Source organism: Aedes aegypti, chromosome 1 (assembly GCF_002204515.2).
Source record: "Aedes aegypti strain LVP_AGWG chromosome 1, AaegL5.0 Primary Assembly, whole genome shotgun sequence".
NCBI lineage: Eukaryota > Metazoa > Arthropoda > Insecta > Diptera > Culicidae > Aedes > Aedes aegypti.
This window is the reverse complement of record NC_035107.1, coordinates 100788102-100932280: the sequence shown is the minus strand read 5'-3', so window position 1 is coordinate 100932280 and position 144179 is coordinate 100788102. Positions and strand designations below refer to the sequence as shown.

At 37.7% G+C, this 144179-nt stretch overlaps 2 protein-coding genes across 9 annotated transcripts; one reads left to right on the top strand and one right to left on the bottom strand.

The window, feature by feature from the left end:
- The first annotated feature begins 28124 nt into the window (after positions 1 to 28124).
- LOC5567927 (sodium-independent sulfate anion transporter) lies at positions 28125 to 91467 on the top strand. 3 transcript variants are annotated; one of them, XM_001651899.2, is made up of 5 exons: positions 28125 to 28649; positions 79957 to 80111; positions 80167 to 80405; positions 80474 to 81254; positions 90130 to 91467. In XM_001651899.2, exons 1-5 carry the CDS (start codon positions 28645 to 28647, stop codon positions 90921 to 90923), a joined length of 1974 nt encoding a protein of 657 aa, XP_001651949.2. In that variant the 5' UTR covers positions 28125 to 28644; the 3' UTR covers positions 90924 to 91467. The 3 variants fall into 3 exon arrangements, with proteins under 3 accessions (XP_001651949.2, XP_021699404.1, XP_021699412.1); XM_021843712.1 differs by lacking the exon at positions 28125 to 28649 and adding an exon at positions 46032 to 46186; XM_021843720.1 differs by lacking the exon at positions 28125 to 28649 and adding an exon at positions 59836 to 59980.
- Positions 91468 to 97021: 5554 nt separating this feature from the next.
- Positions 97022 to 105984, bottom strand: LOC5567908 (phosphoribosyl pyrophosphate synthase-associated protein 2). Of its 6 annotated transcripts, none has more exons than XM_021843700.1 (8): positions 105833 to 105984; positions 105125 to 105199; positions 104941 to 105060; positions 98513 to 98632; positions 98158 to 98446; positions 97821 to 98096; positions 97612 to 97758; positions 97022 to 97547 (listed from the first exon to the last, which is right to left on the bottom strand). In XM_021843700.1, exons 3-8 carry the CDS (start codon positions 105015 to 105017, stop codon positions 97389 to 97391), a joined length of 1068 nt encoding a protein of 355 aa, XP_021699392.1. In that variant the 5' UTR covers positions 105018 to 105060; positions 105125 to 105199; positions 105833 to 105984; the 3' UTR covers positions 97022 to 97388. The 6 variants fall into 6 exon arrangements, with proteins under 6 accessions (XP_021699392.1, XP_021699396.1, XP_001651947.1 ...); XM_021843704.1 differs by lacking the exon at positions 105833 to 105984 and adding an exon at positions 105650 to 105826; XM_001651897.2 differs by lacking the exon at positions 105125 to 105199.
- Positions 105985 to 144179: the final 38195 nt, after the last annotated feature.

Genomic DNA, 144179 nt, shown 5'->3' with positions numbered 1-144179 from the left:
TCAATAACGGCGCCGGCCACGACCTTGCAATTAGGTGGGATTGGGGGAAGGAATGTTAGTGTGTAACCTTTGCTATTTGGTGACCGTGTTTGGCTCTGAATCTCCACAAAGGTTATTGGGAGGGTTTGTTTGTTAATGGGAAGGATTGTTGGGTCACAGGATTCACTTTGATATGCGATCAGACCATGTAAAAAAAAATAATGTCGACACTTCTAGTGACAAACCATTCAAAGTTTGTTGAACAAATAGCTATCCACAACATTCTTATAGCTGTCAGAACGAAAGCATGTCTAATCATATTTTACTAATATGAAACAAAAGAAAAACTAGGGTGGATAGGCTGGACCAGAGGAGCGTACACGTTCGAAACCATGGGTAGGATAACCGTTGGCAAATATTTTGTGCACAGTGAAGCTAAGAAAAACCCTATGGATTCCTAAGCATGAAATTGAAAGTTACTATAGGGGATTTTTTTTTATTTCCGTACGGGTTTGGACCGAAAGGTCTCAGATTTTCATGAAACTTCTTCCACAGGCAGGGCTCATCAATATATGAATAAAAAAAAATTGAGAAGAATTCAGGGTCGCCTATTTGCCCGGAAAACACAGTTGGAATTTTTTTCCCCTGACACTACTTACTTTGAAAAATCATAACTCAAGAACGAAGCATCATAGAAACAAGGTTTTTTTTTTATGAAAATTAAAGCAAATTTTCTTAGGAATAAAAAAAAATATTCACTGGAAAAAGTTTTCCACAAAAATCGTAAAGAAAAGCCGGAAAAACTATGTTCCAATTAGTGGAAAACTTTCAAAAATATATTTTTGAGAAGGTAATTTCTTAAGCTTTAATCGCTGAAATTTTTGAAATGTACTTTTTTTTCGTTTTTGAGTTATGGCCAATTTTGTGGAAAATGACCATATAAGCCTTTTCTTTGAAAACCCATATTTCAATCGAAGCATCGGAAAAACAAAGATTTTTTATCAAAGCAATTGCAATTTTTCTAAAACTTCTGAAAAAAAAGATATGGGATTGGTTTTAATGAAGTATAAGTTGGAATGGATGATATTTTTCATGAAAAATTACACCGCAAAGAAAAACTGAAAAAAACTGTTTCTGCCTCAATTTTTCATTACACTGAATAGGGATTCTTTCTTTTCTATGGAACAAATAAGATTATTATTTTTTTTTAAATTTTATTTATTCAATTATTCAGTATATAACTTACATTTTTATCTTAATACTATCTATTTTTTCAACCGGGAAGATTGTCTTTGGTTGCTAACACCAGAAGATTTTCGTTTCTTTGTATTATTAAGAACAAAGCATGCTGTATTTTCTTGGTTTTCGTGTGCATCTGAGAATTCACTAGCAAAAATGCTTCGTTCGTCTTTTGGTATAAATGAATGATATTTTTTGTTCCAGGAATTGGAACAAGGTTAGAAAATCTTTCCTGAAGAAATTTTTTAGCCTCTGAATAGTCATTTTCAGTTACATAGATAAATTCCCAATCTTTTTTAAATTGGTCTTTCACCTTTTGCGACACAGCCCAGTCGACAAATTGTTTGGCGTTATTAATTTCTGCTGATTAACTAATACTAGCATCTCTAGCCATTCGTTTAATGTTGCCACCGATACCATCACAAGGACCTTTTCCATGTGAGGTTGGGAAAAAGTGCCATTCTGCTTTAATTTTAAAATCATTTTCATGGTTGCATACATTTTTGAAATTTGACATTAAGCGAAATGCTACAATTTTCCTTCCATTATGAAAATGGTGCAACAGTGAGAACTGGTTTATGTTATACATTGTAATTGAAAGCTTTATAAAGCTTTTAAAATATATCTGACAATCTAATTTCACTGAAGTTGTGCCTCAAGGTCTTAATTGTCCAGTATTCTTTCTTGCTCCGATGTACCTTAACAAGAAAATTGTGATTAACAGCTAGGGGGTGCGAACTGGATATCAACAAGCAGCCAGGCTGCTGTCAAGCCTAAATTTTCATCAAAATGATCCGAGTATGCCTAGGAGTGTGTGGTCATTACTTTGTCACGCTTAAAAAAAATATACACTTTATGTGACACAAAAAACTATCAACTGTTAAAAAAATTGAAGGAACGTTCTACTTAGTCTTATTGATGCGTATGTTTTTTCAGATAATTGTGAAATATATTTTAAACTAAAATACGATCAGAAACTATTCGATTCAGCTGATTATTGGACTTATTGTATGCATTAAACTGTTAAAGCTATGTGTGAAGTATTTTAAGTGTACACCTTGAAAATGGTTTCCTGTGAGACAAGCAAACAAACAACGGTTAGCATTGGTGGAGAAAATTGTGTGCAAATTGAAAGACCAACATGTTCGAGACCACACTCCTCAGGTTAACAGGGAGGGTTTAAAACTAAAAATTTTAAATTAACGATATATCATCTATGAATAACACCGCGAAAACCTTTTGTTTTCAAAAGTTATTACCTGTGTGCAAAAATAGGAAGTTAAAACTAGAGATTGCCATAAAACTAGCTGCGTCATTTTGCGTAGAAAGGAGACTTTGAAGGTGAAAGTGCACGTAAATTTGACATGAATTTGTTTATAACTTTCTAACGAGAAGAGATAGAAGGTTTTCGTGTTCAGCAAATATGTGTATTTTATCGATCCAAATAACTTTCTAGAAGATTCGAAAAATGTGAAAAATTCTATTGAATAGTTATGTATAAAAACAAGTTTTGTACAAAGACAAAATGCTCCATATCTCATTACCGCGAATATATAGAAATTTTGCGTCTTCATCAAAGTTTTTTGTAATTACATACTCTAAAACTTTGCCGAAGACTTGAAATCTCTAACTTAATTTTTAGAAAAAAAAAAAAATCTCACTTTTAGGTGGATTGATCATCTTACCCCTAATACCAAAAGAAGCGCTTTTTAATCTCAAGAAACTTCATCGAAGACACCAAACATCTAAAACCAATTGTTTTGAAGTTATTCTATTTTGATCGAAAAATCGTTGAAATAAATCGTTACCACAAGACTAAGATAGTTTTCCATCTTTAACAATATTGATAGCAACTGAGCATCTTAGAAATAGGATATTAAAGACCTGCTGTCTGAAAAATAAGACCTCAAAAGAAAAACAAAAAGAGTAAGAAAACAAAACTTGATAGGAGCCAAGAAATAAGACACATTATGCCATTGGAGCAGATATTTCTTCAAGATCTAAGACTTTTTTTGAAAATTTCTCGTGACATTACGACAAGTTTTACTGCTCGTATGTCTTTCTTCATGATTTGCAATAGCAATTTCATCAAATATTATTTCAGGTATGTTCAGATATTACTTCGGAAATTTCTAAAGGAGTGCATTTAGCTATTATTTCTCAAGGAATTTCTCCACGGATACTCCTAGGGAATTTGTCCAAGAATTTGGATAAGGATATCTCAATAATTCAGTCTGGATTTTCCCAAGGAGTGCTACAGAAATTGAATTTCTTCAAATATTATTTCAGCAAACATAAAGTTCCTCCAAAAATTATGCGAGAAATTTTTCATTCCTCCAAGATTTCATTCATAGACTTCCCTGGGACATCCTCCATGTTTCCTGGTTTGAACGTTTTCTAAAATTCAATTAAAAACTTCTCCTAAAATGCCAACTGTCTTTCGGGATTCATAAAACATTTCAACTAGAAATTCATCTGAAGGTACCTGCTCCAGACATTCCCTCTAAGATTTCTACAGAAATTCATGCACTAATTTTATAAGATTGTCTAAAATAAGCCTTGAATGATTTTTTTTGCGCATTCTTCCAGGAATGTCTTTCGGGGGAAGGCCAAGAAATTTTCTCTCAAAAATAAATCCGTGAGTTATTTCTGAAAAAAAAAAAGAATCCTAAAGAAATCTTTGATAATACCTATGTTTGTTTTAAAGTCATCCTTAATGAGCAAGGATCTCTGAAAGAACGTCTGGACTTTCGAGGAAGTTAAGGAAGATTTTATAGATTTTTTGCTGAGATAATCGAAAATAAAAATCAATCATATCTCTGGATAATATTTCGCAGGATTTATTAAAGGAATTTCTCGAAAAACATTGGACAGAATCCCGAAAGAAATTTTTGCAGGAATTATTGGGTAAATTACTGTAGTATTGACTGGTTTAAAAACTTAAATACGCGTTTGAAAATTGTATGGGAATATTTTGAGGTATATTTTGAGAAATATTTTGAAAATTAGAAAGCGGTATTATTTGGATTGAATGCTGAAGAATATTTTAAATGCTAGAAAAATTCGGACCGAAGAATTCTTGCAGGGTTTCTTGTAAAAACCTTTAAGCTATTTTTTTTCAAAGCTCTTAAGTAAACCTTTGTGGAATTCCTTGAGAGAACTTTTGTGTAAATCTTTGGGAGATCTTCTACAGTAACAACTGGAGAATTCGGTTGAAGGATAATGGGAAGTATGCACTTCAACAGAAAAGTAATCGCCTATCTCGATGCGTGGGAAATTTCTTGCAAGAAATGCTCAAGAAAAGCATTTTTCTTTGATCGCAGTACGCAGTTGAAAAGAAATGTCAATTCAAATGGAGCTCACTGTAGAAAATTTCTTGACCATTTCTTTCCGCAGAAATTTTTACTTTTCTTGAGCTGAACAGTTTTTGAGTTATGGCCAATTTTGTGGAAAATGACCATATAAGCCTTTTCTTTGAAAACCCATATTTCAATCGAAGCATCGGAAAAACAAAGATTTTTTATCAAAGCAATTGCAATTTTTCTAAAACTTCTGAAAAAAAAGATATGGGATTGGTTTTAATGAAGTATAAGTTGGAATGGATGATATTTTTCATGAAAAATTACACCGCAAAGAAAAACTGAAAAAAACTGTTTCTGCCTCAATTTTTCATTACACTGAATAGGGATTCTTTCTTTTCTATGGAACAAATAAGATTATTATTTTTTTTTTAAATTTTATTTATTCAATTATTCAGTATATAACTTACATTTTTATCTTAATACTATCTATTTTTTCAACCGGGAAGATTGTCTTTGGTTGCTAACACCAGAAGATTTTCGTTTCTTTGTATTATTAAGAACAAAGCATGCTGTATTTTCTTGGTTTTCGTGTGCATCTGAGAATTCACTAGCAAAAATGCTTCGTTCGTCTTTTGGTATAAATGAATGATATTTTTTGTTCCAGGAATTGGAACAAGGTTAGAAAATCTTTCCTGAAGAAATTTTTTAGCCTCTGAATAGTCATTTTCAGTTACATAGATAAATTCCCAATCTTTTTTAAATTGGTCTTTCACCTTTTGCGACACAGCCCAGTCGACAAATTGTTTGGCGTTATTAATTTCTGCTGATTAACTAATACTAGCATCTCTAGCCATTCGTTTAATGTTGCCACCGATACCATCACAAGGACCTTTTCCATGTGAGGTTGGGAAAAAGTGCCATTCTGCTTTAATTTTAAAATCATTTTCATGGTTGCATACATTTTTGAAATTTGACATTAAGCGAAATGCTACAATTTTCCTTCCATTATGAAAATGGTGCAACAGTGAGAACTGGTTTATGTTATACATTGTAATTGAAAGCTTTATAAAGCTTTTAAAATATATCTGACAATCTAATTTCACTGAAGTTGTGCCTCAAGGTCTTAATTGTCCAGTATTCTTTCTTGCTCCGATGTACCTTAACAAGAAAATTGTGATTAACAGCTAGGGGGTGCGAACTGGATATCAACAAGCAGCCAGGCTGCTGTCAAGCCTAAATTTTCATCAAAATGATCCGAGTATGCCTAGGAGTGTGTGGTCATTACTTTGTCACGCTTAAAAAAAATATACACTTTATGTGACACAAAAAACTATCAACTGTTAAAAAAATTGAAGGAACGTTCTACTTAGTCTTATTGATGCGTATGTTTTTTCAGATAATTGTGAAATATATTTTAAACTAAAATACGATCAGAAACTATTCGATTCAGCTGATTATTGGACTTATTGTATGCATTAAACTGTTAAAGCTATGTGTGAAGTATTTTAAGTGTACACCTTGAAAATGGTTTCCTGTGAGACAAGCAAACAAACAACGGTTAGCATTGGTGGAGAAAATTGTGTGCAAATTGAAAGACCAACATGTTCGAGACCACACTCCTCAGGTTAACAGGGAGGGTTTAAAACTAAAAATTTTAAATTAACGATATATCATCTATGAATAACACCGCGAAAACCTTTTGTTTTCAAAAGTTATTACCTGTGTGCAAAAATAGGAAGTTAAAACTAGAGATTGCCATAAAACTAGCTGCGTCATTTTGCGTAGAAAGGAGACTTTGAAGGTGAAAGTGCACGTAAATTTGACATGAATTTGTTTATAACTTTCTAACGAGAAGAGATAGAAGGTTTTCGTGTTCAGCAAATATGTGTATTTTATCGATCCAAATAACTTTCTAGAAGATTCGAAAAATGTGAAAAATTCTATTGAATAGTTATGTATAAAAACAAGTTTTGTACAAAGACAAAATGCTCCATATCTCATTACCGCGAATATATAGAAATTTTGCGTCTTCATCAAAGTTTTTTGTAATTACATACTCTAAAACTTTGCCGAAGACTTGAAATCTCTAACTTAATTTTTAGAAAAAAAAAAAAATCTCACTTTTAGGTGGATTGATCATCTTACCCCTAATACCAAAAGAAGCGCTTTTTAATCTCAAGAAACTTCATCGAAGACACCAAACATCTAAAACCAATTGTTTTGAAGTTATTCTATTTTGATCGAAAAATCGTTGAAATAAATCGTTACCACAAGACTAAGATAGTTTTCCATCTTTAACAATATTGATAGCAACTGAGCATCTTAGAAATAGGATATTAAAGACCTGCTGTCTGAAAAATAAGACCTCAAAAGAAAAACAAAAAGAGTAAGAAAACAAAACTTAATAGGAGCCAAGAAATAAGACACATTATGCCATTGGAGCAGATATTTCTTCAAGATCTAAGACTTTTTTTGAAAATTTCTCGTGACATTACGACAAGTTTTACTGCTCGTATGTCTTTCTTCATGATTTGCAATAGCAATTTCATCAAATATTATTTCAGGTATGTTCAGATATTACTTCGGAAATTTCTAAAGGAGTGCATTTAGCTATTATTTCTCAAGGAATTTCTCCACGGATACTCCTAGGGAATTTGTCCAAGAATTTGGATAAGGATATCTCAATAATTCAGTCTGGATTTTCCCAAGGAGTGCTACAGAAATTGAATTTCTTCAAATATTATTTCAGCAAACATAAAGTTCCTCCAAAAATTATGCGAGAAATTTTTCATTCCTCCAAGATTTCATTCATAGACTTCCCTGGGACATCCTCCATGTTTCCTGGTTTGAACGTTTTCTAAAATTCAATTAAAAACTTCTCCTAAAATGCCAACTGTCTTTCGGGATTCATAAAACATTTCAACTAGAAATTCATCTGAAGGTACCTGCTCCAGACATTCCCTCTAAGATTTCTACAGAAATTCATGCACTAATTTTATAAGATTGTCTAAAATAAGCCTTGAATGATTTTTTTTGCGCATTCTTCCAGGAATGTCTTTCGGGGGAAGGCCAAGAAATTTTCTCTCAAAAATAAATCCGTGAGTTATTTCTGAAAAAAAAAAGAATCCTAAAGAAATCTTTGATAATACCTATGTTTGTTTTAAAGTCATCCTTAATGAGCAAGGATCTCTGAAAGAACGTCTGGACTTTCGAGGAAGTTAAGGAAGATTTTATAGATTTTTTGCTGAGATAATCGAAAATAAAAATCAATCATATCTCTGGATAATATTTCGCAGGATTTATTAAAGGAATTTCTCGAAAAACATTGGACAGAATCCCGAAAGAAATTTTTGCAGGAATTATTGGGTAAATTACTGTAGTATTGACTGGTTTAAAAACTTAAATACGCGTTTGAAAATTGTATGGGAATATTTTGAGGTATATTTTGAGAAATATTTTGAAAATTAGAAAGCGGTATTATTTGGATTGAATGCTGAAGAATATTTTAAATGCTAGAAAAATTCGGACCGAAGAATTCTTGCAGGGTTTCTTGTAAAAACCTTTAAGCTATTTTTTTTCAAAGCTCTTAAGTAAACCTTTGTGGAATTCCTTGAGAGAACTTTTGTGTAAATCTTTGGGAGATCTTCTACAGTAACAACTGGAGAATTCGGTTGAAGGATAATGGGAAGTATGCACTTCAACAGAAAAGTAATCGCCTATCTCGATGCGTGGGAAATTTCTTGCAAGAAATGCTCAAGAAAAGCATTTTTCTTTGATCGCAGTACGCAGTTGAAAAGAAATGTCAATTCAAATGGAGCTCACTGTAGAAAATTTCTTGACCATTTCTTTCCGCAGAAATTTTTACTTTTCTTGAGCTGAACAGCATAATTAGCTTAAGTGAAAAAATGTCTGCAGTAAATTCTAGGAAAAATTTGAAAAAAAAAAAAAACATACCTGAATAAATTACTGGAGGCAGCAGCTTTGGTTCTCATGAGTTTCTTGGAGAAAAAAAAATGGAGAAAATCTTCTAAGCATGCTTTGAAAAATCACTGGTAAATTTTCTGGAAAATTGGCAGAGAAATATCTAGAAGAATTTCAGGACAGTTCCCTCTCAGAGACCCTGAAAGTATTCTTAATTAAATCGCTATGATAATTCCTGAAGCTTTTCCTCGGGGAGTCTGAGACAAAATTTTTGAAGAGCCTATTGAACCAACAATTTTGCATTAGGATTCAATGCAAGCAGAATACGGAAAACAACTTTAGAGAAAATGGTCTCTAAAGTTTAAAGATTAAAGATTCAAACAGAGACTTCCATCCGAGTAGAATCTTCTTGGAGACTTGCATTGAGTCGAAGTAGGCCTTAATTGAAATGTGTATGCGTCATGATTGCTGCTCATGCATCTCACGGTTTCAAATTATTGAAAATTTGTTGGTTTTGCATAGAGATAGCTGACAAGTATCAGCATACTTGAGACATGTATGTACATTTAGTGATCCTTTTTTGAATCGAAATGAACTATGATTTCTAATTCTGAATCAGAAGAACGTTCTTTGTGTAACACGATGCGGCTGGTCTTAGATTAATCCATAGCTTCTTTGAAAGATTTTTCAAGAATGTTCTGATAATTCTCTATGGATGTTCTAAATACTTCTCATGAATTACTTCCAGGAATGCTCACGGAAATTTGTCCCAGAACATATACAGGGTTGGACGGTGATATTTATAAGAAATCATCAATCGATTCATTCAGAAATGCCATAAAGAATTGCTCCATTAGTTTCTCTAACGACTAAAGAAGTTCTTTGTAACAATCCCTACAGTGAATTTTCCAAGATATTCACTATAGGCATTCCCAATCGTTTTTCACACGAGTTAGATTTTTTTGGGGTCATGCACAAACCATGTCTTGCTTCACTAGGCATGAGGAACCATGACCTTATCGTATTCTCCATAAAAATGAGTACGATGTTGATCGAGTTTGTATGTATGATATTCAACGGATGATAAATGATTTAATTTATTTTTCAAGCTTGTTTTGATTTTGTTTTTTTTTTTAATCGTGGGTAGGACAATTCGAACGGATAACCGTAGGAAGAAAAGGGAGGAGCTGAAATTTCCTGCGACAATATTGGAATATGACTTGTCTTGGGTGTTTCCCTTTAAATTGAAAAGATTCGACCGGCGGAAGAAAATTATCTTAAGAATGAGCATGACTCTAGTTTACCTCATGACAATTTAGCGATTTGGCGATCGTTAACTGAAAAATGAGAATTGTTGGAGATTCTGCCTGGGGATTTCCGGCTACGAGAAACGCAACCGTTCATCTGCCTGGCACGAGCTTGGACAACTTACCTACGCGAAGGGCAATCCCAAAAGATAGACTTATGGTTGCCCCCGCAATTTGCGCATACAAACTTTTTGGTGTCTTCCTTCACAGGACAGACGTCCTTAGCGTGAAAAGAACCTTTACAAATCATGCATTTAGCATCGGCAATGTTTTGTTCTACGACCCCACTTTTGACTCGGACGGCACGAGTGGGGTTCTGGAAATTTTCTCCAGGTTCCTGGAAATGTTACCATGTCACATGGATATCGAACATAAGTTTTGCTTTGTCTAAAGCATTAATATGATTTAGTTCTTTTTTGTTAAAGTGAACGAAATAATATTCTTGAGAAAGCCCTTTCAGAACAATGCCAGATTGGGTTCTCTTTTTTATAATGATTACTTGGACTGTAGAAAATCCAAGTAAATCATTTAATAAATTTTAGATCTCTTCAGGTGACTAATAGTCAGTTGAGAGACCTTTCAAAACGACATTGAACAAACGTTTAGTTTTGTCGTCATAAGTAAAAAAATGTGCTTCTTCTCTTCAAGATGTTTGAGAAGAAGTTCGCGATCTTTAAGAGTTTCCGGCAAAACGCGACAGTCTCCTTTCTTTGCGATTTGGAAGGAGACCTTGATTCCCCTAATGGAGTTGAAGATCTCCTGCCTAAATCCTCCAAATTCGGAACAACTGCCCACGATAGGCGGTATTCTTTGCTTCCTTACTTAAATCAAAAACCCTGGGCTAGAGACTGCTTCGATTTGGTGTTCGGAAAATTTGTCTAGAGCATCGAACTGATAGGTCATTTCTATGCAATTATCATCATTATTCAATATATTGTGTTTTTCATTCGATAGGTATTCTTCCGCTGCCCGAATCGTCATAATACAATTTCACACGCTAGTTCGAGTATCATGATACATTAGCTGACACCGATAGTCCGTCCGCGGCGATAACAAAACAAAGCAGAAAGAACTCTCAAATAGGTAGTAGGTACACCATTCTATCACCCACTACACAACCCTTGAGGATAGAAGTCCCGCGCAGAATAATAGGAGAGAGTGAGCGCTCGGAATGGAATGCGCCAATAACTCGTGAGTTGCGCACTCCGCTCCCATGCTGGGGCTTTACCGGCACGGCGGCATATCGTTTGTGATCTTGATTAACGTCACGCACATTCATACCCGCCTCCAACCGGGCTTCCCATCTCGGTCAAGAGTAAGGGTATGCGGTATTTCGAATGGAATACCGTTCGAAAATCGCATAAGCAAAATGAGCGCATGTTGCTCCACAATGGGTTCAAACAGCGCCCGAAATAGGACACTGTAAAAAGCATGAGCGTATAGAGGCTCTATAGCTCATTACCACAGCGAGTTAGGAATATGTAACAGAATGACCTGAAGATTCAGGTTTCTGAAATCATTTTCACTTAATAAGTGTTCACCAAGTAATATGAAAGTTTCGCGAAAACTGGTCAGTCACATAGTAGGTGATAGAAAGTTTCCCTCATAATTTGCAGAACTTAAGTTCACCTCAGCACGCTGAATATTTGCCATGTAATAGTTAATCCGGAAAGGCTCTGACCAATAAACTGCAATTCTGCTTTGACTTCTTCTTTCTGGCGTTACGTCCCCACTGGGACAGAGCTTGCTTCTCAGCTTAGTGTTCTTATGAGCACTTCCACAGTTATTAACTGAGAGCTAACTACGCCAATGACCATTTTTGCATGCGTATTTCGTGTGGCAGGTACGAAGATACTCTATGCCCTGGGAAGTCGATAAAATTTCCAATCCGAAAAGATCCTCGACCGGTGGGATTCGAACCCACGACCCTCAGCTTGGTCTTGCTGAATAGCTGCGCGTTTACCGCTACGGCTATCTGGGCCCCTATATCGTATAAAATGGCTTTTATTAAACACATTACTATTACTCTAACAAAAATCGAAGGATAGATAGATAAGTAGGTACACCTATGGGACAAACTATCTTGAATTCCGTTTGAATGTTTATTGGAACACCAGTTTAGAGATGACTTCTTCAAAACACTTCGTCAACATGAAATGTGTTTCAGAAATACATTTGAAAAATATAATTTCATGAAAAGTTTCTCAAATATAAGCCTTTTTTAACATATTTTCATCAAATTTTCAAACCACCACTACAAAAAAGCCCCACGTGGCCCCACTTTTCTTTCTTCGAGATAATGAAACTTATGTTATTGACTAGTCGTATACAAAAAATTAGCTGCCGCTTCATAAGTTATCCTGGATTTTGTAAAACACTATTTTTAGACTGTTTTTACTAAAAATATAATTAAATCTGAAAATTTTGCTAGTCAATGATGTAAATTTACTTTGTTATACTTAACCTCAGAATCGATTTTTTGACTGTTTTTACTAAATTGCCATATATCGTAATTCACGTCAGTGATAGAGTGTAAGTGTCTTCCGAAGAAATGTCAAAAATGCCACAATGAACAACTTTGCCGAAGAAAGTTTTTGCTAGGACGCTCCCATCAAAAGATAAAACTGATCTAGATCAGTTTTCACTTATCTAGATCAAATCTGAATGTGTCAAAATATAGTACAAGTTATTCCAATATACTTTGTCGAAGAGACCAAACCTCTAGGGTGCATATCCAGTAGATTGATGCAAATTTTGAAGTTTTTGCTCCCCTATGCTTAAACGATGTCAATTATGATGAAAATGATCCTCCCAAAATTTGAAGCGATTCGGAAGAAATTTGGTTGTGCACACGCTATTTAAAGTTTATATGGAAATTACTATGGGAAAGGCAAACCTTTTGTGTTCAGTCCTCTATCTGCTCGTCATAATAATCTATGGAAAAGTGAACACACTCATCTCATGTGAAAACTTCCCAGCTACAACTTTGCTGAAGATCACATTTTGATAGGACGTAAGGATAATTTGTTATTATTGATAACAAAGTCTAAATCATGCTGAGATGATCATTCAATTACATTCAGAGCAACACTACTTTTTTGCTGTAGAACATAGTAGCCTGGATTACTTTGATCTATTCTTCCCGCCAGGAGCACCACTGTTGCCTGTCGAATAGTTGGTGGAGCATGCTACATGCAAACCAACTTTATGATGATGAATAACAATTTATCCTGACGTCCAATCAAAAAGTGGTCTTCGGCAAAGTTGTAGCTGGAAAAATTTCACATTAGTAGAATTTGTTCACTTTTCCATAAAATATTACAACGAAAAGATAGAATGCTGAACACAAAAGATTGGCGTTTTCCATAGTTATCTCCATATAAACTTCAAATGGCGTGTGCACAGTCAAATTTCTCTCGAATCACTTCAAACTTTGGGAGGATGCTATTTACCATAATAAAAATCGTTTAAGCATAGGGGAGCAAACATTTCAAAATTTGCATCACTCTAATATCCAGAGTTCTAGAGGTTTTGGCCGTCGAAAACAGCGATCTGCCCCAGTCTGTGGCATGCCGGACGAGGTATTACGGGAATTTCGATTGTTTGATGGTTTTTAAAATTTCGGCCTCCTTCCCTTTTCCTGATGCGGTATAAAAATCGTGTCCCGGAAGCTGCTTAAAACCCACCTTCACATAATTTTCGTGTGGCAAAAGGTGAAAATTCATCATAGCAATCATTGTATATATACTCAACTTTCAATTGCTGCATTTCAGAGTTTTACTAATGAATTTTCAATAGAAAAACATAAATTTTAAGTTGACCAGTTTTTGCGCGGTCCAGTATTTATGAATTTGCCCGTCACGTGCTCTTGAAGTACTGATTGCACTCCACTCATAAGAGTAAATATATCCGCCTGAAAAACGGTGCAGTGTCTACCAAGTGAATCGAACAGATTCAGCCTTAGCTCACGAGAGTATACACCAGTACCAGCTCTACCTTCAAGAAGGGAGCCATCAGTTCAACATACTATATTGTATGATATACTTCTTTCCAAATAGCCATACGTCCACTCTTCTCGTGAAGGGAATTGTGTGGAAAATGTCCTGTAAGGAAAATGACAAGAACCATGGAACCATAATCAGGAGCTTCCTGTATCGATTCCATTGTGGTCAGATCCTCAAGAGGCAATACTAACATTTTGTTCAAAAAGCCGCCCAAGGATTCGGTCATCGCGCGGTTTGCCACCGCGCTGCTGTGGTGAACGCATAGCGAGTTTTTTCAGCAGTGTTGTACAAAATACAACAGCGTGACTACTGAAGTGTTAAGTGTTAAAAGTTAAGCTAAGTATGCTGTTTCGCTGAAGTTAAGTAAAATTTTCTGTGGAAGAAGTGGTGAAGATTTTTTTTTTAAGTGAGCCTTATTTGAAGTGACATTTTTTTTCCACTGCGTACTGCTATCAAAGAAAAATGCGTCTTCGATGCATGCATCGAGATAGGCGATTACTTTTCTTTTCAGGTACATTGTCTCCATTAGAGTATGGAATTAAGATTGACTAGAAATTTTTTGATAATTCTCTAATTTTGTTGTTAAACAGATTCTTCTGGGTCTGGCATTCTCCATCCACGAGAATATGATCAGATTCAATGTTTGTCATGTGTTGCGAATAAGAGTAGGTATGTAAATAAAATTGGCATATAAAATATACAAAACTTTCTGATTTTGTTTCTTGAAGAATTTTTGGAATGTGTTAATTAAGTTGACTATGAAGTTGTTGAAAATTTTCTGATTTTGTTGATTGGTGGATTCTTCTGGAGCCAGGTAAGCTCCGTTCAAGAGAGCATGATCAGATTCAGAAGTTGTCATGTGTTGACAGCAAGGGGTGGGACAGTCTACTGATCTTGAGTTAGATCACGAGTTGCTTTTGAGCAACTCTGAATTACTCAACTCGGTCGTCGTCATGTACCCTTAGTAACCTGGGCTGTTTGTTTCGCAGTGAAAATTTGTGTCGTGTCGTACGTAACCGGCAATCTCGGCTGGTCAGAGATCTTTTGTTGCTAGAAAACGCTTCCGTTCAGCTTTATCTGATCGATCAAATATGAGTACCGTTTTGACTCATATTCCGAACACTTAAGGCCAACAGGGACTTCAAATGCACCTGGTGAGCAAAAATTAGTTGATATTTATGAAAATTTTAGTTTCTTCGCAATGTCTTACTGTTAATTGTTCAGTGTATTGATAAAAATATTTATTTATACTTGTTCAGTATTGTTTTTAACTAAAAGTATGGAACAACATTTTGGCTCAAATTCCGAACACTGTGTTCATTCCGTCTCGAGTGTTCGGAATATGAATCTGTTCGGAATTTGAGACAAAACGGTAACTCAGAGTTAGCTCGATGCGCATAGCCTGCTCAGAGCAAAGCTGTCTTCCCCCCTGGTTGAGAATTAGAGAATAGAAATTATATTGGGAAAGAAATTGTTGTAAAATTTCAATTGTTGATGCAAGATGAATTCTTCTGGAGTTTGGTAAGCTTTATTCAAGAGAGAATGATCAGATATAGTGAAACGAGCAGATTTGGTGAAAATCCGCCGTTTCAAATAAGCAGTGTTTGCTATCATTGCGTCTGTTAGATAGGCAACCATAGCATAGCATAGCATAGCATAGCATAGACTGACTGTACATGGCAATGGTTGCTACTCCGTGATTGATCGGAACTGGTAAGAATTGCACTACGATCCAAATGAATAAGGGATGGGAGTTTCCGCTTACTCTCGAAGTGCAATTTTAGCAGATTTAATATTATTGATCAATAACGGCGCCGGCCAAGTCCTTACAGTCAGTTGGGATGGGGAAGGAATGTTAGGGTGTAATGATTGTTGCTTCTAGAGACCGAGAATACCTCTGCATCTTCACAATCACCACGGGAAGGGTGTTTATTAGTGAGGGAGGAAAAGATCTGGGAGTCACCTCTGGTCGATGATGCGATCCATGGACAAGGGGGAAATATACGACTTATATTTAAAGCTAGTGTTGTATTTTTGTCTCGAGAAGTTTTGGTAGATGCTTTAAAAAATACGTCAACATCTATAATGTCGAACAATTCAAAAGATGTTTTTATTAATTACGAAAACTGAAAATTACATGTATATATTTTAAATTATATGAAACAGGAATAAGGCCGACACTTGTAGTGACGAACTATACATAGTTTGTTTGAAAATTACATATGAGTATTACTGTGCATTTTGTCTCGATATGGTAGAAGTTTTTAAAAAATACGTCAACATTCGCTATGTCGAACAATTCAAAAGATAATTATTAATAATGTCAAAAAGAGACAAATATATGTATATTGAAATTGTATAAGAAAAAAGCATAATGCCGACACTTATAGTGACGAACCATACAAAGTTTGTTTTAAAATTACTTAAAAGTTACGCTTTCAAGAAAATATGTGTTATCACAAGCATGAAACGAACTCACCAGTTGGTAATCCATCCTCGACTGAACACAAAACTGACAGCAAAACTTCTAGGCGTCCCGAAAACAAACCGTCTTGCTTGCAGTGATGCCACATTTATATCTGTACCGTAGGCTCAAAAATCTTTTTTATCTGTACCAGAGATTCAGTAAATCTGTACCCAAAATCTGTACCACACACAACATTAATTGTTGAAAGAAACTTTAATCCTAATTTATTTGGAAATGTAACACAGTTTTTATTGAAATAAATTCACTCTTTACATGTTGAATTCTATGGAAATAGTATTTTTCAATAATAGTTTCGTGTAAATTAGTTTCAAATTTCAAGCTTACTTACTTGATACTTGATGGGCTACAATCCGCTACGTTGAATCTACGCCGAATGGATAATTCTTCTCCACTGGGCTCGGTCCTGAGCCAATCGCTTCCAGTCGCCCTGAACGTTAAGTGCCCTTAAGTCCTCTTCAACTGCAAAAAGCCAACGTGTGCTCGGCCTACCACGAAGCCGACGGCCTCGTCCGGGTTCTCTACTGAATATTATTTTAGCTTGTCGTTCTTCCGGCATTCGTACCACGTGACCAGCCCAACGCAGCCTGCCGTGTTTTATGAGCTTGATAATATCCACTTCTTCATATACTTGGTGCAACTCATGATTCATGCGACGCCACCAGATGCCATTTTCTTGTTTACCGCCGAGTATTGTTCGCAGCACTTTACGCTCAAAAACTCCAAACGCTTTCCGGTCGACCTCTTTTAACGTCCAGGATTCATGGCCGTATAGAGCAACCGGAAGGATAAGAGCCTTATATAGCGCGAATTTTGTTTTCGTCTGCAGGCTACGGGACTTAAGCTGGTTACGGAGCCCGTAAAAAGCCCTATTCGCAGCTGCAAGACGCCTTTTCACCTCGCGGGTAACATCATTATCGCAAGTCACTAAAGTACCAAGATACACAAATTCTTCCACTACTTCAAATTTTTCACCACCTAGCACCACTTCACTACCAACGTCACGATTGGAACCACGCTGTCTACCAGCGATCATGTACTTAGTTTTGCTGGTGTTGACGGTAAGTCCAATCCTCGCTGTCTCCCTTTGAAAAGGCACGAATGCCTCTTCTACGGCTCGACGATCAATTCCGATAATATCGATATCGTCCGCAAAACCCAGGAGCATATGCGACCGGGTGACGATGGTACCGCTTCTTTGCACGCCCGCTCTCCTCATAGCTCCTTCGAGAGCAATGTTGAACAAAAGATTGGAAAGCGCATCTCCTTGCTTCAATCCATCTAAGGTTACGAAGGAGGTTGAAGTCTCATCCGCAACCCGCACACTAGATTTCGATCCATCCAACGTTGCACGAATCAGTCTAATCAGTTTCGCCGGAAAACCGTGTTCTACCATTATCTGCCAGAACTCATTTCTCTTTACTGAATCGTACGCCGCCTTGAAATCAATGAACAGATGATGTGTCTGCAAGTTGTATTCCCGGAACTTATCAAGGATTTGTCGGAAGGTAAACATTTGATCCGTCGTTGATCGGCCCTCACGAAAACTAGCTTGGTATTCGCCGACGAAGGACTCCTCCAGCGGTCTCAATCTGTTGAACAGAACACGTGACATTATTTTGTACGCCGAATTGAGGAGCGTTATTCCTCGGTAATTGGCGCACTCCAATCTGTGGCCCTTCTTATGCAGAGGGCAGATGAGGCCCTCCAGCCAGCTAGCAGGCAATTCTTCTTCCTCCCATATCCTTAACAGAGTACGGTGCAGCATTTCGTACAGCTGCTCACTACCGTGCTTGAAAAGTTCGGCCGGGAGCTCGTCTTTTCCAGCAGCCTTACAGTTCTTCAACTCCTTAATCACTTCTTCTTTGTGGGCTTCGTGGCCGTGCGGTTAGTGTTACCAAGCATTTAGCCGCATCGTGTCAAGAAGTGTGGGTTCGATTCCCGCTTCAGTCCGAAAACTTTTCGTCAGGAACGTTTTCCGATTGTGCCACTGGGCGTTGCATGCTAGTCCGTTGTCTAGTGTGGTGCTTCCTTCAAAGGGCATTACCGTCCACTGGAAACATTAACGTGTAGGTGTCTAACCTCATCTAGCGTCGGGGGCTCCACAGCTTGTCCATCGTTGCTGATGATTAATCTGTTCTCAGACGCGCTCGTGTTCTCTCCATTCAACAATCGCTCGAAGTGTTCTTTCCACCTGGCAGCCACCAAGATTTTGTCTGTTAGCAAGTTACCTTCGCGGTCATTGCACATGACGGGAGACGGCGCAGTTTTTCTCCGTACGCCATTGACAGTTTCGTAAAATCTCCACATATCGTTTTGTTCGATGCTGTTTTGCGCCTCAGTAATGATGTCCTCTTCATACTGCCTTTTCTGTCTGCGGTGAATTCGTTTCTCTGCTGCTCTAGCTTCCTTGTACCGCTCTCTATTCTGCAGGGTACCATACACTAACATCCGGCTTCTGGCAACATTCTTCTCATCCGTCACATTCTGGCACTCCTCATCAAACCATCCGTTTCTGGGTCGTCTCTGAGCAGTACCTATCACCTCTCGCGCTGCTATGCTCATCGCACCGTGGATAGACTCCCACAGATTGTTGAGGTTGTCGCCTACTTTGTATCCCCTTATCCGCTCAACAAGCTTCCGGCGGTACTCGTCTGCTACACCTTCTGTTGATAAGCGCTGGATATTGAAACGCAACGGTCGCTGTGTTCTTGTGTTCGCCACGGTAGACAACCGTGCACGAATTTTACTAACAACGAGATAGTGATCGGAGTCGATGTTTGGGCCTCTAAAGGTCCTCACATCAAATTTCAAGCATTTTTTGGATTTTGTGTTACAAAAATCGCCAAATCCAAATATCTCTACCAATCTGTACTTTTCGGTGAAAATCTGTAATCTGTACCGTACAGAATCTCTACCAAAAACTATTCGAAAATGTGTACCTTTCCAGACAAATCTGTACTTGTGGCAACACTGCTTGCTTGTGCCTTCCAAATACCTACCCAGCAAGACGCTCCAAAACAGAAAAAAAATCTTTGGAGACGAAAATACGCGCGAAAACGTGAGCCAAATCTATCAGACGACGCAAAACCGAACTGTCCTGCTTGGGCTTCACGAAGCACTCTGCGTCTGTTAGATAGGCAACCATAGATGATAAAGTGCTCGAATCTATTGTTTATCAGTGTGAGTTTTAAGATGATGATGAGAGTGGGTGAAGAGTAATGATTACCAGGAAACCTTGAGAAATGAAAATCCGTCGACAAGAATTTTTTTATATAGGGAATACAAATCAGAACAAAACCGGAAACCCTCGAATATTGTATTAATATAATAGCAGTGCAATCAGTTACCTAGAAAAAACTCGGGGTGATGGATCGAAAAAAAGAAAATTTTCGAGCCGGTTGCAATCCCACCAGTTTACGGTCTGCTTTCCAAGAGAAGATCTCAACAAAATACGCGCAACATACAATTCGATACACTGATGGTTCTAAAGCCCTGGACAGAGTCGGAATCGGTATCTACGGTGACAGCATCTTGGAGTCCCATAGATTACCGTAAAAATGTTCAGTATCGCTCCCATATGACGGATCACTCTTAGTTGTCACAGACTCAGCTAGTGCCCTTTTAGCTCTGGCCTCACCAGTTTCGCGTCACCCTTGGATTCAGGCCACGCAAATTGCTGTTGCTCAATCAAATAATATTACATTTACCGTTAATTTGGGTGAAATTGATCAGTAGGGTGAAATTGATCACCGTGTCACTCGATTTTATTTCTTCCTAATGGAGCACAAATATCAATGTTACCTGCAGTGAATGAACGTTGTTTGTCGTAAGTATTGTCAAATTGTGTGTAGTGAAGTTTTTATTTGCGTTAAAGAATGTGTATTTTTATTAAAATAATGAAAAATTCCAAAATCTTGTATGGTGCAGTATCGACTAACATCTCTAAACTTCTAGTTCTAGACAAGGATTTGAACATGGTATAATCCTGAAAGCTTGTAAGAATAATTAAGATATATCCCCAAACCAGATTTCATAACTAAAATTCGTATCAATTCGTCCATTTGGTTGAAATAATTGAATTTCTGTTAGATATCAGGAAATTCCTTAGGAAATTGCATACATTTAGGCGTTTTCTGCGTAGTTCTTGAAATTAAATTATTATTTATTTCTATATATATTGTATTGTTAAGAATTTAGCAAGCATATTCGAATTCCGGGAGATCAAATTTATTATGTAGAGTTGTTTTGAAAACTAACAACAATCGCATTGATAAGTGATCAATTTCACCCCGAAATGACATCACCCGATTTTTTATTTTAGAGATATTTTTTAGCACTAAAATTACTTTTGTTAGTTAATTTCGGTACTTGAGCCAATGAGGCTCACCTTCGTACTTGTTTTTCTGCATTCAGTTGTTTGGCATTGCCAACATTATAGAAATCAGACAAGAAAAACCCTGAAAAATGATCAATTTCACCCGAAATTACGGTACCTGGGTATCTGGACACTGCAATATCACTGAGAATGAATCAGCGGACCGGCTTGCGAACTTTGGTATAACATGCAGATTAAGGACCCGTAAGACCCCTGGAGAAGATCTTGAAAAATGGCTAAAATCGACTGTCCAAAAGGCTTGGGCCTCGGAATGGTCTCAGTCTAGAGAACTTTTTATTAGAAAAGTAAAGGGTGTAACAATACCTTGGGAAGATGTTCGAAATCACAAGGAACAAGTGGTTCTTTCTCGGTTCCGAACGGGGCACACCAGAGTATCCCACAACATGGGAGGCGAACCGGAATTCCGAAAGAAATGCTTATTATGTAACATACATAACTCGGTAGAACACTTCATTTGCAATTGTCCAGCTTTCGATCATCTCCGGCAGTAATACGGCATAGGAAGCATTCGTTCCGCCCTTCAAATGACCGTGCTAGCGAAACAGCACTCACCTGCTACCTTAAAGAGGCAGGCATTTATCAAGATATATAACTACAACCAAGCTAAGTGAAGTCCAAACAGCCCGGCCGAAGGAATTAACCCCCCCCCCCCTTTTTGGAAATCCACTTTAACAAATAGTAAAGCTTCTACCGGTTCTATAGGCGTAACACAGAAAGATTAACTCGAAAAAATAATAGATAACTTTAACATAGTATTAAGCAAACTTTATCAGAAACTCTGTAATTACTTTAAATTCTGTATATCTCAATTTCTGGAGTTCCCTTATGGTACTCCACCATTTTTACGAGACGAATCAGCCAAGGGCTGAAAGTCTCGTTAATAAAAACAATAATAATAATATTAATATAATAGGTGATAAGTTTCTTGGTCAATCGAAAACAAAGAGTTGATCTTTCAATTTTGGACCGCCAAACAGTCAAATATTAAAAGCTGCAGTGCAGTGAGAAAATTTACTAAAAAAATATTTTATCTAAAACAAGTAAAAGAAACTATAAAATGAGCGGTTCCACAGAAAATGACGACTTTTTTCCCAAATTTAATTTTTATATTTTTTGATTTGGATGAAATTTTGCACATGCTTTCTTTATGCCCAAAAATGCCTTTTTGCATCATCGGCTCGCCATTTTGACTCTAGCCTTACTTCTGAGAAGGGCCTAAGAAAAAAATCCTTAATAATTTTCAAAAAATTATAACTTAGAAACGGTTTGTCCGATCAGTTTGGTGCCTTCCGCAAAGTTTTAGGTTATTGTTGGGACTATCTGGAAAAAAATATACACTGTAAAAAAATGTTGTAATTTTTTATATATCGAAAATAAAGCTTAAAAATCAATTTTCTCAAAAATCGTATTTTTGATTTTTTTTATATGTTAAAGTAGACAAAAAATGAAGTCTTTTGCACAGTAGGTCAAGATGGAGAAGTCATGGACAAAAAAGTTATGATTTTTTGAAAATAGGTGAATTTTTGAAAATGGTCATAATAAACTTTTTAAATATTTTTCAACTCGATTTTATGAAAGTACGCAAAATTTACAACAAAAAAGGTATACGAAAAATCAGGCTAACTTTTACCGTTTTAAAGATACAGCGATTTTAATACAAAATTATGATATAATTTTCAATTTTCGGTCATTATAATGTAACTTGGAAACGGTTTGTCCGATCAGTTTGGTGTCTTCCGCAAAGTTTTAGGTTATTGTTGGGACTATCTGGAAAAAATATATATACCGTAAACTGGGGGGAAGTTGATCACTTTTGAGCGATTCTGTGCTACAATTCCTAGCGGGATGCATGTATTATCATCTAAATATTTTTAAAACCTGTACTGGTTGAATGTTTACCGAATTATACAAACGAAATTTTGACGAATTAGTATCATAATAGCGAAAACATTTTTTAGATATCAAAAAGTGGTGTTTATGATTCCGGGGTGAAGTTGATCAATTACTGCAATAGGTTTCCTAAAATAAAAAAAATATGCTGTTCACTAAATTTAGGGTCTCTGAATCTGAATCAAGACTCAAAAATCTTACAACTTATTGATAAATCGGTTATTTTTTGAATTGAAAGTTGTGGATTACAGATTACACCACATTAAACGCCTAAAGGTAGGCAATTTTCTTTGAAATTAGCAACCCTCTTGCAAAAAGATCATTTTTTCTCTAAAAAAAGAATTTGTATCCTCCATACAAATTCAAAACTGGGTAAACAGAACATATCTGGAATGTATGAAACAGTTTATTAAAATTATAGCTTTTTATAGTCGTGGAAATAGTCGATTGTTTGGAGAAGAACCCTTCAACAGTTCATCAAACATTTCTTAAAAAATCTGTTTTTCCATGAAATAATTACCCTGAATGCCAAACCGAATTTATGAAAATCAAGAGTAGCTACCAGGTAATGCCACAACTCAGAAATTGTGATAATTGAAATCGGGTTATAGCTCTTATAACAGTCTATACATGTGGGTACAGGAATGATCAACTTCTCCCCGCTGATCAACTACACCCCGAATTACGGTACTGTAAAAAATATGTTGTAATTTTTGATATATCGCAAATAAAGCTTTAAAAACAATTTTCTCAAAAATCGTATTTTTGATTTTTTTAATTTTTTTATATGTTAAAGTAGACAAAAAATGAAGTCTTTTGCACAGTGGGTCAAGATGGAGAAATCATGGACAAAAAAGTTATGATTTTTTAAAAAAAAGGTGAATTTGTTGAAAATGGTCATAATACACTTTTCAAATGTTTCGGTGGCAATTAGCAAAATTTTCTCATATACCTTTTTTGTTGAAAATTTTGCGTACTTTCATAAAATTGGGTCGAAAAGCATTCAAAAAGTTTATTTAGACCATATTGAAAAATCAACCTTTTTTCAAAAAATCATAACTTTTTTGTCCATGGTTTCTCCATCTTGACCCACTGTGCAAAAGACTTCATTTTTTGTCTACTTTAACATAAAAAAAAAATAAAAAAAAAATCAAAAATTCGATTTTTGAGAAAATTGATTTTTAAGCTTTATTTTCGATATATAAAAAATTACAACATTTTTTTTACAGTGTATATTTTTTTCCAGATAGTCCCAACAATAACCTAAAACTTTGCGGAAGGTACCAAACTGATCGGACAAACCGTTTCTAAGTTATAATTTTTTGAAAATTATTAAGGATTTTTTTTTCTTAGGCCCTTCTCAAAAGTAAGGCTAGAGTCAAAATGGCGAGCCGATGATGCAAAAAGGCATTTTTGGGCATAAAGAAAGCATGTGCAAAATTTCATCCAAATCAAAAAATACAAAAGTAAACCGACATTCGAATTCAAATGGAACCGCTCAAATCAAAAGAAGAGTGTAAATTTTAACGTGATAAAATTTATTATTATTTTCAGATGTTTAATTTGCAATCTCATTGAAATTTTATACAAACCGTGAGTCGTGTGCTTAAAACAATTGTAATTAGAAGTAAGTTGCAAACCGTAAAAAAAATGAAAAAATCTAAATTTAATATTTTGTTTCTGAAAAGAAGTGTAGGCAAATTTAGGCAGTGAGTCGAAGCCAAGAAAATAGTGAGAACATTGAAGCAAGGAATATAAGGTTATTTGGTGAATTGATAGAAAATGTGTGTGTTGGGTTATAATATAAGAATCTGTTATTATAGTAGCCACAGTACGGTGGCATTCATCATTGGGGAATTGGCGGAAAAATGCTAAGGTTGTTCCAATTTTAAAACCAGACAAAAATCCTGCAGAAGCTTCTAGCTATCGTCCAATCAGTTTGCTTTCCTCCATCAGTAAACTTTTTGAAAAGGTCATTTTGAACAGAATGATGGCCCACATAAACGAAAATTCAATTTTTGCCAATGAACAGTTCGCATTCCGCCATGGACATTCGACCACTCATCAACTTTTACGTGTAACAAATTTGATCCATTCCAACAAATCTGAAGGCTATTCTACTGGTCTTGCTCTTCTAGACATAGAAAAAGCATTCGACAGTGTTTGGCATGAAGGTTTGATTGTAAAATTAAAAAACTTTAATTTTCCAACATACATTGTTAGAATAATTCAAAGTTATCTGTCAAATCGTACACTTCAGGTTAATTATCAGAACTCTAGATCTGAAAGACTTCCTGTAAGAGGTGGTGTTCCCCAAGGCAGCATTTTGGGACCAATATTATACAATACAGTGGCCCAATTTCATATTCGTACAGGATACTGTTTCCACATCAAGTTAGTAAAAAACTATTAAATGAAGTATTGAGCTACAAATACTTTATCCACATTGAAGGTAACAGGTGTTATCTATTGTTTGCCAATCACAAAATGTTTCCATTTACATTCATCTTTGGATTAATAGAAAAGTATTGAATTGATGTCTGAAATTCACCCAATTCCATATTCGTACACCTACCAAAATTCATACGCACAAAGTTCAAAACTAAATTTAGAAGCTCTATTTGATTACTGAAATGCTTTATTATGATGTTCAGATGTAGTGCAATTTGGGCAATTTATTAGTGGACATATATGAAATTTAGGTAAAGTTATGAGAAATGCCAGTTTTCCAATGATTTTTGCTATTAAATCCTGTAATTCGAACAATAACGTTTATTTTTGTCATTGGATCCAATCTATAGATTATACTCGTAAGCTCTGATAGAAAGTTAGTTGAAATATATATAGTTTACAGAAATTATAAACAGTTTTTATCCCTTTTGAGTTCAGAAAATTGTTGTGCCATAAGTTCAAAACTCTTCTAAAATGATATTTTTAATCAATGTAAACCAAATTTTCATTCTAAACAACAGGTAAATGTTAATTTTGAATTTGTCTGTAAAAATATTTTGAACTACGAACTTCGTTTTACAATAAAGTACCCTAAACTATGCTGTACATACCTCCACATAATTGATGTCATCGTAATATTCAATTATCTTTGAAATAATATTCCAATTATATTAAAAATAGCACCCTATTTTGCAATTTATTGATTTTGTAAGAAAAATACAAAATAACTTGAATGAGCAGAGAGCATTGATAAACTATTTAATAGAATATATCCTGTTGTTTTCATCATTTAAAAAAACGTTTGTGTTGCGGTTATGGCAATAATATTTATTCTTTAAATCTCTATAATCATGTTTGGTAGTAAAATGTAAATTAAAAATGATAATTCCGCAATGTTTTGATAGGAACATTAACTATGGATTATGTATATACATTCAGGAGCCAAACATAAAGAAATTGACTAAAATTTTTGGTTTTGGATTTGTTATAAATGTTATACTACCTATGATTCAAAAGTATAAGTTGTCGATATCCACTCCTAGCTACTCTAAAACTGATTATAATTTTTTGAAACTTGTGCAATATTCGCAGTTATCATTCTTTAGAAAGTGATGTTGAAAAAACTGCAATTTATTGTTCGACTTACCGAATATTTTAGCAAAAAAACATGGGAAAACTGGTATTTTTCTTAAATTTACTTAAGTTTCAAATATGTCCGCTTTTAAATTTTCCAAATGTATTCTACTGCATCTGAACAACACAAAGAAGAGCTTAAGTAATCATCTAGTCCATTAAAAATTAGTTTTGAATGCTGTATATTTCTTTTTTGTTAGGTGTACGAATATGGAATTTGGTCAATTATAGACACAATCTCAATACTTTTCCATTATTCCAAAGATTTAAGCAAATGAATACAGTTTGTCATTGCCAAACAATAGATGGCACCTATAACCTTCATTATTGATAAAGTATATCGAAGTTCATGCACCATTTAATAGATTTATACCAACTTGATATGAAAACAGTGCCCCGTACGAAAATGAGATTGAGCCACTGTATTTTCACATCTGACTTACCTGAGTTACCTCAGGGATGTCAAAAATCTTTGTTTGCGGATGACACAGGCCTCTCCGCCAAAGGACGAAGCCTGCGTATCATCTGTAGTCGATTGCAAAAAAGTTTGGATATTTTTTCTTCATACTTGCAAAAATGGAAGATTTCTCCTAATGCTTCCAAAACTCAACTAATAATATTCCCACATAAACCAAAAGCTCTTTATTTGAAACCTTCAAGTAGACATGTTGTCTCGATGAGAGGGGTTCCAATAAATTGGTCAGATGAAGTTAAGTATCTAGGGCTCATGCTAGATAAGAATTTAACTTTCAAAAATCACATTGAGGGCATTCAAGCCAAATGTAATAAATATGTAAAATGTCTCTATCCCCTTATTAATAGAAAATCAAAACTTTGTCTTAAGAACAAGCTTTTGATATTCAAACAAATTTTCAGGCCAGCCATGTTGTATGCTGTACCAATATGGACCAGGAATACCAGGAAGAAAGCTCTGCAGAGAATTCAAAATAAAATTTTGAAAATGATTCTGAGGCTTCCTCCCTGGTATAGTACCAATGAGTTACATAGAATATCCAATGTTGAAACATTGGAACAAATGTCAAATACAATCATTAATAATTTCAGGCAAAAATCGTTACAATCTTCTATTGCCACGATTAATGAGTTATATGTTTAGGTTAAGTTAGGTTAAGTATATTAAAAACGTTTTTTTTCTCTTATAAGCAGGTGAAATCAACTCACCTGTAATAAAACTGAACTGCTACGGCAAATGAAATGTAATATGTTGTTAACAAAATGTTAATTATATCTTAAATTTGTTTTACCAAATTAGGATGATAGTGTTGTCTAATAACACAGAACACCTAGATATAAGAAATGAATGTAATGTTTGGAATGATACTAATAAAGAAATTAAAAAAAAAAATTGGGGAATTGGTGTGCGGTCAGTGCTAACTGAACTGGCTGGACTGAAAATTTTCTTGAGAATCAAAACAGTTGTTCTTAACACAAAGTTTTCATTTTCTATTTCTCTTATAACATAAAGACATTTTACATATGTGTTAAATTTGGCTTAAATAGCCTCAATGTGATTTTTGAAAGTTAATTTTTTTTTCTAGCATAAGCCATAGATACTTAACTTCATCTGCCCAATTTATTGGAAACCCTCTCATCGTTACAACATGTCTACTTGAAGGTTTCAAATAAAGAGCTTTTGGTTAATGTTTTTTGCAATCTACTACAGATTAAACGCAGGCTCCGTCCTTTTGCGGAGAGGCCTGAGTCATCCGCAAACAAAGATTTTTAACATCCCTGAGGCTGAGTTACCTACGTCAGATGAAAAAATATTATATAATATTGGTCTCAAAATGCTGCCTTAAAGAACACCAGCACTCACATGTACAAAGTGTACAAAGCTAATATTGATGAATAACTCCTCACATGTCCAAGCAGCCACGGGAAAATCCATATCGCATACCCTTATTCAAAAGAGTTGAGTGCCCCTCGGGAGAAAATTCTGCACCGGCGGCGACGACGACGACGACGACGACGGAAGAATCAATTAAATTTTGCCACCGGTCCGGGGTGGACTTTCAGTCATCTGTCAACGCGCTTCGTGGGAGGATCTCCTCCGGATAGGACCTCACTCTACTGCAGTACCAATTTCACGCCGGACGGAGATTGTGATCGCATTGGGCGATAGAAAGTGAAAATAAGTAGCGAACGACGACTGTCTTGGTAGATACAGGACAAAGGCGGTGTAAATTTTGCGATAGAAAAGTCAACTTGATACAGCCTTTTGCCTTCTGGTGGTTCGAGACTTGGAAGATCGGTTTCTCGTGAGAAGAAAAAGCAGTGCTAAATTTGAGCTATTGGGCAAATTGATGTTTGTTTTGCTCCTGCGACGATAATTTCGGTGACCATCGGGTGGTTAGTGCGTTCGAGAGTACGAGAGTGAGGATTAAGCTTCGAAGAAAGGCGACAGATTTATGCCAGATCAGGACAGGCGCGCTGGTGTTGAACGTATCGTTTGCTGACGTTATCCTTTGCGGCGAGGATTTATTCTTTCGATTTGGATTAAGAACGGAGCAGGATGTCGTAAGTGCTTTTAATTTGTATATATGTTCATTACCTTATGATGAAATTGGGGATCGCCATACTTGTCGTAGAGTAGGTACTGGTCAAACTTGTCAGAACATGTCCAGCAATAACTGCTGTAGAAGACTTAACCTGATGCAACCTATTTGAGGGTGCACATATCCATAGGCGTAAATGCACATCTGCTCAGCAAAACCTAGTTGAGTGTCGTGGGTTCGATTCCCACTGATCGAGGATCTTATCGGGTTTCTGGTTGTCTGGGAAGTGTCCAGCCCACTGAAGCCTGTCGTATTTCACATTCTTAACCTTTATCCAGCCTGTATAACTTTTTTTTTCGATAGATTTTGTAGAAATTTTCAGAACTTCCCGAAAAACTAGTTTATGGTTCAGAAACCTTGGGAACATGGTCCAAGTTGCCCTGGAGTTGTTTTTATATACTATTTTCTTGGAGTACCGTTAAACGGGGTAACTTTGATATTTTTTTCGAAGGAAACTTGAATATTTATACATGCTGTTTCAAAAAAATTAAATTTATATTTTTAAACAAGTTCAAGTAGTTTTAAAACAAGTACTGGATAGTTGGGATTATCGATTGCAGTTGATAGATTGCCAAACGATTTATTCTGAATGGATATATAATTTTTCATATAATCGAAAGTCGGTTTTCTGTTATGGGGTAACTTCGATAATGGAGTATAAATCGAACAAAATTGAATTTATTACGGAACATTTATAGGGCATTGCATACCTATAGGCGTTTAACGTTATATGGAAATTTCTGAATTAGATTACAGAAATGGTCCCAGTTTGTTAAAATAGTTTTCGCTAAGGGTTTTGAGACTGAATTCGAGTTCTACTATAACAAGGCTGTTAAGCATAAGTGACGAACTCATTATGATTTCATGAAATAGTGATCGCAGAACAGATTGTTTGTGAGCGATTCAAAAATGCTAACATCTTATATTTTTTATATTTACATATATATCCTCAAATGTACTTGATTCCAACGAAAATAGCTTTAACATGAAGTGTCATACTCTCTACTTTTGCATTCGTTTTGCTTGACTGATTAACAGAAACTTTGTTATTTCGTTTAGTATGTTGTGGTTCTCCCACTATCAAAGTTACCCCGTTTTACGGTACCAAAATATGCGATCCAAAAAATGAAACTGTTGTGTATGATTTGAATGTTAGTATTATAGCGATGATTTAAATGTTCAACTTTCGCTATTGTTTTATATATAGAAAGATTCGGTACTAAACGCATAGTGTTTAGTATATGCAAAAATTCGGTGAAATAATGTTGTGGTAAAATTCTTCTAATGAACTACTTAACGAAATTGAAAAAAATATTTTCAAGTATTTTGTGCATAATGGGGAAAAAATTCAAATGTTCGAGAAAATTTTCAATTAGACTTTTAACCGCCAGATATATCTTGTTCTGCTGAAAAATCTTTACCGACTCAACTTTCTCGATTCCGTTTTTGGCAAAATATCCCCCCCCCCCCCCTTTTTAAGCAACAAAATGGATCCTTTTTATGGCAACATTTTTCGATATAATAAAATTTGAATTTTATTGGAAATATAATCACATATTTTGCTTTCGTCGTTTGAACAACAGATGAGATTCACGCCGATTGTATCCGGAGCCCCTCGTCGATATTCTCTCGAATTCTTAGTAAGAGTATGACAACATACTTCTTTTTACTACGGGATGGTAATGCATTCGCAAATTTTCATGAAATCACCAATCTCTACACACTTAGAATAAATCGCAGTATCTTGTGATATAAATCACCGAATTTGAACTGTTAACCACAAACATATAGATTTTCATGTGAAATCTACTGTTTTACCAACACAAGCCGTGAATTCCACTATTTTACCGAAAAAAACCCGTAAAATCCACAATTTTACCTGAAAAAAAATCCGTGAAATAAAAAAAAAATACTGTCCCCCTGTGAAATACAAACGAACAGTTCGGTGAAATTTCACCGTAATCCGTAATTGTTTATTTTTTTATGTATGTGTATGTATCTCTACAGGATTTTAAACACTTTTTCTCAGGTATTCACACTGAGTGACGTGCCCACATTAGTCTGATGGTAGTAAGAAAAATAATAGTGTTCGAGGACAGAGTAATAAGACACGATTCTTGTCAGCGCAGTGCTTGAAGCTGCCATTTAGATATATCTTAGTTATTCAAATTTCACTTATTACTTTAAGGTGAGGAATAACGTGCGTTTTGTCTTTTCTCGTCGAATATTGTTCCATCTTCTGACATCTCCTGAACGGTCATAATGACGGATGGTATAAATCGCTGCTAACTTTAGCCCAGCGAACTCGGAAGGGTTGCCAGTACTAACATTCCCCTCCTCATAAAGATGGGTATCAGGCTCGTCTTTATCGATTTGCTTCACCACTAGAATGGCCAACTTGGACGCTGGTCTCCGGAACACCCCGTCAGACGTCTGGACTACTGCCGGTCTCACCCTGCCGTCCTTTCCAGGTTGACCTCCAGCACTTTTCCACGAATCTAGCCATTCCGTTTCATTTCGTCAATTACGATAACTAAATCCCCCACATGCAGGGCTCTCGATTCTCCAAACCATTTGGTCCTTTTTGTTCATGTAGGCAAAAATTCTCTGATCCAGCGCCGCCAAAAATGATCAAGGTTGTATTGGATCAAATTCCACATTAGACGATAATCATCAACAATCAGGAAAGTCACTCGATGATGCCTTGGAAGGCTGATTGGGCTTGTCATGTCCGCAGGGGCTATTTGTAAGGGCCTATGCGACCATCAACGCGGAGAACTTTTTGCTCATCTAATACCGGAGTTAGTGTGTATAGAACGCTGTTTTTCTCCAACGAAATTCGTTTATCAACAGGCAGATCTATATTTTTCTAATAATGGCTAGCTCGTCTGCGTATCCGTCGTACTGAGCCATTTTCACCAGAGACGGCCCTACTCTACAGTGTATGTAGCCAAACTCCGGTGATGTTGTGGAGTATTAATCAAGCCTGATCAGACCTGAGAGATACTTTTTGCACAGAAATGTCCGAATCCAAATGACCCACGACCCTTAGCATGATCTCACTAAATAGTTGCTACGGTTATATTCTAGTGGAACAATGATATAAATCCCATGTTGCTCCCATTATTGAGATGATCTTCATTTGGCTTCATGATAGGTTAGAACTATAATGTCATACGGATAAAATCCAATGAGTTTGAAATACATTTCTGTTCCGTTATAAAGCTCGATAAAGATTGTTTGCTACGACCACTGAGAATAATTGGCTTAATTTTACAAAAAAATGGGTTGTAGGACAAAAGGTCGAATGACAGAAGGTCGAATGACAAAAGGTCGAAGGACTAAAGGTCGAAGGGACAAAAGGTCGAATGGACGAAAGGTCCAAATTGTACCGTTGAAAAGATTATCGTACACTCAGTTGCTATCATTTTAATCACAAATTCCTCCCTTTTCATCTGAAGTTTTCCCTTCTTTTAAATGATGGCTGTTCTTCAGAACTATCGTATGAAGCAATTATTTGTATTAATGCCATTATTTTCCAAACAATAGACTCATTTTCTGAATGTCGGTTGTTATTATTTTGATACTCCAAGGCATAAAGTAAAAAAAATGTTGAAATGTTGCCTTCTTATAAATATCAGCTGTTCTTCATGCTTTACAGTGTTTATGAGCATTACAATTGCATTTCTAACAAAGGATTTTTCCTTGATTTGGAGTTTTGCTGTTGTAGGGCTATGCATTAGAGTTTTATCTGACTGTTGGTTTCGACTGATTTAAATTAGCATCAGGGAAAAATAATCATCCTTTTTCTGGAATTAGGTCCCAAGCTTCTCAGCTACACTAGCATTTACTGAGAGCTTTTCTGATAATTTGATAATTTTTTGATTTTGATAAAGATCGTTGACCAGCTGAAATTGAACCTCCCTCTGTATGGTCTTTCTGAAAATATGCGCGTTTCCTTCGCGACTATTTTAGCTGTAGCGCTTGTGATAACTTGCTTTTTTATCCTAAGAGTATAACATTTGTTCTTCCTAAATTGTTGTCCATTCGACCTTTTTTGTCATTCGACCTTTTGTCATAGATTCAAAAAAATGAAATAAGATATGTGTCAAACGAACTGCTAATGAATACAATAGTGCTTCTAGCATTGAACCATGTAGGAATGATCATTTTTTTCAGCTTAGTCTGTGTTAACAGACTCACACTCAATTCTTATTCAATGAGCTCTCCCGCGAGAGCAAACTCATTAGAGATCTGCTTCGAAAATCTTATGCTTGAGTTTTTCGTGCAAAATCACTCAATCACAATCAAACTGTCAGAATTAACTCAGTCATAAAGCCTGTCCTGAAAACCAATTGTTGTTGTTTACTTAAGAAGGATTACTATGGTTCTACCATACAAAGAAGAAATCATGGCTTTGTGTGAATAAACTGTGGAAATATGAATTAGTCAACAGATGAGCCAACACGTTCATGATTTTTTGACTGCTGAGAGTTGCATGATTGTCAACTCACTACACTTTTTGTAGATAATAACGTTCAATATCACAATTATATCACTTTTAAACATTTTTCCATGTTTTCCAACAATTTTAATGCCACTAATGTTGTTGAAACCTTTTAAATTCGATGCTCAAGCACGGTGTCCGGGTTCATAACTACTCGCACGAGTATCCGGACAGTCTTCTTTTAACACAGAATCATATACATTTTCATTAGTTTCGCGAAACTATTCAACTTGACCAGCAGCAGGTTCAAATAAATCACAACAAATTGTGCATTACATAAAATTAAAACGTAACAAACGCGTTATTCATCGCCAAATTGCGGTGGCACATTGTGCAGAATTCCTTCTGTTTCCGGTTATTTTCGAAATAAACGCGTCCGAGTGAAACTGACTTTTGTTTTATATTGTATCATTTTTTTACAAGGCTAACTTGATACTATTTTACGTTAAAATGGTTAATGGTAGTTAACATTTGTCCTAGCAACAATATTTTTACGTTCGGAAGGGTATTTAGCATTGAAATAATGAAATTTCACAAGAGTGTCCGGTTATTGGTCCCGTCCGGGTTTTGATTCATCACGGTACACACACTATAAAAGACCGGAAATCGAACAAACAGCAGTCCCATATTCATTACACTACATGGCAACTCAACGTATTGGTGGATTTCTAGCCTCTCTGTATAGGTTTATAGCGCCACTGTGCAGATTCATTTGTTGTTTCGTTTATTGAAGGTGTAATACTAGTTTCAATTCATTCAATTTTATGACAAAGGAAAATATTTTTTTTTGATTTACGACCCACATTTTGAGAGCTTAATGGTTTTATGATGTACAAGGGTAATGACATTGATATGGTAACAATGATAACCCACCTGCTCGGCTTCCGAGATTTCAAAGAATGGAATTGGCCGTTAACCGATTTGCTTCTGGAAAGAGCAGGAAAATGGCGCGATATAAGGCACAGTAAGAAAAATTTCTTGACGTTGAAAGTTCGATATTTAAATAAATAACATTCAGATAAGACATTCCTGAACTGTGCGTCATCGCAAATCATTCCGGTATGACAGAACAATTGCAAAGCTACGAAAAATTCCACCTGTCAAAGATGATCGAACCAAAACGCTGTCACCTTGACTTGAATCTGTCATGCGAATCGCTCCAAGTTCATGCTGTGCTCTCGGATGATCAACCATTGTTGTTCAGCCGAATATGCCAATGTTTCAGTGATTTCAATTTGATAACGATACCCATTGATAATGACAAAACCATTATTAGTCAATTTTCGGTGTTCGGAGATAAGGCGGGTGCGGTGGTGGGGGAAAAAGAAGAAGTGGTTTTTTTCCAATGTCAATGTTTATCAGACAGCTGTTTGTGCATTTCGGTGAAAACGCACATTGTGAGCGTTTGCGTAGCCGATTGGTCATGAGACCAAAACAGGAAGCATGCCGCCTGATGCCCCTGTCGCAGTAAATCCCAAAAATGAGGGCTGCGGAGCACTTTTGAATCAATGATAAATAAACAATTTCTTCATTTATTTAAGAATACAAAGATGTAGGACCCCAGACAACCAAAAGTCGCATAAAAGTTCACGTAGTAACTCGTTTATTCATAAAAATTGCATCAAATCCGCAAAATACCTAGGATAAAATCGTTAGATTGATGAGTTTCCTCGTATGGAACGCTTTTTTTCTGAGTTCAATTGTACATTTTGTTTTGTCCCGTACATTCGCACAAAGTATGTCGAATTAATCCGTAGCAGCTGTCAAATCAACATTTGTTATCATACGTTAAGTCACAAAAGATTACAGGATAGTTCTGTAGAAAATTTACACTCGCATTGTATGCTATTGTTCATCACATAATATACCCAGTCAACATTTTGGTTGGTATAACTTTTGTTATACATCATTCTAAATGAACCAATTCAATCGTACAGAATGCATGAAAAGGCTATATACCTACCAAAGTGGAGGCTATATACGTACTTGGCACGACTTTTTCAGACTTTCTGCGATCAGATACACGATGCCACAAAATTTGGATGGAAATAAAAAAAAAGTGTCCGGCGAAGTCTCGAACGCGGGACCTCTAGATCAGGAAACGAACACCTTACCACTGTACCACCAAGGGTTACATATCTGATGAATGATTATTTGCCAATATTAATACATGTTTCATGTACAGCGACAGTAGAAGCATTAACCTAAGAATGCTAATGTCGCTACTGTTCGTGTTACCAACATCTAGTTTGCCACACGCTGACAGCTGGAGTACCGGTCCTCAAAGTGTCAAATAAATTTTAAAATCAACCACTACAATAAGGCATCGAACAAAAAATGAAAAGATACTGTTAAAGGTGATAATAAACTAATTCAGTTTTGTGAGAACAGCGCCATTAGCGTTCTACTACTAATATTTCTATTACAGCGACGCATACTTTGTTGTTCTTTGATACCAATCTTCAGCAGATACAAAGTTTGGGTGGCAATTTTTGCTAAGTTATTGCGATTTCATACGATGCTTTCTGGATTGATATACGATATGTCAGCTTATATAGCATAACGCGATTCTATGTTGCACTAGTTACGACATGTCATGTTGTCAACACAGATTGTCGTTAATGAATCGTATTGGGGATTTATATACAACTTGTATTGACATTGATAACGCTTAATTTGGCATCTTGTGCGATTCTGATTTTCGACGTACAAATATGTGATTTTGGATGTACATTCTTATACGATACGTGGTTCACTGGGTATGCACGTATATCGCCTCTACTTTTATACGTAGAAGGCCTTTTCGCGACATCTCATAAGTGAAATTTTGCACATGCAAAGCCTCCAGGTGATTTCGTTATACGTACATTTTGATTGTCTGGGACGTCTGTGCCAGTGATTGAGGAAGTAGTAAAGGGTTTAAAATTCGTTAAACAAATTTCTTACACATTCATTTTATTTTGACAAGGGCCTGAAAGACAGAAACATTGTTTCGAAGGAAATCCGGATAAATAAGCCAGGAATATTTTTTCTAAAGTTTTGACCAAAGAAGAATGAAGTTAAGAAGGAATCTCAGAAAAAATAAATCTAAAGGCAACCACTTTGTTCCCTTTAAAACCAAAGTGTCATCTTTCCAAAGGAACAAATTCTTTGAGGAAGTCCTGAAGTGAGGAATCCTAGTGATATCAATGTGAATTAGTCCCTTTATCTCCCCCCGGAGTAATCTTGGAGGAACACCTGGATATATTTCTAATCAAATTTTCCAAGACGTCTCTTTGGGAATTCGTAGTGGTATTTATGACGGAATTTAACTAGGATTTATTGGAGTAGCCTATGTAGAAAAAAACTAGCCTGTGTAGGAATATATCACATCATTTCGAAAGGAATTCCTATTTATAAACAAATTACAAGAAGAACCCTTAGTGGAATTTTAAAAGAAATCCCTGGTGGATTTACTGGAGTTATTTTTGAAAAAATCCCTAGAGCAACTTATGGATGAATTTTTGTATAAACTCAAGAGGAATATTCTAGAGGGAAATCTGAGAGAAATTCAGGCTTTGATTTTTACTTTGGCCCGCAATATGCTGCACCTTGAGCACCACTGCTCTACCAGTGCATTGGATTCGAAGATTCACCCACGATCATTAGAGCCCTAATCAGTAGCCGTGTTTGGAAGCTATTTTCAAGTTCGAAAGCATTGTTGTCGGAGTGATGAAATCGCTACCGCTCGTTGATAGGTGTCCCTAATCCATTTTGCAACCGGCGAAGAAGTGCCACCGAATGGCTGAAGCCGCGAGGCGGGGAAACCCTCGAACATGTGTACCTTCGCGCAAATCAGTCGAAAGTAAAGCAAATATGATGCAGTCGATGGCCATCGGCGTCACAGATATAACGGTGCATTATCAATTATAGCGACCTTCCTTATCGGGGAAAGATTGCCCGATGATAAGCTTGTTGGATTTAGTACTAATCCTTCAATATTTACGTCTCCACCAAACGATAAGTTGGCACTTGACGAGGCTCGTGACTTGGGTGTGTTTGTTCGGCGGTAAATTGGTTCTGTCGATGGCGCATGTAATAGCGATGCACGGCGATAAAATCAGCTATTTAGACCATCAATCAAGCACAGATTTGAATGACACATTTATGGAAAACACGAACAAGAAGTACGTCTGAGTTGGCTGATGAATCATTTCTAACGAAGTCACATCCTGTTGGGTTTGGACCAGTAGTGCTGGGAATGGTAATAGTAGTAGGCTTGAATTTCGAGAAAGTCACGTGGCTCTCTGACTACAGTAGTTCAAAAACGTTGAATCTCATCAAGCAGCCTACCCAGACAACCAAAATGAACGTATAACGAAATCATCTGGAACTTTGTATGTGCAACATTACACTTATAAGATGTCGCGAAAAGGCCTTCTACGTACAAAAGTGGAGGCGATATGCGTACATATATTATGTGATGAATAATAACATACAATGCGAGTGTATAAATATTCCACCGAACTAACCTGTGATCTTATGCGACTTAACTTATGATAACAAATGTCGATTTGACAGCTGCTACGGATTGATTAGACTTACTTTGTACGAGTGTACGGGACGAAACAAAATGTACAAATGAACTCAGAAAAGAAGTATTTTATGCGAGGAAGCTCATCAATCTGACGAGTTTATCAACGGTGTTTTGCGAGTTTGATGTAATTAGTATGAATAAACGAGTTGTAACATGAACTTTCATGCGATTTCTGGTTGTCTGGGTATGTTGGGTGCATGAATTTTCTAAATCGTTAGTGTCATTACAGGCTCTAAATGCGGGAAATGCAGCGGGAAGTAGAACATTTTTCTACAGTAATTTTGAGTTGCCCTTAGCAACGGGTGTTTTGCAATTTTCAAGGCTTTTTGCCTACAGCAGCGATGGGCGTGAGTTTCACTGGATTCGCTGACTGTGATTGGCTTTGCTTGGCTACTGTAGAGTGAATTTCAGAATTTTTCCCTACCCTGGTCTGGACATTGATTCAGATGATATCGAATTCACAATTTTACGCCACAGTATAGTGGGATTCCGTTTTTGGCATGCTCCATTTTTGGCACCCCCCGATTTTGGCAACAAAATGGATCCGTTTTTGGCAACATTTTTGAACACCATTAAAATTTTTATTTTTTTGTAAATATTATTGAATCTGTTGCTTTATTCATATGAATAGCAAGTCAAATACACATCGATTACATTCAAGAGCTCCATTTTCGTCGATATTCTCCCAAATCTCACCAACTACTAAGGGCTCCATTAAGCGCTTATTTACTTCAAGATGGTCATTGGCCATGCGTTCGCAGCGTTTTATGAGGACATTAGTACCAGTATCTCAACTAGAAACCAATCTCTTTTCTTAGGCATTCATACTGAGTGACCAGCCCACTTGAGTCTGTCAATAGGTGATAAACCTAAAAAAATACTTTTTCTCTTTGGAACAGCTTGTTTGAACATAAGCATAAGCACCAACATAAGAGCAACAGAAAGTATCACACCGAGTTACAATCATAAATTTCGTCTCACCTTTTCAGCTCACTGTTCTTATTATTATTAATTACATACATTGCGTATGTAAAAACACACTGCAGTAATAGATACAAATATAGCAGAATGTCGTGAATCATAATTTTTCAGGGATTTCATTAAATAAATTGCGTTATTCTAGTGAATGGCAGAACTGACAACATATTATCCATAAAAATTGTGCATATTTTACTATACTATATATTATTTTCTAAGAATTTCACCTGCACCCTGATAAATGCGAACATATTCCAAACTACAATAATATCATTGCAGTGTGCGATTTTTTTACTGTGTGTATATTGATCTTTCTGCTTCAACTATTTAGAGCTACGTTCCCTTTCTGTTAGAGATTCTGAATGATGTGAGATTTGTTAAGAGACGATCCAGAATTCTGTACAAGATTTTAAATCAAGGATTCCTAACTGTACCTTTAAAAATCCTCAGGGAATTCTTGGTTCTTAAAGGAATTCGCAAACATTTCAACGGATTCTTAGGGATGTCTGCACATCCCTAGCGGATACTGAGAGTTTTTTGCGGGATCCTGAGAATGTATATTTGGTTATAAGGGATTATGTCCAAAACCTGGTGATTCCTAATAAACTCTTAAGATTTCCAGGGTGTTCTGTAAATTCCTAGAGGGATAATGTGGATTTCTAGAGGTATTTTGAGTATTTATGGCAGGAGATTTCGAAAGGGTTTCCAGAAAAATTTGAGGAGTGCTATTGGTAGCCTAAAAGTACTTGAGCATTTTCAGCAATATTGCAGCGGAATTCCAAAACGATTATTTCTAGCAAAACCCTTAGCGAGATACAGAGAATTCTACACGAGATCCTACGGATTCCTAGCAAGATGCTTCAGAGCCCTAGCCTTTTCCTGAAGATTCCTTACTATAACCTGTAGATTTCTATCAGGTTTTTGAGGTTTCATACCAGGATCCTGTAAATTTCTGTCTATTTCATAAGGTAGATTAAATTTCATAAGCTCAATTAAAATCATTTCGAATTTATGGATCATGAGATGTAAATTACAAGGAGCAATTCAAAACATACCTAATTTTGTCAAATTTTACACTACAGCCTAAAAGTTAATTGGTTTTTAATATTCATTAAATTAAACAAAAGCTCATACCGTTTTGCAATACCTAGCGCGTTTTGTAAATACGTCTTTGTAAGAAAACAGTAAAACATTTTATTTTTTTCGTATTCTTACACAGTTATAAGAAAATGACCAGTTTTTCAATAAAGGTCACTTTTGCGATTATTGGTTTTGCATGGCCCATTCATTCAAATATTGTATATAAAGCTTCTGAAAAATCATTGAAGACGTTGGGGCGTAAAAAGTATGTAGAACGTTTGCCACAACAAATATTACGGGGCTATAGATTCATAGCAACCCTACGGAAACTTCCATAAGGATGATGTAATAACATTCTAATGATGTTTTCAAAACCCATAGTTGAAAAATAAAATTTAAAATATGGGTTCCAATTTTGGCACGGTTCCGTTTTTGGCAACTGAAAATTTCGACTTTGTTGCCAAAAACGGAATCCCACTGTACTTGATTCAATGACGCATTGCTACATGCTAAATCTTTATGAATCCGTTCGATTGATTCAGTTCATTGCTATCTATATTTCTTCATACCAATCGGATTTGTAACAAACATTATCTTTACAGACTTGATGCCCGACATTCTTAAATTTTGTGCTATCAACAATGTATACTGTCCACATCATTTGCAAAACAAATAAACTGATTGGATCTGTTAGAAATCATAACCTGGCGTATGAGCCCAGCTCTTTGCATAAGAGGTGCAGCAAATTTTTTTTTTGACGGTAACTACGTCTTAGGGACCGTCCATAAATGACGTAGCATTTTTTCACTGATTTTTTACACCCCCTCCCCCTCGTAGCATTTAGTCACAAATGCTGATACCCCCCATTGGAAAATACGTAGCAAACACCCCCCCCCCTTAAAAGTTTTATTTGCTTTCTTCAGCAAAGGAGCTAAAATGAAACATTTAAAACCAGAAATAAAAAACATAGTTCTATATTAATTGATAATTAATTATTGACTGAAACATCAGGATAATCTGACGAATGACAGTTTGATATACTGTAGCGCTCAAAAACATTTGAAAAACAGTTTAAACAAATTTAACAACTACAGAAAAGCTTAACATTACATATACTTTGCAATTGGATTAAATCGACAAATTGATGTGAAGTTTTGCAAAAAGTTACACGTCTTCTCAGTGAGAATCGAACTCACGACTCTCTGATCTCTAGTTAGGGCGCGTTACCCCTACGCCATGAGAGGACTCATGAACGCAGAAGTTAACCTGAATTCGATTTCAGCTCAATAATCACGTGGTCCTTTTTCGCATAGTGCATCTCTTTCGGAAAAATTAGATGCCCATCCAAACACAATGCTTTCTATTTATATCTAATGCCTAGCCCGAGAGCGCATTATTTTTTAGGTAATGAAATAGCAGACAACACTAGCCAGCAACTAGGGGTAACGCGCCCTAACTAGAGATGAGGGAGTGGTGAGTTCGATTCTCACAGAGAAGACGTGTAACTTTTTCGCAAAACTACACATCAATTTGTCCATTTATTCCAATTGCAAAGTATATGTAATGTTTAGCTTTCCGGTAGTTGTTAAATTTCCACTCGGCTGGTTAGCCGTAAACCACGATTCACAATTAAAAACAAGTTAAAAAAAACTTATTTTCTGTTGAACTAACATAATGTTGGTTTCCAGTTCATATTTAATTTTGTTATATTTAGGTTAAATTTAATTTCAAATAATTAATAATATATTAAACAGAAATTGTGTTTTATAAGAGGATTTTTTTTTCAAATTATTCGTGGTAAAGCAACAGATTTTAGTGAATATGATCAACAAAATAATTTAATTTGGAATGGATCTCCGTCATTATTCTCTAAATTGAAATCCATTCAGCAGATGGAGAAAAAATAAAAATTGTTATATTTGGAATGTTTCAAAAATCAACGATTTTTATACATCCAACTTCATTAATGTTTCAACTTAACTTCATCACGGTCACCAATACTGAAATATTCTTACGCAACTCATAATGTAACAATGAAATAATTAAAATGCTTTTTCGCAAAATTACCTAGTGATTTATAATATATAATATATCTATAGACAACCCAATTATAGGACAATTAACAAATTAAGGACTACACTCGAATTTGTTGTCCTCATTATTATCCAGGCTGTTTCATCAAAGGCATTGATGTATCAAAACAAATCGTTGAGTTGACTATGTGGAGATCTACTGTAACATTGAACGCACCTAATAAATTTCTTGTTTTACTAAAATAACGTTAATATTCGTCTGAATGAGCATATTAAGAATATAATATATTTGCGGAAATAAATCTCCAACAGAAAATATAAATTAAACTAAAACGGTTGATTATATGTCTTGTTAACAAATTAAATAAAAAATACTTCCCAAGTCGATAAATCATTGATTAGTTAAAATTAAGCATTCAATTTGTTCATTTGTAAATAAAATAGTTTGGACAGGAATACAATATTGCTGTTTGCATTTGGGATGCAAATCTAGACTAAACGTCCTCCAAATGCGGTAACACAAAACAATCAAAGGACACCTAGCAACGATTAAACAAATCACCGCCGCCCTAGCAAGAAAAATCTACTTACCGCGTTTGGTGTTCCCGCATTTGATATTTGCATTTCAAATGCACACAGCAATATAATATTCACATAACTATTTAAAGCTTCAAAAAATCTGTTTGTCAGGAAAATTAAATATTTTTCAAACTTTTTTTTTAATCTAATCATATTAATGATTGAAAGCTGAATCATCATTTTATAACTTAAGTTTAATAGTTCAGCTAAAGAAGTTTGATAAAAAACTGTTTAGTTTTTTTCGGCGCTACTCTTTTTACCGAATTTATTCAAAATGCTACGTCCACAAGTTGGGATCCCTACCTCTCCCTCGTCACACATTGTCACAAATTCGTGAAACCCCCCCCCCTCCCTCCTAAAATGCTACGTCATTTATGGACGACCCTTTACAGCAATATACTGGGTGTCAATTGAAAATCTAAAATGTTGCGACCGTCACGAAATTATGTTAGAGTTTGAACTAAAGGAAGGCTGCAACTATGACAATCGACCAAAAATTCAAATGCAGAAAATCACTTGGCGTAATTAACGTCATGCGGTCGTGTCTTGTACACAACCCCTTCTAATTTTTTCTCTGGATCAGAACAATACCCTTAAGGGAACATGGGTAAACACTATGATTGACTGAATGAACTACTTCCCATAGTTATTCCTTCAAAAATTTTGAAGAGCTTGCATGGCCCATTGTTTTCATTAAAATGAGCTCATGTTTAAGCAGGTCACTCACGATCTTATCTAGAATCTGATGAGCGATGAGAAGCAGAGAACATACACTACCCATCATAAATATGGAATCGCGTATTGCAACACTCATACTGAATATTGAAGCACCCTAATAAGTTTAGCATCACCTAAAATGAATATTATCTCGTGATTTCGAGGTGCTAGGTCGTTCCGCTAGTGTTCGAATAGTAGTAGTTCATTGAGGACAACATTTTTCAAGACTTTCCTAAAGGAGTCAACATATTTTTTCATGCGAACGATATACAGTCGCCTCTCCACATCTCGATATCGAAGGGACCAGATAGGGAGAGATCGAGACAAAGAACAAAATTTTAATGGATACTAGATTGAAAATTACTCCGTTACTAAGAAAACAATAAACAATCAGACGTCATTCCGCGATCCAAATTTGTTTTGAATGCCTAAAATGGTTCCGGGTCATTTGGCTGAAAGGCCATTTGGCCGAAAGGGTCATTTGGCCGAATGCCATTTGGCCGAATGCCATTTAGCCGAATGCCGTTTGGCCGAAATAGGAAATAATAGTGAATTACAGTTAGCATATTATTGAAGTGAGCTTCGAAGCTGAATTTCAAAGAACTTATTCAGCTTATTTTTAGAGAAGGTTATTCATCATTGATATACACATAATTGGCTCTTTAATGTCAGTTCAACAAACAGTCAGTGCTGAAAAAAGAACATCCTTAATGTAAGCAAATATTCACTTCTCTGCTAGTGGTAATAGCTGCCAGCAGGAGTTTTTGCATTGTGTTTGTAGTCAGCTTTTGACAGTAACTAAAACGGTTCACGAATTATTAGTCCTGCTGCAGGACTGGATTGCTTCGATACCTCGAATCGTATTAAGTAAATTATTTCATAATTCTACCGCAAATACTAACCGCAAATTTTGGCTTCTTCTTTTCACAAAGGAGAAACTGTGAGCTTTTTCCACGTAATTGTTCACCGAGTCAATCGGTTTACTGCTACACGCAAGCAATGGTGCAGAGCTCAGTTCAAACGTTAGAATCTTAATATTGGAGGAGAAACAGAAAGAACAGCCTATGATCAAAAGAAGGAAAAAACTCTTATGAAAATTTAAGCAAGTGCTATGCCACCAACTTTTATATTAGTATAACTACAAAGAACTGCCGATGATTTAAAGAAGGAAAAATTCCCTATTAACATATAAGCTGAATTATTGCCACCAATGACGAAACCAGTATAACTCGAAAGAATAGCCTATGCTCAAAAAATTGCTCAGAATTGAGGAAGGATGTTTATGTCATATAACAAGTTGAAATATTGTGAAGAAAATATAATTTTATCATCACATGCGCAACGCAGATCAATCGATTTTTGATGGTTTCACTCATAAAAGCCTTAAAATTTACATCAAATCATATGACGGAAAGACGTACTTGATTTTTGTTAACTTTTCCAGATTTTGACAGTTCTAGATTGTCCTAAAGTTGGACAACTTATAGTTCCTTAGACTGATGGTTCAGGATGGTGTTATGTTTTGTATTGATTTGTAACACAATTACCGTAAAACACAAGCCTGCTCATTTTACAACCCCTTCCCCTACACTATTAAGTCCTTGAAGGATGGAGAACATCGGTACAAATCAATACAATAGTCCGTTTAAAACGAAGTAGATGAACTAAGCTTTCTCGTTGCACAAACTTTTTAAACTTTAGAACCTCCGATCTAGCTCGCAAATTGAGGATGCAGTGTAGAAATATAATTTCAAAACTATATTTTTGGGGGCATGCTAGAGATGATGCTTGGACAATTACTTTTCGATTCTGATCAGATTCTGAATTTTACACATCAAGTACATCACTTGGTATCTCCCTAGACCGCGGGGTTATTTTCGTGTTGGAAATTTTCTTGATTTCCGTGGCCATGACATATCTTGTTATTTGTCACACGCTAATAAGAGTGCAATATTGGCATTTATGGTATAGAAAATTTTCAGTAAGCTCTGCGGAATTGCTTAAAAACTAAGTTGATAAGAAGAAATAGTAACGTTTGACAATATTCGATTAAATTTTGTGAGAATCTCAAGCCCATAATTACATTCAACGATTAATTTGTTTTAGAAGCCACAAAAGCGAAACTCGTTCTCACGGAACTTCCCATTACCATAAACTTCTAAATTTAACATGTTATATTTAGGCAAATCATATAAATTATATTAATTATGGTCCTACGTCATCGATAAGCACAACCCTATACGGCTTTTCCTTATTGGATTCGAATGGCAATGTTTCTCAACGTGTCCTTCACCGCATCTTATAAACAGGTCTGTCAAGTTCACGATCGCACGAATTTATACCGTATCACCACGGATAATGATCTGCGAAAGTGTGTTTTGCTCACCGAAACTCTTGTTTCGTTTCATTCACAAATACCGACGTCACTGACCCGGATTTTTCACCTTTTTTCTGGTCGTGAATGTTCTCTATTTAGAACGGTTTGGCAAGCGTTTGATGATCGCGTTCACTCAGCTGGTGGAAATAGTGGAAGCATGATGCTCTTTCGCCATCTTTGAACTTGACAGTGATCCAAAAAGTCTGTCGCGAAAGATGTCATAGTTCGCTGTAACGGTTGGAGGTTGGTACTTTAGATGGGTTCAAATTAGGTTGAACCGAAAATTTCGCTGATCATCACGATACGGCCCTACAGTCAAAGAGGACCGAATGTGAAATGTCGTTCCGTTTCCATGCATTAACCGGAATTCGATCATCTACGGTACATTCAAGCAAAACAATCGCTCGTCATTACTTCCGAATACTTAGCTGCCGAACCGCAAAAAAAGAACCCATCATCGGTAGCAACATACAAGGATCGAAAAAGTTCGCTTAGTCGAACGTGTTCGGTCGATCGTTAAGGATCGCGTGGGAGTCACCGCAGTCCGGAAGGTAGCCGAATCATCGATTAGTTAATCGGACGCGCAAAAAGGCCCCGAATCGCCCCTCGAAAGCCCCGAAATGGATCTGCGGATCCCTCGCATCGAGATAAGGTGAGTGAACGCACTCTCGTGACCGTCGTCACGACCATGTGTGTTTGAGCGGTTCGTTCTTCGGATAGCGTCCGATCACGTTTTGCTCGTGGATAAATCAACAGACAAAAGAGCAGTCGTCGAGCCGCGTGGTGACGTGGCGGGGCTAATTGTGTGCGGGAAAGTGATGGACGTAGGACGCACTCTTATCAGAAGACAACATACCACACACGGGAGCTTGGTTTAAATAAGGGCAGTAGTGTGCCGAAGTGATCGGGGGTTACCTTACTGTGCTACAGATCAGACGGAGGTGGAATGTATCTCGCGAAAATGAAAAGTTTACGTAATGGCTTTAGAGCGAAGCTGTGACGATGTCACCTGGGAAGAAAAAGTTGGATATACATATCTATATACTTCGAACATTATATTCGTTATTATCAAGGAGTTCTGTGTTAGGCAACATTATCGAGATAATTTGGTAAATTGGGTGGTCAAGTTACAGAAAGTCGCGACCGTTACCTCTCGGCCCTCTGTATAGGTTTCTTCCTGGTATTACAACAGCTAGTTCATATTGGTACAGCATACAACATTGCTAGCCTGAAAATTTAGTTTAACATCAAAAGCTTGATTCAACTAATCAAAGTTTTGGTTTTTTTGTAAATAAGTAGATACATGTTGCTTGGATCTCAAGGCTTGTTGACCTGATGAAGCATAACAAACCAGCTAGCTGTCTGATTATTTTCCAATATGGCGGAATGCCCTATTCGACACATTGAACTACCTCCCTTTAAAATACCTTGGATTAGACCATTATAAACAATTTTTTGTGAGATATAACTATGCTTATAAATATGATATTTTCAATTGATATGAAAAATTTCCAAGTAGAAGAAAATAATGTCGACACTAGAAGTGACGACCCATTCAAAGTTTGTTGAACAAATAGCTAAACGCAACTTTTCTACAGCTGTCAGGATGAAAGCACGTGTTATAATATTTTACTCCTATGTAAATAAAAAAAAACTCGATTGGCTGGACTATCACAGAGCAATCTTATGCCAGCACATGGTTCACCACTCTAACCATTTAAAGTTTGTTGAATAAAGTGAACCTGTTGCAAGTCTACACTTATAGCGTCAAATCATTCATTTTTTTTAATTACAAAAAAAAGGTAAAATGAAAGAGGTGTAATGAATAAATAAAATGATGTAAAATAAAATAGTATAAAAAGAATGTGTAAACATAAATAATGTATGATTAAGACTTCCTGCCGACACTTACAGTAACGAACCATTCATAGTTTGTTTGTCATAACTGTGCAGTCATAGATATGGTACCGACTCGAAATAAAAACATGAAACGAGCTCACCAATTGATCCTTGACTGAACAGCCACAATTCAGTTTCAGCTACACTAAACGAAATCAATTAAGCACTCTGGAGACACGAGAAAAATAACACTTTTGCTTTAAAGGGAGAGGTTGAAAAAGCTGACGCTTGCTAGGGCTCTCTCGATACAATCCATTCGGGGAACCGGAATTCAGGGAAAAGTGGCAAAACTGTTTAGGATAAGCTGCTGTTACAAATGTCATACTATTTTCTTATAATCAAGCTTGATCCAAGCTATTCGAAAAATTATTTGTTTTGTATTCATTGTTATTCTTCCTTCTTTTAATATTGAATGTTCGTTCTTATTGTTTTTTTTTTTCAGAAGGTGATTTGTTTAAGTGCAATATTCTTCATATTCACAATATAAATTTATAGAATTTGTTATTTTTGCTTTCATAGCATATTCTCCCTTATTTTGATCATTGATTGTTCTTCCTAGGTTTATTATCTTCGTAATAATGAAGAATAATGAAACATAAATACACTAGACAATTTCCGTCTTCTTTGATTATTTCCTTTTGCAGTAAACTACTGCTGTGAAAACTTGAACAACATCCATCATCTCTAAGGATAAGAATAAATAAAAGACTGCAACAAATAGGAAGTGTTGCGTTAAAACAAAAAAAATCTCTTATTGTTTTTTTATTTTTCTGGGGAATATCATTCTGGGGAATGGGTTCCTGGGAAATGACGTACAAACTATTTCATATCGGAAAATATAACTTCAGTTAAGGACGAGGTTAAAGTGGGAAACCAAAATTTATGGTTTACAGTTGAAGAATGTTCTACACTACGTATAAAATCAAATTGGATAAGGGAAGTAAGTGAAACGAAGAAACTTTAAAATCATAAAATGAGCTATATCATATTGTGGCTGTGGAAAAATAAAATAAAAAGATGCAGATTCAATTGGTTGTTCTATTTAACAATGGCATGTTTCTTGAGTGATAGGAAGTGCAGTGCAGGGCACTGCAAATCCATAAATTTCGAAAGTTGTTTTTGTTATACATGACCGGTTATATAGCTGAATACTGCTATGGCGTTTAAATCAGAAGCTTACATCCATCACTCATTAAGAAATTTCGTGAAAAATTCTTACTTGTTTTCTTACGGTTAAGTTTAGTTTGATTCACATATGTCTTCATTCAACGAGATTCTAATGATACTATGTTGTCCCTTTATGGGTTCTAAGTAATTATTTCCAACGATCAAAACCATAAATTGTCACATTCGTTCTTTGAATGACATTCACGAGCGTTTACAAAACATAAAACTGTGAGGGGAAACGGTTGCTAGGATCTCAAGGCTTGCTGACCTATTGAAGCAACACAAACTCGCCAGCTGTCAAATCCTTTTCCAATATTATGGATTTTACTAATTGACACATTGAATTACCTCCCTTATAAAAACCTTGGAACAACCCAACTTGCTATGTGCACATAACGACGAGCGAGTCGAGTTGCTGAGAGTTGCTCAAAAGCAACTCACGATGTAGCTTAAGATCAGTAGGCTGTCCACCTACCCCTTGACCCAAAAAAAAGTTAAGATCATCCATTGCGCAAAAATTCTAGTCGGTTCAATATCTGTTGAACCAAACGATTTTTCGATCAACAATTACAAAAAATCTTTCGACGAAATGTTCTCAAGCCATTCGACCAAACGTCCATTCGACCAAATGTCCTAAAGCCCTTCAATGAGGCTTAAGGTGCCCGCCGTAATATGAATAAAAAAAAACAACAATTTTTGTCAGTGTTGCCAGAACCTTTTTTCGCGCATCATGATCAACAGATGTCGCTAGTTCACTTGTGGGTGATAAATATTATGCAATTTGTTCAAGCTGATACGTCTATTTGTCTGCGGTTAAGCTGTTGAGATAGAACATATATTTTGTTGCTAGTCGAGAAAGGTTTTTTTTTAACTTCATCGAGTAATTTATGAGCCGCAACAATTTAGAATTTCCACAAACGAAACAAAGTCACCTGTTTGTTTGATAAAAAAAGAGATTTTTTATAAACTTAACCCTCTAATACCCAACTCCGCCTCTAGACAGGGTACCCTTTGGAAATTTGTGTATTTTTTCGTAGCTCGAAAATCTAAATGATTTTATTTTTGACTAAAACTTTGGGCTATTACACGCATATTAGGAATCTTTTTGGGGACTTAAGCAACATGTGTAGATTTGAAAAAAAAACCGGAACAATTGATTTTTTATGACCTACAAATGCTTTATTCTTGTTTGATGTACGATCTAAAAATTCGTACATTTTTTATCATCCTACCCATCACCGAAATAGAGCCTGCTATTTGAGCATACGAATTTTGTGGTATCATCATTCCCTGGACAGACGTCCTTGGTGTGAGAAGAACCTCCGCAAAGAATGCATTTAGTATCCATGCGGCAATATTTTGTACCATGACCCCACTTTTGGCACCGACGGCACTGAGTGAGGTTTTGGAAATTTCCTCCAGGATTCTGGAAATGTTTCCATCTCACACGAACATCGAACAAAAGTCTTGCTTTTTCTAAAGCTTCAATATTATTTAGATCACTTTTGTCAAAGTAAACTGAAGAATATTCTTGAGAAAGCCTTTTCCGATGACTGCCAGATTAGGTTCTCTATTTCATAATGATTACTTGGATTGGGGAAATTCCAAGCAAATAATTAATTCCATTTTTGATCTCTTCAGGTGACTTAGGCCCCAAGCACAATGTGAACGGCAACGCGGTACAACGGCAAAACGGCATGCCCATCTTGATCTACACTTTACTTATCAATCCCATGTTGGCTAAATCCTTTTCAACATTGACTTGACAAGTAGAGTGTAGCTCAAGATGGGCTTGCCGTTTTGCCGTTGTACCGCGTTGCCGTTCACATTGTGCTTGGGGCTTTATAGTCCTTTTGAGAGACCCTTAAAGACGAGTATAAACAATTAATCAGTTTTTTCATCATAAGTAAAAAATGTGTGCTTTTTCTCTTCAAGGTTTTTGAGAAGAAGTTTGCGAATTTTAAGAAAAACGCAACAGTCTCCTTTTTGCGTTTAAGGAGGAAACTTTGATTCCTCCTATGGAGTTTAAGATCTACTGCCTAAATCCTTCATATTCGGAACAACTGACCACGATAGGCGGCACCCTTTGTTTCCTCACTCCAATCAAAGAGCCTGGGCTAGAGGCTGCTTCGATTGTTCGGCAAATAAGTCTTAAGCATCGAACTGATTACTCATTTTGGATGTTATTTCTTCCGCCAACAGGTCCACCGAAGACACCTAGATTATTGCATTAGATAACATAAATACTATACACAATACGAGAGTACTAGGCATACTGAATAATTATACTTCTCAGAAAGAAGGCGCAAGGTCGTTTTGCTCTAGAGCGAAAAATTTGCACAAGCCTAGTTTTATCAGAAAGCAAACAAACCATTTAGCAAATATGTACTGTTTACCACCCTTATCACTTACTGCATATCTTGATCGAGTTCTTGATCCCCAATAAATCAAACAACATCATCAAAATAATTGCTTAATTACCGAATTGCCCGTGTATTTTTCCCTGTTACTGATTCATCACGTAGAGCAGCAATTTACTGTCTTATCTAAATTGGGACTGCATCAATTCCTCTAAACAGAAAGCACAAATCGTCCAACATCTAGCGAAATTATTTTACGATCATAAAGAAAAAAAAAACAGCTCTCAAAACATGTGAGATAAAGAAAAGACAAAATACAAAGCAACCGTTCTGCGATCTCCTTTATTGTTGTCAAGACGCGCACGTTTTAATCACCTGGGGCAACTGCTCACCTGCAAGAAAAAAGGTGAGAGGATCCATCGAGAAAGCAAAAACCGTTTGAGCCCCGAATCAAGATATCTCCGGTAGGAAGCAACCTTGCGCCTTGCAAATCTTAATTACCCGACAATTATGGCACTGACAAACGGACGTAACACGTGGGAGGATTTTCTTTAAATCCATCGACCATTTCACACAATAATCATCTGGTGGCCAAGTTGCACAAAATGCCGTTTTGTCTCAATTTTTTCAAGGAAACCACTCAGATTTCTTCACAGGATATTCAATAATTGCACATCCTGTGTAGAAATCTGAGTAGTTTTCTTGAAAAAAAGGAAACAAAACGTTATTTTGTGCAACATGACCACCAAGAATTATAGGAAAAATATTTTTCTATGATTAAACTCCTCTGCATTTAAAAGTTGTGGAAATATCAATTCTTTCCATTGAAATCGCCACTGTTCGGAGTATGAATTATGTTTCGAATGTGAGACGAAACAGTATAATTTAGTGCCGCGTGGTCTACTGTGAAACAACCAGAGGCACGTGAATTATCTATCTATCTATCTATATAAATAAAAATGGAATGGTGTTTGTATGTCACGAAATGACTTACGAACGGGTCAGCAGAACTGGATGATTTTTTCTACGTTTTGTTTGTCACGTGTTCCGACGTGATTGTGTGTACCGTTTTGATTCATATTACGGACACTTAAGGCCTCAGTGAAGTATAACCCAATATAGACCATACAAAATAAAACATTTTGTATGATTCCTTAGCCATATCGAGCGTCGGAAACCCTTAACTTTCGAATGGTGGGTAAAGAATACGCTTCCGCAACTTGAATAATTTTAAATTAATCAAAATGTGTGGCCTTTTGATGATTCTTATTCCGGACGAGTGAGGAATTTTGCCTCATATTCCGGACACTTTGATTCAAATTCCGGACAGCTCATGATAATCATTAATAGAACAATCAAATCATCAATTGAAATCCTCAAATCACTCAAGAGACGTCTAAGGTAGTTAGGCATTATAAATTCGCATAGATATTTATGGGAAAAGCTTATTAAAACGATCCTCGAAAGTGAGAACTTTTGAATGGCAAAAATTGAAACATTTCTTGTGAAATGTTTCCCATACAAAGTAGCGTGTCCGGAATATGAAGCTGTCCGTAATATGAATCAAAACGGTATAAAAATCTACGGATATTCACCGGAAAAGTCGGAAAAACGAGAGTGAACGGAACTGTCAGTTTGTATGGGATGAACCTTAGCGTTTTCAAGAGCCTACTTGATGGCAAGACGAAGTTTGCCGGGACCACTAGTGGAACATAAAAAAATTGAAATTAATGCTTAAAGCGTGGCCGTTGGAAATTTCTTCAGTGTTACGTCTGTTTATCTGTGACTATATTGTGACATCTTATCAGTGCGTGGAACTTTGTGAGGTGATGATTAATTGTCTTGTTTTGACATCGAGATGACGTACCGCAGCAAGGGGGAAATAACCTAGTTAGGGACCATCACTAGATTCAACTGTGACTCATCCAAACTAATCGTAGTTCGGTTGTAATTGCCCAACGCACTACTCTGTAACACATCAATCCTAGTCGGTGAGAGAGCAATGGCCCCTTCATCAGGTGGATGTAAAAATAGACAGTCGAAATGTGTGTACCGCAGATCTAGAAGAGGCGTGGGAAAAACGGCAGAGACGACTTCGAAAGCGGCACCAACATGAACATGTGTCTCCGTAGGACAACGTTGGTGGTAACGGATTCAAGTTCAAGATTTATAAGCAATTTGTACGATGATCTCTAGCATGACGCTTAATTAGGCGGTGAATGAGGAACTTATGTCTGTTCTTTATTAATTATCATTTCCTTCAAACCTTGCACACTTTTAGATGTGGTTGATGACACTTGATTCAACCAATTTTGCTCACCCTGATCATACACCGAGGTACTAGAGAGGGCATTCATTTCTCTCTTCCAGTAACAGCAACTCTCTAAAGCTGGATATTGTCATTTATTTAGTTAAAATATTAACAAATAACACTGAATCAACAATTTCACGCCAAAATACTCGGTTCGTGGCTGCATCTCTCCATTCTCGGTTCTGCCCCACGCTCGCCAAATCGATACGCACTTGATCCGCCCACCTAGCCCGCTGCGCTCCACGCCTTCTTGTACCAACATGCCCTGCCCATCGTATCCTTCCAGCTTTGGCCACCTTCAGGATACTGGGTTCGCCGTAGAGTTGGGCGAGCTCGTGGTTCATCCTTCGCCGCCACACACCGTTTTCCTGCACACCGCCAAAGATCGTACTAAGCACCCGACGTTCAAAGACTCCAAGTGCTGGCAAGTCCTCCTCGAGCATCGTCCACGTTTCATGCCCGTACAGGACTACCGGTCTTATTAGTGTTTTGAATATGATACATTTGGCGCTAGTGTGAATCTTTTTTGACCGCAGGTTCTTGTGGAGGCCATAGTAGGCCCGACTTCCACTGATGATGCGCCTCCGTATTTCACGGCTAACGTTATTGTCAGCCGTCAGCAAGGATCCAAGGTAGACGAACTCGTCGACCACCTCGAACATATCCCCGTCTATCGTAACACTGCTACCTAGGCGAGCCCTGTCGCGCTCGGCCCCACCAGCTAGCATGTACTTTGTCTTGGCTGCATTCACCACCAGACCAACTTTTGCTGCCTCGCGTTTCAGGCGGGTGTACAGGTCTGCCACCTTTTCAAATGTTCGGCCGACGATGTCCATATCATCCGCGAAGCAAACAAATTGACTGGATCTCGTAAAAATCGTACACCTTCTAGCGTAATATTGAACAATAGGCAATTTTGCACACCTTCCATCGTCGCTCTTATCAGTCTCGTGAGCTTCCCGAGAAAGCTGTTCTCGTCCATGATTTTCCATGGCTCTACGCGGTCGATACTATCGTATGCCGCCTTGAAATCGATGAAAAGGTGATGCGTTGGGACCTAGTATTTACGACATTTTTGGAGGATTACAGTACAGTAAAGATCTGGTTCCCACGAACTCATTTACTACAGGTGACAGACGACGGAAGATGATCTGGGATAATACTTTGTAGGCCGCATTTAGAATGGTGATCGCTCGAAAGTTCTCACAATCTAACTTGTCGCCTTTCTTGTAGATGGGGCAGATTACCCCTTCCTTCCACTCCTCCGGTAGCTGTTCTGTTTCCCAGATTGTGCCTATCAACCGGTGCAGACAAATGGCCAGCCTTTCCGGACCCATCTTTATGAGTTCAGCTCCGATACCATCCTAACCAGCAGCTTTATTGTTCTTGAGCTGGTGAATGGCATTCTTAACCTCCCTCAAAGTGGGGGCTGGTTGGTTTCCATCTTCCGCAGCACTGAAGAAGGCATTTCCTTCGTTGTCCCGTCCTCAATTGCCTGTGCTCTCGGCACTATTCAGGTGCTCGTCGAAGTGCTGCTTCCACCTTTCGATCACATCGCGCTCGTCCGTCAGAATGCTCCCATCCTTATCCCTGCACATCTCGGCTCGCGACTCGAAGCCGTTGCGTTGAGCTTCTGATAGAACTTACGCGTTTCTTGAGACCGGCACAGCTGTTCCATTTCCTCGCACTCCGTCTCCTCCAGGCGGCGTTTTTTCTCCCGAAAGAGGCGGGTTTGCTGTTGCCGTTTCCGTTTATAGCGTTCCACGTTCTGCCGGGTCCCTTGCTGCAGCATGACCGCCCGCGCTGCATACTTCTCCTTCAAAACCTCTTGGCACTCCTCGTCGAAGCAATCGTTCTGTCGACTCCGTCCCACGTACCCGACGTTGCTCTCAGCTGCATCATTGATGGCTGCTTTTACTGTTCTCCAGCAGTCCTCAAGAGGGGCTTCGTCCAGCTCAACCTCTTCCGGTAATGCAGCCTCGAGGTGCTGCGCGTATGCCGCTGCGACAGCCGGTTGCTTGAGCCGCTCTAGGTCATACCGGGGCGGCCGTCGGTACCGTACGTTGTTAACGACGGAGAGTTTTGGGCGCAGTTTGACCGTCACCAGATAGTGGTCAGAGTCGATGTTAGCGCCACGATAGGTCCTGACGTCGATAATGTCGGAGAAGTGCCGACCATCAATCAGAACATGGTCGATTTGTGATTCTGTCTGCTGTGGTGATCTCCAGGTGTATCGGTATGGAAGGCTGTGCTGGAAGTAGGTGCTACGAATGGCCATATTCTTGGAGGCGGCAAAATCAATTAGTCGTAGGCCGTTTTCGTTCGTCAGCCGGTGGGCGCTGAACTTTCCAATCGTCGGTCTGAGTTCCTCCTCCTGGCCAACCTGAGCGTTTAGATCTCCTATGATGATTTTGACGTCGTGGCTTGGGAAGCTGTCGTACTCGCGTTCGAGCTGCGCGTAAAAAGCATCTTTATCATCATCAGTGCTTCCGGAGTGAGGGCTGTGCAAGTTTATTATACTGAAGTTGAAGAACCGGCCACCACCCGATCACGCGCCTCTGCATATCACCCATCACTATAAAAGCTGTTCCCAGCTCATGTGTATTGCCGCAGCTCTGGTAGATGGTATGGTTACCTCTAAACGTTCGCACCATTGATCCCTTCCAACACACTTCCTGCAACGCTACGATGCCGAATCCGCGGTCCTTCAGCACGTCGGCGAGTATGTGTGTGCTCTCGATGAAGTTGAGAGATTTACAGTTCCACGTACCGAGCTTCCAATCGCTAGTCCCTTAACGTCGCTGTGGTCTTCGCCAATTGTCCCGGTTCATATTCTCTCGTTGATTATTCGATGCTTGATTTTTTTTTACGGCTGGCTTGCAGGGCCTGACACCAACCCCCTAGATTTTCGGAGGACCATAGTGCACAGTTCAGCTTAGAGTCCTTCTCTGGCACTCGGACGATGATCAGCCGCCCCTGATATGGGAAACAGACGCTGTTGTGAGCCGCTCCTAACACGGAGTACAGACGCCCCTTCCCCCCCAGCTTCCCTAAGGCTACTCGTACCCCGGCCAGTACCGCGTGGAGGTAGGGATAGGAGTTGCTGGGCAAGAGGCTGAGGACCGCACAGAGGGGTCTATTTTATTTCTTCAGGTACGCGAGGTACCAATGGTACGCCATGCCCAGCCATTTACCAACCCTAGGCATACTTTTCTTAAATTAACTTACATCGCTAGTCAAATGAAATCTCTTGTAGCTGGTGAAATTTTCCAAAACTTTTCAAAATTATTCTTGTGGGTTATAAAAGAAACTTCGAGTTCCAATGAATATATCATTCGTTACAAAAATTGTACTTAAAATTATACGGAAATGGTGAAACGCGATTACAATATTCTGACATTGATCAAATCTACATTCTTCGAAGATTGTTCGAAAGTTTAGATGCAATTATCATTCAATCACTCTTCACTCGTGCTTAAACGCATTTTAAAGTTTTTCAGCGAACAGAATGATCTCTCAGCGCAATAGGGTGCATTCAGATTCATTGAAATTATAATAAGCAGTTGACCGAAGGCAAATCAGTATTGCAAATATTAAATCATTTTCTAGACGAATATTTGTGATTTTTCTTGTAGACAAATATTTGTGGTTTTAGGAACGGAACCACTATCTCTCTCAATGTTTCCTAGCATTTTCATTTGTAATGGGAAGTATGCACCTCAACAGGAAAGTAATCGCCTATCTCGATGCGTGGGAAATTTCTTGCAAGAAATGCTCAAGAAATGCATTTTTCTTTGATCGCAGTACGCAGTTGAAAAGAAATGTCAATTCAAATGGAGCTCACTGTAGAAAATTTCTTGACTATTTCTTGAGCAGAAATTTTTACTTTTCTTGAGCTGAACAGCATACCTAGCTTAATAATTAAAAACTAAATAATTGCTTCTCCGAGAATTCGCGTGCTCTCGAAGGATCATAAAATATGGTTCAATACTGACCAGACTCAAGAGTATTGAAGCATCGGATATTGCATCAATCAACCGTTTACCCAATATGCGTACATATCTGCTTTTATGTTTGGCAAACTTCTCCTTGACCCTTGTCCACATAAAATGAATATGTAAAAAACATGTTATTTGGTAACGGGTTGTCCAACATGGACAGCCCTTAAGGTAATAGCAGAAAACAATAAAAAACCTTAACTTGTCGTTCGTTTCGCACAAGTAATAGTGTGACGTTCCTATAATAGTGAGTCTTATGGGAAAGAGTTGTAAACCACTATTATAGGAACAGAAGTTAGCAAACACCAGTATAACTGGAACATGGAACAATAATGGAAATATTGGAAAATTCAATGATTTCACCATACTTTATACGTAGAACAGAAAGGCTTTCAAACGACATATTCAGATAGAATATCCAATGTTGAAACATTGGAACAAATGTCAAATACAATCATTAATAATTTAGTTAGGTTAAGTATATTAAAAACTTTTTTTTTCTCTATTATAAGCAGGTGAAATCAACTCACCTGTAAAAAATCTGAACTGCTACGGCAAATGAAATGTAATATGTTGTTAACAAAATGTTAATTAAATCTTAAATTTGTTTTACCAAATTAGGATGATAGTGTTGTCTAATAACACAGAACACCTAGATATAAGAAATGAATGTAATGTTTGGAATGATACTAATAAAAAAAAAAAAAAAAAAAAAAAAAAAAACTGCCTCTATTGCTGGTACAAACGACCTACATGTCAAAACATCAAAGCATTAACGTAAACCTTGCATCACTGTACCTAAATTTACACTTTGAGGTTGAATTGGTTGACACGTTCCATGCTGATGGCAATAATTGAATTATGAATGCATGTATTCCAATAACTACCGCTCTTCATGTGACGCTCGTTACGTTTACATGGTCGTGTTCTAAACTCATTTAGATAATTAGCAGTCATTGGAGCTACTTGAGCTTCGAAGCTTTTGTCACTTTCAAGTTTTAATTTCTATTGTTGAAAGTAGTAGAATTCCTTTGACATTTCTGACGTCACGCTCCTACTAGGACAAAGTCTACTTTCCAGCTAAGTGGGCAAAGGGCACTTCGACGGATATTATTATTAGAGCTTTATCTGCCAGATTGCATTTTGCACTCATATATATTGCAGTGTACATTACTGTCTCAATGTGCAGGGAAACCGATGAAAATCCAGCTTGAAAAGCAAAAAGCATCTAGAAATCGAACAACAAAATGTGAAAACCATCATAAGCAACTTTTCTTTTTGAGCAATAATGTTTTACCGCATATTCCATGAAAATTAAGCATAGCAAATCGAAATTAATTTCATCATTGACTGCCTCTCATTACATAATTCAAATCTCAGCTCGTTATATCAGACCCCAGTCAGTATAAAAATAAAATCACCAAACTTAAAATAGCTTCTCCTAGATGCACATTTTATACACCTTCAGGCAACCTGCAACGTCTGTCGGGGCACACTCCCGAATTAATTCAATCGTACTTAATCAAATTAGAAAACACTTCACAATTATATACAGACGGAACCACCCCCAGCAGACAACAAATACCAACGGTAAATTTCCATTTCCCTATTGTAACTCGAACCATGCCCGATCAGATTGAAATATCAAAATTATGACAACCAGAGAAATTATTTAAAAATAATTTTGTGATAGAATGTATAATAATTCATATCTGGTTAGGTAATAAAATAACAAAAATGAAATAACAAAAATTCAATACATGTTTGTTATTTTAACATCTAATCAACAAGGCACATTCAGTTATAAAATCTGTTATATCGTGTAAAATCGTAACTAACCTTGTAATGATTATAATATAATGGTAAAGTGTTTTCAGACCGGTACTCAGCAAATTTTTCAAATAATAATAAACGTTGTTTTATATAACAAGTTCTAATATAATTGAGTTATTTTCCTGTCATACCTTTCCGATCGGGAGTACCGAGAGCTCTGAATGATAGCAACCCCGTTTCTTGGGAGCAAATCTGTCGTGCCGCAAAGTGATCAATCAAAATCAATTTGCAAACTCCTCCGCACCGTCGCGTCGCGACGTTATTCATGTCGAACAGGCTTATAGAGCAGGCCAGGGGGTGGAATCGATGCCCTTGAAGTATACCGCGCGCGCGCGCCCTGTGCCATCGCCAATGCGGGATTTGTTGGTGTTTTATCAGTCGTTTTACATGACTTGTAGGAACACTTACCTGTAGGTACCTATTGAAGTAGTGAACAAGGCGCAATTTGACATAGGTTTGAGAGTCCACTCAATTGAATCCGCGTCGATTATGATGGATGAGCATTGGTGTCGTACGGCGACGTCACAACAACATACTTATCCCTCTATTCGGACAGCTAGGTTATCTCTTTGGCATATCGATCGGGGCTGTTTACTGGAGGCCAGAGATACTCTTCTCCGGATGGATGGATGAATGACGGTCAACGCACATTATTGATAAGTCAGTGGGTGACCCAGTGAAACTGGAGAGCGCCCTGCGGTATTTAGTAGTAATTGAAACATCCTACCGGTGATACGTACTCGAATCGATATTGACTTGTTAGTGTATATAGTTAAGTGTGTGATAGATTAGCTTTGGGATTCACTGGAACGCTTAATCCGATTGAGCTAGTTTAAGAGAATTCAGCACTAGTTCAAGATGAATTTTTCATTTCCCAGGTAATGAAGCATTTCCGTGAAGTTCAAGACAACGGTGACAAAGGAGAAAATAATTGGTGAACAATTCGTATGTAATAGTGATCAAACTCAAATCAGAAATGTCCTTTCCCGTGAAATTATTGTAATGTTGCTTTGAAAGTTTATCCGGAAATTGAAAGGGATCAAATCCCATCCTCGAGATAGTCACTGACAAAAAGTTTTAGTGACGAAAGTAAAGCAGTTGGTCCCGAGATGAACCAGCCCAGGGCAAAAAATCGAGTTAATAAAGATAGAAAAAAAACTCCCGAGGAGTTCTCACACCGGTTTTGCTAACGATTCCTTATAGAAATCTAAGAGGTATTTGTGTTGAAATACTAAGTTCAGAGATTCTTCCATGAATACCTTTTGAGAATCTATGACTAAGGGTGGAAAGGATAAAATGCCGATGTGGAAAGATGACCTTTTTCAAGGAATAAGAATTTCTCACGAGTCACGAAATCGATTCCTACCTTTTTCGAATTGACATTTTGTCTCTAATGGAAAATATTAGACATCTTTTCAGAAAATCTTCCATTGGTTCCTCAAAGAATGCTTTTAGAGCTTGTACAGAAATTTTTACAAGGATTTTTGATGGGATTTTCAATATTTTCAACTGTACTACTGTAAATTTGAGCTTGAACTTCCTCAAAAAAATGTTACAAAAACTGATGCAAGGTTTCATTTACATTTTCCTTCATGAGATGCTCTATTAGTTCTGTCATAAATTCATGCACAAATTTCTACTGATATTCGTCAAGGTATTAACAAATTCATCTGCAGACTCCTACAAAAATTGCTTCAGAAATTCCTGCACATATATTTATACATTTTCTGTGTGCTGGAAGCATGCACAGATTCCGCCACTAAAAAGAAGCCACATTTAAACAACATTCAAATCTGCGTCCAATTAGTATACTCTGCACTCTGTCGAAAGTTTTTGAGATGATTCTCAAGCTACAAATGACAGCTTACATCGAAGAAAACAGGCTTCTGTCAGAGTTTCAAGCTGGATTTCGTAACGATGACCTAGCATCCATCGCTGATTGCACAGTTAATTAATGATCAAGTAGTAGACAATGTCCGCCTAAGGAATCTTGCTGTTATAACGTCAAAACCTTATAACAAATCCATCGTTGATAAAAGAGGCTCTGGTATACTGCTATTACTAGACTTCACTAAGGCATTTGATACCATCCCTCACAATGTAAAGTTACTAGTAAATAAACTTCAAGTACAATTTAGCTCCTGATTTGATCGTATCTGTACAGTAGGATAGTCCTAGTGCCAGTGCCAAGTGAAAACTTGGATCATGGAACTGTAAGACTCTCAATTTCTTGGTAAGTACCCGCATCCCATCCGAATTATTGAGGGTCCGTAAGTTCGACATCATTGCGCTGTAGGAGGTTTGCTGAAAAGGGTCGACGGTGCATACGTACCGAAGCAGCCATCGATAACGCATCGGAAGGTGCCATTGGGTTCGTAGAAGTGAATCGACGGAACGGTTGGTTCGACGAGGAGTGTCAGACGGTTTTGGACGAGAAGAATCAGCGTGGGCGATGATGCTGCAGCAAGGCACCCGTCAAAACGTGTAACGATATAAACAGAAGCGGAGACAGCAAACCCATTTAATCCGGGATAAACAGCGCTGCTTGGAGAAGCTGGAGTATGAAGAGATGGAGTAGTTGTAGCTACAAGAAACTCAATGCATCCCACAAAGGCGTTGTGTCGAGAGCCAAAATGTGCAGGGATAAGGATGGAGGTATCTGACGGACGAACGTTAGGTGATTGAAAGGTGGAAGCAGCACTACGATGAACACCTGAATGGCGTAGAGGACGAACACCAAAGCAGCAGAAGGAATGGTTACATCAGTACGATGGATGAGGGAGACGTGCCAACTGTTACAATAGGTGATGTTTAGGATGCTATCCATAAGCTCAAGAATAACAAAGCAGCTGGGAAGAATGGTATTGGAGCGGAACTTATTAATATGGCCCGGACAGGTTGGTTACATGTCTGCACCGATTGCTGGCCAGGATCTGGGATACAGAACAGCTACCGGAGATATAGAAGGAGGGAGTAATATACCCAATATACAAAAAGGGTGGCAAGGAATGTGAGAACTATCAAGCGATCATCATTCTTAACGTAGCCTATAAGTTGCTTTCCCAGATCATCTTCCGCTGTCTATCGCCGCTAGCAATCAGATTTGTGGGAAGCTATCAAGTCGGTTTCGTGAACGGGCGATCGACAACAGACCAAATCTTTATGTTGCGGCAGATCATCCAAAAACGTCGCGAATAGCAATTTCCCATGCACCTATTCATCGATTTCAAAGCGGCATTGGCAGACGCGTTATGATTGACGGAGTTGAGTTCGAGGTGGTGGACGAACATAAAAACTTCAGCTGAGAAATTCGAAGACGTATCATTGCCGGAAGTCGTGCTTACTCCACAAGACCTTGCGGTCAGGTAAACCTCACCTCCGTACTAAGTGTATTTATGAGACGCTGATAAGACCGGTAGTCCTCTACGGGCATAAGACGTGGACAATGCTCGAAGAGGACCTGCAAGCGCTAGGAGTTTTTGAACGACAAGAGAGGAACAAGTTTCCAATTGTTGGTTCTTTCTTCGTGTCAATTAAAGAATAGGAGTTTTATTTTGAGTGAAAAATTCTGGCGGGCATTTTGGATATTGACGTTATTTTGGTTTTAAGTAGTAGAATGAGTTTTTTTTATTTTGTTAGCACTCAAAATTCACCAATTTCGACTTGTTCAAATAATACGAGATCTGTAGCGTGAATTAATCGCCAGAACTACCCCACCCGCAGAAAGTTTTACGCTGTAGAACGGTCGCAGCGGAATACTGAATTGGTTGGCCCGAAGATTTGCTGAGACAGAGTATTGTCGCTGAGCCAGGTTTCAACCAAGGCGATCACATCGTAACTGGCGTCACTGCAGGCTAATAGGCACTTGGCCAGTGTCGTATTCATTCCTCCAACATTTTTCCAACAAACAAAAAGCAGCAGTCGAGCAGTCACAGGAGTCAGTGGGTTCACTGATGATTGCAGTGGAGATTCCATCGTGCTGAAAACGTAAACCTTCATTCAATTTACGTGTAGAATCTCTCACGGCTTCGGCAAGACATATACCACTCTTTAACTCACCTGGAGAAATAGGAAGTGCCGCCAAGTGGCATGTTGGAGAGTCGGGATCAGTCTCAACATCAAACTGCAAAAGCAGGTCTTCATTCAAAATTGGTGCAGCATCTTGTTTGGCTTCGGCTTAAATTACCTGAGAGAACAGGATGTGCAGCCAAAAGGTATGCAAAGTGGTCATCATTGTCATCTATCAACAAATCGGTGGAAGTGTGTGGTTAGTTGGTGGCGTGGTACTGTATAAGCGAACCTTCATTCAATTTCGGTGCAGCATCTATTAAGGCTTCGGCGGGACATTTACCGTTCTTGGGCTTACCTGGTAATACTGGAAACCTAATGTGTCCCGATGCTGCGTGACTTTTTACTTGGAGACAGGAAGGCGTGGAGCTGATCCGTTTTTTGTAGTGGCCTACTAGTGGCTTCAAAAGTGCGAACAGCGATACCTTCCGGCCAATACCATGGGTCACCTACTACGCTCGACACAGTTTTGCAAACCGACACTTTGAACGATACAAAGGGAAGGTCCTCGGCGTTCTTTCCTCGTCATTAGAAGCCTGCATATCGTTAGCAATTTTCAGAGATATTGAATTTGGCCGTTCAGCGCCCACCGGCTGATGAACGAGAACGGCCTACGATTGATAGATTTTGCCGCCTCCAAGAACATGGCCATTCGTTGCACCTATTTCCAGCACAGCCTCTCGTATCGGTACACCTGGAGATCACCTCAGCAGACAGAATCGCAAATCGACCACGTTTTGATCGAAGGACGGCACTTCTCCGAAATAACCGACGTCAGGACCTATCGTGGCGCTAACATTGACTCCGACCACTACCTGGTTATAGTGAAACTGCGCCCAAAACTATCCGTAATCAACGATGTACGGTACCGACGCCCGCCCCGGTACAATCTCGAACGGCTGAAACAACCGGATGTCGCCAATGCGTACGCGCAGCATCTTGAGGCAGCGTTGCCGGATGAGGGCGAACTCGATAGGGCCCCTCTTGAGAACTGCTAGAGGACAGTCAAAGCAGCCATTAACGACCCCGAAAGCGTTGTCGGATATGTGGAATGAAGCTCAAGAAACGATTGGTTTGACGAGGAGTGCCAGGAAGTTTTAAAGGAGAAAAATGCAGCGCGGGCTGCAATGCTGCAGCATGGTACGCGGCAAAACGTGGAACGATATAGACTGAAGCGGAAACAGCAAACCCGCCTGTTCCGGGACAAAAAGCGCCGCCTGGAAGAGGTGGAATGCCAAGAACTCGCTGTACCGTTCTCAAGAAACGTGGAAGTTCTATCAGAAGCTCAACACATTCCGCAAAGGCTTCGTGCCACGAGCTGAGATGTGCCGGGATAAGGATGTGAGCATCTTGACGGACGGACGCGAGATGACCGAAAGGTGGAAGCAGTACTACTATGAACACCTGAATGGCGCAGAGAACACAGGCACAGAAGGTCAGGACAGCGAAGGCGATGGCTACCCGAGGAGGAAAGAATAACTCGGCAATAACTTATGCATACCATATTTTGGTATCATACCCCAATTAGGTATTGTTCAGTTATCAATACCTCATTTTGGTATTATAATGGTATTTGAAAAAAAAAAAATGTTTAAAACAATTAAAAATACTTCATTTTGGTATTCAATAGCTATTGAGGACTGCTGGAGGTATTGAACTATTATTGAAAAATTTCACTTTTATATGAAAATCCATCAAGTATTATTTAGGTATTGCAATACCTGATCTAGTTATCAGCTTGGTATTTGTAGAATATGCAGAAGGTATTATTTGAGGTATTTTACCTCTTATGCAGGGCTCATTCATACCTCATTCAGGTTGTAAGTATTGGAAATTATCTGGTATGGAATACCTCAATTTGGTATTCAGTAGTTATTTTCTTCTGCTCGGGTACGTCAGCACAGCGTACAGCGGAAACCAACCAGCTCCCACGATGCGCGAAGTTAAGGATGCCATTCAACAGCTCAAGAATAGCAAGACCGCTGGCAAGGATGGTATCGGAGCCGAACTCATCCAGATGGGCCCGGACAGGTTGACGCTTATATGCCCTATCTACAAAAAGGGCGGCAAACTGGAGTGTGAAAATCATCAAGCAATCACCAGCCTAAACGCCGCCTACAAAGTGCTATCCCAGATTCTCTTCCGTCGTCTATCAGCTATAGCAAACGAGTTCGTGGGAAGTTATCAAGCAGGTTTTATCGACGGCCGCTCGACAACGGATCAGATCTTTTCCGTGCGGCAAATCCTCCAGAAATGCTATGAGTACCAGGTCCCTACGCACCATTTGTTCATCGATTTCAAGGCGGCATACCGCATCGACCGCGTAGAGCTATGGAAAATCTTGGCGAGAACAGCTTTCCCGGGAAGCTCACAAGATTGATCAGAGCAACGAGGGACGGTGTGCAAAACTGCGTGAAGATCTCGGGCGAACACTCCAGTTCGTTCGAGTCTCGGCGGGGACTACGACAGGGCGACGGATTTTTGCTTCACGGACGACATGGATATTATTGGGAGAAAATTTGAAACGGTGGCAGATTTGTTCACCCGCCTAAAACGCGAAGCAACAAGAGTCGGACTTATGGTGAATGCGTCGAAAACAAAGTACATGTTGGTTGGCGGAACTGAGCGCGACAAGGCTCGCCTAGGAAGCAGTGTTACGATAGACGGGGATACCTTAGAGGTGGTGGACGAGTTCGTCTACCTCGGATCCTTGCTGACGGCAAAATACAAAGGCGCATCATCAGTGGAAGTCGTGGCTACTACGGTCTCCGGAAGAATCTGCGGTCAAGAAGGATTCACCCTCACACGATGTACAAAACGCTCATAAGACCGGTAGTCCTCTACGGGCATGAGGTGTGGACTATGCTCGAGGAGGACTTGCAAGCTCTTGGGGTTTTCGAACGCCGAGGGCTTAGGACGATCTTTGGAGGCGTGCAGGAGAACGGCGTGTAGCGGTGAAGTATGAACCACGAGCTCGCTCAACTCTACGGCGAACCCAGTATCGTGAAGGTAGCTAAAGCTGGAAGGATACGCTGGGCAGGGCATGTTGCAAGAATGCCGGACAACAACCCTGAAGAGATGGTGTTCGCTACGAATCCGGTCGGAACACGAAGGCGTGGGGCGCAGCGAGCTAGGTGGATTGACCAGGTGCACCAGGACCTGGAGAGCGTGGGTCACAGTCGAGGATGGAGAGAAGCGGCCATGAACCGAGTGAATTGGCGAAATATTGTTGGCGAGGCACAATACAGTTACAACACTAAATAAATCGCACTCGCTCTGCGCGCGTATGTAGTATACATGAGATAAATGGTTATGGTTTGTGAAAAGGGTCTGCGTGAAGTGTTGGGATTGGAATTCGAAACTTGTAATCTTCTAAGTTATTGGATCACCATGTGGCTCGGTAGCTTAGTTGGTAAAGTGTTCGTTTAGCATATAAAAGTCCTGGGTTCGAACCCATAATTTATCTATCTTTACCACGCGTAATGAGTTCATTAATTTATGTTTAGTTGGTGCCAGAATATTTCTCCGGCTTGTAAACATACAAGAATGAGTAGAGCTAATTGTTTTAAATGGTGATCTTATATTGTTGTTTTTTGTTCTAGGTTGAAGTTGATGTTTTGTTCGATACTATGTTGAAATAAGGCTTTCTTCTCCTTCAATCTTTCAAGACCGTACTTCGTTGCTGTGTCGCTGTTGTTTCGAAGCTTTTCCAGTTCATCGCTGAGAAGTGGCTACTCAGCCGTTGCTTCAGTAAGGATACTACCAAAAATTTCTATCAGACTCTGAAATCGACTCAAGAAATGCAATAATCAATCAGTTTATTGATTTTTGACACTTGGTGCACTCTGTCTGCACAGAAAAAGTTGCAACTTCACCCATCCAAATATGGTAAATAGTCGAAACATAAAATCAAATGCATCAAATTAAGTAATATGTATGAATTTATTTTCATGGATGAGCAGAAGAATCATTCGAAGTCGAAAAATCTGACAAATCACTTGAAATGTCTTTCGTTTCCTCGCATTCCTCAGCGCGCTGATCATTTTCGCTCTTATGGTAATAAGCACTTGGTCCACTCTGACTGCATACTTTTAACGATGTTTATTGTTCATCCAAAGTAAATTTGTTACATATCTCTCGCAATTTATAGCATTCATCAAATCTGATCAAAGTGAAATGAAGGTAAGGTAATTTCGCATCTAATGAAAGAATAATCCAATTTTCTCATGTTTTGTACTTGGTCAACACTGACTTAACGCTGACCTCATTTCCAAATATTAGTTTTCTCAACTAAATAGAAATTACCGTAATTCGGGGAGAAGTTGATCATTCACGTACCCACGTGTATAAACTCTCAAGAGATCTATGATTCGGTTTCAATTAGCACAATTTTTGTGACGTCGTATTACCTGATGGCTGCCCTTGATGTTCCTAAGTTCGGTTTGACATTCAAGATAATTATACCATGGGAAAACAGATTTTTTATGGAATGTTTGATGAACTGTTGAAGGGTTCTTCTCCAAACAATCGAGTATTGACAAGGCTATTTAAATACTACATTTAAATAAACTGTTTCTTACATTGCAGATATATTCTGTAAATCCAGTTTTGAATTTGCATTGTGGATAAACAATCATTTTCTGAGTAAAAAATGTACTTTTTTGTGCGCGAGTTGCTAATTTCAAAGAGAATTGCATACCTTTAGGCGTTTAATGTGGTGTGTTCTGTAACTTCCAACATTCAAATTAAAAATTGACCGATATATCATTAAGTTGTAAGCTTTTTGAGGATTGATCCAGATTCAGTGATCCCAAATTTAGTGAATAGCATATCCCTTTATTTTAGGAAACTTATCGCAATAATTGATCAACTTCACCCCGGAATCAAAAACTTCACTTTTTGATTTAAAATAAATGATTTTGTTATTAATTGAACATTTCGTCGAAATTTCGTTTGTATAATTTGATAGATATCCAACCAGTACATGTTTTAAAAATATTTGGATAATAATACAAGCATTCTACTAGGAGTTACAGAACAGAATCGCTCGAAAGTGATCAACTTCACCCCATTTTACGGTACCCTAATAGAAATTTTACCTTCTTTCAAACATAAGCTGTTCTTTCTAGTTTGCAGCGTAGCGAATCATAGGCACGCCAAGATAGATGTTCATTTACATTGGATTGCCTCGGTATAAATATACGTTATACAGTCACCCCACAGTTATGGATCAACTAAGGGTCAATTTTCAGAACAAAGTATGATTAAAAATCATGGTGACGTTGTACAAATCAAAATTACCTTTCTGACACTGCAGAATATAGTTGTTTTTGAGAATACGCATCAAAATACGTGGTTAATTACCAAAAAGTGTCGATTTCAATAGAAATTCCTAACTATGTCCACCCCACAGATGTGGATCAGTGGGAGAGAAGGATCCATATTATGGATCAAATCGACTCATATTATGGATCAGAACACTATAAAAGCAATTTATCTGCGAGGTAAACGAATGGTGTGTTAGTGAAAGCATACGTTTTGGCGTTTCTTTCGGAATCGTCTTATCTTTGATTCATAACTGTGGTAAGGGTTTCAATGCCCCAAAGTTATGAATCAACGCTTCTGGAAATACGGTTGATATTTTATTTCCTACAGACGAAAGAAATATACTCAAGCATATTATGATTGATTGTGATGCTGTTTGGTTATGGTTCACGTAGGTAAATGTTTTTTTTTGCGAAATTACACCTCTATTTGATGAAATATTCCCGTTTTAATCCACCTTTGATCCATACCTGTGTGCTATCCATAACTGTGGGGTGACTGTACTTCCAACTGAGAAGAACAGCTCATGTTAGAAAGAAGGTTGGATTAACAACTGTTGGTTAATTATTGTTAACGAATGTTTAATTTTAATTTCTAGAAAATTTTAACAATTCGGCTGTTAATTTTGCACGTTGAATTCGAACAAAGGAGATTTGTTTCTGCCACTTCATCTTTCTTCATAGATAGGGTCAGTGTATCCATGCTAGACAGTCCCCTATAGTCGCCCTAGTGGCTTTAAAAGGCCGTTTTGCCATAAATCGTAGCAAAATATTTTTAACGTGAAGGTCAGGAACTATTTATTTAAGTGCATTAATTCACAGCTGGATTCTGCCCACAAAAAAGTGATAGAAATAAAAAGTATCGTTTAAAATTCAGGTTCTCTTGTACCTATAGTAGACATATTGTACCTATAGTAGTGCTACTTACTAAGAGAAAGTATTTCTTTTTATTAATCAAATTGATGGAAGAATTAAAAACTTTTTTACATCAATCGAAAGCTTTTGATCCATTCTTCAATGGAAATAGATAGAAGTTTCGTAAAAAAATCGATTTTGATTTGTGTTTTGCCTTCACCGTGAAGCTACTATAGGCACAATATTTTTTCCACAAAAGCAAGGTAAAAAGCCTTCAGATAACGAAAAAGAGGCCTCTGGCATTATTTTTCGATTTTATACTACTATTTGTTCATAGTTGTGCGGTACACCGACTCTAAAACGTGAACGTTAAGTTTAAAAGATTCCAATTAAGAACACAGTTGAATGGCGCACATGGAAATTCGTAGCTTATGGGATTCATGTTCATTCTTTTATTTGTTCAAATTGTACGCAACGATCCGGTTTAGTCAAACTTAAAAGCTTACTTATGATTCTGTATTGAAATCAGTTATTCCATATGGATCTCCATCTACGCGATACCTGCTGAACCCCAGATGTGACAAGTAGTAACCAATGATGTTTTATCATCAGCCTCAATCGCAAATTTGGTGACCTTTTTTTCTGTATGAGAATAGATCAATTTGGAATTTCTATGTAATATACTTTTAAAATAAGCAATGAATCTCTCTTGCAGCGTTTCTATGAACTTCACACAAACGTTTCTGTACAAAAAATCATGGCCATTATTTGACTCTTCTTCCAGTAAACTTTACTGGTCTAAGACAAACATGCCAAACAAGTCAAATGGCCGTTATGCTAAATGGGGTACAGCCAAACTGGAATTGTTTTAAATTACATTCACAGCAAGGCTCTCAGAAATCAACACGTTTTCCATATCAGCGACAATGTGATGTAATGGAATTTTGTTCATTGTCATGTACAATAGGACGAATTTTAGGCCGATCCGGTTAATTACTGGTTTCCACCGGATAACTCGTTTCAACTGCTTCCAATCACCAAAGAGCCAACTTCACATTCTGCTCTGTCGCCGCCGCTCTAGTAGATGTGGTACTTGAATGATGTGATGGGATCCACCACTCGGAATTTACATTCTCCGGTTTAGGGCCTGGATAGCTGCCACATTCACGCTAACATATCGCAGTTCACGAGCCAGGACATTCAAAGTTGTCACGTGCCAAGGTCCGACTTTCCAATCGTTGTCCTACCAAATCTGTTGCTGTCAAATCAATCCGCTTGCTCTCAGTAGCGTAGCTAGCGGGGTGCGGTGGGTGCGGTCCGCACCGGGCCCCGAATTTCTAGGGGCCCCAAAATCGCAGTACGGATATCTCAGCATTAAAAGTTCGACATAGCTGACAATTTGTAAGATCCCAAAAAGAAAATGAGCATGACAAGCATAAGTTTCGAAGAAGAATTGGATCTGCGATGTTAAGGGGCCCCTTCATTATCCCTTATTTTTGATATTTTAGAAATAGATTTAGAGTGGGCTGAGGGCCCCGGGAGGACCGTAACTGTGAGCCCGTAAAATGGACCCACTCTAAATCCATCCCACATTTTAGGGGCTCCACGAATATTTGTATTGTAAGTTATTTCCCTTGTTGTTGTTCAATGGGTAGCACGCATGAGAAATCCGATCCTTCTAATTGCTAAACGGGACCCAGTGCCGGATTTGAGCTTCGGGGGGCCCGGGTCAGATCTCTTTACGGGGGTCCTGGTACTAAATGCTTAGTAAGGGTATGCGATATGGATTTTTTCCATGTCCATACGAAACGAAACGATACGCGGAATATCTTGCGCTGATAATGACGAAACGAAACGAAATTTAAAAATGTTTCGTGTAACTCGATACGAAATCAAATATCTCACGGAATTTTTCGAAACGAAACGAAATTTTTGAATTTGTTTCGCGGAATACACGTTTAAGTTTTTTTTTCTTGTCAAAAGCTGGAAATTTGACAAAAGGCATAAAAACGTCTTTTTATATCCTCTACCATATGGAAACCTTAGCGTTGCTCAGCGGAATCCTTACATGTTTTGGTAAAACTCTTTTCTGTTTATTTGATATCTTCTTAAAACCTTTTTAAGGTTTCATTTCAACATATCTGACACTCACACAAGGCAATGAGTGGGTTTAAGAGGAAAATAACCATCATCGTTCTACACATATTCAAAACCAGTTTTTTTTGCTCAAAATTGAAGCAACGTTCATGAACATCTATCATTGCATTACACTTGTTATATGTAATACGATGAAAGATATATCTTGAAATTTGAACGTAAAAACTGGTTTTTTATTTTTGATGATAGCTGATGATAGAATGATGGAATGATCGGATAATTTAAATGTAGCAACTAAGAAGTGGGTCGAAAAGCAGTTACAAACATTCAAAACAATCTTCAAAATATTGAGAGGAGTCCAAAATAAATTTGATTTTTAGAAACGCCTTACAATTTTTTTAATCATGTGGATATGCTAATATATACCATAAAACATGGAATAATGGTATTCATTTTTTTGCTGTACTTTATGCTTTGTGGCTTGAATGAATGGGATTGGGGACACAAGTCGATAAGTGATCATGAAAACACTAAACTGAGAAGCAGACTCTTCTCCTGTTGGAACACAACGCAAGAAAGAAGAAGAAAAATAAGTAGAACAGAGGAATCACTGGAATATTTGCTTTAGTATTTGCTGGAGTATTGAATTAAATTTAATTTTTCAAAATCCGTCAACACATACCTAGGAAATCAATCAAGATAAATTTGAAAGAACTGCAAAAGTAATAAAATCCAAGAAATATTGCGACAGCAACTTAACTTTTAGATAACTTAACTTAAAGTTTTAGAGTAAACCTTGTAGAAAATACTGAAGGTGTTTCTATTATTTTGTAGAGCAAATACTGGAGAAATGATCCTATTCCAAAATCTGTGAAGGAATTTCTGGAAGAAATAAGGATTGTTGATATTATCTCATTTTCAGATTCTTTGTTTAAAACTGACAACAAAATCACATTTCCACTGAATTTTGAGCCACGAGAGTATTTTAAAAATACTTGAAAATTTCGAAAAAAAAAGGTTTGAACCTAGGACAAAGATTAGCAATGTTTTTTTGTGTGCTGTGGAGCCACGAAAAATTTTAACCCCGGGATGGAAATTGAAAATTACTATATTAGAGGGGCTGAAACACAAAGCGGTGTAATTGACATTTCGGTCGTTTTAAGTAGAGTTGATTTGAGTTGGGGAAATTCTTCTGTTTCCAAGCGTTCAAACGATATTTTCGGGTGACTTTTCCACTCAACTAAAAAATAACATAATTCTTCAAGACTATTTTTTTGGTTACCATTCAATTCTTATAGAATGAAAAATTGCTGAATAAAGTTCAAAGTAGATTAAATATCTGGAAGGAAATTAAAAAAAAAATATTTGCAGGAAAAATATCTGGAGGAAATTCAATGACAGTTTTGGAAAAAAAAACAGAGTAATACCTGAGGTAATTACTGGAGGTAGTAGCTTTGGAGTTCTCGAGGATTTCCTAGAGCAAATACTGGAGAAATTCTACTTAGCATCCTTTTAAAATTACTAACAGGATTTCTGGAAGAAATGGTAAAGAAATCTCTAGAAAAACTCCTGAAGAGAACCCTGTAGAAGACCCTGAAAGAATTTTAAATAAAATCACTATGATAATTCCTGAAGCTTTTAATCGGAAAATCTAAGAAAAAATCTTGAAGAGCCTGTTGAACCCGTTATAGTTTATGAAAGTTCTTTGATTTTGGTTGAAATGGATACTCTATAGACTTTCCGATAAAAGAAGAGATATCTTGCCTTTACTACGAGTGTGGATGTTCCAATTTTCTTATTTATTTCTAGCCAACAAATGGATGAACAGCAAACATCCTGTGAATATGAGTTGTTTTTATGTGCCGAAATGACCCGGCTGTTCGCAAAAGTTTTCAGGAAAAACTGAAGATGCTTGAAAAATGCTTCATCGCGCAGAAACTCCAACAAATGTTTCGCTGGAATTTTTTGAACCAGTCTGCAAACAAATTATTCAGAAAATCGTCATAATCTGCTGGATAATTTAGGAATTGCTCTGAAAATCGTCATAATCTGCTGGATAATTTAGGAATTGCTCTGAAAATCGTCAAGAGATTCAGCAATTCTGTGATAGATTATATCAAGAGATATCGCAAGCACCATCACACTCGTGCTGTTTATAACACGGTGGTATTAGACTGGTATTAGATTGACCCATTACTTCATTCAAAGATTCTTCAATAATCTTCTGATAATTATCTTCTCAAGAATTACTTCCTGGAATGCTCACGGCAATTTATCCCAGAACATATACAGGGTATTTAATACATCTACGGCCAATATATTTAAGAAATCATTGATTGATTGATTCAGAAATGCCATAAATGATTGCGCTATTGTTTTTCTTATGGTTGAAGAAGTTTCTTGTAGCGATTATTACAGTTTATTTCACATGATTTTCATTACAGATATTCTCATTCGTTCTTCTCACGAGTCAGAACTTTTGAGGGTCATATACAAACCATGTAATACTTTACTAGACATGAGAATACAATGGAAAATCTAGATCGTGTTTCTGCTGATCTAATGTTTTGTTTTGTTGAATCGTGGGTAGGACAAGCCTTTGACTGTCCTACCCAGGTGATTTCGTGCGTAGTACATGTCCTACCTGTCCTACCCACTTCCCGCGCCACTGATGCGTGCTATTAGTTCTCTCTTCTATTCTCCCGCTGTTCTTATGCAGAGTTAAAAGTGACGTCATAGCGGGAAAGCAAGAGAGAGAACTAATGCGCGCATCAATAATCTGCACCACCTGAGCAAATCCAGAACATCAGGGACTCACGCTCCGCAGCTTTTTTTTGACATTTGTGTACAAACAATTTTTGCGATATATTAACGGATTTGCTCAAAAGGACACGCGATGTTCCCCTACAGTCATCCCACAGTTATGAATAGCACACTGATATGGATCTAAGTTGGATTAAACGGAGAATATCTCATCGAATAGATAAGCAATTACGCAGAACCCATTTTACCTACGCGAACCATAAATCTATACAGCATCGCAATCAACAATAACATGCTTAAACACATTTGTTCCATTCGTAGGAAATAAAATGACATACATATGCCTAGAAGCGTTGATTCATATTTGTCGGGCATTTAAACCCATACCACAGTTATGAATCTAAGACAAGACGATTCCTAAAGAAACGCCAAAACGTATGCTTTCACTAGCACACCATTCGTTTGCCTCGCAGATAATTTGCTGTTAAAGTGTTCTGATCCATGATATGAGACGATTTGATCCATAATACGGACCCTTTTTTGACTGTAGCTGCTAGGAGTAGAAGCGAACGCTTTGCTATTTTTTGTTCGAAATTTAACTCGAATTTCGCGAAATTCCGTTTTATTCCGTTTGTTTTCAATTTTCCGTGGAAATATTTTAACAATTTGGCGAAACGAAACGAAATAGCAAAATACAAATTTCGCCAGTGCGAGTTCCGTGGAATTCCGCGGAATTTCGTTTCGAAGCGTATTTGACGGAATCATTCGGTATTTCGCATACCCTTAATGCTTAGTATTATAAAAGTAAAATATACGGAAAACTCCCAAAAAATGTAATATTATTCGAATTTGACTATACCATTTATTTACAATTTTGCTGGAGATATTTCCATTTAATGAACATGAACGACAGTCGTTATTGAAGCAATAAGCAAATCGTTAAGTAGTTTATTTTGTTGTGTAGACATTTTCTGAGTTCCTACCATTATTGTTGGAAAAATGGTTTATATCGCGACTGGATAAAACAATATGCTTCGAAATACTTAATTTAATATTCGTAACGGTGAAGAAATGAACGATTGTCTAGCTTTACTTTAATCAGATATTCATCTAGTCTTTGCGGACAAGGAGCAATTGCTTTAATGGGCTGCACTATCGGACAACTAACAACTTCATCAATTAACAATATAAGTCTTCCTCAAGGCTCAAGTCTTAGTTACTTTCTTTATAATTTTAATGTTCCCGATATTAACAACAGTTTGGAAGAACTATGCACACTTAGATAACTATCGAATGATGCTATAATCTCTGTAAATAGCCGTTGAGTGAAAATCCTGCAAGACCATAGCAAAATTATGTCGTTAATCTATCCAGTTGGGCTAGTAATTTAGGAAAGCATAATTGTACAAAAAATCTGTAGATGTGGGTCAAACTTATAATATATTCTGAACTTTTAGTAAAAATTACAATATTCAAACAAATTTTGGGGATTTGGGTCAAAATTGTAGTAAATTCTAAGCTCTTAGTAAAAATTGCTTTATTACAACAAAATCCTGAAACTAGTAATACAAATTATTAAAATCTGGCACAAATGGAAACAAGAGAATCTATGAATTATCGAGTTTCTTTGTCTCAAGATTATTCCAGGACTTAGAGCACTGAAATTTTGGCAGTATCTGTCCAAAAAGTTTGCCATTATTAACCCACGAAAAAGATATAACCTTAATGATTTTCATTAGTGAATAGAAGGATTTTCATTGGAACTGAAAATTTGAAACATAAATCGTGAATTTGCTACTCACTTTAAAATACCATAATCTTCTGTTATAATATCTCTGTAAGAAATCGTATCGAATTTACATTTCAAATCATTCATATAAAAAATCATTCATTTGCTAGTATTTCACATTTGTCACTTCTTGGGGGGCCCCCTTCACCGGGGTCGCGGGGCATTTACCTCCTCGGCACCCCCCCAAATACGGGCCTGACGGGACCCTTATGTAGATACTTAAGTAGGCTCAAATACCTATGTTGAAGATGTTGAGTCCAATTACGGCTTTGGATTCATAATTATTTATATTTATATAATACTTCATGAATTCTGATTTCCAATCAAATCTACACAAGTTTGTAGGCCTCTAGAAATCTGGAGCATTGGTGAAATTTTAACCTGTATATATTTCCTTACGATCTTAACCATTCTCATTGTCACTCATATTAGAAATTTGACAGATACCTTGTCAATAATATATACATGAGTTAAATTCTAAAAGTGTACATTTTGTTCAAATTTCAAAGTTTGAGATATTCTCAAAAGCATGAATTTTGTAGAATGAGTAAGCCAACGTCTTTAGGTCGACTATTTAGGCAGATGCAAATATTAATTTTCTTTTACGTTCGAGACCACTACGGAGGGGCGCGAAAAAATATTAAGGGCACAAACTTGAGTAAAAACATATAAAATACAAAAAGTCAATTTTACAAATTTTAATCCAATATTTTACTTTGAACATTGACTGTATATCGAAATTTTTAAGGTTTTTTTTTAATCGTCCGAGAATACCTACCAAAAATCATCCAAATTTGTTAAAAAAGGTCACTCTATAATATTGCTAGCAATAATCTATTTGGCGTTCCTAAATGGTTGTAAATTCATTAAGGGATGTTTATTGAAATTGCCACACAAAATCCGAAAATTTATACCCGGATTTTCTCAAGGATCGTGCAAGAACTGCTACATAAATCATTCTAGGAATTTATTAAGGTTTTAATAACAAATTCCACTGAAGAGCCCATGAAAACCACTGGAGGGATTTCTTGGCGTACCGTTGACCAAGAAATCCCGTGGTTTTCCTAAGTATTCCTTTACCGCTAGCTTCAGGGATTCTTTGTTTTATTTATTTCAAATATACTTTCTGAAATTTATTTGATAATTTTTTTTCTGATGTTTATCTTAGAGGTTTGAATACCTCAGATAATTGGGAATCCTTTTAGTTACGTCCTTCATTTTTTCCAGGGAGTTCTTCATGAATTCATCCATTACTACAATGAGTTCTTCAAGTGATAAAAGCAGTATTATTATTATTATTATTATTATTATTATTATTATTATTATTACTATCTTTATTAGGGAGATTTTCAGCCCACGGCTGGTTTATCTCCATAAAAGCAGTAATATTCCCAGAAACTTCTAAGCGAGTCTACCAGTTTCTTCAAGATTTTTTTATATATTCTTACAAGACTTCTGTTATAAGGAGTTTCTCAAAAATAAAAAAATAAATCCATAAATTTCTGGAGTTTCAGGAAAATATGTTTACCTTAGAAGAATTCCTGCATTTTTTTAAGGTATATTTTTTATCACAGAATACCTCTATGAGTTTCGCTGGGATTCATCATAAAATAATATCGAATATTTCATCTTGATCTGCATCAAAAACCCCAAAAATATTTCAATTATTTGCGCAAAACTAAAATAGAGCGATTTCATCAGCTACTTTCCTATGAATTGAGATATTTTTCCACGAGCCAACAAAGTGTTCGTCAAGGTATTACAGTAAGCATCATAACATCATACAGAAAGTTATCCAAGAATTTCTTCAAAGATCCTTTAAACCTCTAATACCTAACTTTTTATTTTTGAACTAAATATCATTTTTAGTTATCTTAAATCGTTCTAATCACGTTTTGGGCAATGATATAATTTTATTCGCAAATCTATGAATTTTGGTTTTTGATTTTTATAATTTTTTTGAACATTTATTTTTTGAAGCTGATTTTTGGCAATAATAAAAATTTAAGTTTTTACAGTACCTTAAAAAATACTTAATTTTTATTTTCCGTTCAATTAACGGAAAAACAGGTTTGAAATTATTTTAATACCATCAAGCTTTTCTTCTGTAATAGGTTGATCGTAGAAAAATATATAAGATACGATTTTTTTACATTACTCGTTAAATGAACCCCAGGCATTTGTAGGTTATAAAAGAATACAATTTTTCAAACAATTTTCAAAAATACAAAAAAGTTTCAAAAGTCATAAAAAACTTTTCTTATATGCGTGTTATGAGTCAAGGTTTAAACCAAAAATAAAATCATTTTAATTTCCGAGCTACGAAAAAATACACAAAATTCCAAAGTGTATCCCGTCTAGAGGCGGGGTTGGGTATTAGAGGATTACAACAGAAATTTAGCAATTACTGACGGAAATCCTGGCTCAGTCCTCGTATGGATTAATTTTTACTAGCAGAATATGCGTGACCTTTAAGTTACGTTTTTAATATTAAACGTTTTTGACCAAAAAAAATGTAGGCATGTGTAAGCTAATAAGACATATTTTGCAAACCTAAATTTGAGAGGCCCCCAATACTACCTCCGCACCGGGCCTCCAAAACCCTAGCTTCGCCACTGCTTGCTCTACTTTTGCCTTTCTTGGTTGCTGAAGAGTCATCTATAGGCCACCTAGTCAGGGTTGCGCTACCTACATCTTACTACGGTGAGCCGTCATGCGCTAGCGGTGTTATAGAACTTGCCCTTTATTCCGATTGTCCTTCACATCGATTTGGTCATTTACCAGTCTCCACTTAAAGGACTCGCTTCTTCTGCTTCCCAATTATTATAAAAAAAGACCATATGAATTATTCACTTAAGAGTCTTCATCCAAGACAATAATCAAAATATACGACAATGAAACCATAGCTTTATATCAACGTTATTACCTTGCCCTCTAATTCCGTGAAAAAGAAAGTAACTCATAAAACAGCAACAGGTGCCTAAACGCAATCTGAACACCAAAAAAACCCAATTCATTCTTCCTCAAATCAAAACTCGGACATTGACGTCCGTGCCGTGAATGATGATTGTCCCGATGATGACCACTGTTTCTCATGGCCAAAATAGAAAAATTTCCGCTAATGAAAAATTAAACCGTCCTGTTGGCAACGATTGTCCCGGGAAACGTTCCATTCACTGTTGTTCATTCTCATATGATTGTCGACCATCATGTCAGCTGGTGCTCTCATATGGACGCGCAGACAAAGCTTTTCGCGTGCACATGTCGCGATTTTGTTCTTGGGGGCTGTCCAATAATTACATAACACAGTTTACAACCTGCTTTTTCCCATGGTAAGATTTTTCGTGTTAAATTAAAACAAAAATGTATGTCACGTAAGGAAACTCAGATCCCCAAATCCTTTCGTAATTAATGGACGGCTCCTTACAGGGGACACGAAAAAGAATTGACGAAAATGTGTGCTATTTTAATATCGCGTGTTTCGTGTTGTTACACAGCACCTTTTGTCACCGTCGATAAAGTACGTTTCGGTCGTAAAATTAGCTAATTTTCGGAAATGAACGATGCTGGTGACCGAATTGTCCCTTGCGCTGGTTTCTGCACCGGAAACAGGGAAATGTAACGAGGTTCAAGGAAAACGTGGCGTCAGCTAAGACCTGCTTCTATCGTGTCTTCATACGTCTTTCGACGTCGTCGAATGAGATCGTACTTTAGGCGGATTTATCTGGATGGTTGACTTTTCCTCATCATGTTCTGAAAGCGCACTTAAAAGTATCCAAGTAGAATAGATTTCCTTTGTCTTATTAACCTTCCTTAGATAAATGGCTGGGGACGCCATTTCCGACCCTTTTGCTTCACGGAGGTTTTTTAATACCAATTCATAATCGAACCGGCAAAAAACATTAACGCGTACAGAATCCTCAAACTCTACTAACATCACCGCTTACTCTCATTCCAGACGAACTTCTAGTGACACCCAACTGGACAAGGTTCAAGGCATCAAAGGAGCCTCCGTGTATAACATTCATGGCCTGGCAGGTTCACAGGGATCGCTCAGCATCCCACCGATCCACAAAGACGTTCCAGGCTATCGCGGCAGCAATGAATTCATTTGTAAGTGTATTCCCATCTTGTTATTGCAAAAACTAAGTTCAACCTCTCACGACAGTATCCGACGACAAAAAGACCACCATGGACCACCTGCGCGAGATTGGTCCCTGGTGTCGACGAAAGTACAGGAGCATCTTCCGCAAGAAAATCCTCTACAAGCGCGTGCCGATGCTGAGTTGGCTACCGAAGTACAGCGGGGATGATGCCATCGGCGACCTGGTTGCAGGATTCACAGTTGGACTCACCGTTATCCCTCAGGCGTTGGCCTACAGCAGTATTGCGGGATTGCCGGCGGCTGTAAGTTCCTCTGGTGTACTTCCTCGATCCTCTCATAATCCACAATATCTTCATCTCCCCCCACACAGTACGGTCTCTACGGTTCGTTTCTTGGTTGTTTCATCTACATCCTCCTGGGTTCCTGCAAGGACGTCCCCATGGGACCGACGGCCATCGCCTCTCTGCTGACATTCCAAGTGACGAACGGTATCTGGCAACGGGCCGTGTTGCTCTGCTTCTTGACGGGTCTGGTTGAGCTGCTGATGGGACTGTTCGCTCTCGGATTCCTTATAGACTTCGTGTCTGGACCGGTGAGCTCGGGTTTCACCTCAGCGGCCGCACTGATCATTCTCAGCTCGCAGGTCAAGGACCTGCTGGGAATATCGGCCAAAGGAAACACATTCGTCGAGCAGTGGCAGGCCATCTTGAAGGACATCCAGAATACTCAACTGGGCGATGCGGTTATGGGCTTCACCTGCATTGTGGTGCTGCTGCTGATGAGACTTCTGCCACGAATCAAGTTCGGACCTCCAGATGTGGAAGATCAATCTGTACTGCAAAAGATCGCGAACAAAACGCTGTGGTTGGTTGGAACTGCTAGGAATGCTATCATCGTGGTCGTGTGCGGTTCCATTGGAGCTGCGTTTTACAACAATGGGCAAATGCCGTTCAAGATGATTGGTGACGTGCCGAAAGGTCTTCCCTCGGTTCAACCGCCACCGTTTTCGGTGCCGGAGATTAAAAACGACAACGGAACCGTCATCCAGGAGTACGAAAGTTTTGGAGATATGCTGGGCAGCTTCGGATCGATGTTGATTGTGATTCCCCTGATTGCTCTCTTGGAGGATGTGGCCATCTGTAAAGCTTTTGGTGAGTAGTTTTTGAAATGTTGTTGACTTATATGGTGGTGGCTAAACGGTTAAACAATCCAGGATTTAAGAATTTACCTGTGCAACATGAAACTTTTATAGTAGGTACCATTTGTCCACTGTTCTGCATGAAGTTTTTAAGATAATTACATTTTATTACATTAGTATCATCATATTCTTCATAAATTTCTTGAAAAAAGAATCCTGATGATCGAATCATCACGACATAAACATGGTTTTACACATAAGAAACTACAAAATTTAAAGATATGCATTTCTGAAAAAGTTCATGAAACTTAAACTAGAGCTTAAGAAGAAGTTCTGTGGAGACATTTGTAGAAAACTCTGTAGTGACTTATGTGGAGAATGTTGCGCGGATTTCTGTGCAGACTTACATAGAATCCTCTGTAAAAATAGTGTGAAGACATCTATGGATACACATATGATAAATTTTGCGGAGAATTCTTTCTAACGACTTGTATCGTAACCTTTATGGAGACGTCTGTGGAGACTTCTGTGACGGCGACCGAGCTAGCACATAGGATGGTATCGGGTTGTGAAGCAACTATGCCGCGAAAGCTGGAGCCGATGAACAAACGGCGACCAGCTTACTGGTGGAATGGTACGCTCATCACGCTTCGCACTGCTTGTAGCAGCGCCAGAAGGCGGGCTCAGAGAGCAGAGACGAACATGGAGAGAACGGAGCGAAGGATGGCTTTTCGAGAAGCTAGGACCTCCCTCAAACGGAAGATGAGTAAATCCAATTGCTACAAGGAACTGTGTCGACATGCAGACACTAATCAGTGAAGTAATGCATATCGAGTCGTTATGGCAAATGTCAGACAAGCTGACAGCGGAGGGTCACTTCCCGAAGCACGATCCAACGTCCTGGTCACCAACGCCGTATCATGAAGACGCAGAAACAATCGCCGAATGCCAGCAGGTCTCTAACCAAGAGTTTGTAGAAGCAGCAAAACGCTTAAGATCGGATAAAGTTCCTGATCCAGACGGAATATCGAACATGGTGCTGAAATCTGCCATCTTGGCATATCCGGACATGCTCAGGAAGATGTTGCAGAAGTGTCTTAACGAAGGTAACTTTTTATATGGAATATGGAAGATCTAGAAGCTGGTACTGACTGCCAAATCCAGAGAAGGCCAACGGAGATCCAGCCTCGCTTAGGCCCATTTGCAGGATACGGTTGGAATACTCCTAGAAAGAATCATACTCAACAGGCTGATTACGTGTGCGGAAAGTAAGCACGGGTTATCAAAAATTCGGTTTGGACATCGCAATGCTCGGAAGCAGCGACGGAGATCTAAGCCCCGACAATATCTTGCAGAAAATGTGTCAACACTTAAGTACTTGGCATGCGGTGAACAGAGCGATAACGCAAATCATGTCGTCACTGTAACAAAAATGACAGGAAGATCAGGGGTTGTTGATCCGAGATCGCAGTAAGCTAGTTCCTCCATCGGGGACTAGACTGAGTAACTCGAGCGTCACGTACTATCGGTGATGGGTAGTCGGAGCACCTGCAAACTAGATGTTTTTCTCAATCGAAACCGCAGGACAGACGTCGGCGCCGAACCGACTAGCATCGGGTTAATGGTCGGGATAGATTAGTTCCGCCGTCTGGGACTAGTTTAGTAGACCTCGAATTAGCACCGGCAAGGTCCTCGGGGCATCTGTTAAACGGAAGCTTTCCTCCACCGGAATCGCAGGACTGACCTCCGCATCTACCCGGTTGTCATCGGTTCGGAAAACCTTTCGCCGCCGGGGAAATTTTTGTTCGAGTAGGATAGATCCATCGCCACCGGAGACTATCCCAAGTAGTACTGGGCTGACTTTGGCACTCTACCGGCCAACAACGGAGTTTAGGGTGACCATATCTCGGAGATTCAAAATCAGGACATTTTGTAATTTTTAATAATTTTCTTGTGCAAGAATGTTTTTGTTTCAAATATTGAACATGCTTTATATTTCTAACGGCAGTGATAACAAAGATTTATTGTCGATTTTTCACGTTGACGACTTGTAATGTACGATCTCGAGAAACTTCTAATGAGCGGGTGTGAGCATAAGTATAAACTCTTAAATAAAACTAGCCTTTTGTTACGACAATAATCTATTACTTTTCAGAAGACACTAGGGTGTCTTGACTTTATATTTTGCTAAGTATCTGACAAGTTTTTTCTCTAAATTATCGTTTGAAGTCTGTCAAAAATTACAGTACTCTTCGCCAGGCTGTCGCTTAAATTACATGAAGCACCTCGACAGGAATCTTTTAAAATCTATAGAGGGTCTCAAAACATCCAGTTCAGGACATACTGCAACAATCTCACCAGCAATTTACCGCTGATTTTAACAGAAATATGCTTTGTGTCTAAGATCTAGCTAGGAAATTGCATAAAATGGTTAAAAAATTAGCTTAAGAATGTCAAAAGTGTGTTTAATAGAATCTAAGAAAAAATATTCGAAATCTGCGTCAAGTCTTTTTGGCGATTTATAAAAGATTATTCAAGGAAATACCGCTTGAGTCATGGTTTTACAAAGAATCTTTTTAGAAGTTTCATAAAGATGCCTCCGTTAAGTTTTCATTCAGATCTCGTGATAATAGACTAGAGATCTCAATAGGAATTCATGGAGTGTCCTACATTAAATCAATAAACATTTAGGGGGGATATATGGCAAACATTTTCACCGGAAACCGACAGTTTTTTCAATACGGTTTTGAGAGAGAATCTTTAAGGGTCGTTCCAGAAACTCACGGAGTGCAAGATGCTAGTTTAATTTTGTCGTGCTCCGCTGGTTTTGTTTTGTAGTTCTGGCCATGGTTTTTGTAAACATTAATCAAATGGTTGCAGTGATAATACACCCAACCCAACCCAAGGAAAAAAACTCCACTGAAATTGCAAATTGAGCATTTATGGGACATCTTCAATGATGGCAGTAATCGTACAAGTTTTCTCATTTGATATTTCTTTGAGTTCCAAAAACATGGCAAAATAATGAGAGAATGCCTAATGGTGATGCATCAATATATTGCACCAATATATTAAACAGTTTTATGCTCCCATGATTGCTATCATCTGTGCTGGAACTAATAATCGCTTTCATTCTGATAGAATTCCGTAGAAGTACACCAACAATGATAGCTTGTGTTTTAGTACGAGCCCAAAAGATTCTATTAAAAACATCAGAATCTCAAAAATCGACTGAACCTGAAAGTTTTTTGTGATACAGTATGGAACGCATCCCAAAATTTATATGCAGCAAACAGTCAGTTTCTTCCACAAATCTCATTTTTTTTAATTGATGCCATTTGAGCATTATTATTGTGTTTTGGTACTAGGATAGCTTTTCCTACTTCAAAATATCTCTGAGATCTCACATTGTACGCCAAGCAGGAAAAAGCAGAACAAATCTTGAAATATGAAAAATAAATCAGGACACCTCAAAAAAAGCTCAAAATCAGGACATGTCCTGCTAAATCAGGACGGATGGTAACCCTAACGGAGTTAGAACAACGCGTAACGTTACCGGTTTTGGGAGATATTCCTCCGTTGGGAAACTCTCCATCGGAGTAAGAACCGTCGGGAACTACGCCGAGTAGTATCGACCACGACGAACCACCGGGACGCTTGCGTACCGGAAGTCACCTTTCTACCGGAATCGCAATAGATGGTAGGCAGTGCCATTCAGTAGGGGAGACTATCGAGCATATCGTTACATAGCGCTGTTCAGTACTAGCTGGATCAGTCTACCTCTATCGCCAAAACAAAGTCGCCAAGATTGTGCACCAATTGGTACACCGACTTGTGTCCTGCTACAAGTACATGTCTGACCCGGTTCTGAAAAAAAGATGTAAAAGGCTGTACTGGGATGGCGAGATCATTACGGACGTTCTCATCCGTGCGAACCGCCCTGACATTGTAGTCTACGACAAAAGGATGAACCGAGTTACACTCATCGACATCGCGGTAGTCTTTTTAGCGACCGGAATTGTCCCAAAATCTCTCCTAAGGTCTCCAGGTGATCTGGAATTGAAGAAGTACAGGTCTTTCTGCAGCATCCAAAAAGTGGTGATTCTAGGAACTTGCAGTATAGTGAGACGGTTTATGAACCACCACAACTCTAGCTCATCCAGCAGAATCACTATAATAATAAAAATCGTTTAATGAGATCTACAGAGCCTACTCTCTGTTGGCATACAGATTGCCGGAACTAGGTGAAGTTTTCCAGCAGTTTTTTTTGCTAAGAAGTGCCAAAACTCCAAAACAATAATTAACTTCTAAGAGATTTTCAAAAAAAACAGAGTGTCTTCACAATGCACAATGGTCCGAATCGACAATTTAGCAGGAAAAAGTGTTTTCTCTGTTCTCGTCGATTTTAGACAATCGATGTCTTCAGAGAAGTAATTCGTAATTGAATGTTTCATCTTCTAAGAAAAATAGTTGAATAGGGTGGCCCTCATTTTAGTTTAAATTTTGACACAAACTTTTTTGTTTGATAAAATTTGACTTTTAGAAAATGTTATTTTCAACAACTTTGTCGAAGACACTTTCAATGTAACTCTTCATTTGAGCTAAGTAAATTGATTTTAAATGTTTCAACTTAGGGTGAACCTGAAAAATTTTGGTCAAACTTTTTAATTTTCAGTTTTTTTGTGGTCTTTAGAAGAAATGTGTAGAGGAAGTAATAATACACATTTTTGTTGAACATTGCAAGTTTGCAGTTCTTGTGATTTTGAATTTATAAGTGAAAAACTATTAAAAAAGTAGATGCCCATAACTCATGATGATGGTTTGAAAAAAGTTTTTTTTAAGCGGCATTCGAAAGGCTACACAATAGGCAACTTCTGCTGCAAAACCAGTGAGAACGTCTTTTTCGTAAATTGAGCAAATTCACTTAGGGCCAATTTCTTCACCTTCGCTTAAGCCGTAAACCACGTTTACCCATACGATTAAACCAGGTTTAAGGCCTAAGCGGTGGTGAAGAAACCGCTTATTAGAAAATAAAAATTCGCCTATGACTCACAAGATTTAAAGCTTATCCGAGTGCTGCCCTCAGCAAAGTTCTTCTTCTTCTTTCTGGCGTTACGTCCCAACGTATATCGTGTGGCAGGTACGAAGATACTCTATGCCCTGGAAATCGAGAAAATTTCCTTTGCGAAAAGATGCTCGACCAGCGTGATTCGAACCCACGATCCTCAGCATGGTCATGCTGAATAGCTGCGCGTTTACCGCTACGGCTATATGGGTCCCTCAGCAAGAAGTTGTAGGTTTTAATTAGATCTGCAACTCTCCCGTACACCACTTTTTGGGAAATATGAAACAAAAAATGTAGAAATGATGATAAGGAAGAAAAACATTTGGTCAGTGTTCAGACAGACCGGACTAGATGATTTTTTTGCGTTCTGAAGATACGTTAAGGACTCTATCAGTTTTGATTTTTCCGATGCTGTTTTGATACAGATGTATCATCGAATAGATAAGTCACATTATTACAGCAAATGATGCCAATATTTCTACATTTTAAATGCCTGGGGTACGTTTTCCTGAAACAATTAAAAAGCACTTAGTTCAGTCTGTCGGAACACAGACCACAGAAGATGCGAAACTCAATCATGAACTTCTCTGACATCCAACATCAAAAATCGACGAGAACAGAGAAAACACTTTTTTTCCTGCTAAATTGTCGATTCGGATTATTGTGCAAATATTCACACAAGGAGTTCTACACAGATCTCCACGACGAACACTGGGATTTCCAGGAAGGTGTTAGGACAAAATTTCACAGGGATGTCTACAGAGGTTCACAGAACAGAACTTGCTACAGTGATTCCCACACGAATAATCTCGACAGGTATGCGTAGGAACCTCCAAGGATGTTTCCATAATAAACTCCCAGAGTCTCCACAAGCATAGCATAGGAGATTACACAAGGGTCTTCACCACAGAAGTCTCCACAAACTCTCCATTCTCGACAAAAGAACAATAAGTATTATGACAAGTCGTGTGTTTGCCAGAGATCTCATTCAAAGTCTTCACGGAGCTCTTCATAACATTTTACTCAGGACTCTGAACTGAAGTCTCTACTGAAGTTTCGACGGAAATTGCTAGAGATAATTCCTTAGAAGGCTTGATAAAAAAATCCCAAGAACTTCACGGAAATCTCTTTAAAAATCTCTATGACGCTTTCTAAAATTAACCTTCATCCAGCCAACATTCCTTTCACATGCTGAAAAACACACTAAAATGTGCATAACTTTTTTGTTTCTCGGTGTATTTTGTTGAAATTTTCAGAACTTTCCGGAATTTTTTTGTAGTTTATGGTCCGCAAAACTTTGGAATATAGTTCGAGTGGTCCCGGAGTCATTCCGAATTGTCTTGGGGTACCAAAATTGGCCAAATCATCCATTCTACGAATATCTCAAGACACTGAAGAGCTAGAAGGTTCATATTTTCGGCAAAGTTGTTCAGTAGATCAAGGGCTATCTGGCAGTAAAAAATCTAGTTGGAAACACAGCGTAACAAAAATGACATTATGTGTCTCTAGTAGATTTGGGATTGCTGAATCTGGTGCCATTCTCAGAAATGTTCCAGCACGTCACAATTTTTAGCTACAGGTCGCCAAAGTTGTATGAAACACTGGTTTTATTAATGTTTACATGAAATTTAACGTACAATTTATCATACTATTTTGTAATCTAATCCACCAAACATGCAAAATAGAACATGAACATTCATATCACACAAAATTTGATTGAAATTGCGCGATTAAATTTCGATTATACCGACTTTTTCAACATGCTTGCAGTCTCCATACAAAATTCTTCGTTTCTTCCATATGGCAAAATACAACGATTCTCTAAACCATCAAAAAATAACTTTTCCGTATCGAAAGTAATACAAACTTTGATGATAAGTATTGTTATACCGTAATCCGGGGTAACATTGATCATTTTTTTGAATATTTCTTAAATATTTCGTTTGAAAATGCAAATGTTGCAAATTTTATATATTTAAAACAAGTACTGCCACCAATAGCTCGTGACTATATAATCCATTTTATTTTTTGAAAGATTTAAGCACGTTAAAATAAATGTTTTGAGCGATTTTTTGATTAAGCTGATATGGGGTAACATTGATCACCTATGTAAACAACGTTCGGTAATATTGGAAATGTCGTTACTTACTTAAATCATGACCTCCGAAGCCGAATATGAAGGCCAAACGCTTACAAGTCATTTACTTTTTAGTTATTTTAAAATTAAAAACACCTCGAACCACGGAATACGCCTAAAGGTAGGCAATTTCCTAAGGGAATTCTATATTCTTTACAGTAATTCGTCAATGTTGCTTAATTGAGCATACTTATGAAAGTTTTGACAACGGAATCGTTTTCAGCGATGCCATTTTTAGTGATAATTGCATTTTACTTGCTCATATCCTTTGCAGAACTTATGTGAGACATGAATCTTCGGTAGTGTCATCCTTACCCATTGAAATCATTGTTTCGAAAAGTTGACAAATTTACGAAAAAGGTAAACGCAATTTTCACAAAAATCTTCAATTTCATTAGCTCATGAGTATGAGAAAGAGAATCACCATTCATGCTTTGGAAATGTTCCATCAATAAATAATGAAACGAACTTTTTACGAGATAAGTGATTCCGACCAATGTTACCCCGCTGATCAATGATACCCCGGATTGCGGTACACATAAAGTTTGAATTCTGTGGCAAATCAAGCCAATATATTACCTTACAAGCTGGCAAACTTGCATGCAAGTTGGCTGAAATAGTCATTTTTTGCATTTTCAACAGTCAATATCTCAAAAACTAGACGTGCTATGATATTTCTGAAAATGGCAATGGATTCAGCAACCCTTAATTAAGTGAATAACGGTATTTTGGTGCTGGAGACAAAAACGTGTTCCGCAGTGAAATTGATCCGATAGGTGAAGACAGTAATAAATTTCGTTCAATCTTCTGCATCTCGAGACTCTGAGAAGCTAGAGAGTTGGTGTCTTTGGCAAAGTTTTTCAGTACATCAAGGGCTATCTGGCAGTTGCAAATCTAATTGAGTATTTATCCGCTAGGTGTCATTAAAATTTCCTTCATTTTTTTATATTTCGAGATCCTTAGCAACTTCGCCGAAGACACCAACCTTCCAGTTCATCAGGATCTCGAGATGTAGAAGATTGAAGGAAATTTGTTACTATCGCCACCTAGCGGATGAATTGCTAGCTAGATTTGTATCTGCCAGATGACCCTTGATCTACTGAACAGCCCTTGATCTGCTCCATAACTTTGCTGAAGACCAACCTCTGGCTCTTTAGGGTCTTGAAATATCTGTTGAATGGATGATTTGGCCTATTTTTGTACCTCACGACAGTCCGGAATAACTCTGGAACCACTTAGACCATATTCCCAAATTTTCCGGACCATGAATTAGAGGAGTTTTTCGGGAAATTCTCAAAATTTTAACAAAATCCATTGACGAACAAAAAAGTTATGCATATTTTAGTGTGTTTTTCAGCACGTGAAAAGTATTTTGGCTGGATGAAGGTTCCTTCCTAATGAAATCCATAGTGGAATCTAGCAACTCATGGCAGATTATAATTTCATCAGCGGATTCAGGAGAAAGATCCAAAACCTTGCAAGTAGGCAACTCCTTACATGTGTCAAGGTTCACTCACAAATAGTATTTTAGGACTGAGTGGTCTCCAAAAGCACTATGATTCTAAATTAGAGTGTACTTGGATCTTTGAATTACACCATCATATTCCTCATATATCTTCATGCCTCATTTTGACGTAATTAGCACTCTTCATCCTTTCTAACGTCCTTCTTTTCCCCTTTCCACAGCAAACGGAAAACCAGTCGATGCAACCCAGGAACTGATAGCCATTGGGGTGTCCAACATCGCCAACTCCTTCGTCCAAGGTTACCCGGGAACCGGTGCCCTATCACGCGGAGCGGTCAACAATGCTAGTGGAGTTCGAACTCCCTTCGGAGGCCTCTACACAGGAATCATCGTCATCCTGGCGCTGCTCTTCTTCACCCCATACTTCTTCTACATCCCGAAGGCTGCCTTGGCGGCGATCATCATCGCAGCCGTAATCTTCATGGTGGAAGTCCGAGTGGTCAAACCTATGTGGAGAAGCAAAAAAACCGATCTGATACCCGGAATCGCCGCCTTCATTGCTTGTTTGGCTCTTCCGATCGAGTACGGCATCTTGGTCGGTATCGGTCTGAACGTAATCTTCATCCTGTATCACGCCGCCCGACCGAAGCTCCACCTGGATCAGCTGATCACCCCGTGCGGTATCAAGTACCTCATGCTTACCCCGGACCGTAGTCTCATCTTCCCGTCGTCGGATTTCGTGCGCAACCTTATCAACAAGCACGGCCTCAAGAACCAAACCCCGGTGGTGATCGATTGCACGCACATCTACGGAGCAGACTTCACCGCCGCTCAGGTCATCGATACGCTCATCAAGGACTTCAAAATGCGAAATCAGATGCTGCTGTTCTTGAACCTGAAACCGTCGGTGTGCAATGTCTTCGAGGGCGCGGAGTTGGAATATCGGGTGTTCTACGACATCGAACAGCTCGAGAAGGCGATTCAGGAAATACGACGAAAGAGTTTCCAAGCTTAACCAGCGTAGAAGAAACAATTGTATAGCGGCAAAAGACAGAAACTCAGGACCATTCAAACCGCTTGCCTAGTGGAATTAGTCACCTAGCACATAGATATTGATAGCTAGTTCGTTAGAGTCGTTAACTTAACCATAAAGCATTACGTTTCCCGCAACAGAAAAAGTGATCTAGATATTAAGCCGATTGTAGCGCGAGCACGAGAGCAGCCGAGAGAGGGATAGGATTTCGATGGTGAAGTTCCCGTTGATTTTTCCGATATGCCGAGCCGTATTGGGAAAGGGGGATACCACTGTGTACTTATTGGACAGATGAACAAATCCCGACGATTATTGGAAACAAAAATCTTATGATTTGCTGATAGAAAAATACTGAAAACGAAGTCAGATGTTACTGGTGGGCGTGTATACGGGTGGACCATGGAAAGCCACCGCGAATCGCGCTTGTCACTTTGGTAGGATTAGTTGACTTTTTAGATTAGTAAGTTGATTCATATTGTTGAAATACACGAGATGTTCCTTTATTTTAGAAACTGTTGAACCAAAAGTGACACGGTCTGCTCATTATTCCGAAATCCTCTTTCACATGTTGTTGTGTCTTGGTACATTTAGGAAAATTCCTATAGTTTGACATGTTTTGCTTTAGAATTAACTTTTGCTAACAATTCTCACAAATATATTTTTCGCTTATTGAATTTGATTAGCAAATTCATTACATCCTCGTGCTCAAATATCACCTGTTCCAATTTGCAGCTCTACTTGGTCGGAATATTCAACGATCTGTGTCCAGTTAACCACTTTGCACAAATGTCCAAATCAATCAAGTGCCGCAGATTTCTATATTCAGCTCCAATCTATTGTCGGCAACACCACAAAGCTGAAACGCAACAACAGGAGTCCAATTTTTCGAGCTATCGCTGTCTGGGAATAATGTGTAAATCAAAATAAATTGAAATTTGACACCTTGCACATATTCGGTGTTCACGCAAATACTGTGTAAATAATCTTGTGATCGGTACCGAGAATATAAATCTGCAATGTACACATCTGGTGATCTATTTAGAGTATGTCGAAGCATATTTGAGCAACTTCTTGCGCAACTAGCGTTAAAATTATGAGCTTCGCTGATTAATGAGTTTGTGCAGATTGAAATACTTACATGTATAGATATGGTCTATCAAAACTGTTAAGTTAATCATGATTAGAAATTTGATGTTTAGAAAATGAATCATACAAAAAGCTTTTCGATTTAAACATTTTTCTTCAACCATGAGTAAATCCAACTATTTTTAAGTGTATGATACAATCGTTGCATACTTCAAGGCGTTTAGGAAATCTCCAAAGTCATTTAGTCATTGATTTTATGATTAACCATAGGCGATTTTATTGCACTCTTTTGCTCATGTTTTTTGACTCGATAGATCAATTCTTAAAATTTTTAAAATATTGTGTAGGGGATTAGTTGCACCTCAAAATGCATCCATAAAGATTTGGATACCGGTGGCCAATCCGGATACACGGCCGGAAATGTAGTATACCCCTCCTATTCCATCCGAGGTTCTTGATCGAATTTCAATATAATTTGAATGTGTTTATGTTAAAGTATATGGACAAAGTATGTATCAAGTCTTGCGAGCTCACATGGAAATTTTTGGGCAAAATATTCAATGAGTTGTTTGACATTTTCAGATATAGGAAGAAGGAAATCTTAGTATGCGATCCCGGAGAATCAACCCAAATCAAATGTTGATTTCCATTCTGAGTCATGTAAAATCATATTTAATCGAATAAAAAATCGATCGGAAGCCTTTCTGGTCATTTTAAGGCGAAGTAGGCTGTCATTGAAATTTGTACGCGTCGTTGATGATTGTTGCTAATTCATCTCACGATTTCAAATCAAAGAAAATCAGTTGGTTTTACTCTGGCCCAGCTGAAAAAGTATCAGCATACTTTATACATGTTAGCGCGAACAGTGATACATTTTCAAGTCAATATAAACTATCAAGACTGAGTTTTATCACTTTGAAATGCAAGCTCAAAAGTCATCATTGTTGCCAGAACGATTGCCGTGCTACTTAGCCTTAACGATAATGTGTAAAAAATTCCAATGAAAATCATGAGAAGATTATAATGCGAATCACAAGAGGATTCTGATGTGAATTAAGAGGATTTTGAAAAAAAAATCTGAGAATAATTCTAGGAAGATTATGAAGAGAATTTTGGAGGGATATTAATAAGAATCTTGGGAGACTTCTGAAGAGAGAATTTCGATTAGATTCCTGCTTAGTATCTGATGTGAGTCCTGCGAGAATTCCGATCAGAATGCTGCGAACATTATGAAAAGAATTATGAATAGACTCCGACTAGAGCTCAAATTTTGCATGGGGACTTTTTTCGAGGAGATAAAAGTTTTGAGCACTACCATTTTTTTTAATTCGATGGCAAAATTTTTCCCATACATTCCATTGGCACCCTAATGTACAAGTATAAAGATGGGAGCAGTTTGTCGGACGTATACGAGGTTATTGAAAGTTGGAAGCAGCACTACGACACACATTTGAATGCTGAGGATACAGGTACGGAGGGAAAATGACTACGTGTTGGACAATAGCATCAACCAGCTCCCACTTTGAAGGCAGTTAATGATGCCGTTCAACAGCTCATGAATAACAAGACAGTTGTAAATGATGGTAAAAGAGTGGACCTCATCAAGAAAGGCCTGGTCACTTTTCAACATCGGCTGATAGAATCTGGGAGACATAACGGCTGCCGGAAACGTGGAACCAAGGGGTTATATGCTCTATCTATAATAATAGCAAATGTCTATCTATCTTTCTGTCAAGGGCTTGCAGACAAGCAAGAACGAAAGAGAAAACCGAGATAATATAAAATAACCACTAATTACAAAAATTGTGCTATTGGGCGCCACTGCGTTTGCATACCAACTCGTAAAATTTAAACGCCTAATATTTTTCTTAGCTTAAGAATAAAGGAGTGCATGCGACACTAAATAATCATGTGTGCAGTATTAGGGCGCTTCAAAATTTGAAAAAGTTTTAAAAACTATTCACCCATGTCTTTCTTACCATCCTTACCATAAACATAGTTATCTGTGAAATTTTCAGCTTTTTAGGTGGTGATTTAAAGGTGGCCCTAATACGATTTAGGTTTATTCGGAAATTACTATGGAGAAATTTTGAAAAATGTTCCGAACACGTTAGTACTGAAATGTAAGCACAAACTTATTATTCCAAAGTTAAAACTCATTCTTCAAACCATAACAAAGAAATTTGCTGAAGAGAGTCATTCAATCTGACGGATAGGATAAGAGATATCCATGAGATTATTTTGCTTTATATGGGATTGTAGCCCTGCAAAGATCTACAAAAATGCCAAACAAAATTAGCTCAAAAAGGGTTGGTTTTTTCAGAAACGTCCTTTTTTAAGGTTGGGAGAATGAATTTTCACTATGGTATGATAAATTTTAACTTACATTACAGTACTAACGTGTTTGGAACATTTGTCAAAATTTCTTCATAGTAATTTCCATATAAACCAAAATTGTCTTTGAGCCACCATCTAGAAAGCTGAAAATTCAACAGAACACTATTTTTATGGTAAGAAAGGTTAAGAAGATATGGGAGATTGAATAAATGAACATTTTAAAGTTTTGAATCGCTCTAGTGCAGTATATAGAGCAAGCAGGATGATTCCAGCGATGTTCTGAAGCTAGGTTGCCGTTTAAGCACATGAAATTTTTTTTTACATGAAATCTTCAAACTACGGTAATGTTACTGTTGATTCAATTTGTACTGTTATAATGTTATTAGTTATTTGTTGAGCTGATGGCTTCATTGAGCTCTTTGTGAAACAGTTATTTCACCAGTTTGAAGTTATATCATCACACAAAACTATTGCTCACAAAAAATACCTAGTAAATCGGCGACACAACTGGTGAGTGATTGTGTTTGATGCAATGTAGGTGCCATCCTGGTAGGAAATAGAGATCACAAATCACATTTTTCAAACCGTACCTGACTTATTTTATTTCATCAAATCCGGACCCGACCCGAACCCGAGAAAATAATTGAAAGGCAAACCCGGACCCGACCCGAAACCCAAAAAATTTTCGGGTACGGGTCGGGTTTCGGGTTTAACCCAAACGGGGAGGATGTTTATGCTGCTTGAACAGTATAAAAAGTCTCATAACTTAAAGCAATGCTCGTTGTTGATTCATGCGGAAAGATTAACATGTTCAGCGCAACAAATTTTATTTTAAATATTGAATAAAGACATGCAGTCCAACAAGTATTCGATTACAGAAGACTTTATATTTTCAATTCCAAATTACTGCGAAAAAACATTAAATTATTATATACAGAAAATTAAATTCCACCTAAAATCAATCATCTAAACTAAATACATTTTTATAACCATTTTATTGCAAATTTGTGATAGAATATAATTCAAGTGCCAAATATATGTATATCCTTAATGAGAATGGGAGTCTACTCTTTGAACTGTTGTTTAATTAGGATGTGCAAAAATATACCTGAATAAAGATTTATAGATTAAATACAATACTGATGTTACGATTTGCCTTCACAGTGAAATCCAATGCTACGCAAGAAATTGATTTGAATCATAATATTGCTATACATGTTCTAAGAAAAAATACTTAATTATACATGAGGAAATTGCTCTAGAATCTTTTGGGAAATTCCCCTAGGATTCCTTCGTAAATTCCACTTGATTTATTTCTAAACCCCTCTGGGATTGTATTGGAAATCTTGGGATGATTTCTGATTTCTCTTTAAATTCTTTTGGAAACCCCAGCATTCTTGATAACATTGATCTGAGATTCCTCCAAACAATTTTATTGGACCCCTTCGGTATTTGGGATTCTTCTACACATCCCTCTGTGATTCTTCTGGGATTCTTGCAGGAATTGCTCTGTGATTTTAGCTTGTATCTCCTTGGGATTTCTTTTATAGTCCTGGAAAATATATTCTTAGATTTTTTTTTCGTAAATATTATGGAAGTTTCTATCGAAAATCCTGTTGAATATTTTTAAGAGGATTCTTCTAAAGATCATAAGTTCTACCAAACTTACTTCTAGGATGCTTCTGGGCATTCCTCCTGGATTTTCAAAGAAATCTTCGTGTGATTATTCTTCCAAGTATCTTCCTAGGATTCTTCCGGAAATCCTGCTGGAAGGCTTCATAATATATCTTTGAAAGATACTTCCTGATTTTTGAATCCCAGAAGCATTTCCAGAGTAATCCAAAAATGGTTTTTGGACGGAGCAGCTCCAGATAGGTTTATGAAAAAGCTACAGAGGGATTTCCTGATAAATTTCAGAAGGATTTCGTATAAAGGATTCCATGGAGATTATACCGGAAGAACTTCAGAGAGATTTTTGGGTTAATCCTAGAGAAAACCATTTTGGTGAATATAACAACACAGCTGAAGTCTTTGTTTTTTTTGTCATTGCATTGGAGTGAGGCAGTGCACAGCCGTTTAACATGCTAATGTAAAATAATCATTAATTTCCTTTTGCTCAAAATCAATATACGCCTTTTTAAAATTTTAAGAATAATTCGGTTCCTCAAACATGTAAAGATGATACTGTGCACATTTACAAATTGAATTTAGTTCTATCACGAGCTAGAGAAGGATAAAATAAAAATCCCTGGAGTGTAGGTATCCCATATGTAGGTATTTCCGCCACAAGATTGAAGTAATAGCATGCACCCTCAGCTGTATTCAAGTGTTCGCAAAAGTACTGAATTCACCTTTCAATTGTTCTTACACAAAGCGCGATTTTCTGATAAAGGATTAGGAGTTCTTGAAAATGGCTTAATACTTTCGGATTCGATTCTACCCTGAAAAATAAAACTATCGTTGCATTTTCTGGAAATACCGTCAGGATAGATAGAGTAAGCTCTAACTCACGAAGCTTGTTTCACTCTAGGAAATAAACGGAATGTCATCATTAAATCTGAACACTAACGTTCTAAGAATTATACTTTATTCACATTTAATAGAATGATATTCTGCACTATTTGAAAATGCTAATTAAAAAAAGTGTAATATGTGTATAATATATAAATCGTGAATCGTTTTCATTGTACTTAAAATCATATAGTTGCAGTGGTTCTCAGAAAATACATACCATCACTTGTTTCGTTCTCGCCATGGCAGAACTTGGAGTTTCATGTAATCAAAACGAGGATTTGCGGTTGAATTTATATCGAAAAGTGCTTCAACGGCAAGTCAAATGAAACACGGTTGCGGTAATTGATCTCTATCATAACCAGACACATAATCTTCCACTCGATCAGAAGCTTGTTGTTTCCTCATTGATTCCCACAGTAGTTTCCGAAAGTAGGTGTGATTCAGTATGTAGTTTTAGTTACATTCAGTAGGTTGGTTTGGCGTTAATCGAAAGCTGTTCTGATTATTGGCCTAGTCTTCTAGAGTGACATTTTTGAACAAATACGACATCGATTCCTTGTTGTGAATGCGACGAATAGCCTCAGCCAGTAGGATGCTGATGTCGACCGTTTTGATCTTGTGACACTGCATCTTCTGGATCTCGTGCGGAACGGTATTGGTAACGACCACCTGTTGAGTACGGGAATCGATTAGGAGGTGTTGAAGGACCTAAGATATTTGTTAGCTGACATACCTCATCGATAGGAGAATCTTCAATCAACCTTGGAGCATCCTGGCTCAGCAGACCGTGCGTGGCCATTACGTAGATTTTGTACGCTCCTCTCTCTTTCAGGACTTCGGCTGCAGCTACGAACGACTGGACGTCGTCGATCAAATCGTCCTATGATTGAAACGTAGTTAGACGGCTGAATTTCAGTTAGGCAGAATGGTTAGTTGCCTTACCACCATGATCGCAATCCTGCCACCAACATCTCCCACCACGTTGATTGGGGGCTTCTCCTTAGCCGGATGAACCGGAACTCCACCGGAGACGTCCATTGTGCGAGATTTGGGCAGCAATGGGGGCGAATTACGTCCATCAACTTCGTCTGTTTCGGACTCCTTCTGTTCTCCGTGGATCACGGCAATTCCCAACCGTAGACGTTCGGCGTATGATGTGGCTTTCTTGGCAGAACCTGGATTACGAGCCACGATCACCGAGTTGCGATAATCAGGGATCTGCAAATATTCGAATGATGAGCTCAGTACTAAATAAAACAAATTTCCAGAGGCTACTTACACACTCCTGGATGTACTGCAGCAAGAACGGGGAAGCTCGCAGGTTGTCCACCGGGCAGTCGAAGAAGCCCTGGATTTCCTTCTGGTGCAGGTCCATGGTGATGATGTGCGTCAGCCCGGAGGTGCACATCATTCTGGCCAGCAGCTTCGACACGATGCATCCTCGTTTGCGCATCTTGCACTGCTTGGAATACGGCAGGTACGGGATTACCCCGACGATGGAGTTGGCCGAGGAAGTTTTGCAGGCGTACGCCATGATGAGCAGCTCCATGATGTTGTTGTTGACGTCTCTGCCGAAGAGAGGGGATAATGTAAGATCAAGAAAGTCAGGTATTCGTAGGTATTCATTAACTTACTTAGTGCCTGTTTGGATAATGTAGATATCCTTTCCACGAACTGAATCGCCGATTTCAACCATCGTTTCCCGATTGGTTTTGTGATATACCGAGCAGCCACCATTATTGACACCCAAGCGACTGTGAAAAAAATTAGGGGTTTATTTATCTGAAAACTATTTATCGTGGACTGGATTACATATTAGAATCGGTTCTGTTATTTAGTAAATTACGACTATTTCAGTAACTAAAGAACAGTTATAGCTTCGAAACGTAAAGACATGATATTTTTCATTGCCGGCCTCGCTGATATTATCCGATATTATTTTTAGATATTGTAACATAATTTGTATAGTTTTTCTTAGTCTTATAGTATCGTTCGACAACTGCCTACAATGTTCATCAAACAGATTTAAACTCAGATTTGACAGAAGGAGTTCAGGCCCATTAATAACATACTTAGCGCCCAACAGCTGACGACGGTATGACCTAGATCAGCTGAAGCTCTTGGATACCGTGACTATACACGCGCATCATCCTTTGCAGCTACTTGAGCACTGTTGGAGTACAACTAGAACAGCTCTCATCAACGCAATCACTGTTGAAGTAAAGTAATATAGGGCTCTGCATTGTTTTGATTTTGCAGGGACTTTGACATTTACTGGCCTTGTTGTTTACAAATTTTACGGCAGAGGGAAAGAGAGAGGAAGATTTTTGTGCGATGACTCATACCATTGGATATGTTGATTGGAGTCAACGTAAACTTTGGTTTAGCAATGAGACAAATTTATAGGAGAATAACATTTCACGCAGGGATATCGAGTGAACCGCATTCGAAATTGAAAAACTCCATGAGCGACTGTCGAGGATCGGCCAGGTAAAGAGATAATACTATGTAGCTTGCTCAAACCATACGAAACTCTCATGACGGCTTTAAGACAAGGTTTGATAATTCATCATCGAACTTTTGTTGGTGAAGCTGATAGATGAAACTAAAGAAGAATTCATATGATACAACGAGTGCAAGGTTGCACTGTGAAGCAGATATGATTATCATCTTTAGTCATTCAGGGGTTACCAACACATCAGGGAGAACGAATTCCAGTTATTGGCCTCGAATATCTCACAAAACTGCTAGCGTTACGGGTCCAACGATTTCAAATGAAGGAAAGTTTCTGATTCACTGAGGCACCAATGAATCAGAAGTTGATCTCCCATTGGAATGCGGCCTTATCGAAAACCCACCTTACACTCATCTCTGTCTATCTTCCTCTCAGTCTTCCTGAGCCCACGATATAGCTTTGAGACCTGCAGCGCATACGTAAGTATATGATGAGCGTCTCGTTCCACCAGAAAACTGAGGGTCATCTGCTCCTTGTCTACAGTGTTCGCGGCATTGTAGCTTCACAAGCCGTTACCATCGTTCTTGTTAGCTTCAGAGACATACATGTTATAGGCATCGCTGTTTAACCGAATTGTCCTAACAAATAGTTCCCTAATGAAGACTTTCGTCTTCCGCTCGCAAGTCATCCTTTTGTTATTAACCATCAGCGTTGTCGCAGGATATTGTTGGCTAATGCGGCAGCGTATCGCCTGGTTGTTGGTATGGGTGTATTCCTTGAAAACTCTCCAGTTCATGTTCGTCATCAGTAACGTTGATGATGAACTCCCTACCGATTTTCCGAAATATACCCAGACAACCAGAATAGGTATACAAATAGAGAAACCACCTTTTGCGTTATGCGATGCTCATATGTGTATAGAATACGTATAAGAGGGGCTTATATGTAAAAAGTGGAGGCGATATATGAGCATATTTTATATGATAAAAATTGGCATACAATACGAGTGTATTGCTTTTATTGCCAGTCAATCTGTGTATGCTGAGAGTGTGGAGCTGCAATAAACTATTTGCAGGTATGCAGTGGCGCGCAAAGCAAGGCACGTGTCAAGTGTTATAATCAAGGTTCCGAATTCTTACTCACTCTCACGATAATGGATTTATCCCTCACAGCCATTTTCAGCGATGACCGTCTTGCGATTTTATCCGTCAACAAAACATAGCGAAAATAGATAATTGCACATTTCCACAGGTGTGAGCATTTTTTTTCTTTCTTCTAACCATGGAGAACTTTTCCTGTATCCATCACCACGAGCAGCAGTTGCTTTTATGCACCAAATTAACCACTACTTTCGTCAAGTTGATGTGGTAGCATGATTAGCGTGCACGAATCGCGATAGTTTTTAGCAATGTTCTAGATTCGAATCCCGTTGCCGGCAACAGTTTTTGTTTATCCACTTAGTGATAATTCTCGGGAGCAGTTGGTGAGCGAAAATATGATGGAGTGAAAAAGAAATTATCCCCAGAGTGGAATGATTTTCGGTTATCCTCCATCGTAGCTGTAGGGAAAATAAGTGTGAGCGAAAAAAGATGTTCACGTGAGAAAGCGATAAAAGCATTCTCCTTACGTGTGAAAATCGTAGATTTCGCATCATTGATACGAAAATTCAGATCTCTGGTTATAATAATGGCTTCCTCAGATTATCGCGATTTTTTCAGCGATTTTTTTGTGTCGGTTTCAACGTTGGGTGGCGTTCCTATCAGATTACGATTACGATATTCAGCAAGTTACATCTATCTGTAGGCGCGAAATGCATAGCTGGCTGCCCTAGATAACAGTTAACGTTTTTTGGCTCTTCAGATTGAGAGAATGTATAGAAATTGTTGGAGGAAGCTATATTGAATTCACAAGCTATTGAAATAAATACAGGTTTGAACTCAATTTCTTGGGGTTGTTGTAACGTAAGAACCTCGACACCACTCATAAGACGCGACGTGAGACAGGACACAACACTTATTGTTCTTACAACGATTAAAAGGAGTTGAAATTACATTTTTAGCCGACCGGTTTCGGGCTCGATGCTGCCCATCTACGGGACGATGTCCGACTGATTACATAATTTACTAACACTATTATTCGTACTGTAGTCAGTATACGTCGAGAAGAGTTGAGGGTTACTGCATTTTCGCGGGTTAAAGTCCCTCACAAACAACAACAACAACTGCATTTTCACGTTTTTAATCAACTTTGCATTCCCCCAGTCCACAGTGTGATCTAGGGTCGATGTATGTGCTGCTACACTTGAATCATTAGCACGTTCGTTTTCGACCGCGTTCCTATGTTCCCGTAGGCGAATTTTGAACTTGCGCCAGGTTTGAAACTAAATATATAGGTGTAAAGGAGCACTATTAATTGTAAGTGAAAATATCATTTCATTGATTATAATTTAATAAATAAAAATACTTGTAGTTCAAGCTGATCGTTAAAAAATAAGGTGTATTGATCTGCTGTGAAACACTGTGCATTGCTTGTGGTAGAACCATCGCAACACTATCTATACATGCAACAATGTACTTCTTTTTCATTGAAGTAATCGACAGGCTTATCCTCGTTGTGTCCCTCATCCGAGGCACGAAGGCCTCCTCCACTGATCTCGATTTCAATAAGGTCTATATTGTCCGCAAAGCCAACGATCATGCGTGTAGCGCCGTTTCTCTGCATGCTATCCGCACACTTGATTTAGAACCATCCAGCTAAGCACGTATCAGCCTAATTAGTTTTGCCGGAAAACCATGCTCAGACATTATCTGCCACAACTCATTTCTTTTCACTGAATCGTACTCCGCCTTCAAATTAATAAACAAATGGTGAGTCTGCAAGTTTTACTCCCGGAATTTATCGAGGATCATCATACAGGTAAACATCTGGTCCGTTATCAAGTCCTCGCAAAAACCAGCTTGATATTCGCGCCGACGAAGGACTCCTTGAGCAGTCTCAGCAAAGACAAATTAAAGACCTCCATGTCCCTTGCAGTTGCCCAAAATTTTATGGCTCATTAGGTAATCTAGAATGCCATGAAAAGTGTACTGCGATCTGTCAAACTTGGGTATCTTTTGCACTACCGAGGGACCAAATGCAGTACTAGAAGTGGTACCCAATCTGAGCCCGAGTGGGATGGAGCCTGGTCTCAGTCTGTTAAACGGGATGCGTGACAGTATTTTGTACGCCGAATTCAGCAGGGTAATTTCTCTGTAACACCGCTAGCCCATGACGGCTCAGCAAAGTAGCATGTCAGAAAGGACTTGAAACTTCTGAGAACTAGAGCTGCTGGTTGGTCCATTTATTACGTAAGGCAATTTGAGGGATTTTTCAAGTGGGGAATGGGGTAAATTTTAGAAATTAGAAAGGGTTACTCTGACACACACTTTCAGAAATTTCTCCTGTCAATGATTACTTCAAAAACGCTTTCAGAGATTCCTCTATGAATCTCCAGAAATTTCTATCGGAATCCTTTCTTGAATCTGTCAAGATGACCCTATAGGAAACGCTCAGCACATTCCTCCAGGAAGTAATTATTCCTTAAAAAAAACAAATAATCTACTAACTAATTTCTCCAGTGATTCCTCTAAGTATTTCTTCAAGCATTTCTACAGAGATTCCTTCTAGAGTTGATGAAAATTCTTTCAATTCCTTCAGGAGTTCCAACAGGTACTTTATTCCAGAAATCGCTAAAAATGTTCCTCATGGGCACATTCTAAAGATTCCTCCGAGAATCGTTCTATGTATTCTCCAAGAATAACTTCAAGATTACTCCTGGTTCATCTGCAATCTTTTTCAGAGTATCCTCAACAAATACTCGTATGAATTGATCAAAAGATACATCAAAGATTTTTTTCAGAAATCCTTCCTGAAATTGACACAGGAGGAAAATTATTGAAAATAACTGTGTATGCATTCTAAAGGAATCCATGGATGAGTTGCCTAGAAATCCATGAGTTAATCCTAGAGTGATTCACCATGAATTTCTCTAGAAATTCCTCCAAGAATTCCTTCGTGAACTTTTCTCAGTGTCCCCCAATGAAATTTGATATTCATCGCAGAGGTTTCTCCTAGAATTCTACTACAGACAAACATAACACTCTTTTATTGCCGTTTTTCAAAATATCATAGCACGTTTAGTTTTTGAGATTGATCACTAGTTGGTGATGATTCATCTATTAAGTTTTCAGCTTAAACGGATGCTTGATTCTCCAGATTCGTGCTCTTGAAAATTTGAGGTTTGGTTTCGATTCATCTTTACCTTAAACAAATTCAGCATTGCCGGTCCGTTGCCATATCATTCCATATTATTTCCACTAATCTCTCATATAAATGATTCTTAGTCAAAGCACCCTTCAGAGACTATATCATGACTTCCTTTAGAAAAAAATATAGGAACTCTTTCTTCGGGAGTTTCTTGACTATTTTAATCGAAATTAATTACACAGATACCTAAAAGAGTTCATTCAGGATGTATTCTTATTATTCTATCTATCTACATTATTTTTATCAAATCTACCCTCTGATGTTCCTACATGAATTCTCTCGAAACCTCCTAGAACAATTTGTTCAGAAGTTTGTCCAGGAATTTCTGCAGGTGTTTTCCCGGAAATCTATAAGAATAAATTTATTAACTCATTACGCGTGGTAAAGATGGACAAATTATTAAAAAGAATCCACGTGCTCGGCTGGGATTTGAACCCAGGACTCTGGTATGCTGGACGAGACAAGAGTCCTAGGTTCGAACTCCAGCCGAGCGCGTGAATTTTTTTTCATAATTTCACTCATAATGTGTCCATCTTTACCACGCGTAATGAGTTAATAACTTTAATAACCATGTGGATTGAATCACCGAACAGCTTAATATGTATATCAATATATAAGAATAATTTTCCTCAGTGATTAATTACTTTAGTGAATGAAATTCTAGATATTTTAAGTGTAAGTTTTAGCGTGTCTTGATATAAATGAGCTAACAGTTTCTTCTCATAACGTCCAGTCAGCGACAGTTTTCTGTTCTAATTTCAACATATGTTTGTATATTATCAATTTCAAATGCAACCAACACAACTGTTTGTTCCTCAGATAGACAAACTTGTTCTTCCAGATAATCGAAAATAAATCGCATTGTCGAATTCTTTCTCACCGATAAGTGCATGACTGAAGGTATCGATGTTTCCAAAACATCACTCGGATTACCAAGATAATGCAAAACCAACTTCTTGTCGTCTATCTCATACACAAACAACTCTCAACAAATCAAGACTAACATTAGAAACGGGCTTATCCTGACTAGTTTTGGTAAACTCTTCCTGTTAATTAAAACACGATAAGAAGTTTTAGATATAGCAGGTCTATGGTGAGCGAGTGAAGCTTCGATTTGCAAAGGTTGTTCCGCTCTTTTCACATGTAAGTCTGGAAATATGCACAATTTTATCGGCATGACATTTTGAGACAGCACTTCCCACCGTTCAAAACATTGAGAAGACCTTGAAGTCCATTTGATGGCTACATCAATAATCTTCGCCTCGCCCCTTCTCCTATTTACAGTCGCCACCACGATCTTACCTGGCAATCAGATTGGCCAAATCCGGATGAGAGTTCCCATTGATGATACAAATGTCCGATGTTGCCGGTGCGTCCATTTTATCCAACTTCAGAATCTTGGCCGGTCGAAACCCTCCAAACCTACGAGAGCAACAAGCAAATCAATTATCGGTTTGCAGAAGAAGAACAATTTAAAGCTATTCACACGAAAGGTTTAATCAAACCATCGGTCAAACTCAGCACTCATGTGTACAAAATGCTTTCGAAAGGTAAGGCCAAACTGGATGAAAAAAGAAAGAAGCAGTCATGTTTTTTTCGATCTTGGAAGCAGCATAGAATTCAGGAAGAAAGCGAGGTTAATTTATTGTAAAGCCAGAACAAACAGAACAAAAAACGCCAAACGCAAGGTTGAAAATAGCTGAACAGAGAAAAGATAAATAATATTGTGATCGAGAATTACTTATTTCGGTTCAGAAGCATCGTACTTTTGATCTTCCCTGCAATTCGATCGGAGGATGGATACTTTGGGGCTGGACTAGCGCAAGCCTATCAATATCCGGATCCTTGATATAATCTTATATAATTTGATTAGCAGATGGGCCGCCCTATAAATGCTACACTTCTTCCTATTCGGGAAAAAATGCACTACCAATTGGCCAAGCAATAGAAAACCGATCAAATTATCCTCGACGATACTTATCCGATGAAAAAATACACAGTCAAAACGAACCCAATTCCGATGAACACGCACTGCGAATGATAACTGTGTAGAAAGCTGATTAAAACTGCCTACTTCTGTCAGAATCCCAGAATGACACTTGGAGAACCGCGAAAAGCACTCGAAATTGAACCGAAAGATAACAAAAAGAAAATAATAACAAATATAGTTAAACACACAAACACACACACACACCGTCTCTGATATTGGACCACAAAAACTAAGTGCAAACTGTTGCAAGCGATCCGAGAGAAGGAAATGTTTTTTTTGCGACCTCGCCTCTTCTGTTTTTGTTTAGCCACTCATATGCGAAATAATGCGTGTGCTCGGTGCTGAATGTCAACAGTGAATGACAGCTCGTTGACAGGGCAGAGAAGGACATCCAATTGGATGCCGAACGTTGGCAATGAATGCTTAGTGCGGAAAAAAGGCATTCCTATTGGAATGGTTCGGGTCTTTGAATAGTTTGAAGCGTTTGCGAGTGTTTGGGTTGTCGGAGTTCCAAGTAATATGTAGGACGGAGTACAATTATCGGATTTTATTCGATATTTTTAATGATGGATTTTTAAATCCTAAACATTGTTTTATTTGATAGGTGCATGAACTCCAAATTATCACATCAATTGGTGAGCCCATTTCATATTAATTTTAGCATATTTCTAGGAATTAAACTAAAACTCAGACTTTGGCCAAATATCCACCGGAAATAATTCAATAAATCTTTTATAAGATCCATAATAATGCAAGAGTTTTGTTAGCAGAAATATGAACATTGGATCTATGTAAAATATGCCAAGGATTTATTGGAACGGTTTTCCAAATGTCGAGACTTTTCATGAAATTCCACCAAAACATATTTTTTTCCTGTTTTTTATTCAAATATATATTAAGTTTTTTTTAAAGAGTTTGCAGCGATGTTGGCGGACCAAGGACAGAGTAAGGCCAAACACGCAGTGAAAACGGGAATTCCGTAGTAAAAAAGGAAAATAAACGCGGAGACTACTCTTTCACTTGTTTATTTATTGGCGGATACAAAAGTACTGGAAATGTGCTTTTTCTCTACAAAGCTCCCACTCGTTGTTCGTCGGACAGGGACGGATTCACGCATTGCAGGGGGTTGCCCAACACTCCTCCTCGTGTATTCGTCCCTGACGCACTCCTTCTTAACGTGAAATTGATACCACCGACAAACAGACGTCACACTCTCATCATTGTCCATCGATCACCTTTTTAACGGTCGATTCAAAAATATGGTAGGTGCCCAATCCGCCACCCGCAGCGCTCGCATCGTTTTTGTTCGTGTTTGACGTTTACACACTACCGCCATCTGTTGGTCCGTCGGCCAAACACACCGATTTTAGCATTGGGCGTACATGTCTTCGTGACTATGATGTTGATCAAGATTTGTTCTAAGTGTTACGTCTGTTTGTCTGTGTTGATACTAATCCTAACTCCAATGCGAACTTCTTCATTTTCAGCGATCCCAAGGGTTTGGTGAGGATATCAGCGGTCATATTTTCTGTAGAACAGTATTTCAATTTGATTTTTCCAGATGCACACAGATCCTTCGTATAGTGCAGTCGAATTCGATGTGCTTGGACCTCTGTTCCTGATGGTCTAGAGCGACGAAGTCCAGACAGCTTTGGTTGTCCTCAAAAATAACTGTTGCTCTGACTTATTTCTGATCCATTTCCTCCAATAGGGATCGCAACCACATCGCTTATTAAACAGCCTCCGAAAGAGCTATATATTCTGCTTCCATCGTCGACATTGCAACACATCCCTGCTTACGGATCGTCCATGAAACAGTCGCTCCTTCTAAAGTGTACAGGAATCCACTACACGATTTTCTGTCTCCCGTATCGCCTGCCCTGTCGGCATCGCAGAATCCCGTTAACAACAGTTCTCTTTCGTTGTTCGTACCCAACCTCAGCCCATGGGCCTCTGCACTGTTTTGATTTTGCATGGGATTTTGACGTTTACTGGCCTTGTTGTTTACTAATTTCATGAAAGAGCGAAAGAGAGCGACTGATTTTTGAACAGAGCCCCATAGTCAGTTGAGTAGATCAGGTAACGAAGAACTCTTTTCGCTTCCATCCAATCGATGATGGTAGGACAACTTACACATCGGCTCAGTATGCCTACGCATGCTGTGATGTCGGGACGGCTAAGTGTAGAAAGATACAGCAGGCATCCGATAAGCCATTTTACGAGACAGTCGGTTGACGTTTTCTGGCGGGCCGCTCATTGTTATTGTTTTAAAAACTAGCATGATATGTGAATGGCGCTGGTAACGTTTTTGTTGGTGATGACATTTTCGCCTCATTCTGGCTATTTTTCTACGCGGTTACATGTCTGATGTTACCAGTAAATAAAATAAATTCTTCCCTGCCTGCTAATTTTAATTTTACTGAGGAAGATTGAAAATCTCGTTGCACGCCATTAATGAACGAGCTCCTCCCAAATGTGGCACTAGAAAAAACGTAAATAAATGGGCCCGCCAGCAAGTTTCAAAGCTGGTAAACAAACAAAAAACATATGATTCGAAACGTCCAATAAAATGGCTTATAGCTTCTGATAGTTAGCGTTATCCTTCAGCTTTTCACTGTCTAGCCTCAGCTTGAAATAGTTGGTGTCCATAGGATATTTAGAGCCCTTTGCTCCATCCATCCCGAAGCGTGTTACGATCTTCTTAATAAAATGCTTATGCGACAAAGTGTAGAATCCATCACTATCCTTCATGATTTGTATTCTTAGGAACCAGCTAATGTCACCAAGTGTCGATACTGTTAGTCTACGTCGAAGAGCTTCTTCCACTTCTTTAATCCTCTCACCATATTTGCACGCAATCAATATGTCGTCCACATCAATAGACCGTTCTCGAGACGTTTCCGGAACAAGCAGGTATCACCTTGACATGGCTCGAATCCCAAATCCTTCAAAATCGCAGTCATCGTATTGTACCATACTCGAGCAGCTTGCTTTAAGCCGTACATACTCTTGCGCAATCGGCAGACTTGATGTTCCTTGCCCGGAACCACAAAACCTTGTGGCTGTCGCATGTGAATCACTTCCTCCAGCGGTATATGCGGTTTTTATATCCAAGTGTTCAACCTGCAACTTTTGATGTCCAGCTATAGTCAGCAATACCCGAAGAGTGGATTGCATCGCAACAGGGGCCGAAACATCATCGTAATCCCATCCATAGCGTTGTCCGAACCCCTGAGCAACTAGTCTTGCTTTAAACCGGTCGATGTTACCAGCGGCGTCTAACTTCTTTTTAAATATCCACCTACAACCGATTACGTTGTAGTCATGTGGGGGATCTACAAGCTCTTATGTTGCATTCGTAATGAGAGACTTGTGCTCCTCGTTGATCGCTTCTAGCCATTTGTCCTTCTCTGCGCATGTCGTAGTTTCTTCGAATGTTGAGGGTTCTCCGCCGCAGTCAGCAGCTGCCAATCCTAGTACATAATCGTTCAATCTCGCAGGTATTACTCCCCTAGTTGACCGACGAGGCACTCCACTGGGAACGGTAGTTGATCTATCTGGTTCTTGATCCGCTTCGTCTTCGGCAATCTCGTAGTTCGAAACATTTTCGGCGCCTTCAGCTTCAGTTAGCTGCAACGGATCCAGCTCCACAACAAACTCCTCTTGCTCTTTAATCGGATCAGCAGCTTTCGTCGATGGTTCCTTATCCCATGTTACGTCTTCCATAAATTTGACGTCCTGGCTGATAATAATACGGTCATTGGACTTGTCTAGAAATCGGTAAGCTTTATGCTGGTTTGAATACCCGACAAAAACAAGCTTCCGAGCCTTGATCTCCATTTTTTCCGTCGCTCGGCGGGAATTTGAACCCAAGCTTCACATCCAAAGATTCGAAAGCGATCGTAGGATGGCTCCTGATGTTACCACTTCTCGAATGGAGACATTCCGAATGTTCACGTCGGTGCACGGTTTTGGATGTATCCTGCTGTGAGTACAGCTTCGCCCCAGAACCTCTCATTTAGGCCAGCATCTCGCAACATACATAAAGCCATTTCCTTCAAATATCGATTCCTTCTCTCCGCCACGCCATTCTGTTGCGGAGAGTAAGGTGCTGTTAACTAGCTCACAATCCCTTCCTTTCGCAGGAAGCTCTGCAGATCGTGGCCTATATACTCGCCTCCGCCATCAGATTGCAAAATGCGAGGCGTCTTGCCGAATTGAGTCTTACAAAACGCCACGTACTCTTGTATCTTGCCGGCTGCATCAGATTTCTGCCGGAGAAAAAACACAAACGCCATTCGAGTGAAATCATCGATAAGTGTAAAGAAGTGTTTATTTCCACTTGAAGTACTGACCATCGGACCACTGATATCGGTGTGCACCACGTCCAATACATCCTTCGAACCACAATCCACTGCTTTCGGGAAAGGGGTTCGTTCCATTTTCTCCTCTAGGCAGCAACGGCAAGTCGTTCTGATTCCACAGTCCACCAATTTAGGGCCGGGTTCTTGACTTTCCTCAAAAATCGTCTTGACAGCTTCAGGATCTCGATGTCAGAGTCTACGGTGCCAAGTGTGTTGACACTCCAACGAATGAGATGGCTGCACACTAGTCAACGCTTGCTCTGGTGTGCACAACTTATACAGACTCCCATAGCGACTGGCCACAGCCACCACATAGCCACCGGTGTTACAAATTTCCCCGCCATGCTCATTGAACGTCACCCGAAAACTCTTACTACATAGTAAGGGTACTCACCGAGATTAAACCACTTGTCAGCTTGGATACGTACAATACATCTGCCATGGCAACTTCGGTGGCTTTTCCATGCCCGTTAACCGCAACGAGCGTACCAGCTCCGATACCTGCCACCTCTGCTTTTTCACCCCAGGTAACATAGGTAGCTGGATAACAGATTATTTAGCTAAAAAGTAGCTCTATAAACATCATTTTAGCTGAAAAAGCTGTTATTCAACTACCAATGTTACTTGGGACCATCGGCCAGCGTGACACTCAATCCCTTCGTAGGCTTCAGATACTTGAAGAACTGTCGATTCCCCGTCATGTGCCTGGAGGCCCTGCTGTCAACGAACCAACTGGACGGCTCTCCATGGCCGACAATCCAAGCAACTGGTCCTTCCAGTACGCTTTGAACTTGCTTCACTTTAGGATCTTCTTCTTTCTTCGTGCTGTTACCTTCCTTCTTCTTTCCTGGTTCGTCGAGGGATTCCTTCTGTAGTTGTCGACAATTCCTCTTCAAGTGACCTGGTCGTTTGCAGTGGTAACATACCCGACTTTCATTGTTGACACTACCACTAGCAGCGTATTTTCCTCCGCCACGGCAACGTGTGCGCTAATATTGACAATTCGGGTGACAGTTAGAAGTTCGGCAGTCAAAACTTCGGCGAAGTTCGGCGTCGGCATTCTAATTTGGTGCTTCGCCGACGCATGAGGATTACCTTTGCCGGCGTAGCACTTCGGTAGAATGCCGACGCCGAACTTCGGCGAACTTTTGTCGGTGGTATTTCATTTCTCTTATGAACTTCGGCCTAAATTTAATCTGAATACACAATATTCCGCTTACAATGCTTTGCCACCAGCAGCAACAGCACCTCCCGATCGCTCTCGTCGTTTTTCTGCTTCTGCCAGCAGTTTGGACTTAACGAAGAGTCAGTTCGTCACCCGTCCGCTGCTCGAGGGCTGTCACTAAAGGCATCATATGATTCCGGTACAGAACACAACAGCATCACAACTTGCCATTTTCTGGGAATCAGTATTAGTATTAGTATTAGTATTAGTATTAGTATTAGTATTAGTATTAGTATTAGTATTAGTATTAGTATTAGTATTAGTATTAGTATTAGTATTAGTATTAGTATTAGTATTAGTATTAGTATTAGTATTAGTATTAGTATTAGTATTAGTATTAGTATTAGTATTAGTATTAGTATTAGTATTAGTATTAGTATTAGTATTAGTATTAGTATTAGTATTAGTATTAGTATTAGTATTAGTATTAGTATTAGTATTAGTATTAGTATTAGTATTAGTTAGTATTAGTATTAGTATTAGTATTAGTATTAGTATTAGTATTAGTATTAGTATTAGTATTAGTATTTTTAAGGATCACTTATAGTATCTTTCGAAAATCTCATTAAAAATTCTGCTGATAGATTCAAGAAGATTTCGCCAATGGTTTTAGTGAGAACAGTGAATACTTTCATTTTTTTATCGATCCCGTGGATAGTTCGCTAAGGAACATCTCAGAAACCTTTAGAAAACCTCGCCAGGAAGCGTTTGGATAATTGAGATTTATTTCCAGATTCTGCAGCTGGAGAATGTGTGGACGTACCTGCATGTAAATCAGGTTCTTATTTATTGACTGTTTAACGATAAACTTGCGACGATCGACGCGCAACCATATTTCATACAACGGAGGCTATTAGAACTAACTTGGAGGTGATGAATTGGAGGTTATTTGGCAAGTTGGAGGTTAAAATCACCTCCAAACACTAGCGATTTTGCGGTGGGATGTTGACGTTTGATCACGAATATGTTTTGAAATGTCGGATGTTTGGACCAACATTCATGCTATCAAGCCGATGAGAATGTCGGCAGTATTTAAAATCAACGAAAGGCTTGGAAATGATAAATAGATAAATAGCATGAACAAAAATTCATGACAAAGGAGATTGTTTGACTTTTTGATTATCCCTGCCCTTTTCAGTGGAGAAAAGTTCACAAGAAATATTTTCAGCTTCTTTTCCAACAAACTGAAATAAAATTCCTCAAAGATCCTCTAAAATCTAAGGCAACGAATAAGGATTTTCCTTTTGAGCTTCTTTAGGGTATTTTTTTAGATGTTCCAATAATAATTCTTCAGGTAGTATTTTGAGGCTTCCTCCAGAATTTCATAAACTTTCTAAGTATTCCAAACTTTCTATGCAGATTCCTGCATAACTTTTTCCAAGATTTTTGTTACAGCGTTTTTAACCATTCCTTTAGAAATGCGTCTAATTGCAAGTCCATAGATTTCGCTTAAAAAAAGTTTAAGAAATTCCTTCAGCTTTCAGTTTTCCCAAGAATCACATTTTTCAGAATGACATCTATAAGTTTTATTTTTCCAAAATATATATTTTTACAGTCTACTTATTAACGATGATTATTTGCTATCTGTTTAGGTAGTATTTAAGTATACTGATATTTACTTTTCAAATGTTCTCAGCAAGAAATTTATATTAAGATTTTCATGGGGATCGTGCACCTGAAAAGAAAATTAATTGCCTATCTAGATGTGAGGGATTTTTTTTAGAAATGGTTAAAATTCTTTCCTTTGATCGCAGTATGCAGTTAAATATAATTTCGAATAGAACTCCCTGTAGAAAATTTCATAACCAAAAAAAAGGATCGCTGTGTGGTATTTATTTATTTTTACAACTGCTATCGTTTTTGTGGAAATTTGGATTATACCACTAAGGTCGAACTTTTACCCCACCTTACTCTACACCCATTGGTCTTGAGATCAACTAGCCTAGGGCCACAAATTTCGTTCCAAATAGGTTCGATTATTGGACTCATCTCCAAAATTGGTCTTCACATCCTCAATTCTATGCTAGACTTTGGAAAGTGTTGGTATTTCATATGAAATTTTCACAATATTCCAAAAATATTTCTTTTGGACCTGGATTTTTAAAATTTACTTATACTATTTTTATATACCGTAATCCGGGGTAACATTGATCAGCGGGGTAACATTGATCGGGATGACTCATCTTGTTAAACGTTCAAATAAAGATTTATTAATGAAGCATTTTCGAACCATGAATGGTGCCTCTCTTTCGTATATTCATAAACTAATGATAATTAAGGTTTTTGACAAAATTGCGTTTAGTTCATGCGCAAATTTGTCAACTTTTTGAAACAATGATTTCTACCATTTTCACTGACACTACCGAAAATCCATGTCTCACATGAGTTCTGCAGACGACGTGATCAAGGAAAATGCGGGTGTTACTAAAAATGGCATCGCCGAAAACGAATCCGTTGTCAAATCTATCATAAGTTTATTCAATTAGGCAACATTAACTAATTACTATTACGAATGTAGAATTTCCTGAGGAAATTGCCTACTTTTAGGCGTATTACGCGGTTCAACGTGTTTTTCATTTTGAAATAACTCAAAAAGTAAATGACTTGTAAGGGTTTGGTCTTCATATTCGGCTTCAGGGGCCCTGATTTTAGTAAGTAACGACATTTGCAATATTAGCGAACGTTGTTTACTTGGGTGATCAATGTTACCCCATATCAGCTGAATCAAAAAATCACTTGAAACATTTATTTAAACATGTTTAAATCTTTCGAAAAACAAAATAAAGTACATAGCTAGGAGCGGTGGGTGCCAGTACTTGTTTTAAAAATATGAAACTTGTAACATTTGTATTGTGAAATGAAAAATTTAAGAAAAACTAAAAAAAATGATCAATGTTACCCCGGATTACGGTATCAAAACTTATCTAACTGAAACATGGCCAAGTTTTGGAAATCAGCCAAAATTTGGTATAAATATAAGCATAAACGAAAAAAGTAAACCAGAAGCATATGCAGTGTACAAATTTAGTTTAATTTTGAATGACAAGCTGAAAACTTTTAAAAAACATGAGTAGAACAAAAAACTCCAAAATAAATAGAAATATGCTGTGTCTGTTCTAAATTTCCCAAAATACGGAAGAATTTGAGCATTTTGAATAGAGCGAAAGAACAGCTCGTCAAGGTGATGAAAACGGTTCTGTCCTGTTACATACGGGACGTATGGTAAACAAAATTGAAGGCAATGGTATGTAGTTTTTTCAGCATGAATTTACTGGAAATGTTTAAATGTATAACATGTATAAAGTGATATATTTTATTACACTCTAAATTTCTCTTACTTAATGTACTACGAAAAAATCCCTATTTTTTATCAATTTGCATGAGTAAAAAAATTCAATAACACTCAAAATTGTTTTAACTCAAAAAATACACACAGATAACATCTGTTAATCAAAACTAAAGGCTATACCGTGTGTTTTTTTTTTTGCATGAATTTATTTAAAGAAGTCAAGTGAATATGTTTGAGCAGAAACAAGAATTTGTTTTTACTTAAAATATTCAGAAATACCCTATTTTTTAGAGCCGTTTGCTGTAACTCAAAAATTAATGCGTCTTTTTATGAATCCATTTGAAATTAAATTGCAAATTAAAGTAAGGCAAAATGTTGTTTTTTTAGACATTGATTTACTTGTAGAAGTAAAATTGTAATACAGTAATGACCCGATTTTGTCGGCCCCCCGATTTTGTCTACCCCTGATTTTATCTACCCTCGATTTCAGCACGCTTTTTACTCGATTGTGTCAACCTTCAATAGATATTTATTTTAATCACAGTAAGCACGTCTATACTGGCAATATTGTGTGCATAAAGTCAATTGTGACCTTGGTCACGTCTATTCAATCATCTAAAGAACGAAATTTTTAAATTTTAGATTTTTAATAATTGTCAAAGAAACTGATCAATGTTACCTTGGATTACGGTACATAGAAAATGGAAGTAAAAAACAATGTTCATATAAACAAAATCATAAAACTAAGGCCTTAAGTTAAAATAAAACTTGAAACCAGTCGAATTTTTTTTTTCCCAATTTTGGCTCTTTCCCGATTTTGTCAACCCTAAATGCAGCATGGGGCTGACAAAATCGGGACATTACTGTACTTGTGCACAAAAATACATTTTTAAATACACTCATTTTTTTGCTAAAAACTAAGCAAAACGTATTTCCTGAACTTGTTTATCTTTTACTCTAAATTCAATGCCATGGCGTAAAGTTTTCTCGGCGCAAAATTGACTATCAAAGTCAAAATAAACGAGCAAAAAAACATATATCCAATTACACGCAAAATTTTTTTGACTTTTATTATTCCAAAATAACCTAGATTTGGAATAGTTATAGTAGGTATGTGAACATGTTTGCTAAGAAACATTAATATGTATAGTAGAATATTGTAGAAGTCGAAAGAAAAAGTTTTAGCGAATATAGATTTTTTTTAATAACACTCAAAATTACTCTTACTTAAAATATTACAAAAAAAAACTATTTTTTTTTGCAATATAAATCTAGGACGTGTAGTTTTTTCCGATATTGATTTACTTGTAGTAGTAAAGTAGGAATGTTTGAGAACAAAAGTAAATATTTAACTAACAAACTCTGGACAACATTTTTTTTTTGTATTGTTTTCTAGGTAAACAAAAGTTTTGAGCGCAGTTAAAACAAAAAAAAATCTAGTCAAACATATTCGATTTTCTTCTACAAGTGAATTCATTCCAAAGAAAACCGTACGTCATACCCTTTAACTTTGATTTACAGACAAAAAAACTCATGAAATACGTCTTCTGTGTGTGTTTTTTTTGGGTAAAAAATTGAGTGTGTTTTAAAATTTATTTTTTAAACTCAAGAAATTTCATCTGACCTTAACGGTTCAGTCGTCGCGCTGTTGTATTTTATACAACACTAGTGAAAAAAGCTCGCCTTTCGTTCACAAAAGCAGCGTGGTGGTTCTGACGGTGGCAAACCACGCGACGACTGGAAGGTTAAAAATCAATTTTTGTCAAAAAAAAACTATATGTCATCGCATTGAATTTTGAATTACAGGTTAACTGGTCCAAAAAGTTGAACTTTTCTTTGTATATTAAGTTAAATAAATTTTGAGAGTACCGTAAAACGGGGTAACTTTGACAGTTTTTTCGAAGAAAACATCAATATTAATGCATGCTGTTTCAAAGAATTACAATTTATATTTTTAAAACAAGTACTGACATCCTGGCTATCGATTGCACTTGATAGATTGCCAAAATATTTATTCTGAATTATTTTTCAAATAATCGAAAGTCGGTTTTCTGTTTTGGGGTAACTTTGATAATGGAGTATAAATCGAACTAAATTGAATGAATTACGGAACATTTATAAGGCGTTGCATACCTCTAGGCGTTTAACGCTATATAGAAATTTCTGACTTAGGGCCGATTTCTTCACCTTCGCTTAAGCCGTAAACCACGTTTACCCATACGATTAAACCAGGTTTAAGGCCTAAGCGGTGGTGAAGAAACCGCTTATTAGATCACAAATATGGTCCCAGTTTATAAAAAATTGTTTTCGCTAAGAGATTCGATACCGAATTCAAGTTCTATGATAACTAGGCTGTCAAGGATAAGTGACATACTCATAATGACATCATCAAATAGTGATCGTAGAACAGATTGTTTGTAAGTGTTGCGGAAATGCTAAAATCTCATAAATTTTAAATATTTGCATATAAATCCTCATTTGCACTTGATTCCAACGAAAGTAGCTTTGACATGAAGTGTCATACTACTACTCTTTACTTTTGCATTCGTTTTGCATAACTGATTAACAGAAACATCGTTATTTCGTTTAATATGTTGTGGGTCTCGCACTATCAAAGTTACCCGCATTATCAAAGTTACCCCGTTTTACGGTACCGTAATCCGGGGTAACATTGATCAGTTTTTAGGAGATTTCTTAAATATTTCATTTGAAAATGCAAATGTTGCGAGTTTTATATTTTTAAAACAAGTACTGCCACCAATAGCTCGTGACTATATACTGTATTTTGTTTTTTGAAAGATTTAAGCATGTTAAAAAAATGTTTTAGGTGATTTTTTTATTTAGCTGATATGGGGTAACATTGTCACTATTGTAAACAACGCTCGGTAATATTAAAAATGTCGTTACTTACTTAAATCATGGCTTCTGAAGCTGAATATGGTGGCCAAACCCTTACAAGTCATTTACTTTTTGAGTTATTTTAAAATTAAAAACACCTCGAACCGCGGAATACGCCTAAAGGTAGGCAATTTCCTAAGGAAATTTTACATTCTTATCAGTAATTCGTTAATGTTGCCTAATTGGACATTCTTTTGAAAATTTTGACAACGGAATCGTTTTCGGCGATGCCATTTTTAGCCAGAAAAACATTTTCCTTGCTCATATCGTTTGCACAACTTATGTGAGACATGAATTTTCGGTAGTGTCATCCTTAACCATTGAAATCGTTGTTTCAAAAAGTTGTTAAATTTACGCATGAAGTAAATGCAATTTTTGCAAGCATCTTTATTTTCATTAGCTCATGAATATAAGAAGGAGAAGCGCAATTCATGCTTTGAAAATATTTTATCAATAAATGATGACACGAACTTTTTACGAGATGAGTCATTTTTTTTTTATTTCTTTATTAGTATCATTCCAAACATTACATTCATTTCTTATATCTAGGTGTTCTGTGTTATTAGACAACACTATCATCCTAATTTAGTAAAACAAATTTAAGATTTAATTAACATTTTGTTAACAACATATTACATTTCATTTGCCGTAGCAGTTCAGTTTTTTTTTACAGGTGAGTTGATTTCACCTGCTTATAAGAGAAAAAAAAAACGTTTTTAATATACTTAACCTAACTTAACCTAAACATATAACGCATTAATCGTGGCAATAGAAGACTGTAACGATTTTTGCCTGAAATTATTAATGATTGTATTTGACATTTGTTCCAATGTTTCAACATTGGATATTCTATGTAACTCATACTATACCAGGGAGGAAGCCTCAGAATCATTTTCAAAATTTTATTTTGAATTCTCTGCAGAGCTTTCTTCCTGGTATTACAACAGCTAGTCCATATTGGTACACCATACAACATGGCTGGCCTGAAAATTTGTTTAAATATCAAGATCTTGTTCTTAAGACAAAGTTTTGATTTTCTATTAATAAGGGGATAGAGACATTTTACATATTTGTTACATTTGGCTTGGATGCCCTCAATGTGATTTTTGAAAGTTAAATTTTTATCTAGCATGAGCCCTAGATACTTAACTTCATCTGACCAATTTATGGGAACCCCTCTCATCGTGACAACATGTCTACTTGAAGGTTTCAAATAAAGAGCTTTTGGTTTATGTGGGAATATTATTAGTTGAGTTTTGGAAGCATTAGGAGAAATCTTCCATTTTTGCAAGTATGAAGAAAAAATATCCAAACTTTTTTGCAATCGACTACAGATGACACGCAGGCTTCGTCCTTTGGCGGAGAGGCCTGTGTCATCCGCAAATAAAGATTTTTGACATCCCTGAGGTAACTCAGGTAGGGAGACTTACGGCTTCGGCACCATGCGACTATTATCGGCAACCAAATTTCAAACGCCAAATACACAGTGTTTTTCTATCAAAACACACCAATGAAAACATTCAGATGATTTCTTGTTCTGTCAGCTTCCCGCTGACGAGATTTTCAAGACGACGCAAACAATTTCACCAGAGATGTCATCAAGTCAAATGAACACGCCTCAAAATGCGACTGATTTGGAGCTGCCGAACAGATTCGCCTGCAGCGCTTATGGGAAAGTTGCCGAAGAGAATGAGGCTGCCGACAATAGTCACACTGACAAGAGATGCTCGTAGCGTTGCAAAAACGTTTCCAGAAAGATTTTAACAAGTCTGTCGGTGTGAATCGATAGAGGATTGAGCAGCGCATAAATGTAAACAAACAAACACGTAATTTGTCTGCTGATGTCCGAGAAAATTACAAAAGAAGCGCGGCATCGGCTTAGACTGCCGAGAATATGTAAGTTCCCCTAAGTCAGATGTGAAAATATTGTATAATATTGGTCCCAAAATGCTGCCTTGAGGAACACCAGCTCTTACAGGAAGTCTTTCAGATCTGGAGTTCTGATAATTAACCTGAAGTGTACGATTTGACAGATAACTTTGAATTATTCTAACAATGTATGTTGGAAAATTAAAGTTTTTTAATTTTACAATCAAACCTTCATGCCAAACACTGTCGAATGCTTTTTCTATGTCTAGAAGAGCAAGACCAGTAGAATAGCCTTCAGATTTGTTGGAACGGATCAAATTTGTTACACGTAAAAGTTGATGAGTGGTCGAATGTCCATGGCGGAATTCGAACTGTTCATTGGCAAAAATTGAATTTTCGTTGATGTGGGCCATCATTCTGTTCAAAATAACCTTTTCAAAAAGTTTACTGATGGATGATAGCAAACTGATTGGACGATAGCTAGAAGTTTCTGCAGGATTTTTGTCTGGTTTTAAAATTGGAACAACCTTAGCATTTTTCCATTTGTCAGGAAAATATGCTAATTGAAAACATTTGTTAAATATATCAACTAAAAATGATAAGCTTCTTTCTGGAAGTTTCTTGATGAGGATGTAGAAAATTCCATCATCGCCAGGAGCTTTCATGTTTTTGAATTTTTTAATAATAGTTCTCACTTCTTCCAAATCAGTCTCCCAGGCATTTTCGAAAACGTTCTCTTGATTGAGAATATTTTCGAACTCCTGAGTAACTTCATTTTCAATTGGACTAGTAAGTCCTAAATTAAAATTGTGCGCACTTTCAAACTGCATAGCAAGTTTTTGAGCTTTTTCGCAATTAGTCAGTAATAATTTGTTTTCCTCTTTCAATGCCGGTATTGGCTTCTGAGGTTTTTTCAAGATTTTAGATAATTTCCAAAAGGGCTTAGAGCCAGGGTCCAATTGAGAAATTTTATTTTCAAAATTTTTGTTTCTTAATTGAGCAAAACGTTTCTTGATTTCTTTCTGCAAATCCTGCCATATAATTTTCATTGCAGGATCGCGAGTGCGTTGAAATTGCCTTCTCCTCACATTTTTAAGACGGATCAAGAGTTTAAGATCATCGTCTATAATCACGGATTCAAATTTTACTTCACATTTTGGAATTGCAATGCTCCTGGCTTCAACAATGGAATTTGTTAAAGTTTCAAGAGCATTGTCAATATCAAGTTTAGTTTCTAAAGAAATGTTAACATCAAGATTAGAGTCAACATACGTTTTATATATATTCCAGTCGGCTCGTAAATAATTGAAAGTGGAGCTGATAGGATTGAGAATCGCTTCTTGGGATATCTGAAATGTAACAGGGACATGATCAGAATCAAAATCAGCATGAGTAATCAGTTGGCTACAAAGATGACTAGAGTCGGTTAAGACCAAATCAATCGTAGATGGATTTCTAGAAGAGGAAAAACATGTGGGGCTATCAGGGTATTGAATTGAGAAATATCCTGAAGAGCACTCATCAAATAAAATTCTGCCGTTGGAATTACTTTGAGAATTATTCCATGACCGATGTTTGGCATTAAAGTCACCAATGACAAAAAATTTTGACTTATTGCGAGTCAATTTTCGCAAGTCAGTTTGGAGCAAATTAACTTGCTGCCCAGAGCATTGAAAAGGCAAATAAGCAGCTATGAAAGTATATTTACCAAACTGTGTTTCAACAGAAACACCTAAAGTTTCAAAAACTTTAGTTTCAAATGATGAAAACAGTTGATGTTTTATACGCCTATGAATGATGATTGCAACTCCCCCACATGCCCCATCAAGTCGATCATTACGATAAACAAAAAAGTTAGGATCTCTATTGAGTTTAGATCCAGGTTTTAAATACGTTTCGGTATTAACTGCTATATGCACGTTATTAACCGTAAGAAAATTAAACAGCTCGTCCTCTTTACCATTCAGAGAACGAGCATTTCAATTTAAAATATTTAAATTATTATTTGGATCCATAAGAAAAACGTAATCCAATAACAATTTGATTTGTAAATTTTACACCTACTTGGACTGCTTCAGTCATAGTGGTGGCTTTGAACATTGCATCAATCATTAGATTCAATTGTTCAGTTAGAAAATTAAAATCAGAGGCAGACATGTCATGTGATTTCCCATTGCAATTTCCGGTAGACGAAGAAGCGGAGTTACCTGTGGCGGTAGGGTTTTTTCCATTTGATTTGAAACAAGTAGAATGGGTACCCATGGATCGAACAGGGGAGGAGTTCGAATTTCCTGCTACGATATCGGCAAAGGATTTACCGTGGGTAGATACATTCGAAGTAGAAAGATTCGAACGGCTACCCGACGGATTAAAATTAGTTTGTGAATGAGCATGATTATGATCTTCCTGATGGGTATGATTCATGATCAAGCGATCGTTAACTGAAAAATGAGCATTGTTCGATACTCTACCAGGCAAATTCCGGAAACGACCGTTATCGTAACGGATATTATCTTTCATCTGCCTGGCACGAGCCTCAATGACCCTTTTGCGTGAAGGACAATTCCAAAAATTGGACTTATGGCTAGCCCCGCAATTACAGCATATGAATTTGGTGGTATCTTCCTTCACTGGACAGACGTCTTTGGCGTGAGAAGAACCTCCGCAAATCATGCATTTAGCATCCATGCGACAATTTTTTGTACCATGACCCCACTTTTGGCACCGATGGCACTGAGTGGGGTTCTGGTAATTTCCTCCAGGTTTCTGGAAATGTTCCCATGTCACACGGACATCAAACAAAAGTTTTGCTTTTTCTAAAGCTTTAATATTATTTAGTTCTTTTTTGTTAAAGTGAACTAAATAAAATTCTTGAGAAAGCCCTTTCCGAACAATGCCAGATTGGGTTCTCTTTTTCATAATGATTACTTGGACTGGGGAAAATCCAAGTATATCATTTATTCCATTTTTGATCTCTTCAGGTGACTTATAGTCACTTGAGAGACCTTTCAAGACAACTTTGAACAAACGTTCAGTTTTGTCGTCATAAGTAAAAAATTTGTGCTTCTTCTCTTCAAGATGTTTGAGAAGAAGTTCACGATCTTTAAGAGTTTCCGGCAAAACGCGACAGTCTCCTTTCTTTGCGATTTGGAAGGAAACCTTGATTCCCCTTATGGAGTTCAAGATCTCCTGCCTAAATCCCGCAAATTCGGAACAACTGACCACGATAGGCGGCACTCTTTGCTTCCTCACTTGAATCAAAGAGCCTGGGCTAGAGGCTGCTTCGATTTGGTGTTCGGAAAATTTGTCTAGAGCATCGAACTGATTGCTCATTTCGATACAATTATTCATTTCACCCTTGGAAGAAAGTTCGCATTCCGGGGAAGCGTCCTTTCTTCCATTCTTGCCACGTGTAGTGACAGTTTAAAAACCCACTTTTTTGGAAGGAAGTAGTGAATTCAGAGATTCACCCTTCCTTTTGTTAGTTGTTGATACCATGTTTAGTTAATAAACGAGAAAGACGTGACCTTCGAGAGGTTTTTTCCCTAGACGGTGTCCAAGAAGGATTACCACCGCTAGCTTTCGCCAACGGGTCCAACGAAAAATCGAAGGCACGGGTCCAAACAAGGATCTTAAAGGGATCAATAGTAGAAAAAATAGTACTGAAAAGTACTGTTTAAGTAGCACTGAAAAGTACCGTTTTTAATTTTAGCACTGAAAAGTACTGTTTGTGTAGCACTGAAAAGTACTGTTTTATTGCTTTAGGTAGTTTTTAAGAAAACTTCCAAGAGCAGAGAGAATTCGTGTACGCACAGCACGAAGGTACGATGCGCACTGCGAAATGAGTCATTCCGATCAATGTTACCCCGCTGATCAATGATACCCCGGATTACGGTACTTGAAAACAGTTTGGCCAACATTGTCGGCGTTTTGAGTAGATGTTCGGTAATCCAATCCGCATGATTATTAAATTTATTAACTCATTACGCGTGGTAAGGTTGGATATATTATGGGTGAAATTTTGAAAAAAAAAAATCCACCTGCTCCACTGGGATTCGAACCCAGGGTTTTTTTATACTAGACGAGCGCTGTACCAATTAAGATACCGCGCCACTTGGTGATCTACCAACTCATAAGGTTTTAACTTTCGAATTAAAATCCCCACAGATCATGCAGACCCTATTCATAACCGATATCTATTCATCTCATGTATAGGGCATCCGTCCTATTATGGATGGCCTAAGCACGGTGAAATATATTTTGTTAAATTCAGTATACATTCATTGCCACACAATGTTCCAGCATTGAAATTAGGCTCCCTTAATGGCAACTAGTACTGTCAGTTCGTGTGACTTTGGACAGATCTATAAGGAAACTAATTGATTACTCCAGGGAACGATTCGAATAGAAATCCTATTCCACCAGAGCTGGACAATTTTTATGTAAATAGACCTATCTTAAGTTCTAAACTTAAAAATTAACACTTATTAAACCCGTTCTGTAGATACCGGTTAAAAATGTAAGCTTTTCTAGATGCATCATTTAAAACTGTTCTTCCAACGATCAAAATCGTTAAATTTTGAGAGCATTCGTTTGGTTCATTTTGGGAATATTATAAGCTTTCATTATCATCATCAATAATTTCTATAGAAAATAGAGCTTTCATTGAATAATGAGAGTTTAATTCTTATACCGCAATAATAGGGGCTACCGCAATAATGGGCAAATTACCCTACTACATACGCATGCAAAGAAGGTGCGAAATTGTTGTTGAATACCATTGTTGTATATACATCGATTCCACAACAGCTGTATCGTAGAACAGTACAGATGCCAACCTTCTGAGTTATATAATATAATAGCTCAGAAGGCTATTATTTGTAGTGTCCTACAATACAGTTGTTGTAGAAGCAATGTAGGCTAGGGCGGTTCAAAATTCAAAATAAAGTTTGAAGATCCAATCACCATCCATCGTTACCATAAAAATAGTGTTTTGTGAAATTTTCAGCTTTCTAGGTGATGCTTTAAAGGTGACCCAAAGACAATGTAGGTTTGTATGGAAATTTCTATGGAGACATTCATAAAAATGATCCAAACACGTCAGTACTGGAATGTAAGCACAAACTTTTTATCCCATAGTGGAAACTCATTCTTCAAATCTTAATGAAAAAAGTAGCTGAAGAAACAAATCCCTTTAAAGCTAATTTTGTTTGGGATTTTTGTAGATGTTTGCAGGGCTGTAGTCCCATATAAAGCTAAATAATAGCAAACAAGCTCATGAATATCTCTTGTTCCATCCACCGGATTAAATTGCTCTCGTCAGCAAATTTCTTTATTATGGTATAAAGAATAAGTCTTTACAATGTGATGATAAGTAAGTACAAACATTCCAGTACAAACGTGCTTGGAACATTTTTCAAAATTTCTCCATAGTAATTTCCATATAAACCTGCATCGTCTTTGGGCTACCTTCAAATCACCACCTAGAAAGCTGAAAATTTCATAGAACGCTATTTTTATGGTAAGCATGGTACGGAAGATATGGGGATTGGAATTCCAAATATTTTTTAATTGTGAATCGCCCTAATGTAGGTATGAAAGGCAACCAGTTTCAACACTGAATAAATCGCACTCACTCTGCGCGCGTGTGAGTAGTAAACATGACATGGATAGATATGGGCTATGAAAATCTCTGCGTGATCTGTGGGGGTTTGAAAGCACTCGACTAGCATACAAATGTCCTGAGTTTGAATCCCAGCCGGTCTCTAGAGTATTTTTTCTTAATTTCACCCATAATGTATCCATCTATTGACGCGTAATGAGTTGCTTAATTTAACTTAATTTTTAGTAGGTTTTTCGGTGCTGTTAATTATTTTTAATATGGTTTATACTGCAATTTTTAGTCAAAAACTTCAAATCAAGCTTTATCGAGATTCCTCCTAGTTTTTTTTTGTTTTGGCCCAGAAGTTCAGAATGACTTCAGAAATCGAGCAAGGTCCTCAGGTTTTATGAACAATTCTATGTCCAGACACACGATAAGGATCCGCATGCCGCTTGTATATAGTGAAAAATAAACAAACTAAAATATACACGATTTCCAAATAACAAATCACTTGCGAGGTAATCGTGATGGTCGTGAGGAAATTCCGAATATAAATAAACAATTCGGATTGTGACAAATGATATGACGTTTGACCAGACAAACGTCATTCCTATTGTCAAAATGTTATCCCCACCCTGATCTTGCATGCAATGTAGGGTCCGCCATGAGTAAATACTACAAATGTTGATCAGCAAACTAACACAAACCAATGCATAGGCATTGGTAGCAAGTGTTGCCAGGGTCACTGGAAATAGAAAACAAGATACATAAATCGCTACAGTACCAAAACGAGTTGTAAAGGCTTGACGAGGGAAACCAATGAACATTAGTTCTCACACCAAACAGAATACGACATATTAATTCTAACAACTTAGGAGATGTGGGTATTCTGGTAAAATAACGTGATCCATGCAAAGTTTGATAACTATAACTCTGGCCTCTTGCCGAAAAATATCGTGCAGTGAAACTAGATTGTGTGCTGAATTAGTTTTCATTTCGCCGTTATTACCTTTTATTCCTGAAAGAAACAATCCACCTGAAGCAGATGGTGCAATCGCTTTTACCGTTCCCTTTTCACCCAAGAAATTCTTTACAAATAGGTTGCACCACTTGCTCCACGTCTAGTTCCCAGTCCATTATTGAGCTTTCTGTTTTCAGCTCCACTCTGGCAATTGCTACGCACCATACCATTCTGCACTGGCCCAATCCTGTCGAACTCCGAACTCTGTGATTGCCTCTCTGTTGGCGTGCGAATGAAAATAGAACATCGTTAGCAAGATTGAATTGGCATTCGGACGGGAATTATCTCTCCTGCTACCTACAAACGAAACAACTGATGGAACTGTTTCAAGACTGCGCGCTTTTCCGAGTGCTTCCTTCACGGTAGATTAATTTTATCCCATCGGGGAGAGGAAAGAGACCTCGAACGCTGCCGTTATGTCATTTGCTCCGGCTGCTTGGAAGGTCAAAGATAAGACGTAGATTTCGATTAGGAGCACCTGGTTCGCCTTCGCCCTTTTCTGCTGGGAAATGGATTTCTTCCATTTCTAGTCTAGTATTGTTAAAAAAAGGGAGGAAGCAATGAAAATCAATAGTTCAACCAAAATGTTGGACACGAATGCGATGAGTAATGAACGTGAAATCGATATTCTTCGTTTATTGCAATTGTAAATTCTTAAATGTGTTTTCCCTTAAATTTGTAGGGCACGACTGGGTAATAAGAGTAAAGGTTATTAAGTCAGAGATCATTACACTGAGGCAAAATTCTCGCATGATTTTCATAAGATCACACTAATGACCGCGTTTTTTATTATTTTTTTGTTGGTTCATAAGACACTTGCGTATTTCATTCGATGAGATTGAGATTCATAAGACAAGTGTAATTTTTTCATAACAATCAATTGTCAATGTCATAAGAACGCTTATGAACCCTATTTCTCATCATTGTGAAGAACCACGTGAGGCACATTTTCTCGGTACAGCCATTTCACTATCAGAAATTCAATATGGCTTCCGAAATGGACGTGTTTGCTGATTTGTCGCTGGCTGACTCCGTTTCTAATGCATCAAAGGGTAAATATATTCTATTTATCATCAATTCCGCTGTAACTAATACTTTTTCGATCAGATTAAGGAATTGGATCCAAAGAATAAGATTTTTGAATGAAAATTCAAAACAATTTGTATGACGCGTAAGAAATCACAAACTCCCCTCATCCATTAATCCGTCCCTAACGTAAACCTGCACCAATTCAGGCGTTCTTCACAACTTTTATCAATAATGTTTCGCTGCTATAATATACTTCTTCGCGTTCAAAATAGGTTAGCCAACTAGAGAAAATCGAATTTTCATCCATTTTGTCGTATCGCAAATCGATTCTAATGCTTACAGTAAAGTGCTTTAATCGAATTGCGACATGACAAAATGGATGAAAATTTGATTTTCCCAAGTTGGTTAACCTATTTTTCAACGCGGATTAGTATTATTCATTCATTGAAATTTATAATCTAAAGCTCAAATTACACAAGACAGTCTTATGGAACCAAGAATGGATCAGAACGTAATTCATAAGACTATCTATGGATTTTGTTATCAAGTCAATGCTGGTTCATAAGATCATCTTACGAAATTCCTTCGAGGTGTATTATGGAAACAACATCTGCCGAAAACCATACGATGATCTTATGAATTTCAAAGATTTTTCTTGTGTCGTAATTCCATAAGCAAATCTTATGACAGTCTTACGTTTGCTTTTCTCAGTGTAGGTCAAATAACCACTGAACCAAAAATAATGAATGGTTTTGAATAGCAAATAAATATTAGAGATCAAAGCAAACGATGATGGCTCTATTGAAAGATTTTCCTTGGGAGGGAGAAACCGATACGAAATTTGTGTACGTCGAGGAGAGCCTAGATGGCGCTGTGAGCCGCTTTTTAAAACCATGGACTAACATGATAGAAGTGAATTATATTGAAACAAATTGTTGCATTTTAATAGAGTTGACAAAAAGCAGTTTAGGTTTAGTTTCTACATATCCGAAAGCAATGTAATAACAGCATATTGAATTTGAATTGTATAAAAAGGTTCCAGGTCATTTGGCCGAATGCCGTTTGGCCGAAATTGAAGACAATATTGAATTTACAGTTAGCATGCTGTCAATGCTGAAAGAAGAGAATCCTAATTGTAAGCAATTATTCTACTTTTTTTCTAGCGGTCATAGCTGCCAGCAGAGATTTTCGCATTGTATTTGTAGTCAGCTTTTGATAGTAACTAAAACGGTTTACGACTTATTCGTTTCTCTGTAGTATCGATTTGCTTTGATGCTTCGAATCGTACCAAGTAAATTAATTCATAGTTCTAGCAACAACGAGTTTAACCTTCTCCTATTCACTACGAAAAAAACAGTGAGAGTTAATTTTGAAGGAGGATAACATCTCAGCTAAGATAACCCTTGCGCTAAAAAATATGTCTTTTAACACTGCAGTCGTCACGCTGTTGTATTTTGTACAACACTGCTGAAAAAACTCGTTTTTCGTTCACAACAGCAGCGTGGTGGTTCTGACGGTGGCAAACCGCGCGACGACTGAAAGGTTAGTAAGACTCTTTATGAGTGTATTTTCATCCATAATTCCACGCTGTAGCCATCAAGGTATCAAGGTATCAAGGTAATTCCAATAAACTACGAAAAATATTCAAATATGAAAGAACAGCCTATAACCAAAAGGGGTTTATTCATATATATCATAACGCTAAAAATGGTCATTTTTGACACCCACCCACCCCCTCGTAACGCGTTTTGTATGACCATTTTTCAAATTTCGTATGAGCCGTAACATCTTCTAGACACCCACCCACCCCCTTCAGCGTTATGAAATTTGTGAATGGGCCCAAGAAGGAAAAGCGTGTGTAATGCAATTTATTATTTTATTAGCATAACTACAAAGAATTGCCGATCATTCAAAGAAGGTGAAATTTCCAATTAAAAATAAGCTTAATTATTGCCAATGTTTATGGAACCAGTACAAATTGAAAGAATAGCCTTTATTATTCTCCAATCTAATTTTTTGTTTCCCTAGCATCCGTTGGTAACCAACCGAAACGAACCAACCATTAGCTTAGAGTATTGACCCCATACTGAAACTAGTGTTTTTCACCAAGCCTGTCTTGTCTTGTTTCCTTTTTCATATGCACATGTAGGATAAGATAGCGATGCAATAAACAGATATAAAAAATGATAAATTATGTTTTGAAATACTTTTCCCGGTGAAAGAATACAAAATCATTTTAAATTGGAAGCCCTCATGAATGTGCCTTTAACCTTCCTTAGTCCCTAGCAAAAAGTTACAAATTGTGACTTAGGGTCGTTTTCGACCCGAAAATTCAAACAGCTCGCAAAAATCAGTGTGTTGACCGAATTTAGTTCTGTTGGGCTTGAATGAAAGGCACACATGTCTAGTTTCAGAACCCCCCCCCCAGAAGATTCGGATTTGGTCACTTTAGCCATCGGGAACCTGCTACATAGTCCCTTTAGAGACCCTTACTTTGACAACATGTAGTTTCGTGACTAAACAAGTAATCTGAACCGTCCTCATATTGTTGAATAGGTATTTACGTGGACTGTGAATAGAGATTCTCAAATCACTTAGTTATTCATACCCGGTTCCGGAAACCCGGAACATCCGAAAAGTAAGTTTTCATTGCAGTTTTGTATACGTAATTCGGGTGATGGATATTTTGGCATACTTTTATTTGTAAAGCAAAGTATGCTGTTCCGCTCAACAAAAGTAAAAATTTCTACGCAAGAAATGGTCAAGAAATTTTCTACAGTGAGCTCCATTGGATTTAACATTTCTCTTTAACTGCGTACTGAGATCAAAGAAAAATGCTTTTCTTGAGCATTTCTTGCAAGAAATTTCCCACGCATCGAGACAGGCGATCACTTTTCTGTTGAAGTGCATACTTCGCTTAATAAGGAACCAATTACCAAGACCACCAAGTTTCAGCACCAAAAGTAGGCATCTTCTTCTTTTTCTTCTTCTTTCTGGCGTTACGTCTCGACTGGGACAGAGTCTGCTTCTCAGCTTCTTATGCTTCTGTTGTTATGAGCACTTCCACAGTTATTAACTGAGAGCTGTCTTTGCCAATTGACCATTTTTGCATTCGTATATCGTGTGGCAGGTACGAAGATACTCTATGCCCAGGGAAGTCGATAAAATTTCCAACCGAAAATATCCTCGACCGGTGGGATTCGAACCCTCAACCCTCAGCTTGGTCTTGCTGAATAGCTGCGCGTTTACCGCTACGGCTATACGGGCCAAAAGTAGGCATGCGACGGCTCATTCTTCATGATTTTGAATACCTGTGGCTCTTCTTTTTCAATTATAAATGCATGTCCACTCTGGCACATTATTACCACCGAAATAAACCACGAATCACTACCGGTGATATGGGTTTCTAAAAGAATTTTCAATTTTAGCTACGGAAAAGATTCATTGTTTTTGTAATCCAGTCAAAAATTCTTCAAGAATTCTAGCAGAAAAAAATCACAAGGAATGTTCTTTGTGATTCTTCCACAAATTTATGAGATATTCAACCATGTGCTTCAAAGAGATTCATCTGAAAATTCCTACGGAAATTTCTTCATGAATTATGTTTATACTTTTTAGTGCTTTCTCCAAAGACCCCTTTACCAGTTTTCACTCAGTTTGTCTTGGGATTCCCGCGAAAAATCATTCCCAAACTTTCTGATCTCACCAGATAATTTCTTGAAGGATCTCTATCGAATTGCTTAAACAAACTCTTGAAGAACTCCGCCAGAGCATGTATTAGAAATTCTTTTAATAATTTCTCCTGGAAGGTCCGCTAAGTACATATAAATTCCAATTGTTCATTTTAAGTATCTTTCAGTAGATCATTGATAATTTGTTTAGGATTTTCAGAAATACTTGGGGATTTTTTTTTCAAAGTCTACAGTACAACAAACTCTAGGAATCTCATAAAAAATGTCATCATATATATACGAATGCAAAAATGGCAACTTTGGCAAATAAAGCTCTCGCTTAATAACTGTGGAAGTGCTCATAAGAACACTAAGCTGAGAAGCAGGCTCTGTCTAATATAGAAAATATTCAGCTCTGGAAGGTTGATTCATCAGTTCTAGGATATCGCAGACGGCAAGATATACCGCTGGAGATAGGGAGTTCTCAAGTTCGAATCCAGTATACAGGAGATTTTCAGACTTCGTGATAAGTGATTACATTGCATTTAAATTGGAAACTGCGCCAATATCATGAATTTAAAATGAATGAAAACTCTAATACAAAAAAATAGCTTCTCAAGCATTTTCTAGTTATATGGCTATATGGCTCAATTTCCACTTGATTTGTTCTTTTTCTCATCCGATACTACGCATCCCATAATGTGCTCACACCCCTTCATAGCATCACAATCACGCAAGCAGCCTCGCTCACCGTCGGATGTAAGGTGAAAAATCACTTTTATTACATCAACCGTGTAAATTGCCTCGATTTATCTGCCACCACTTTGTTGCTGGGCGCCTTTCTGCTCGGGAAGCGAACCAATAACGGCAGAACGGCATCACCACCACGGTTATTGGTTTCCCATTGTCGGATTGTCCTTTTTTCCGCAACAGCAACAACAACAGCCGTTTCATCCGTCGATTGTGTAACAGGGCTTCCGACACCAAGGCTACTACCTTATCATCCTTTGGCCATATCGGACGGAGGCAGCAGCTGAGCGTTTACCGTTTTGAGGTTATGTCCAGTTACGTTCAGGTCCAATCACCCCCAAATGCGTCCGCCTTTCGTTATATGATGTAGCAGTTGAGGGAAGAGATACTCGTCTCCCTTCCCAGTGGCTGATAACCAACCCTCTTTCCACGTGTATAGTTGCTCTAAGACGAAGACCACCAAACGGCTGCTACTGTTCGGGAAGAGAAATTTATTGTTCGTTCGATAATCCCCTGAAAATGGTATCGCTTTTGGCACCCCCTTGGATGATGCGGACATTATCCGCAACTACGATACACTTACCTTCAAGCAGGGCTGGTAGCAGGCCGCTTTTAAAATAATTGATCACTGTTGAAATGCAAACTCTGAAGTCTCTTTTTTTAACCAGAATGGTCTGTAAAATTACTTTTTTTTCCTCCATGCAGTCATTTCAAAATTCTAGATGCTCCTAAGAAACCTCATTTGATTTTTCTTCAGAGTTTTTGAATGATTCCTCGAAGTAAGCTCTAAGAATTCTTCTAGTGATTTCTCCAAAGATTTCTTGTTGGATACTTTTGAAAACTCTACCAGGCATCCTTCCCCAATTCCTCAAGAGATTTGTAGACATTTCCAAGGATTTCAGAAAGAAATTTTTCAAGAAACGTTTAGAGAAATTTTCCAGATCTTACTGCAAAAAATTGAACTCAATTACTCATAGTAGCTTTCAGCTTCTATCTTCTAGCTTCTAGCTTCTAGCTTCTAGCTTCTAGCCTTTTGCTTCTAGCTCCTAGCTTGTAGCTTATAGCTTCCCGCTTCTAGCTTCTAGATTCTCTATTCTAGCTGCTATCTGGTAGCTTCTAACTTCTAGCTTCTATCTTCTAGCTTCTAGCTTCTAGTTTCGCTTCTAGCTTCTAGCTTCTAGCTTCTTGCTTCTTGCTTCTTTCTTCTAGCTTCTATCTTCTAGCTTCTTGCTTCTAGCTGGTAGCTTCTAGCTTCGTTCCTAGCTTCTGGCTTCTAGCTTCTATCTTCTACCATCTAGCTTCGCCACTAGCTTCTGGCTTCTAGCTTCTAGCTTCTAGCTTCTAGCGTCTAGCATCTAGCTTCCAGCTTCTAACTTCTTGCTTCTTGCTTCTATCTTCTAGTTTCACGCTTCTATTTTCTAGCTTCTAGCTGGTAGTTTCTAGCTTCTGGCTTCTAGCTTATAGCTTCTTGCTTCTAGCTTCTAGCTTCTTGCTTCTAACTTCTAGCTTCTTGCTTCCAGCTTATAGCTTCTTGCTTCTAGCTCCTAACTTATAGTTTTCAGCTTCTAGCTTGTATCTTCTTGCTTCTAGCTCCTTGCTTGCTTCTTGCCTCTAGCTTTTAGCTTCTAGCTTCCAGCTCTAGCCTCTTGCTTCTTTCTTCTAGCTTGTATCTTCTTGCTTCTAGCTTATATCTGCTAGCTTCTGGCTTCTGGCTTCTAGCTTCTTGCCTCTAGCTTCTAGCTTCTTACCTCTAGCCTTTAGCTTCTAGATCCTAGCTTGTAGATTATAGCTTCCCGCTTCTAGCTTCTAGCTTCTAGATTCTATATTCTAGCTTCTATCTGGTAGCTTCTAGCGTCTAGTTTCGCTTCTAGCTTATGGCTTCTTGCTACTAGCTCCTAGCTTCTAGCTTCGCTTCTAGCTTCTTGCTTCTAGCTTCTGGCTTCTAGCTTCTAGCTTGTAGCTTCTGGATTTTTGCTTCGAGCTTCTTGCTTCTTTCTTCTAGCTTCTATCTTCTAGCTTCTTGCTTCTAACTGGTAACTTCTAGCTTCGTTTTTAGCTTCTGGCTTCTAGCTTCCATCTTCTAGCTTCTAGCTTCTTACCTCTAGCCTTTAGCTTCTAGATCCTAGCTTGTAGATTATAGCTTCCCGCTTCTAGCTTCTAGCTTCTAGATTCTATATTCTAGCTTCTATCTGGTAGCTTCTAGCGTCTAGTTTCGCTTCTAGCTTCTAGCTTCTGGCTTCTTTCTTCTTGCTTCTAGCTCCTAGCTTCTTGCTTCTTTCTTCTAGCTTCTATCTTCTAGCTTCTTGCTTCTAGCTGGTAGCTTCTAGATTCGTTTCTAGCTTCTGGCTTCTAGCTTCTATCTTCTAGCATCTAGCTTCGCTTCTAGCTTCTGGCTTCTTTCTTCTTGCTTCTAGCGTTTAGCATCTAGCTTCCAGCTTCTAACTTCTTGCTTCTTGCTTCTATCTTCTAGTTTCACGCTTCTGTTTTCTAGCTTCTAGCTGGTAGCTTCTAGCTTCGCTTCTAGCTTCGCTTCTAGCTTCGCTTCTAGCTTCGCTTCTAGCTTCGCTTCTAGCTTCTAGCTTATAACTCCTTGCTTCTAGCTCCTAGCTTCTAGTTTTCAGCTTCTAGCTTCTAGTTTCTTGCTTCTATCTTCTAGCTTCTAGCTTCGCTTCTAGCTTCGCTTCTAGCTTCTTGCTTCAAGCTTCTAGCTTCTTGCTTCTAGCTCCTAGCTTCTAGTTTTCTGCTTCTAGCTTATATCTTCTTGCTTCTAGCTCCTTGCTTCTAGCTCCTTGCTTCTAGCTTCTTGCCTCTAGCTTTTAGCTTCTAGCTTCCAGCTCTAGCCTCTTGCTTCTTTCTTCTAGCTTGTATCTTCTTGCTTCTAGCTTATATCTGCTAGCTTCGTTTCTAGCTTCTGGCATCTGGCTTCTAGCTTCTACCTTCTAGTCTCTTGCTTCTTGCTCTAGCTCCTAGCTTCTAGTTTTCAGCTTCTAGCTTCTAGCTTCTTGTTTCTATCTTCTAGCTTCTAACTTCGCTTCTAGCTTTTAGCTTCTAGCTTCTAGCTACTAGGATCTATCTTCTTACTTATAGCTTCAAGCTTCTTGCTTCTAGCTTTTAGCTTCTAGCTTCCAGCATCTTGCTTCTTGCTTCTTTCTTCTAGCTTCTAGCTTTGTTTCTAGCTTCTAGCTTCTTACTTCTTCCGTCTATCTTTTAGCTTCTAGCTTCTAACTTTTAGCTTCTAGATTCTATCTTCAACCTATAAGCTACAAGCTAGAAGCTGAAGGAAAAAGAAGCGAGAAACTAGAGGCTAGAAGTTAACAGCTAGAAGCTCTAAGCCAGATTCTGGAAGCTAGACGTTAGGAACTAGAAGCTAAGAGCTAGAAAATAGAAGCTAGAATCAAAAGCCCAAAGAGCTAGCAGCTAGAAGGTAGAAAATAGAAGCTGGAGGTTAGAAGCAAGAAGGTAGACGCTAGAAGCTAGAAGCTAAAAGCTAGAAGTTATAAAATAGAAGCTAGAAGGCACAAGCTAGACGCTACGAAGTAGCCTTCAAGGTACAAGGTAGGTTTATTTCAAACAGTCAGTCGCTACTTGGCCTGCATACGTCCTCCATAGGGTTGCGTACCTTGCCGCTTTCGGAAAAGGAAAGGGATAAACGGCACCTAACACGTCCCTGGGAAACATAACCCGAAGCAAGATGATTGGATTGTGATTTTTATTCTTTCGTCTCCTTTTTCCCTCCTCAAGGGATGCGCCATAATAGAGGCCAATAATGGACCATCTCCGAGGGAATCTCCTTTGTCGAACGGTCGCTTTCTGCCCTCGCTTGATTGACTTTATTACGGGGATTATTTATCATGTAAGAACCTAACCATTTTCGGGCTTGCAAAGGTGGTCAACTCCTACAAAAGAGGGCATAAATTGCCGGAAATAAGTATGCTCGGTGTGTTGTTTATTAAAATTCCTTTCGCTGTCAGTATGTTTGATGGCACGAGCGGCGTTCATTTCCATTCTTAACAAATTAGATTTCTCCGCAACGCGTGACTTACAGTTCAAGTGAGATCATTTTCGTCAAGTGGAGGCGAATTGTTATACCTTCTGGTGGTGATGAAATCAACATTATCGCTCGCAATACTTAAATTTTTCGTTGCCAAACATCTCGGATCACACGTATTCTTATCGGTTAAACGGATTTAAATGAAACATTATTGCTCAAAAGAAATATTCAAATTTTCTCACCAACGATGCCGGGGAAGGGAAATCGACGAGGGTGGAAAAGTGAGAAATAGGCGAGTCTGCTCAGGGGTGCCATCTTCAATCATAATCAGTGCTTGCGAAGGAAGAACAACGCCTTGATCTGTACACCCAGAATGAAATGTATGTTCTAATATTATTATATCATATTCAAAATATATAGAAAGTAATAGCAAAACGGTAGGTACGTTTAAAAAAAAGGTGGCTTCTATTCCATTTCAAGCAAACGTCATACGAAGTATCCTACAATAATTTATTCAGAAATATCTTTGGGAATTTCTCAAAAATTGCTTCAGTAATATCTTAAGAAATTGTCTGTCAAGGCATTGCTTACGTTAATGCAAACAAATGTTTCTCTGAAGTCTCTCAGGAGTTTCGAAGCAAATCATCCTCCTAATATTCTGTAAAATACTTTCTCAACTCCTGAAAGGGTTTCTACAGCAAAACTATTAGGAATATATTTAAGAACTCCATCATAAATGCAACCAGAAATAATCGCAACTATTTATTTATTTATTTTTTTCACAAATTCAACATGTGGTTGATTCTGAAAATATTCAAGGGGTTCAACCTGGTATTTCTACGAAGACTTCTCTAAAAGAAAGTTTACTAAAATTCTCCCTAGGCTCCTCCAGGAGTTCTTCTTAAAAATTATGTCGGGTTTAAAACCCACCTTTGGTTTTCAATAAGAGTGGTTAACAATCTCACCTAAGCTCCAGTAGCCGACAGAAAATTTCTGATTAAGAATTGATGCAATCACCGCAACTCAGTCGCAGTGAACACTATGCCTCCATATAGGGGAAGACGGGGTAAGACCGCCCGTCTAAGCAATTCACATGTAAAAATCAAGAATCAATAAATCCTCTTTCGACGCAGAATGTCGTTTTTTGAAGCCTTGGGATGATCAAAAAATATCGCAGGTGTTGTGTTTGTAAAAAAATATTTATTTCTTGAAGCTTGAAAAAGTGATTTCTTATCACGATTATTTTTAGCGACGGGGTAAAAGCGACCACCTCAATTTTCGTTCACAATTCTGCGAAAAAATATATCAGTTCCCTGTTATTCTAAAAAGTATATTGTTTTATGAATTCTACATTGATTAACGTGGATATTAAACCATTTTTAGGCCTAATTAGTTAAAAAAACTTAGATATATGCTTATCATTACCGTAAAACGGGGTAACTTTGATAGTTTTTTCGAAGGAAACTAGAATATTTAGGCATGCTGATTCAAAGAATTATAATTTATATTTTTAAAACAAGTACTGGTATCCTCACTATTGATTGCTGTTGATAGATTGCTAAAAGATTTATTCTGAATGGATATATAATTTTGCATGTAATAGAAAGTCGGTTTTCTGTTTTGGGGTAGGTAACATTGATAATGGAGTATAAATCAAACAAAATTGAATCAATTACAGAACATTTATAGGGCGTTGCATACCTCTAGGCGTTTAACGCTATATGGAAATTTCTGACTTAGATTACAAAAATGGTCCCAGTTTGTTAAAATGGTTTTCGCTAAGAGATTTGAGACTGTATTCATATTCTACTACAACAAGGCTGTCAAGGATACGCGACGAACTTATTATGACTTCATCAAGTAGTGATCGTAGTACAGATTATTTGTGAGCGTTCAAAAAATGCTAAAATCCTATAAATTTTTTTATTTGCATATAAATCCTCATGTACTTGATTCCAACGAAAATAGCTTTGACATGAAGTGTCATACTAATACTCATTACTTTTGCATTCGTTTTGCTTAACTGATTAACAAATACTTTGTTATTTCGTTAAGCATGGCGTGGGTCTCGCACTATCAAATTTACCCGCATTATCAAAGTTACCCCGTTTTACGGTACCGTAAAACGGGGTAACTTTGATAATGAGAGTAACTTTGATAGTGCGTAACCCACCGCATACTAAATGAAATATCATAATTTCTGTTAATCAGTTAAGCAAAACGAATGCAAAACTAAAGAATATTAGTTTGACACTTCATATAAGAGTGGTTTTCATTTGAATCAAGAACATTTGAGGCTTTTTATACGAACTTAAAAAATTACACATTTTTAGCATTTAGCGATCACTATTTGATGTAGTTTTGAATAGTTGGCCACTTATCATTGATAGCCTAGTTATCATAGAACTTGAATACGGTCTCAAATCTCTTAGCGAAAAGCATATTCACAAACTGGGACCATTTTTGTAATCTAAGTCAGAAATTTCCATATAGCGTTAAACGCCTAGAGGTATGCAACGCCCTATAAATGTTCCGTAATTGATTCAATTTTGATGGATTTATACTCCATTATCGTTCGTTATTCATTCAATTTTGTTCGAATCATACTCCATTATCAAAGTTACCCCAAAACAGAAAACCAACTTTCGATTATATGAAAAATTATATATCCATTCAAAATAAATCTTTTGCCAAATCATCGACTGTAATCGATAGGTAGGATGCCAGTACTTGTTTTAAAAACATAAATTGTAAATCTTTGAAACAGCATGCAAAAATATTCAAGTTTTCTTCGAAAAAACTTTCAAAGCTACCCCGTTTTACAGTACTTTAAAACACCCATATTTTGATAAAATATGCGGATTTGGTTTGTGTTTTTAACAAAATTGATTTTATTTTACTTGACTAGTAATGTACAACATAGTTACAACTTTTAAAATGGTTTAGACATTTTATTTGGAATAAATTAGGGGTAGCGGTCTTACCCCATCAACAGTGGTCGGTTTTACCCCGCTTGCGAAATTTTCACAAGTAGGCCCTCATTTCAAAGCTAAATATTTACAATCCATGTTTCACTTCATGGAAGCATATTTCACATTTATATTAAAGCATAGACGGGTACCTAATTTGTTATGTTTTGACAAAAATATCCCTTCCGAAAGTCAGTAAAATGAAAACTGTCGCCACGCGTAATTGAAAAGCAAATTTCACCATGTTTTATTTTTTATCGATATATGATATAAAAAGAAAGTTCTCTGCAAAATTTCAGTGAAAAATCTATGTTATTCGATTTCTGACATTTTTTTAGTTTACTGACTTTTTCGGTAGTTCCAAAACCCAGTTATTTTTACCGAACAGATTGAGTGTGTAAATGCTTTGGAATGTCAAAAATTTTGTGTTTATGCAAAGTGTTTGGTGAACTTTCAAGAAAACCGCCATTTTCATGCAAAACTGGACTGGTGGTCCGACTTACCCCGGCGGGCGCTCTTACCCCGTCTTCCCCTACCACCATCCAAAACCAGGGCAAATAAAATCGACTCTTCCAACACTGCAATGCCTGGAAATTGGGAATGATCCTTCCTACGGCAGAAAATCCTTCCAATAATTCAAATAATTCAGTAATTCAATTCCATTCAAATTCAGTACCAGCAAATCATCTACAGTACGAACATTTCTTGTAGCTCCAGAATCACTCCAATTAGGCCGCATCAGAACAACAGATTCCAACTTCTTACACACCTGAGTCGATTGCGAGCGGACGCGGGAATTTAGGTTCGTACCGTTCAAATAAAACCTTTAGTTCTCAACTTAGCAAACCGAATCGCGGCACTTTTTCATTCCACTACGCGAACGACGCGCGACATGTTTGATCCTGCTCTCATCGCCCGCCTCCGCAGAAGCAAGCATCAAGGTCGAATGATCAAACAATACTCCAATGCACGGTGTACTATACATATTAAGAAGGTGATATATTCCGAAAACTAACAGCTTCTTGACGACGTCATTCCTATCCTTCTTCTTCTTCTTCTTTTTGGCGTTACGTCCCTACTGGGAAAGAGCCTGCTTCTCAGCTTAGTGTTCTTATGAGCACTTCCACAGTTATTCACTGAGAGCTTACTATGCCAATGACCATTTTTTGCATGTGTATCCAGCTTTTTACGCGAGATTGCCATAAACTTTTGAACCACCCCCACATGACGTTTCTTGTCTTCACTATAATTTTTATGGTTGCATCTCAGCAAACTGTGACAAGTTGGAAAATTTATGAAAACATGGAAACATCAAGCAACGTTCAAAATCTATAAAACATTCTCCCACAGCGACTTTGTTGAATGTATTTTTACTGAATTATTTATTATTTATTAAAATATTATTTCTTTTTCAGCCCTGGAAGAGTTGTTTATACGAGCTGTGAGATTCATCATGTGTTGTTTTATGGCCAAAGCCTGGATTGGGCCGTTGGGCTTGGAAAACTTATTCAAACCACACTAACTCATTTTTTTGCAGAATATTGTAAGAATTTCTACACGAGATTCTTTATTAAGGACTCGATTTAACTATCTTACTATTTGCGGATGTAACCGCTGTAGGTGATCACATTATGCCTGTAATATTGATAGAAAAACTTCTGTCTTGGACCTACAGCTACAAAGCCACCATCTCCGGACTGTCGAACTTTAAGTCAATAGATAGAATATATAAAATAAGATAAAAGAGTGACCTGTTTGGATGTCATTTAATAAATAAATATTCAGAAAACAATCTCAGAAGTTTAACCTGAAATTAATGTACTGTTTATCATAAATGTTGAAGTTGGATTGGATTGAGATTGGAAGTTAGATTGATCAAATCGTCTGACTAGCGCGCAAGGGAAAGTATATTGTATTGGGAGCGCTATACTAAATTCCACTGGCTATAATACTAAATTGCAGGATTTTCCATTACAAACAAAGTTTTATAAACCAAATCGACACTATCTTACGAACTGAATTCGTGTGATATGCATGAAGCGGCACGTCATCGGCAAGCTGTCTTAGAATCGTTATATTTTCGTCCTTTCCATGAGTTTTGCTAGCGTACTCCTTCCACCACTTGAGTTGAAAAATTTCTAATGTATTATTGTGCCTAAAAATACAAATGATTATTATTAAATGAAGAAAAATTAAATTTTGTAGATACTTTGGCCCATGAATACAATGTTGATGAAAAAATTTGACAATTAAATCAACAATCTCAATTAACAGCCTACTAAGATATAGCTATAAAATCGGAACGTAAGAAATGCCAAACATGAATTATCCCTCGTTGTTTTATAGCGAGCGTAAAAAGCTGGATATTGTGTGGCAGGTACGAAGATACTCTATGCCCTAGGAAGTCGAGAAAATTTCCAACCCGAAAAGATCCTCGACCAGTGGGATTCGAACCCACGACCCTCAGCTTGGTCATGCTGAATAGCTACGCGTTTACCGCTTCGGCTATCTGGGCCCATTCCTATCCATCTCGAACAAATTTGCGAAAAAAATGATCTTGTGGTCCTGTGCACTGAATGAACTGCACGAAAATTTTGACTTTTAAGCAGTGCCGTGTTCACTACGATGAACTTCACTTTTCGTGCAATTTGCCATGGAAACCCATGCAGTTTCAAAATATTGAAAAGCTGTAATAAGTTTTCATCGCGATCGTGTTAAGCTCGTTTGGGTCGTTCCGGTGTCTGCGGTTTGTTCCGGTTTTTTCTGCTGCGGTTTTACCCTAGCAAAGCTCGCGGTAAACTTCCAGTAGCAAGGGACCCCTCGAGCTGGGTCTTAAGGCTGGATTACTAACAGGCAACGGAGGGGCTTCGTGACCAACGTGCAGATACTGTTATTTTACTTGGGTTATGTAAAAAGTGTAATTTAAAACGAAAAATAATGTGAAACTTATTGGAAAACTGTTTCTTATGTGGTGTGGGCTGACTTTATTGAATTGAATATTGTGATTGTGGGTGTAGAGCGGGTAATTTATTGAAAACTTTGAGACGTACCGGTACTGTTGATGCTGCTTAGCCTGGTGTCTCGATGCCGTTGGACGAGCGGTGGATTTCCCCGCAGGGTGGTGGTGGTAGTCGAAAAATTAACTCGGTGGATCGGTAGTAGATCGACTTGACGGAAAGGTGCGATCTACTTGTCTCCCTGGCGTCTTTCCTCTTTGGCTTACATCGTCAGAGCCCTTGGCCGGAGTGCCTCTGCCGAAAGGGGTCCTCCTTGACGTTTAGGGCACCCTTGGGACCCGAGGAATCGCTCCTTAACGGTTACGGACTTGCAAGACCAGAGCGGCACTAATCTTTTTCTAATAGGCGTAATGGCCAACTAGGGACCACTAGGCCGAACCGTGTGCTTTGCCAACTTTCGTTGACGTACAAAATGTTGGAGTACCGTAGGGTACCACAAAAGGTCTTGTGAGGGTAACGGGGAAGGGTTTTAGAATATCATAAGTCATTAGGACTTGTATATTTTTTTATTGGTGAATTATTTTAATTGAAGCTGATGTCGGAAGAACTAATATATTTTATTTTGTAGATATGATCCAGCCAGTTAATTCTCAAGCATCAATACGTCTATCTGTGTACGCTCGAAATCTTCCAAAGGATAACCCGAATATATTCAAGCGTTATATACAGAAAATTAAAAGTATATCATTCAATGATCCCTACTTGCTCGATTTGAAAAATACCGAGTTGCTGTTGAATGTGACCACTGGCCATGTGGTAGAGTACTTATTAAATTTTAGATCGCCGTTTACGGGAAATGCTATGCAAAATAACCGTAGCCTGGAAGGTTACAAGAAATATGAAGCAGGATACGTAACTTCGGTGAAATGGGAGAAGATTAATAACGCGTACATTGTACTAGCCAAAGAAAGTTGACTTAATGAAAGTAATAATAATTTACGAAACTAGTTGCAGAATGATGATTTTTACAGCACGAGTCGTAAATTTATCCTACAATGCTTAACGAGTAGGATAATTACGACGAGTGCTGTAAAAATCGAGTTCTGCAACGAGTTATGTACAACATTTTATAACACAGTACTTTTTAGTGTTTAAATATAAAACGGTACTTTTCAGTGCTACTAAAACAGTACTTTTCAGTACTATTTTTTCTACTATTGAACCCAAGGGGTGGATCACTTCTTCAGTGTACATCTAAAGTACCGTAAAACGGAGTAACATTGATAATGCGGGTAACTTTGATAATGCGACACTCTCAACATACTAAACGAAATAACAAAGTTCCTGTTAATCTGTTAAGCAAAATGAATGCAAAAGTAAAGAGTATTAGTATGACACTTCATGTTAAAGCTATTTCCGTTGGAATCAAGTACATTTGAGGATTTATATGCATATATGGAAAATTTATAAGATTTTAGCAATTTTGAAATGCTCTCAAACAATCTGTTTTACGATCACTTTTTGATGAAGTCATAATGAATTCGTCACTTATAATTGATAGCCTAGTTATAGTAGAACTCGAATTCGGTCTCAAAACTCTAAGCGAATACTATTTTTACAAACTGGGACCATTTTTGTAATCTAAGTCAGAAATTTTCATATAGCGTTAAACGCCTAAAGGTATGCAATGCCCTACAAATGTTCCGTAATTCATTCAATTTTGTTCGAGTGATGCTCCATTATCAAAGTTATCCCAAAACAGAAAACCGACTTTCGATTATATGAAAAATTATATATCCATTAAGAATAAATCTTTTGGAAATCTATCAACTGCAATCGATGGTTAGGATACCAGTACTTGTTTTAACCCTCTAATACCCAACCCCGCCTTTAGACGGGGTACACTTTGAAATTTTGTATATTTTTTCGTAGCTCGGAAATCAAAATGATTTTATTTTTGGCTACAACCTTGACTCATAGCACGCATATAAGAAAAGTTTTTAATGACTTTTGAAACTTTTTTATATTTTTGAAAAGTGTTTGAAAAATTGTATTCTTATATAACCTACAAATACCCGGGGTTCATATAACGTGTGATATAAAAAATCGTACCTTTTATATTTTTCTACGATCAACCTATCACAAAAGAAGAGCTTGGTGGTATTCAAATAATTTTTAACCTGTTTTTCCGTTAAATACACGGAAAAGAAAAATATTTTCAAAAAAAAATATTAAAAATTTAATATTTTTAAAATTGGCGTAAAAATTTGAATTTTTATTATTGCTAAAAATGAGTAACTAGAAGAGGCTTCAAGAAAAAATGAAAAAGGGTAGGAATGTTCAAAAATAAAAATTATAAAAATCAAAAACCGAAATCCATAGATTTGCGAATAAAAATAAAACATTGCCCAAAACGTGTTTAGTACGATTTTAGATAACTAAAAATGATATTTATATCGAAAATAAAAATTTGGGTATTAGAGGGTTAAAAATATGAATTAAAATTCTTTGAAACAACATGCATAAATATTCAAGTTTTCTTAGAAAAAACTATCAAAGTTACCCCGTTTTACGGTACATTTATTTGCATCAAATGCATTTTTTTCAACATTCCCATCAACTTAGCTTTGACTTTAACAACACCAACTTGTCAACGTATCCTTGTATAGCAACGCATGATTGTTTGTTGTGAATGTTTCAAAATGGTAGGTTCTTTCTAATTGAAATTCATTGCTAATCGTCAATTATTGCAGATTATCGAGCAAGAGCCTATTGAACCAGAAAATACCATTTCAATTCGCATTTGATGCCTTATCATAACGTAAAAATCTGATCATTCCCGGTCAACCAGTCAGTGATTTTTGATAGCGATCGATACCGATTCGTTTTGAATCGTTGGCGATCGCCATCGTTGGA

Excerpts from the sequence above, each read along its gene's own strand:
- LOC5567927 (XM_021843712.1), top strand. The coding sequence starts at position 46,155 with ATGGATCTGCGGATCCCTCGCATCGAGATAAG. Across the intron at positions 80,406-80,473 it reads TTGCGGGATTGCCGGCGGCT|TACGGTCTCTACGGTTCGTT; the intron begins GTAAGTTCCTCT and ends CCCCCCACACAG. Across the intron at positions 81,255-90,129 it reads GGCCATCTGTAAAGCTTTTG|CAAACGGAAAACCAGTCGAT; the intron begins GTGAGTAGTTTT and ends CCCTTTCCACAG.
- LOC5567908 (XM_021843683.1), bottom strand. The coding sequence starts at position 105,399 with ATGCTTCTGAACCGAAATAA. Across the intron at positions 105,061-105,379 it reads ATGCTTCTGAACCGAAATAA|GTTTGGAGGGTTTCGACCGG; the intron begins GTAATTCTCGAT and ends TTGCTCTCGTAG. Across the intron at positions 98,447-98,512 it reads ATTATCCAAACAGGCACTAA|AGACGTCAACAACAACATCA; the intron begins GTAAGTTAATGA and ends TCTCTTCGGCAG.